Here is a 144,179-nt window from a genome sequence, read left to right as displayed (position 1 = left end):
CCAGGAGGTTCAAGGGTATGAGGTAGCTCCAGTGATGCACAGGGTCCCTGAGGTGGATTGGGGAACTGGCATGGGGAGTCATATTCCTACTGGTGGGAGAGACACTCTACTGACTCTAGATGAGAGTGACAGGGAGAGGGGTTCACCCAAGGTAGACGTCCTGGTTATGGAGTGTGAAGACATCCCAGAAGAGTGTGGGTTGAGTGTCAGGGACAGTCAGGAACTGTCTCACAAGTCTCAGGAGGGAGATGTGGGGTGCTTTTTCAAAGCAGAGTCACTGGATGGTTGGGTGAAGGGTACTTTGGTTAATTCATGTTAGGGGTGAGTGATGTAATTGCTGGAGAGCATATGTCTAGTCCTTATTTTCCAGAGCTACGCCAACACCAGGTGGAGTGTGAGTTCTCTGACCCGAGGGAGCTTACAATGGAGGAAGACTTCTGATTGAGTGCCAGAGAGTATGAGAGGCATTTGGGGGTGCTCCTGAGAGGAGTGGTCTAGGTAGTTCCCAAACAGGTGAGGTAGGGAAGGAGTGTAGTGTCCCAGGTAGGTCCCAGTGTAGTGGGACGGGTGAGGGACCCCATGTTCAGTCTCAGAGGAGAGGGAATGGGGATGGGTTGAGGCCCAAGGTTCCCGAGATCCAGTCCCGGGTCCTGGAGGTTTCCATGAGGGAACACCATGATGGGAGCCTAGCCTGTACCATAGGGCCTTCTGTTGAGGGAGACCCCACAGTGTCAGGAGAACTTGGGGGGTAGCCAGCGTCCCACTAGTTCTGGTGTCTGGCAGTACCACTCCTAGTGAGGGGGTGTAGAAGTCCAGACAGAGGGTTGAGAGGGGGTTGCAGACCCAGGAGAACCTGGAGGGTCGGGGTCAGCTCTGAGAGCAGAGCCCCCCAGGAATGACCTTGGTGAGACCATATCTGGGTTGGGGGGAATCCAGACTCTGTCAGGTGGGCAGAGGTCAGGAGACCTGCACCAGCCAGACTCTTGTGTGGCCTTTGGGGATGGTGTGTCCCTTGAGGGGGGTAAGTGTGCCCCCATAGAAGTCCTGGTGTGCCAGGCAATGGTTCAACCGCAGGGTGGTGACTCTGGGTTGGATGACCAGGTTCCAAGAGTAAACTCTGACCTGGTATGCCCCCCAGGAAGTCCTGGGTTGCCAGGAGGTGGTCCAGTTTATGGGTACAGACCCTGGACTGGAGGATCAGGTGCAGGAGGTAAACCCTGACCTGAAGGGGTGGGCGGTTTGCCCAATCCACCCCCTGGTGTGATTTCAGGGGGTACTCTCCCTGAGGGGGGGTGCAGAACCCTGAGAGTAGGGGCAGGGGAGAGAGAAACTCACCCCTGGCCCCAGTGAAATCTAAGGGTAGAGACCCTGGATTGGAAGGCCAGGTTCAGGGTGTCCCCCTGACCTGGAGGAAGGGGCTACTGCAAACAGTGCCCCTACCATGTTGTCTTCTTGGGGGGCCACTACTTGTTGGGGAGTGCAGGACCTCAGAAGGGAGGGCAAGGGGAGGAAAGCCTCACACCTGGCTTTAATCCAACCTGAAGGTACAGACCCCAGGTTGGATGACCAGTTGCAGGTTAACATCCCTGCACCAGTGGGAGAATTGTGCAGGACTGCTTCTACAAGCCCCCTGACAATTTTGGACTCTGGGGGTGCCCCTCCTGCAGGTAGGGTACACAGACCCTGATGGGAGGACCAGGGTCAGGTTGTTATCCCTGACCTGGTGGAAGGGAGAGTGGTCAAAGTGTGGCAAGCACCTGGGGCTACCCCCCCACCCACTCTCCAAAGTCACAGTGGCTGGAGAGACCTGAGGTCGGGCTCTCATCCCTGACAGTTGTCAGGGGTCACTGTGGCTTGCTGTCCTGGTGGACAGAGTTGCCCCTGGTGGGGAGACGGGAGTCACACCCAGGGGGTGGAGTGGCCAACACCGCTGTGTTGGCCCTGGTGGGGCAATCTGCCCATTGGGATACATCTGTGAGCAAAGAAAAGTTAGGTGTTGCACAGATGGTACCCCCCATGGGTTAGCTTAATGGGCCCTGAGAGTATAGACAGAGGGATCCAACTGGAGTCAGGAAGGCCTAGACCTGGAACATGTCCCAGCTGTTGTGGGCCTGGGTCCTTGTTTTATCGCCCCAATCAGGGAAGTACAACAAGGTATTGATTGTTCTCCCCTGGCTTTAGGCTGGTAGGGGGTTGTGTTGGACTTTGTTGCTTATGCAGGGTGATCCCCAATCTTTTTGCCTCCTGCCTCCTATTTTATCTGACCTGTTGCTGTTGGCTTTTGAACTCTAAGCACTTTACCACTGCTAACCAGTGGTAAAGTGCATATGCTCTCTGTGTAAATTGTATGTAATTGGTTTGCCCATGATATGCATATTTGATTTACTAGTAAGCTCCTAGTAAAGTGCACTAGAGGTACCATGGCCTGTAAATCAAATGCTACTAGTGGGCCTGCAGCACTGGTTTTGCCACCTACATAAGTAGCTCTGTAATCATGTCTCAGACCTGTCACAGCAGTGTCGGTGTGTGCAGTTTTATCTGTAAATTCGACTTGGCAAGTGTAACCACTTGCCAGGCCCAAACCTTCTCTTTTCCTACATATAAGGCACCCCTAAGGTAGGCCCTAGGTAGCCCCAAAGGGAGGATGCAGGGTATGGTTAAGGTAGGACATATAGTAATGTGTTTTATATGTCCTGACAGTGAAATATTGCTAAATGCGTTTTTCACTGTTGCAAGGCCTGTCCCTCTCATAGGTTAACATGGGGGCTTCCTTTAAATCTGATTAAAGTGTAGTTTCCATTTGGGAGCGGATGGACGTGTGGAATTTGGGGTCTCTGAGCTCACAATTTAAAAATACACCTTTTAGTAAAGTTGATTTTAAGATTGTGCATTTGAAAATGCCACTTTTAGAAAGTGAGCATTTTCTTGCTTATACCATTTCTGTGACTGCCTGTTTGTGGATTTCCTGTTTGGGTCAGTTTGACAGTTGGGCTGGTTGCACCTCACACTAGACAGTGACACAAAAGGAGCTGGGGTGTAGTCTGCATCTTATGATGGGCCATCTATGCTAGGTGGGAGAAGAGGAGTGGTCACTGACACCTGAAAGGGCTGTGCCTGTCCTCACACAATGCAGTCTCCGACCCCCTGGTGAGTGTCTGGGGCCTGGGCAGGGCAGGATTTCACATTCAAAAGAGACTTTACTTTGAAGTAGGCCTACTTCAAAGGAGAAATTGGGTATAAGAAAGGCACCCAAAACCACAGACTTTAGATCACTTCTGGACATCAAGAGGAAGGGGCTGAGAAGAGCTGAAGAGTCGAGGAGAAGTGCTACCCTATCTGTGACTGTGCTTTGTGGAGCTATCCTGCAGTTGCTACTTCTGCCAGAGTAAGAGGGCAAAGACTGGACTTTGTGTGCCTTCCATCTTGTGAAGAAATCTCCAAGGGCTTGATTTAGAGCTTGCCTCCTGTTGTTTGAAGTCTCAGGGACAGCAAAGACTACTCTCTGCCAGCACCTGGAGTCTCTGGAGAGACTCCTGCTCTGACAAGTGGTGCCCTATCCAGTCCCTGGGCCCTTGAAGGGAAGGCTGGTGGAAATCCAAGGAAATAGACTTCGGACGACTTCGGACCGCCGCCGCTGCTGAATCAGGTGATGCCGCCTACAACCGACTCCGTGATCTTAGCTGGAATACGATGACCTTCGCAGACCTGATGCAGCTGCAGCCCCACTGAAGTACGCAACTCTGTGGAAGTCTCTGCACCACGTCGTGATCGATGCCACTCGAAGTGCGTGGATTCAATGTTTCACACAGACGGCGTGATCCCGACGTCGCGCATCGACTTGTTTTCACTCGTCACAAAAGGTACTGTACTTGGGGGTCTACAGGACTCCGTGTACGGCGCCGCTGGTGTCGGCTTGTTGGAAGTGACTCCGTCACGACGCCATTTTAAAACCTCATTGAAGCATTTTGTGTTTCTAATTGCTATTTTTTAGTTTAATCTTTAGAAATTCACAACTTGGCTTGTGTATGTCTGATTTTTGTTGTTTTGGTCTTGTTTTGTTTAGATAAATATTTCCTATGGTTCCGAACTGGTGTTGTGTCATTTTGTAGTGTTTTCATTAAGTTACTGTGTGTGTTGGTACAAATACTTTACACCTAGCACTCTGAAGTTAAGCCTACTGCTCTGCCAAGCTATCAAGGGGGTAAGCAGGGGTTAGCTGAGGGTGATTCTCTTTTACCCTGACTAGAGTGTGGGTCCTTGCTTGAACAGGGGGTAACCTGACTGTCAACCAAAGACCCCATTTCTAACAGCGGCCGGACCGCAAAAGGCCTGTAACTGGGAGGAAACAAAATGGAGCCGCTCACATTCAGACTCCTTATTCGTAATACAGTTAAACCAACATGGCCGTTGATCAGAGTACATGAGTGTGTGTTACCTGCCCCTTTGTTGTTAGAATCCGTCACCTCAACAGGGCTAATGTTTAAAATGGGACCATCTTCATCACTTGGGCCATTACTCAAGGAAAGGTGGTATTCAGAAAAAGCAATCTCAGTAGAAATCCCTACTGGTCTTTCGAGTCTACTGTTAATTGTAGTTTTAGGGCGGACCACATTATCAGTAACAGAAAATGCAGTAGTGCCTACATTTTTCCTTTTGCACATAATTACAGCAAACAGTTAAACAAATGAACAAAACCAGCCACTTACCTTCCTCCAAAGACCCCACACATCAGCCAGCAAGATTAATGATCGAAGAGGATAGTTCTGCCCTGGCCTCATCCGGTTGCAGACGGGCGCAAATGGGCCCGTCTTGCCCCAGTCCTTGCCTGGGCGCACACCTGCATGCGACTCACACTACAGCAACAATTTTACATTGTTATAGTGCCAGTCACAGGGCCCCTCCCCAGCAGGTCGAGAGAGGGCAAAGCAGGTACACAAAAGCACTCAAACCAGGTGTGTCCTGTACCATAGCAAAAATGTTACGATGTCGCAGCACCAGTCACAAGGCCCCTCCTCAACTGCACAGCACAGCCTGCTGGGGGACATAGTCCCACCCCAGCAGGTTGAGAGAGGGCAAGGCAGGTTCACAAAAGCACTCAAAACTGGTGCAGAATATAGTGCTTCATTTGTTAGACCAAATTTCACTACAAAAACAAAGACTCAACTGGTGCAAACAGGGCAGGCAGTAAGCAGCAGATGTCCAAAGCATAAATGCCAGATATCTAACAAGCTCAGCATGCCAGAGCAGTTAATAATAGTAGCCTCCGTAGCATTTGAGGACTTGTAAACATGCATCTGCACAAATATGGCATAACAAACACAAATTATTCTTAAATGCACCTAAGGAGGCACCCGCTACCCTCCTCTCAACTCCTTGAGAGTGGCGAAGCAGTACTCACTGTGAAGCTGGAGCCTGTCTCTTGATAACGTACAAGTGAAGACCAAATGGGTCCAGTAGGTGAAACCTTCACTGAATACACTTGCCAAGCACGATCTCACTGCAAAACTTGAAGTCAGTCAAATTGCTGAGTTGCCATTGCAGCTCCTGCTCCAGTTCTTGTGCTGATGGCCAGTTGGTCAAAACAGGCTGCATGCCACAGACAGCCTGGACAAAGTTGCTGCCTCACCAGACAACAGTCGCCAGTCTTTTCTGAGTACTGTTTTTTATACTTGTGGATGCCTTCTCCAGCTCCACACAAATGGTGTATTAGTCCACCATTGTGGTGCTCTCTCCTGAATAAACTGACCTTTTGTGTCACTTAGAAAAGCATTATTAGGAAATACTTGGACTATTTATACCAGGCTAAGCTTTTTCTTTACAGATATTTACGTATGGTGAAGTAATGCATATATATGTTGGGGCAATACTGATGAATGATGATGGTATCTTTTCTCTCTAGATTTCCTTCCCATCGTTTTCCCTTCCCTTGCGTGATCACCTCAAAATTCCCATCCCTTTCCCTTCCCTCACTTGATCACGTCAAAATTCTGTACTTTTGTAGCATTTGGATTAAGGCTTTTGGGAGGTGGAGCTTAATGACCAATAAACTGATCCAGAGTAATTTGCTGGCTGCCAGAAGCACGTTTGCAGCAATCTTGCCTCTGTTGTAGTGAGCAGAAAACCCTATGACTTATTTAATATATAGATTACCTAAATACTTCTCCGGCTTTTTCATAAACTGGAACCTTGTGGTGACAGATAGTGCATCTTTCCATACTTTATCAACAAGTTGATTTCTCACACTTTATTTCTTGCTACTGCATAGAAGGTGACCCTCAGTCTCATCCTCTATTGCTGTATAACACAGATTGCCATCTAAGGAACACATGATATTAGATTGTGGAAGATCTAATACTTTCTCCAATACTGGAGTTATGGGTGGTGCTCATACATTATATTTGCATTGATTCCAAATCTTGGCTCCATAACATATCATACTATTCACTTTAACATAGCATGAAATAGACTTAAATTTGACATTGATTGATTTCTCTGGTTTGTAATGTGAAGTAAAGAATACCTTGGCCATATTGAGGACTGAATGCTAGGAAGGTATTTTAGGAATGTTTCTTGAGTGCCAAGGAAAGGGAGACACCTACCCATCGCCATGGTGCCAGCCTGCACTTAGATCTACACGTTTTATGTATATATCTTTAAATGGGTCCCTTTTAGGAAGACTAACCCAAAAGGTAAAAAAGAACCTCCTTGGCACACTTATAGTTCTTGATTGAAGTTTAAGAATAAGGCAGAAGGAGGTAAGGAGATAAGCTAGCACCAATCAGTCCCTGACATCAGGAAAGAGAAAAGAGCAAAGCAAAAGTCCAGAAGAAAATACTAAGGGAAAGTAATCTGCAATGGGGCAAAAAGAAGAATGACAAACAGTAGCAAGTGGAGAATTAATGCAACAAAAATTAAACAAATGGGCTCTAATGTTTTCAATACTTGTTAAGTATGATTGAAACAGCAGCTAAGATCACAAGAAAAGATTCAAGTTAATTTTGAATTGGGGATCTAAGACAGAATTTTCTAATCATGCTACATCTTGGAAAGGGAAATTGATAAGTGTTGACCTTGTCTCTTTGTACTAACTCATGACATACACTTAGTATGAAAAAAATAATCGGTTACTCTCCAAGGATGAGTGGCTGTGTTAGGTGTCTTTTTTGTGTGGACCTCATACTGTAATTATTGGTTTGAATGTCTTGTTTTTCAGGTAGTTCTTTTCATTATATAGTTCCACAGCTTTCTGTTGAGCTTGAAAGGTGTTTTGGACTTGGGCTAATAGGTAGGCATGTCTGTCCTACAGTTAGCTGAAAATGGTTGCTTCGTTTGTCACTTATTCAGACTCTGGCCCGGTCTTCTGAATTGGAGTAAAGTTGCAACAAAGTGTTTTAATATTTACTGATACGCAGGTCCTTCCTCCTTTATCAAAAGATTATTTCAGTCTATCTCACAGTACTCCTGAATAAAATACTAATCTCTGGATGCTTTCCATCAGCTTGGAAGGAAGCACATACACTACCACTCTTAAAGAAACCCTCGCTAGATCCCCACGAGGTAAAAGACTACAGGTCAATCTCCCACCTTCCCCTTCTGGCTAAGATTCTACATTGAATCAAGAAATTGTGACCTTTCTGGAAACCACTAACCTGCCTGATCCATTGCAGCATGGGTTTAGACAGAACCGCTCCACAGAATCAGTCCTTATGGAAGCCATGGATGAAATTACAACCAATTTAGTCAATGGTGGCAAGGCGGCATTGATCCTACTTGATCTTTTGAGGATGTTTGAAACAATCACTTTCTTCTGATCAACCGGCTTGCATCAGCATCAAGGGTCTGGCACTAGAATTGCTCAGCTCCTTTTTGTCCAACAGAGAGCAAGTTACCGCTCTGGGAGATTTTACCCCAGAACCCTTCATACACCCTTGCAGAGTCTCCCAAGGATCCTCGCTAAGTACCACCCTTTTCAATGTGTACATCACCCCTCTAATTTGATGTATTAGATTGTGTAGCTTCTCAGTCTTTTCTTACCCGACAACATCCAGATAGTGGTGTCAGTCTTGTCAAACCCTGAAAAAGTAGCCAAACATTTTAATATCTGCATGGGTAACATCATTGACTGGATGGAGAAAAAGTGTTTGGAATTACATTCTGAGACGACCGAGGTGTCGGTTCTTGGCAATGACACCTCTTTTTAGAAAACTGCCTGATGGCCCCCCCAATCTAGGGAAGCTTCTGCATCCAGTCCAAAAGCAAAGCACTTAGAGGTCATTTTTGACGTCAAACTAGCATTCTCTGATCACATCAATCAACTAACATTGTCCTGCTTTCACATACAAAATTCTAAAAAAGATCTTTACTTTTCTTCACAGAGAGCTGCAGAAAACAGTTATATTAGCTCTGGTAATCTCAAAAATAGATTACTGCAATTCTTTGTATGTAGGTACCCCGCAGCACCTACAACACAAACTACAGAATTCCCAAAATGTGGCAGCTCACGTGATGATGAACCTTCTCAAATTTAGCTCAATCTCACAAACCATTTTTGATCTGCATTGGCTACCAATTAGACACTGGATATAGCATGAAGCCTTGTGCTGGGCTCAAAACGCACTTCATAAGGTCGGCCCTTGCTTTTTCCAAAAGATTTTCGAATGGTATGTACCTACTGGCAATCTGCGGTGTACTGTGGCGAGAATAGTAGCTATCCCGAGATTACCAAAGGCTCGGGGGAAGAAGCCTCTCTAATATCACTTGCAAATGGTGGAATGCGCTGCCTGACCATCACAGGACCCAGCCAAATCTCTTAAAATCCAGAAAACAGCTAAAAACATGGATATTTTCCCCCGCTGCTTCTTAGGCTTTTAGTAGCCCTTTTCTCCCTTGGGCCTTGTTTGGACACCAGTGCCAAGACACCAATTGGCATTTGAGCGGGGTACAAATAATAAACATAACATTAACATACATTTGAAGAGTGTTCAATTTTTTTTATAGGAGGTTCCCATCCAACAAATAGAGGGGCTGGGAGAAATCTGAGCATACTGCAGAAAGAGTATCTTTCTCTTACAGGAATATTTGTTGACCAGGGACATATATTGAAAATGTGGTCAATGGTTTATGGATTTTTCTTGACACCATCCTGGATGGACGAGAGCATGTAATTTTATAGAACCCATTTTCAATATGGTTGAGGATAATCTTGGGAAAGAGTTTGCTTTCAATGTCAATAAGATTAAGAAGCTTGAACTTCTGTCAGACTGAAAGTTGCCATTTTCATATGGAGGCACAATTAAACTTATTTTCAAATATGCATGAAGTCTGTGAACACTGAGAACATCACTGCAAATTGAACCACAAGCTACTGAATTGTTTGAAGCTCTTCTGTGTAATTGTGTTTAGGCCGGTCACCTTACATTCCTTTAGTTTACTGTCTCCATTTAAAACTATACTTTGAGTTTTTGCTTCCCTATGTGCAATGTTATTTTGTGGTTGATCGAGGGCTCTTGTTCAGGTACTTTGATGAATGGTGATTTGTTTGACATTTGATTTGTTGTTTGATGTGGTTTCTATTGCCTGTTCTGCAGTGATATTGGTATCGATATTCTGTTGATGAGTTTATGTAAATTTTGCAAGCATGGGCCACAAGGTTTTTGCATCTGGTTTTTTTGGCTTCTTCAAAGGAGTCTCACTGATGACAATGTAATGTATTCCCTTTTTCTTAATAGATTAGTTTGTCTACATTGTTTTATGCAATCTTTTTTGACTTCTGCATGATGTTCTTTACAGCTTTTCAATCTCATTTGGATCATGCATAGGTTCAGATCAGCAGAGCATTTGATTTCCTTCCTGATCATTTTGTTGCTGAACTCAACACTCCTCTACCTTTTGTTAGTTTGAATGATTGAAAAGGGGCAGTCTTTGGTGTCCTGCCTGACAAAAAGGACTTAATCTACTTGAAGGCCAAATCTGACATGCTGCCTCCAACCTCCGCCTTGAGTGTGGTGTCTTTTCTTTTTACTAATAAATTGTTTTGCTTAAATGTCAACTAGAAAATGTGAACATGCAAATGTATTTACCGTGTGTTTTTCTCATCACATTTAACTTAACTATAGCTAATGTAGGCCTCATTTTGACATGGCTAATATCTGGTTGCCATTTCTTCCATGTTGTGTCTCTGTCTTTATTTCAGGAGAAGCGGAACCAGCAAATTCAGTGATGTATCTATTGTTCTCTGTTCTTATGTGAATGTTTACTTTTATACAGCCCTTGTAGTATGCCGGAATGACCACATGTTCAGCTTGGACTGAATGTTTTACATTATGTTGCAGATAACTGGAAATCTGAACTACTTTTAGAGAGACTTCATTGTGCAGTGGCTTGAGAAAATAATGGATTTGCTTTATCAGTTTGTACCCCTAACCTGATTGGATCTCCCATTGAGAATCACATGTAGGTGTAACAGAATGTTAAAATGGGTGATTTAGTACCCTTCATGATGGAAGAAATAGGGAAGACTTTGACTGACATAAAAGCTGGAAAGATAGCTAGCCCTGACTGTTTCCTGATTGAGTACTATTGCAAATTCCTGTGGATACTCACCCCGTTTACTCGACCTATACATGAAGGCTGAGGCAAAGTCGTTCTCTGCAGACTTTGACCTCATCACCATGTGGTCATTCAAAAACCGGGACGCCTGCATGATCACTGTTGCTATTATAGGCCTATATCAATTATTAATGTGGAAATTATAATCTTTGCCAACACACACACCTGTAGTGCTCTTTAAGGTGCTTCCAACTCTGATCCATCCTGATCAATGTGGTTTGCTGGGCCAGCAGCATGAAGCACTGAATAAGATGCCTACAATTGCCATTTGGTTACCTCCAGGATGACAAGGACCCTTGTGCTCTTGCTAGCTCAGGTGTTTTACTGAGAATTATTAATGAGTGTATATGTATTTTGGGTAATGATTTTATGTAGAAAACGAAATAACGTAGAAAAATAATTCACACGTTTGAAAATGTGACCTCAAAGAATTGCCACCAACGTTAACGAAGTTTACTAATTAATAAACAATACCTATGAGATGTTGAATATGTGTTAGACTAATGCAGTAATATGTCACATTAAGGATTATAAAGTAGGCTTTAGCTTTATTAATTGTAGGCCTTAACTTAGCGAGTGTCTTGGTCTATTTTGCCAGGCCTCATGTAAAAGCTGTATTTCTTTGCATTTAATAAAAATGCTGACTAAGTGAATTAAACTGTGAAATGTCTATTGTACTGTTTAAAAGTGCTTAACGGAAGCTTTTCGTGGGAACCGACTGCTAGGAGATGATGTTCTTTCTAATGCAACATTTTATATGTAATGTGTGTGAGACTGGCTTTCACAGGACAAGAACAATGAAGATACTGACTAGAGTGGAATCTGCAACAATATTGTTACCTGACAAGCCGGATGATGAGAGTATCGCAAGATGAACCAATCAACAAAATGAGAACGGAGAAATATTAGAATTCATAGATTTGGTAGAGTAGTGTCATTGGACAGAGTGTAAACATATGATTAACTGACCAATAGGGAATCAGGGGATAGTTTAGGTGACTTTGATATAACAACGCAGCAGAGAGAACATTTTCAGACTAGAGACTTCAGTTTTTAGGGGAGAGACGATCATTCCGACCTTCTGAGAGAGCCATTGCCCTTATACTTCCTGACCGAAAAGTTATTATTTTCTTGTGTATCTTTACTAGAGTTGTGCTTATCTTTAATACTAAATGACTTTGCCCATACTTTTCCCATACTGAAGCTTGTTGTCTCGCTGATCGACTGATGTCCTGACGACAAAGACTGATTCTGCTTGCTGACCACACAGAGGATAGGTATAAATTGTGATGTGATTATTATGCATATTTGCTTTTGCTTTCTAGGTACAAACTGAGCTGTTTTGTCTATGACTCTATCATAGTTAGATGTTTTCAAAATTTGTGTTACTTAATTGTTTTGCATGAAGCCCAACATGCTGATGCTAATCTGGTGTTAGTTAAGGATCCTGACTTATGACAAATGAGACTAATGCTTGATGGATTTCTCTGCTTAACCACATATATTACATGTCGTTGATGCAGCTGACTCTGCTATTGATTTGCACTGTAACTTTAGAATGTGTTGTAGTTCAAGCTTTGATTATATTGCGTTTCTTCCGCTGCTTTGAACAACCAGTGTTGTTTTTGTATGGGTTTCATGTGATATTGAGATTAATCTACTTTACTTTATCATTGTTAATATAGGGAAATAAACATTCTAAACTTTTACTAAAGGTGTGGTTATTCATGACTGAAAGGTCATGGTGCATGATAATTACTGATTACATTGATTATTGATTTTATTGATTACTAATGATTATTGATTATTGATTTATGATTATGTAATGGAGCTATGGTAAGAACTTCCAAATTGCGAGTCAAAAGGTTAATTGACCTCTTCGTGTCCCCTTGTATGTATACTTATTAAGGTCTGACCGCTAACACTGTCCTCATTGTCTACTTTGAGAAGGCATTTAATTCCATTGATTGGTCCTTTCTAGACAGGGTATTGGGGTCTATGGGCTTTGGGCCATGATTCCGTTGCTATTTCGGGCTCTTCCCCATCTGCACACATGCATATCAACCAAATACTCTCTGACCCTTTCCAATCCACAGAGGTACTCAACTGGGATTCCCCTGTCACCTCTTCTTCTTACTCTAGCCATAGAGCCCCTAGTGTGATTGATTTGATGCAAGGCATGGGGCTGGTGTTGGGCAAATGGCAAGCAGGATAGGATTGAGCTCTTTACTGATGATGTTCTCCTACATTTGACTAACCCCCATGAGTAAGGACTACAAGTACTAAGGATCCTTGGGCCAGATGTACGAAACAAAAAATGCGACTCGCAAATTGGTATGCCAGGAAAGAAACCGGTCCGATTTAGCGACTCGCATCCGGACTCGCAACGCTGTGTGCGAGTCCGCAGATTGCGAGGTCGCTGTTTGCGAGTGTGCAAAAAACGAACTCGCAATTAGCGAGTTGGTGTCGCAAATTGCGAGTTCCCTCAAAATTGCTTGCAGGTGCAGCAGAACACTCCAGAAAGCACACCAAAACACTCTGGAAACACTTCCTGGCACATGATGATGACATCACAGCCAGGAAGTTAACAAATACACCTGGGAGGAGGCTGGACCACACCCTTTTACAACTGCCAGTCTGCACACTGAGCTAGCTGCAGCAGCCATGGAGGGAACCCCCCGAAAAAGGAAAATTAAATTCTCAGAGAGGGAGCTTGAGGTGCTGACCGAAGAATGTTGTCAGCACCATGATGAGCTCTTTGGGAGAGCTGCCCTCACTGTTCCAGAGGCCACCAAAAGAAAAATCTGGCAGGAAATGCAGGAGAAAATCAATGCCCTGGGGGTGAGCCACAGGTCAATTGAGGACATAAGGAAGAGGTGGTATGACCTCCGCTCCCGGACCAAGGAGAGGGTGGCAGAAAGGCTCCGGGAGATGAGAGGCACTGGAGGGGGACCATCATCTGTGCCACCACCCACACCCCTTGAAGACAGGATTGAGCAAACCTTTGAGCAGGAGGCAGTGTGTGGATTTGGGGACCTGGACACTTCAGAGCCCAGCACATCAACCGGTGAGTACCATGTGATAAGCCTGTACCCCTATCAATGTCATACCCCACCCACCATGTACACATGTGCATGCACAACCAAATTAGCTCCATTTCAGGGTAGAAAAAGCCAGAATGATGCATTATGGGAAATGTAGTCCAATAGGCAGTGCATAGGCAAATGTTTATTAGGAATTGTGCAACAGATACTAGACACTGACAGTGTGTTCCCCATGTCCCACAGGTCTCCAGCAAGACACCCCCTACACCCCAAGCACCCAGGCCCAGGAGGACACCCCATGACCCTCCAGCACCCCCACATGCACAGTCAGCAGCATTCCTGCAGTTGTAACGCCTGCTGCAACAGCAACGCCAGGAGCTGCCCCAGCAACAGCCAGGGAGGATACAGGTGCGAGGACAGGGCAGCCACCACTGCGCAGGCGTCGCAGGGCAAGAGCGTCTGATATCCAGAATCATCCTCCAACCAGCAGTGAGGCACATCTGCTGCGGGGTCAGCGCCTGCAAAACACAACATTGGGCAGGATCAGTGGGGTGCTGCACCGCATTGAAAGACAAAACCAGGCAAGCATGCGGCACCTCAACAGGCGGATGGACCTGATGTGCCAGAACACTGGGGACATTGCCTCTGCCATCAGGGAACTGGCGGCCGGACTGCTGGGTCAGGCAGAGGCTGGGCGGAGCAGGGATAGGCAGATTATGTTAAGACTGGACAGGATGGCCACATCAATCGGCAGGCTAGCCATCAACACAACAGGCCTGTCGAGGAGGACAGTTGGCCTGCAAATTGAGATGGGCCATTTTGATGGGGATGTTGCCAGGGGCCTGGGATGTCTCACACATATCATTGAACTAATGGAGACACGTGAGATGTCGAGGGCCACCGGGGAAACACCCCAAGATAGTGAAGAGGGCTCCACAGTGAGCAGTGTATCTGCCACTGACAGTAGGGTGCTAAGGAGTGGGAGGCAGAGCACCATAGATGCGGCTGGGACCAGCCAGGCTGGCAGGAGGGGCAGGAGAAGTTAGCCAACAGCCCGGACAAACAAATGTGGCACATGGCTTTAATGTGCCACATGAGTGGTTGGCATTTCCCTGCCCATGGACAATTGAATCATGTATATAGTTCATCCATTACATTATTAAAACTGTTATTTCTCTTCCACTTAACAAAAGGAGTGTCTGGTTAATGGGTGAGTATGGTGGGAGTTTACACGTACCGTCCAAAATATTGCGTTGCGATGTGTTCCCGTCTCAGTCTGCCTTGATTAGCTAGACTCCTATCCCCATGATGGCGGGGTGGTTGTTCTTGCTCGTCCTCATCAGGATCTGGGTCAGCAGGGGTGAGAGGTAGCCCACGTCTGGTGGCTATGTTGTGGAGGATGGCGCATGCGACCACAATTTTGAAGGCGGTAATGGGGGTGTATTGGAGGGCGCCTCCGCTGCGGTGGAGGCATCGGAATCTTGCCTTCAGGAGTCCGAAGGTGCGCTCGATCAGGTTCCTGGTCCTCTTATGCGCACTGTTGTATTGCCTCTCTGATTCATTGCTGGGTGTTAAAAATGGAGTCATGATCCATGGCCTTAGAGCATATGCACTGTCACCTGTTGGGCACAAAAGTACACTGTTAGTAAGTCCAGATAGTCGTGCACAGTGACCTGTGTGTGTGTCTGCAAGGTGTATGCAGCTCTACCTAGGAGGTATCCGTCTCCAAACTCCCCACGTTCCAGGCGTTGATGGATCCCACTATGTCTAAAAATGTAGGAGTCATGGGTACTGCCTGGAAACTTAGCTACGATGTCCGTGATGACGTAATGGGCATCACAAACAACCTGTATGTTGAGTGAGTGGGTACACTTTCTGTTGCGAAAAATATGTTCCACATTAGCGGGGGGCATATTTGAATGTGTGTCCCATCTACACATCCAATGACCTGGGGGAAGTGGGCAATGCGGTAAAAGTCCAGCTTCGTGCTGTTAATTTCTGCCTCATTCCTTGGTAAGTATATGAACTGAGACCTGTGCGCTACTAAGGCATCTAGGAATGCCCTGAGGAACCTTGACACTGCACTTTGGGATACCCCACCTGCCACGGCAATGACCCCCTGATAGCTCCCTGATGCCAAGAGGTGCAGTGCGCATAGTACTTGCACATGCGTAGGGATGGCGCAGCCACGCAGGGTCTTGTGTTCTAGCTGTGGTTTTAGTAAATCTATTAATTCTAGAATGGCAGCGCTGCTAAGGCGGTATTTAGCATAGATCTCCTCTTCAGTTTGCTGGAAAAGGGTCTGCCTTGTTCTATATATCTTCTCCTGTCTGTGGCCCCTCCTCCTCCTCTGCTGGGCTGCGTAGACTCTCCTCCTCACTGCTATCAGGTATATGTCCGCCATCTTGAGTGACCCAGATGCCTTCTGGGTCTCCTTTTATACTTTGGTAATGGTTACCACCTGCTCTGAGTTAGTGGTAAATGCGACTTGCAAACTGGGTTTTTTGCGACTAGTCGCAATTTGCGACACGCACATTGCGGGTCGCAAAAGGGGGTCGCAACGGGTGCGACTCGCAAATGGGGCACATCGCTTTTTGCGAGTCGGAAATGGGCTTTTTGCATCCCATTTCCGATTTTGCACTGTCGCAAATTGCGATTCTGCCCGTTTGCGAGTCGCAAACCTTTGCTACATCTGGCCCCTTGTTCTTTATTAGGAAATACCAGGTCTACATACAAATTTGACTAAATCATTATTGAACCTTCTAAGGGGAGAAACAACTACCAGGCAGACAGCGATCTCATGCAAAGGCTCAGTTTGCAGCATCTACGCATAAACATCATATTGGAACCGGGTCTAATTTGGAGTCTCAGTCTTTCTCCCCTTAAATCCCACACGAAGCGAGAATTTGAAAGCTGGGCCCATCTTTCAATTCAGATTCATGGTACAGTAGCAATCTTAAAAATGATGGTCCTCACTAGATTTGTTTATGTTTTGCAAAAATTGCCACTGATGAACCAGACATCCTTGTTTTGAAACTCATGGGAGTGCTAGAGCTATCCTCTAGAATTGCACTTTTGGGAAACCTGGAGAATCTAGGAGGACTCAGTGGAGAGCACACACCGATGGGTCATGGTATTCTTCTTACCAAGAGAGACATTGTTTTCAAGTGGAACGCTGAGTGGACGCCAAATGTCTTGGCATTTTAAGCTGCAATTGAGTGATACAGTAAGTTAAAAGAACCTATTTAACAAGCTTGAGTCTGCTCACTTGCACATTCCAAACTATGGGGGCTCTGGTGGAACTACTAAGGGCTGGTCAATAGACATTGTATTGTTTGATGTATTTAGTGGAATTTATATCTACCTTATGACTATGCCGATGAGCAATCGGGACGACATTGTCATTTTGAGACATTATTTCAAAATAAAAATTTGTTATATTAAACAATAGAATGTGATTTATGCTAATGCAGAAGACATAAGAATTAGAACTTCATTTTCCATAGCTTGTGAGACAGTGCTTGCTATTGCCTTTCAGAGGGTTTCTGGCTGAATCTCTAATTTCTCCCTAAATTTCCCTGACTTTTTTTTAGCTTAGCAGTTTAGTGTGCTCTGTTTATGGGGGATTTGTTCTATTCTATTAAGTACAATATTATAACACTTTGGTGGTCATTATGAACATGGCGGGATAGACAGCACCGCCGGCGGTGGCGGTAACTACTGCCAACAGGCTGGCGGTCCAGACCGACAAATAATGAAGCACATGAAGAACAGCCAGCATGAAAACCACTCACCACCAGCAGAGGAGTGCCAACATCGACGGAAGAGTCCACCCATAGGCCAACGGAAAGGCCCCACCCACCCAACAAATAATGAACCATAAGACCGCCATCAGTTCCGGGGTGGGAACTACCGCCACGCAAAGCCTGGTGGAAACAAACCAAATAAAAGGAAACACTCACCGTAGGCACACACAACACGCCGAAGCAGACATGGACAGAGAGTTGGAAATCAGGCCAGTGCTGCTCATTGCCATATACCTCCACGACTGTGACCACCAACGAAGATGATGACGGTAAGTACCGCAACCTAACAAAAAAGGAAAGAAAGGGCACAGTTACACACCCACCCCACCCACCCTGCAATGCACCCCCAACCCCTCACACCATCACAAGCCACACACACCAGAACAAGAGTTACTTACCCAAGGCCAATACAACCTGCCCAAAGTACATAGATGTGCACACCACAATGAAACGATCAACCACGTCTCCAGAGTGTGCCAACAGCAAAACTGTGCCCTCAAACTTTAATAATAATTGAAAATTCAATGTCCAAATAAGGCCATTGGCCAGTCCAACTGTAAACGGCTGAAGGGCCCAAATGGCCTGAACTTGACTCCCACATGTCCTCATGGTACTCCACCATAAAGCAACATCAATGGGGCAGCCAGGCACCTGAGGGAACAGGGGTAGGGGTTGGCGGGGTGGGGATTTACATCTGGGAAGGGGGGCTTGGGCTTACATTTGGGAGGTGGTGGGGGTTTAGGTTTGCCCTTGGATGGTGGGGGATGTGGGCTTGGACTGGGAGGTGGCAGATGGACCTGGGCCAGCACGTGGCTTCTTGCTCACTGGGGAAGGGGCACAGGAATGGGAAGGGCAGAATGGGGCAGACTTCGACGTGGAATGAGTGGACAGGGCAAGGAGGTGGGCACGTTTAGGGATGAGACAGGGTGGGCCAGTGGGTTCAAAAAGGTCAACTCGGGACAAGAAACATTTTTTAGGGGCAGTTGGGGTGGACATGGAGGAAGGTGTGGGGGTGGAGGTAGAGGGAGTGCTTGTAACTGGTGTAGGTGTGCTAGACGTGGATGCAGGTGCCTGTACAGTATGCTGAGGTGTGGTGGATGTGTTTTAGGTGGGTGTCTGGGAACGTTTGAGTATTTTTGGAGGAGGGGGGTGGACTCAGTGGGACAAGACAGGCTGCCAGTGTACATGGATGTTGTCTGGGGTATGCAGGCCTGGTGAGTGTGCTGCCTGTGTCAGTCAATGTCGTTGTGGTGAGTTCAGGTGTGGTGTCTAAGGTACATGACTGGATGTCTAATGTTGTGGTGACTGCAAGAATGGGGCCAGCAACAGTGAATGAGGGTGCAGTCCTTGTGGGTGTGCATGTTGAGGTGACAGACAGGGAGGTGGGAGAGGTGGACACACTGGGGGAAGTGGATGTTGTCATGTGTGCTTTTGTATTTTGGCTGTGTGTATGCCTGTGGTGGGAAGTGTGGTGCTTGTGTTTCCGTGCATGCTTCTTGTGTGTTGAGGTGTGTGCATGGCTGTCTGAACATGTACTTGGGATGGGTGAAGAGAGTGGGGTGCTGGAAGGGGCAGAGGGGATAGAAAGACCAGGGACACTGCCTGCCGTCAAAGAGGAGGCCAGAGCCTGAAAAGACCTCTGTAGGGCAGACATGGCACCATGAATGCTCTCCAGGTATGCATTACATTGCTGCATCTGGGATGCTAGCCGCTGGATGACATTCACAATGGTTGTCTGCCCTACAGAGATGGTCCTCCGGAGGTCAATAGCCTCCTCCGTGAGGGCACCAGGGTTGACTGGGGCAGGAGATGAGGTGCTTGGGGCGAAGGAGACGCCCACCCTCCTGGGTGAGCGGGCGGTGATGGTATGGGGGATGGCAGAAGATGACACTGAATGGGTGGGGCACTAGGGTCCGCCACCACCAGGGAGCTCCCATCGGAGGAGGTATCAGAGTCACTACATCCAGTGGTAGTAGCCTCCCCTGTGGTACTCCCCTCGCCCTCTAACCCACTGGTCTCCTTGGTGTTGGTAGACTCTGTCTCCTTGGAACCATGGGTCGCTGCATCCCCACTCGCCGGTGCCACTGCTTCCTTGCCAGATGATGCTGATGTACACAGACAACACAAGGGTACAGGGGTGGGAAGACAAAATATGAGAGATATCTGTAAATACCTGAATGGATGTACAAATTTGGTGCACTCACACTCCCACCCAGCTTACACACCAACATGCAGCACCTACAATTATAGTCATGCCTATTCCCCTGACCTGTGGCCACAACCCTAGCATACAACTCTTCTCCCACATGACACAAGGACCTGATGAACTGCAGACCTGCCCCTAATTATCTCAGTGCCCATGGGGGCCGATTTGCTGTTAGATACCTGTCAGAGTACCTGGCACTAGACAGCATACATACTACAGCACTCTCATACATCCATCAAAGAGGCATGATATGGTGTTGGCTCTCACCCTCTTGTGGCTGCTGTGCAGCCTTCAAGCACCCATCCAAATCTGTATATGCCACTGCCAGAATGCGGTGCCTTAGGGGGGTCAGGGCCCGACAGGTACCCCTTCCTCGTTGGGAGGACTTCCCTAGCTGGGCCTTGCTGGTCTTCCTGGCCCAGCGCCGCCGTTCCTCCCAGGGTCCACATCTCCCTGGTGATGGCCTGCCAGAGTGCCCTTTTCTGATGGGCACTGACCTGTATGGGACACACAGAAAACAAAAATAGAGTTCAGACAATGGCCATGTGATACCGCTGACTATACGTCCCCTGTGGGACGAACACTTCACAAGATCATTTCACCACCTCACTCTCGGTACTTTCCACACAATCTATGCCTGTGCAGGTACATACCAATCACATAAGCATACAGGGATTCACCACCATCCCACACATCCATGTATGTCATCCGCCTACTCACGTGCTCCTCTGGTCGCCCATATACCATGGCATACAGGGGTATGACCGCGTACACCAGTTTCTCCAGCTCCTCTGTCATGAAGGCCGGGGCCCTTTCCCCTGTGACATGTACCATTTGAGTGACCAGAGTCAGGACACAGCAGCACACTCAGTGGAGTATTTCCATGCACGGGATTCAGGAGTCAAGTGAACCTGGGGTGACAACATGGCATATGCTCCGCTGCAGTGTGCACCTTCACTGCCGGTGGCGATCATGATAGGCCCAGGTTCCCCACTGACAACCATGTTAACCTATGAATGTTTGCACGGCGGTGAACACCGCCTTACGCCATAACAACAACCACCAGCGGAATGAGGTCACTTCCACTGCTACTTATCTGGATGGCGGAGGCTGCCATTTTGCTAGCACAACGCAGATATTTCCTGGTCATGTGCCCCATGCAGGCCCTATGGACCCCAGCCCTTAGTCACATACCCACATGAGTGTTTGTTCCCCACAACAGTCCAGACGTATCACTTCATACATATCCCTACAGTTGTACATCATACATCGCTTGTGTGTAACCAACATATTGTACAGCAGATATTCATACACAACATGTTATGCATATGTATGTGTGTCCCTCACCTATGTTCTCTCCCCCCCTAGGTACAGACCCATGTGGCGAGGGAGGGCCCCATCTGTGTACAGACCTCTTGTTGATTTGGAGACCATGGTGGAAGCTCACATCATTGTCAACTACAGACTCAATCATGCTACAATCCATGAGCTATGTGCATTACTGGATCCAGTACTGAGACCGGCTAATTGGAAACAGCATGCCATCCCTACCGAAGTGTAAGTGCTCTCTGTACTCCATTTCATGGCCACAGGCTCATTTCATGTGACAGTGTGCATCGGTGCAGGGTTCTCCCAGCCAATGTTTAGCCTCATCCTGTACAAATTCCTGGATGCACTGGTAGTACACCTGCAGACATATGTAAAGTTTTCCCAAAGGGCTGCACTTCCTGCCATCAAGTCTGACTTTTATGCCTTTGCTAACATTCCCCATGTGATCGGCTCCATCAATAGCACCCACATAGCTCTCATCCCCCCAAGACTAAATGAACAGGTATGCAGAAATAGGAAGAACTTCCACTCAATTAACATACAATTGCTGTGTACTGCAGACCAGTACATATCACATGTGAATGCCATGTTTCCAGGATCAGTCCATGATTCATTTGTCCTGAGAAACAGCAGTGTACCACACATGATGGATCAACAACAAGGGGACAAAGGATAGCTCATAAGTGAGTGTGTATGACACTGGTTCTGTACATAGCTGACAGCCAGGCTGTCTGCAAGTAATAGCAGTTTGTTACAGTCCTGTTTCAAACACTTTTGCAGGTGATTCTGGCTATCCCAACATGTAATATCTCCTGACACCTGAGAGAAATCCTAGTACAGATGCAGAGAGGAATTATAATGAGGCCCATGGACGTGCTGGAGTGGTGATATAGCGCACTATAGGTCTCCTGAAGGCTAGATTCTGTTGCCTCAATCCCTCTGGGGATTCTCTGTGCTATGGCTCTGAGAAGGTGTGTAGAAGAGTGGTGGCCTGCTGCATGCTGCACAACGTGGCTGTGAGGAAATCTATTCCCCTCTTGGAGGAGGAGGGTGCCGTATCTCCAGACCAGCTTCCTCTGAGAGGGGATGAGAGTGATGGTGAGGATGAAGAGGGGGAAGATGTCCACTCCAGGAACCAGCTGATCCTACTATACTTCCAGTGACTATGAGGCACTGTTCACTGATGATGTTGTCTGAAATTCATAATGTCTGTCGGACCTATTCAATATGGGGATGTAGGGTCTGTAGTCATTGACACTGTTACCTGAATATTAAGGTGGCATGTGCCATGGAGACAAACATGGTGTACATTTCTGTTTACTCCACACAATGTTGTGCGTGGGGTGCCATTCCTGCAATAAAGGTCTGATTATGGAATTGACTGGCAAATGCATTTACATTTACAATTGATTCATCATTATGACAGGGGACATACGAATTGGTGTACATGTGTTTTATTTGGTGTCCTTAATGCATTGGTATGCTTTATAGAGATAGGGAGTGGGCTAATGGCGGATGTCTATAACAGGTGCATGGGCTGAGTGAATGGTGGCAGTGGGTATAGGTCCATCTGTCCTTTGCAAGTTGTTATGTTGCTATTGGCGGGTGGGGATGGTGGCACAATGGCAAACTTGGGAGACAGTCCATGTCAGAGTCACTTCTTAGTGGGGGCCTTGGTCTTGGCAGGTGTTACTGTGCCATATCTGGGTCTGAGGGACCGTTGGAGTGCCTGGTGCTGGAATGCACGGGTAGGGGTGCTGGTCTCCTTCCTGTGTGTGCTTTGCCAGTGCCATCAGTCCATTTGCTGCTGCTGATGTTGATGGCTGGTCTGTGTCCTGGGCAGTTGTAGGGGCTTCTTGGTTTGTGGGGGGTCTCAGGCTGGGTTAGGTGGTGGTGCTGCAGCACCCCTGCTATAGTGGCCAAGGTGGCATTCAGTTGTTTCCACTGCTCCATGGTCTGTTGATGTTGGGCTATCTGCAATGTTTGACTCTGTTCCAGGGTGGCCAGGATCTGGCCCATCCTGTCCTAGGTATGGTGGTATGCTCCCAGGACCTCAGAGATCACCTCCTGGGCTGCAGCATCCATCCTTTGGCCTCCCCCCTGGGACACTGATACCTTCTCAGTGGGCCTAGCCCCCTGTGCCTGTGTCCCCTGCACTGTCCACTTGTACTGGAGCCATCGTCACCCTGCCTGTTAGTAGCTGGGGACTCTGCCCTCCGTACTTGTGTTCCACCAGTCTGTGGCTTGGAGACACTGATGTGGGGTCATTTGGCCAGAGCTAATTTTGGTGGCTGGGTGGCAGGGGTGCCAGTGGTATCCTGGGTGGGGCTGCTGGATGGTGAGAGTCCAGGACTATGTGACGGGCCAGGGTATTACTCACTGTCCATACATCCCTCTCCAGTCTCCTGAGTGGGGCCCTCTGTTTCCATGTGGGACGCTGGCACTCCTTGGCCTTTCCGTCAGGGTGGCATGAGTGGTGGTGCTTGTGGGGGGGAATGGACAGGTATGTTACAAGCACTAAATCGAATCAGGATGCACAGCTCTGCCCTATTTTGTGCAGTTTATTTCCCTGTTGCGCAATGCAGGGATATATTTTGGGGTTGCCATTGCGTTTTGCTTGGGATGTGGAGGTACATTGTGTGTGGTGCAGTGCCATTGTGATTCCTTGCAGGGGTAGGTGGCTGTGCACAGGGGGAGGGATGTTAGTGGGTTTGTGGGCATGCAGGGTGACTGGATGTAGTGTTTGTGGCTTGGGTGTGGTAGTGGTCATGGTGGTAGTTGGAGGGGTGGGGTGGTGCATGCATTACAGGTGTGGTGGATATGGGGTAATTGTAGATGACTTACCTGAGTCCATTCCTACAGTGAGTCCAGTGAGGCCCTCAGAGTGCAGGATGGTCAGTACCTTTTCCTCCCAGTCAGTTTGGCCAGGGGGCATAGGTGGGGGTCCTCCCACAGTCTTCCGGACCGCAATGTTGTGCCTTGATGCCATCAACCTCACATTCCCATGCAGGTCGTTCCTCCTCTTGCGGATGTCGTCCCTCGTGCGTGGATGGTTTCCCACTGCGTTTACCTTGTTGACAATCGTCTGTCATAACTCCATCTTCCTGGCGATGGGTGTGTGCTGAACCTGTGCCCCGAAGATTTGTGGCTCGACCTTGAGTATTTCGTCCACCATTGTTCTTAGCTCCCTATCTATGAAGCGTGGATGCTTAGGGGATGCCATGGTGTTTGTTGTGGGTGGTGTTTTGTGTAGATATTGGTGACGGTGCTGTTGTGTGGCTGGGTGTGTTACTTTTGTGATGTTGGGTTCTCTGTGTTCATGTTGTGTTGTCAGTCTCAGTTGTCCTATTGGTGATGGAAATGATTGTGGGGTGTATGTGAGTGTTTTATAGTGTTGTGGATGTGTGTCAGGTGTGTGGGTTTCAAACTTGCCAATGTGTGCATTTATTGCTGATGGTGGCGGTCCGTACCGCCAATGGTCGTTCGGAATCCAATGCCCACCGCAGTGATTTGTGCATCTTTATTTGGAGGGTGGGGAATTTGTGTGCTTGGCGGTGACGTGGTGGGGTGTGCAGCCTTTCTGCTATCTATGGGCGGTGGTAGCAGAATTTTTGGCTTTTTCTGTTTTTGGCATCATTATATGGCTGGTTTCTGTTCGCCATTGGCGGTCTTCTGTTCACCTTCGCCACAGCGGGCGACAGTGTTTACTGACATTTTCATAATGATCCCCTTTGTCTTTGCTTTTATGATTTTGGATTGCTTTGAATAGGATGACTAATGCATTTATGTTTTGGCTATTGAAATACAGTTAATGCTGATGATTTTAGTTTGTAACTTGGGAAATTAATAAATCTTTATGGTTTTGAAACATAACCACTCTGTCTTTTCTATGAGCCAAATGAGCTCCACATTACTGAAATGTATTGAAATTTGATGTCAGACTTAGGGCTTCATTACGAGACTGCTGGTCTGACTTCCACATTATAACCCTGGCGGTCGGACTGCCTGGGAGAATTTTCCTCATGCTGTTGTCTTTTGGGGTGCTTTTTAAAACGAGCTGCGCCCACATATTTAGGTATGAACCTGTTCATTCCGATGGATGTCTGCTTCTATGCTAGAAGGACTAAGTGGTTCTCTAAATACTTGTTATCTTTTTAGGCTGTGTTTATTTATGTTCACACTTGTGCTTTGGATAATCTTTGGGTATTTTACAAGGTGTTGGTGTTATCCTGGAGGTCTGCTTTTCACTTTAACACTGAGGTATTCTCTACTTTTTATAGTTCACCTACTGTTCTGCCCTTGCTCTTTGCTTTTGACTGCCTCTGCACATTCTTTATGCCGTAGTCTGTGAACTGATCATGCTACTTTTGATTTTGCCTTCTTGGTTGAATGTTGTTTGATCCTGCTTATTGGTTCACTTCAGGTTGCACGCAATCTTGGATATTGTTTGCAGACCATCTTATTTGCTCCAACAGCTAATCTTTGGGAACACTGCTCTATGAGATGCTATTTGAAGCTTTGCAGCGAGTTGTGGTGTCCACTTGTAACTCTCAATTGATCCACAAAGGGGCACTGCTGTAACCCCATACCTGAGACCAGAGGCAATAGTCATTCATTTGTGGCCAAATCATGTCTGCCTTGGAAAGTGTTGAAGTACTCGATGCTTCCAAACTATGCAGCTTCAACTCTATTCGACAGTAATCTAGCAGTAGAGGGTGGCTTAAGGTTGGAGGATGGAGGCCGAAATTAGAGGAAACGTGGGTGGTTGTGAGATCCATTTTGAACCTAGAGGACCATTCGCTGCGTCTGGGACATTAATATTAGCGTGCCATGAAGCATCAGATACTATGGTATTAAGCGCTAGTTGGAAATATGTTTTATTGTTATAGTTCTTGTTTAGAGAACGGAAGAGAAACAAAAGCAAAAACATGTTATTTAAATATTTGAATTTTTCTTCCAACTCTTTATTTTAAAGTTATTATCAAAGTACAATGCTGCCACTGGGAAATCGGACCACATTACAATGGCAGGCCTTGAGAACCTACTGGTGATTAGCCGCACTTTAGAAATCACTGATGGATTGTCCGGGTAGAAGGAATTGACCTGAATCCTCCTCCCTTTCCGATCTACAGAATTTGAAAATAGGCTAATTTTGTAGAATATTTATCTCAAAATTGTGCCTCTTCAGTATACCCCAGGGACACAGATGTGCTGCTCTAGTTCACGAATTTCAGTTACTTCTTCGACTCGTTTGTTGCTTTGCCTCACTTTCTCGGTTCAAACTGACTTTTCGAATCTGATACTGACAGATACATTTGGTTTCAGGCACTTATATCGAACCTTGAATAGTTTATTTAAGCGTCTAAAGTTTAAGAATAAATAAAAGATCCATTTGCTTGCTTTCCAAGCAGAGCACTGACTAATTTGGTAAGAAGTATTTTGGCGATCTTGATGTTAATTTGTGGGCAGAATGTTAAGGTGTGCGACCCCGCCCTTAATGCACCTCTTAAAAGTGTAAAATTGCCTGAGTAGGGCTGAGAAATGATTTCTTACCTTTTCAGTGCCTGTGCCATTCCTGTTTTTAGTACTGTAAAGATGAAAAGTGCACATCAGTTCAGATGGTTTATTTACTGAACCTTTATTCGGATGAATGGAAGTATTTGGCAGAGGCAATGCCTGCAGTGTGGAGAAAAGTACATTTTGTGAGTACAAAAACCTCACTCCCACTGCAAAAAAGTGATTTACAAGTCACAAATATAACTCCTAAGGAAAAAGCTCTGTGAAAGGAGTGCACACCTTAGTGACGAACAAGGATTTTTATCAATGATTTGTGACCCTAATGAGGCCACAAATCGACAAATGAAATACTAACACCTGGAAGGTGGTGGTAAAACATTTACTAAATGAAAGGGAAACCTAAGGGAAAGCTCGCATTTTGTGAATTTCATTAGCATTTATCGGCGTGCCCTATCGATACCCATGTATACTCGATACGCATTTATACCAGGGCTCCCCGTCATGCCTTTGCAAACATTCAAATGGATTTACAGCGAACATCCTACCTCCTTAATAATATGGGGCAGGGATTCTGGGAATCACAGAGAAAGTCATTTGTGAAGGGTGGGTGATTAGTGCATCCATTGCAGCGCAAAACTGTTCCAAGGTTGCAACAATAATGGGTACAAGGTGCTACACCAAGTTCAGAAACAGGTAATGACTTTAAAAAGATCACACATTGTGTCCGCAGAGGCAAGGGGGTGAAAACTATACAGATAATAAGTCGAAACTCTTGTGTTAAACATAGAAAATAACCCTTCACACGTGTTCTAGGCACCTGTGACTGTAAATCAGTGCAGTTTGTAAAATAAAGGAAATATTAATAACCGGTGTCAGTTTGTGCTTCTGCATCCAAAGTGCGCTCGTGAGCACTGACCTCCGTATTTATGTGTAGTGCGGAGTCTTGTATGCAAACCTCGGCTCCTCTTCCTGTTTATAATTAGTTAAAGGCCGAGGCAGAAGGACAGGGCTGAACAGGGACTCTAACCGAACAGACATGATCGCTCTGTGTGTATTGTGCCTTCTGCTGGCTGTGCCCACATGTAAGTGTCTAACAAGTCATGCAGTAGGAATGGCATTTATTTATGTGTAATTCTAAAGGCTTTAACAGAATGTATTTCCTTTCCTGTAGGTGTCTTCTCCCAGTTTACACTGGTGCAGTCTGGGGAAGGACTTCTGAAGCCCTCGCAGTCCCTGGCGCTGACCTGCGCGGTCTCTGGAGCCTCCATCACCGACAGCAGCAAAGTGTGGTCCATTCAGTGGGTCCGACAGCCTCCGGGGAAAGGGCTTCAGTGGGTGGGGGGAGTTTGGCATGATGGTACTATACGGTACCCCCAATCCTTACAGAGTCGATGCACTGTCACGAGAGACACTTCCAAAAACCAGGTGTATTTGCAGCTGAGGCAGATGACAGCCGATGACCAAGGAACATATTACTGTGCAAGAGAAGCACAGTGAGGCAGAGCAGCGCAGGATCTGAACAGAAAGGGAAGTTCTGCGTAAATGTAGTTGACAGGATATGCAGCTGGCTGGCTCAGCAGCTCAACAACAGAAATTGGAATGTATGAGGCGTAACCAGAAGAGATGATAAGCGGCCGCCGGATGAGCTTGTAGCTTTGTGGGGTAGCAGAAATGGTTCAAATGTCTCTTAATACAATTGCTTGTCCTCACCTGTTTAAGTCTCGGCTGTAAAAATGTTTAGGCTGTTCCTTCCACTGTCTCGGTGTCCTGGCTTCAAAGAACACATACCATCAGATTCACAGTAATGCCGATGATCCATTTTCAGATTGTGCCACTTCACCAAAATGCCTTGGGTCGAGTAAGTGACATCACATGCCTTAATTACATCACAGCAGGAAGTGACATTATACGACCTCTGAAAATGACTTTCTTTCCAGTATGGCATGTCACATGGCCCTAACATCACCAAAATTGAGAATTTGTGTTGAATATTATCACAAAGTAATGCATAGTTGACCTAAGCAAGGCTTTGCATCATATTGAATCAAGGGGGCATTACATAGATGGTGCATGGCTGTTCCCATGCAAACAACTATGAGTTTAGACACAATCCCCTATCTACAAACATTGGTAGACAGAAATTTGCACCAAAATCGTATTTCTTTTTGAGGCAGGTGTAACAGGGAGAATGTTTAAGTTTTCTTCTTGTTTTTCCAACTTTGCACATGTGTTGCATTGTACAGCACACACACAAAGAGGGAACTCCTTAAAGCATAGCTTTTATAGTAGAAGGAATCCCTTCCAGTATAAAACGTATGCTTCAGAAAATGCACAAAGTTTGCTCTCTGGCACAAGGGTATGTGCATTTGCCCATGTCTGTCAAAAGTGTGCCAGCACACAGGGAGAGAAAAAATGCTCATATTTTAGATGTTTTACATTTTTTCTCTCCTCCATTTACGCAAAACAGAGCAGCAACTTTGGTGCAGCATTACCATGCAACAAAAAATTATTAATCTGGGATTCAATCTCATGTAGTCATACTCACTGTCAGGTAACTCTCACTCACTTTCACTTACACACAAATGCCTACATAAACATAAATATTTTCTCACACAAAGCACATTTCTTTTCACTCAAACACACTCTCATCCACATACATTCAAACCCATTTTGACTTGCCCCAGCAGCCCCCATAATTCCTAAGTGGGCTCCATTTATATTACACTAATAGTGAAAAACAATATAGTATTAACTTTGAGTGCAATGAAAACAATAAGGAATGCGGAGCTGCTGTGTTTTTGTCACTCATTTTGTCACCTCCAAGGCCAGAGGTCGCAGAGGCAGTGCCGGGGGTCACAAGAGCCAGGCCAGGGGTTGCAGCTGCAACCCCTTGTGACTCCTAAATAATGTCCATGATTGAGACCCATATTGTTGTTATGATTGACATGCAGATTGTAGATAAACCTATGAAGGGGTTCAATGTCTCAGGCCCTCATTACGACCGCCTGCCCGACAAGATTGGACCGCCGAGCACCGCCTATGTGGCCGCAATCCTGCCGGCTTCATTACGACATCCCCGCTGGACTGGCGGTTGGAAACAGAGTTTCCGCCCGCCGTCCTAGCGGGGATGTCGGCCGTAACATTGGAGCCGGCTCCTAATGTAGCCGGAGGTGTTGTTGCCATGCCACGTGCAGGGGCCCCCAGGGGCCCCGCGACTCCCATTCCCGCCAGCCTTTACATGGCGGTCTCTAACACCATGGACAGGCTGGTGGGAAGGGGAGTCGTAATCCCCTGGGCAGCGCTGCACGCAGCGCTGCCCTGGTGGATTAAAACCACTGGGATAACCATGGCGGGAAACCGCCGGTCCCGGCAGTGCATCCGCGGCGCCACCGCGGCGGTCATAATACGGCAGATTGTACCGCCAGCCTGTTGGCGGTACAATCGCCAAAACAACCCTGGCGGTCAAAGACCGCCAGGGTTGTAATGAGCCCATCAGTGTAAAAGCTGCAGTAAGGACTGAGTTGTATGGTCAAGTAACCATGAGTGTCTTATTTACTGCTACGTTAATCAACATGTTAGAAATAAAAGTTATTTCTAATGCGCAAACATAATATGATATAAAGCAAGATTCGTTATTCAGATTTATATTCCTGCTTCCAAATCTAAATGAATTTTCAAGATGTCCCTAACATCCAAGCACTACTTTAGAAGCTGTTACAAACAGCAAAAGAGAACTGAGGATTAACACAGTGAACGCTGCCAGGACTGAGCAGGTGGCGCTGTCAGGAATTAACAATAACACATGTCTAAGACTGGAGCGGTATGTGACCATCTTCTGATCATTATCTTAATGGTGGCACACGTGAGGGCAGTGAGAGAACAAGGGGGCGTTGCTTGCTTCAAAACATGGTAGATAAAAGAGGAAGTGGTAAACTGCATACCCCATAATGCAGAACGCAAGTGTGACTTCACATGGTAATGGAAGGGCAGACGGGACTATAAATAGCAGTTCCGCTAATGCCTTGCAGTTTATTCCTGCAATTCAGCACGAAGAGTACCGTACTCTGAGTGCCTTCGGCCAGTGAGGTAGGGGTGCTCTTGCACCGGCAAACTTTTGACTCTGATTGAACTCTGAGTAATAGATGGCTTGCACTATTTCCCCCATGTCCACTAGTCCTCGTCCCCTTCATTACATATGGAGAGAGCTCTCTTTCCATGACAATAAAAAGAACACCAGGATAGCACTACCCCACCCCACCCCCACCAGGAGTACAAAATATGCACCTTCCCAGCATTCCTCTTGTTCTTTTTTCTATCCATGGCAGTGTAGGGCGCAAGGACTGGTGGGCTGCTCCTGACTTGCTTGAGCGGCCTTTGTCTATTTCTTTCATCCTCTGGCTGGGTGGTGAGGATGGTCTGTTCGAGATGACATTACAGCTCATCTGCATGGCTGAAGGCTAGGTGTGGATGTTTCCTGGGAGCCAGTTGGCTGGTGGGTGGCCCATTCCTTCCAGCACCATTCTCATCCAAGATTGTCAGGGGCAGCGCAGCTTCCACTGCTGTGTGCGACCGCATGTGCCAGCTAGTCACCTCAGCTTTATGCTGCTTCATATAGGTGCATGTGGCGTACGGTCATGGTCACAGACCCTCCTGATGAGAGGTAAGGGCTCTGTTCCAGGTGTGTATGTAGACATTCACCTCCTTTACTGTAGCGGAGGCAGGTGTTGCTGCTACAGTCTATGGTATTGTGGTCACGGTCACAGATCCTCATACTGTGAGGTGAGGGTTCTGCTCCAGGATTACCTGTTGATGGGCTCCACCGTCGTAACAGGCTTCAGTAGCCTGCTAGTTGCACAGGCTCAAGAAGTCAAATTTTCCTCCAGGTCTCCTGCCAGGACCGTGGTCGAGGCCCCTGGGGGTGGGTCCACCAGACGTTTCTCCCGTGTCAACAGGCACAACTGGGATTAAACAGTTTGGCTTATTTAACGGAGGCAGCCCCGAGGGTAAGTACCACATAGCGGCTGTTGGGATTTCGTGTTACTGCTTTATGTTCTGGAGCAATTGTTCTTGGTGTGTTGTGGTGGCAGATAGGTAAACACACGCATAAGAGGAGGCATATGGAGGAGTCCTCCTCTACTTCTGCTTCTCCTTCAGCTTCTTCCTCTCCTTGGCGATCTAAGCAGTGCAGTAGACATGATGATGAGCATATTTGGAAGATGATTAGAGAGACTTTGCTGGAAATGAGGGATGTTCCTAAGTCTACGGCCCCTATTCCTGAGGACTGTTCTGATTCTTCTGGTTCAGAGGTTGAGGGTTCTAGCCCAGAGGAACAGAAGGGCAAGTATATTTCTCTTGATTTGCTGCTGTCTGAGCTGGTGAAACAAGTCAAGGTCAATATGGAGTTTGCTGATGGTAAGAGTCCTCACACATCTTCAGGTTCCTTGCTTTGTCAGTTTCAAAGTACTGTACTTGTTCATGTTCCCATTCATCCTTGCATTCAGGAGGTGGTTAAGCAGGAATGGCATGATCCTGACAAGATTATTCTCCCATGTGTCATGTCAAGTTATAGTCTTTGCAAGATATGTCCCATGTTCTGCCATATTCCATCCCTATTAACTCTTTTGTGGCCAGCTTAGTGGGGTGGAGGTCACTGGCTAAAAATACAGCGGTTAGGGATTCGGTGGAGAAGAAGGTGGATGGTCCCCCTAAAAAAGCCCATTCTGGGAATCATTTGGCATTAAGGGCTGGTATCCATGAAACATATGTGACTCAATCTCTGCTTTCTGATCTCAAGTCTTCGGGTCGTGCATTGGGATCAGTCTTCAGACTGCACAGGCTTGCTGGTACTTCTTGAGAGACAAGTGGAGTTCCTGTTTGATATCTCTTTTGATGTTGTGCAGCTTGGCACTAGCAGGGAGTGCTGGTGTGTCTGCTCACAGGAATCTGGTTCTCAGAGACTGAAAGACTCATGTAGTTCAAAAATAATCAGCCTTGCGTTTGCCATTCCAAGGCAATGTGTTGTTTGGGGCTGAGCTGGAAGAGAAATTCCATAGACCTTTTAAGGAAAAGAAACATTCTTCTTCTCTTACGTCTTGGGGGACAAGTGTCTTTTCCAGAAAAGGGCTCCCTTCTGTCCTCCTTTCCCCTGGCAGTTTGTCCATTCTCAGAGTTGTTTCCTATTGGTAGGGGCAGAGATAAAAAGCCCAAGTCTCCCCCTCCCCCTTCTAATCCTGTTCCTGACTATATGGCAGTTCAGAATCTGGAGGTGGGGGGTCCGTTGCAGCATTTTCTTGAGGCATGGCTGGATTCCACTTCAGACACCTGGGGTCTGGACATCATCAGGCACGGCTACCCGATAATGTTTGGAGTTATCTCGCCTTGTTCAGAAGTGTATTCCACTCCGTGGTCTTCCAACAGCAGCAAATGGGAGGCCTTGGCGTTGGGCATTTGCTCTCTAATGCTGAAGAAGGCGGTTGTGTAGGTTCCACTACTGGAAAGGTGCAAGAGCTTCTACTCCATAATCTTTTTGGTACCAAAACATATTGGAGGGTTCCGGCTTGTTTTGGATTTGAAGGCCCTGAACAGATATGTTCTTCACATCAAAATAGAGACATTACAATGGATCATTCTGTTGGTGATTCAGGGTCATTTTCTATGCACCTTAGATCTACAGGATTCGTACTACCATGTTCCTGTTCATTCTCTGTGACAGCTGTTTCTCAGGTTTTGTGTACAGGGAACTTATTATCAGCTCAGCGTTCTTCTGTTCAGCCTTCATTCAGCCTGAGGGTATTTACCAAAGTGGTGGCTCCTCCGGTTGCCTTTATTCACCTGAAGGGAATTTATCTTTACCCTTATCTGGAAAACTGGTTAGTTCATGCTCCCTAAGAGGTCAGGCTTGTTCAGGATTTTCAGTTGGTCTGTTCTACCCTCGAGCAGCATGGGTTTCTTCTGAACTGGGAAAAGTGCCAGCTGGTTTCATATCGGGATTTGACATTTACTGGGGAGAGGTTTCACATGGATCTCAATATGGTCTTTCTCCCAGAGGGCAGGATTCGGGTGTTGCACTCTCTGGCCCTGGAGATGAGTTCCCTGTTGTCAGCTCTGTTTCGCAGGTGGCTTTGGTTGATGGGATTCATGGCTGCTGCAGCCTTTACTGTTCCTTGGGCACGGTTTCATCTCAGAACTTTGTGGGTTCACCTGCTATCTTGTTGGGATCCGCATTTGGGGAATTATGACCAGTTGGTGCCGCTCTCCTTGCGGGTTCATCAGGTATTGACTATGGATGCCAGTGCCTTGGGTTGGGGGCGACCTTGGGCAACAGCTTCCTCCAGGCTGATGGTCTCTTCAAGAGGGGAGGCGGTCTTCCAATTGGAGGAAACTCATGGCAGTGGTCGGGGCAGTCATGGGGTTTCGTCATGTACTAGTGGGGCACAACTTAGTAGTTCGCTCAGACAACCTAGTCACTGTGGCCTACCTGAACAACCACGGTGTGATTCGGACCAAGTCTCTCAACGCAGTGGCTCAGTTGTTATTCCAATTGGGCAAACAACACTTTCAGTCTCTGGTGGCTATTCATGTGAGGGGAGTGGACAATGGGGTGGTGGATGCTCTTAGCAGGTGTTTCCCTCCATTACATGAGCTTTCTCTCACTCTGGAGGTCTTTCTCAGAGTGTGCAAGAGGTTTGGTGTACCACACCTCAACCTTTTTGCTTTGTGGCTCAATGCTCAGGTTCAGCGTTTTTGTGCTCGCAATCCACAGTCCGGTGATGAGGGAGTGGATGCTCTGTCAGGTTCATGGCTGGAATGTCTGTTGTATGCTTTTCCTTCGATTCCCCTCATTCCCAAGTTCCTGGCACGGTTTCTGAAGGAAGACAGATGGGTGATTCTGGTGGCCCCTTTTTGGCCATGAGATCCTGATTTCCAGTTGTCAAGTCTCTGTCTGTTCAAGGTTCCTGGTTTCTTTGTTTCTTCCGCTCCCCTCGTCAATCAGTCCCTCCACTGTTACGCCAGAAACTTTGGCTGTAGGTATGGAAGTTGCGAGGCAGGGTTTGCAAATCAGGGGTATTCCCAGGCATTTATCTGTAGCAATTTAGCAGTTTTGTAAGCCTTCTACTTTGTTGTCTTACGCCAGACATTGGGGTAATTTTCAGCATTGGTGTGCTCCTCTCCAGTTGTCTCCTTTGGATTGTTCTTTGCCTACGGTGCTTCCGTTTTTGTGGGAATGCTTTGAGAAGCGTTTGTCTGTTTCCACCTTGAGGGTACAATGGGCGGCTATCAGAACTTTTCGTGTCTCGTGGGGATATCTATCTGATGTGGATGATTTGGTGTCTCGTCTGTTGCGCTGTCTTTCTTCAACTCATCTGCTGGCGAAACCTCTGTTTCCTTTTAGGGATTCACCTCTGGTGTTGAAATATTTTGTTTCTGCTGTGTTTGAGCCTTTAAAGGGTGCTGATCTTAAGTTTTTAACTTTCTAAGGTGTTTTTGTTTGGTTGCCATCACCTCCGCCAGGTGCATTGGTGAGTTGGAAGCTTTGATGGTCAGAGAACGCTTTCTGTCTTTTTCTGCTGATGGTGTGGTGTTGTGTTTGGATTTTTCTTTTGTTCCCAAGGTGGCTTCCCAGTTTCATTGTTCTCAACTGGTTGTGCTACCTTCCTTAAGAGTGGCCTCTACAGGGGAAGGTGATTTGGACTGGTCCTTACTAGATGTCAAAAGAGCTTTGTTGCTGTATTTAGATCGGTCCAGGCTGTTTAAGAAGACCAACTCCTTCTTTTTTTCGTTTGGTGCTTCTTCCAAGGGAAAGAAGGCGGGTGTTCCTCCTCTGGCTGGGGTGCAGGAGCATTCTACCCAGGGCATTGCAGCCTCTTGGGCAGAATTGAAGGGGGTGTCCATGGCTGTAAGGTGGCCATATGGGCAGTTTCCAATGCCTTTGTCCATCATTAACACCTTCAGAATGTGTTGGGGGAAGAGTTGAATTTTGTGATAGAGATATTGTGTGCAGTTTGCTCCTAGTTTTTGACTATGTTCTTCAATAAATCACTATTGGGCGTTGCATGTGTTCTAGTGTGCCTATGTGTGTTTTTTTTCTCAGGCAGGTCTGGTTTTGGCTTGGGTATTCTCCATATATAATGGAGGGATGAGGACTGGTGAACCTGGGGGGTAATGTCTTATTACTTTCAAAATGATATTCATTACTCCTGGTCCTGCAGTCCTCATCCTATTTATTACCCCCCACCCTCCCTCCCTGGCGACCGGCCTCCAGTTGATTTGCTTGGTAGATCAGAAGGAATGCTGGGAAGGTACGTGTTATGTTCTCCTGGTGGGTATGGTGGTGGGGAAGTGCATTCCTTGTGTTCCTTTTTCTGCGAGTTCTCTCCATGTGTAATGAATGGGTCGAGGACTACAGGACCAGCAGTAATGAAGATTACCAGTAAGTAATAAGACATTTCCTTGTGCCACCCTTTGCCTAGCTCTTTATGAGTGTGCCTTTCCCTCCATTTATGGCCCGTGAATCACTTACAGGCACTTATCCTGTTTAGTAAAGATTCATGTCAACTGTGATGAACTGCTGTGCAGTCAGCAAGATCGCTGATTGAGGGAGTTTCAGTATACTGTGTGGAACGAAAAAGAGTCATTTGTTTGGTATTTGACATTGAATTCACTGGTATTTTTTAAGTACCTTCAGCGAGTATGGGTGGACAATAGCATTGGCAGTGTTAACATTAAACATACGATCAAACTCTACGTGTTTCAGAATGCTATGATGACAGATTGGCGCTGTGGATCTTTGGAACGTGTAATTACTGATGACGCACGCTATATGGAAAATAAGCACTTAATTATGGAGTATATATTTTACGTTTGCCAGTTAACAGGGGTTCTTCATAGTGTTCTGGGTTGCTGGCTTACCCACTGTTACCAAACCATTTGCTCTTCAATGGTGGGTACGAAACCAATCCTCAACATAAACTTTGGTAGAGAAATAATGTTAAGATGTATCAACAGGGTTAACTACAAATGGTCTCACACCTTTTGTGTCACGTCAAGTACAGATAACTTTATTCAGATACAGCAAGCATCCATAAAAGTGAAAAAAGGAAAATAAACATATGCAGTGTACATAGTGTATTTCTCCAGCACAAGATTTAAGTTTCTGCACTGTTTGATGGTACCCAATTTACTTCTGAACCCATTCTGAGATGGGTAGAGAACCGCCTCAGTGTTAATCCGTTTCCCTGATTCTATTCTAAATGACCTTCCCCAGAATTTTTACTGTGATGTCAATCAGGGAAATTGGTCTATATGAGCCCATTAACGAGCGGTCTCCTTTTTTAAAAATGGGTATTATAACTGATGTAGACCATGAGGGAGAAAGAGAAGAGTGAGCCAGGTTATTCAAAATGTTGGTTAGCAGGGGAGCCCAAATAATCCACCCAGTACATAGTAAGGTCAATCAGGACACCATTCGGGCCAGTGGCTTTACCACTTACACTTTGATTAATAGCACCAACCACTTCATCCAGATTGACCTTAAATTCACCCACAAGGGCAAGATCCACATAAAACTCAGTGTTAGTCGCTGTATCTGCCAAGATATTAGTAAAATAAGCTTCCCAGGTAGTACTGGAGATGTGTCAGGAAATTGAAGTGATATCACTATGTTTGTGTCGAAGTTCAGTAACTGTGGACCAAAAAAACGTGCTATTTTTCAATTTAGCCACCTTCTTATAATTCCATCTGGCTGACGTCACAATAACAGGGTCTTTAGGTTTTGCTGCAAGAACCTGATGTAACTGGCTGTTGGCTAAGGAGAACTCATGATTGAACTATCTAGGTGAGTTTACAGGAGGCGGAAATGGTTTTAGCAGTGCTTTCCTTATGTTTGTACAGAGCCCAGCAAAAGCTAGGAATCAAAGAAGCTGTATCCTCCCCGAGACATACATTCACCATTTCATGATTCGCACTGACAATTGAAATAAAAAACTGAAAAGGCTCATGCAACCGCCAAACAAGCCTTAGATTGTCAGTTGAGGGCTGAGAATAACTAGCACCAATATGTATCCTGGGTTTCTCTCTCAGAGTCACAGAGAAAACAGCTTTCAGGGCATTGTGGTCACCAAAATCAGTCTCAATGATCATCCCACAAACCAAGATGTCTTCAAGGCTGTGTGTAATAGCCCCTAAAAGTAAATTCTGCAGCAGCTGATGCTACTATGACTTCTAGTACATTGCGCAAGTCTCATGATGCTAAATGGGCTGCTGGATCCTGTGTCCTGGTGTCCATACTACAAGGAGGGAAAACACCTGTATTTGGAGCCTTATACTGCTGTGGTAATTCAACATTAAAATTGCCAGCCAGGCATAAATAGTTAAGCCAGCCAGAAGAAGCTTACCCCCTCAAACAATTTGTTGATACAATCAAATAGTACAGACAATTTGGCATTAGGAAAATTAACAAAATCGTTATTGTAAAAATTCACAAAGTACATATTAATGTGGGATTTTACTTGTGTGATTTGAAAGTCACTATTGGGTAAATCAAAAGAGCAAACATGTCACCCACTGATTACATTAACCCACACAGCTAGGCCTCCAGAGGCACAACCATGGTGAGAAGGAGTGGCTGGGGTGCAGAAACACTGAAAACCATCAACAAAATAACGGAATATGTCCCAATTCTCCTGGAGAATTATAATAACATAATCCGTAATAAGTGATAACCACTCAGGGAGATTAAGCTTCGAACATAGCCCAGCTATATTCCAGCTTAACATTCTAATTGAGGAACCCAGACAAACATTCACAATACTGGAATGAGAAAGGGTCAGGTGTGAGAGAGCACATTTCATTGTGATTGGCGAATTCTATTATTATTATAAATTCACCTGATAGTCATTCTACACCCTCTAATATATTCAAGTCCTCAAACCTATTTGCACAGATTAATGGAGACAACGAGGCATCAGACGAGTGAATGCAAGGGTGTGAGGGAAGCAAGGATTCTGGCTTGTAAAAATAGCGAAGTAAAAGAACTTAGGCCCTCATTATGACATTAGCAGTAAATCTCGTTTACCGCCATGCCGACTGCCGCCAACATAACGCTGTGGCGGCAGATAACCGCCAAGCATATTATGACACACACATACCAATCCATCAGTATGCAGCCACACACAGAAGTCCGCCATCCCAAAGGTCAGTGATAAACTGGTGGTATCAAAACCCACACCGTTACGCCAACAGAACTACGCCCACAGCATTGTGACCCAAGAATCACAGCAGCAGTCATTCAATGGCGGTAAACCATTGGCGGGACATTCAGCCGTGCTCAAAATACACACACTTCATAATAATACTAAAACTGTACTCCTTATTAAATTATACTAATCCATCACTAATTCTTTTGGGTACCGGAGTAGCGTGCTACTCATCGAAAAGCGCTTCGACGCCTCGTCAGGGGTAGTAAGCGCTATATAAATACGATTACAATACAATACAATACAATACACTCAAAGAAAACACCACCACATTGGGCATTTCAAACTATACACACCTGACACACATACACAGACCACACCCATGCACCCACACCACTATAAAACACACACCCAAATTACCCACAACCCTTTACAACTAGAAAGAATTGACACCAGAGAGAGACAGCAAGAGCACCCATACAACCAGAGCAACATAACATCATCACCTATACACCACCCATGCACTTTACATCACACACCCCAACACATCACCCCACATACCCTCACCCACACCACTCACACTACACCCATGACACCACAACGACACCCCAGATTCTCTGAGGAGGAGCTGAGGGTCATGGTGGAGGAAATCATCCGGGTAGAGCCACAGCTATTTGGGTCACAGGTGCAGCAGATATCCATTGCTAGGAAGATGGAGCTATGGCAGAGAATCGTGGACAGTGTCCACGCAGTGGGACAGCACCCAAGAACAAGGGACGACATCAGGAAGAGGTGGGACGACCTGCAGGGGAAGGTACGTTCCACAGCAGCAAGACACCAACTAGCTGTACAGAGGACTGGCGGTGACCCCCACCTCTTCCTCAACAACTAACAACATGGGAGGAGCAAGTCTTGGCAATCATGCACCCTGAGGGCCTGGCAGGAGTAGGAGGAGGACTGCACTCTGGTAAGTTAAATCTCAATTACTATCACCCCCCCACCTGCATGCCATCACAAACCCCCATAGCCTCACTCTCATCACTTCACCACCTCCCATATACCCCATCACAACGCACTCATCCCAATACCAAGCCCTACATGTAACACCGATACATGGACACCCCTCACAGACCTGCATGGACACCTATCACCACTGCATGCACACTGGAGAGAATCACCTAGCCCAACAAATAGCTACTCACTCAAAGGCAAATCTACCAGGGCAACAACACCCATAGAGGGCAACACAACCATGCACATGATGTCAGAAGCAGAAACAATAACACTGCATTTACATCCCCACGGGTCCCCCAGCCAATGTCACCAGATAAGAGGTGCCAGCAACATCCAGTCCCCTCCCAGAAGAGGCCCAGAGTGATGAAAGCAGCTCTGCTCGCCTAGATCGGATGACCAACCTTGTCCATCAGGGATCTCTGGACAGTCAGTAAACCAGACACACTCTCCCACCACCACAGCACCCACCCAGCGGGCCCATACCTTTGTCCCAGGACACGTCAATCAGCAGTGTGTCCACCACTACAGGGACCCCAGGCCACCCCACAAACGCAGGACAATCAGGGACCTGGGGTCAGTGGCAGTGGGCACACGGTTCACAGGACAGAGACACAGGACAACAAGGAAGCTGGGAGGACTGCTGTGCGACAGGAGGAGGACAGGCCCAGGGAACCAACTCTTCAGGAGGCACTCACCGCGATCCTGGGAGCATGCCACCATTCCCAGGAGAAGATGGACCAGATACTGGACAAGTTGCAGGAGAACATGCGGCTGCAGGAGGGACAGTACCTGGGGATCAGGGAGGACTTGAAGGACATCAACACCACCCTGGTCTCCATTGCAGGGGTGCTGGCAGACATGGCCAACAAGATGACGGAGGCAGTGGAACCCCCCTGGGCCTCTACCACTAGTCAAACCGATGAACAGCCCTCCACCTCCGCTGCCGCTAGTGGACAGGAAGCCCCGCCACAGGACCAACAGGCCACCAGCACCCCTCCCACTGCAAAAGGAGAACAACCCTGCAAACGTTCCCTGCGATCCAGGCACAAGCCAGAGACTATTGCCAAGACCCCCGCCAGGAAATATGACTCTCCCACTCGGTCACCCTGTCCACCTTGAACTGCCATTGCTCCCCTTCCTATGCCCCCTTTTGACCTGTATTTGGCTGCAGTCAACACACCAGGAGCGATAGTGGGGCACAAATATCTGCAAATAGAGATGCCAAAGGGTACAGTGAGTGGCCATAGAAGTGGGAAAATCAGCCTGCCAGTGACAATGTCAAACACAAAACTGTCAATTAAATGTGAAGTTACGCTGTCTTACCTGTGTGTCATTGGACGTATTGATGAATTATTGCACTTCTGTTTTCCTCAGCCTCATCTTCTGCCTCCTCATCTTTACTGTCCACAGGGTCCACTGCTGCCACACGGCTATCTCCAGCCTCCTCCTCCTGCAGAAAAGGCACCTGGTGACGTAAGCCAAAGGTTGTGCAACATACAGCATGCCACGATGCCACGATGATCTGGCAGACCTTCTTGGGTGAGTAGTACAGGGATACACCTGTTAGATGGAGGCAACAAAAGCTGGCCTTTAGGAGGCCAAAGGTCCTCTCAATAATTCTTGTTCACCCATGTGCCTCATTGGAACATTCCTCTGCCCTTGTCCTGGGATTCCTCATAGCGGTCAGTAGCCATGAGAGGTTGGGGTAACCAGAGTCACCCGCAAATATCGAGGGACAACTGATAGCTACACACACTGATAGCCCACACCATACCCATACACCAACATCCACTGGGTGGGAACCAGGACTCACCTATTAGCCACACCGGTGCCTCTGGAGTTGAACCATCACATATGGGTTGCTGCTATTCCTCAGGATAAAGGCATCATGCACAGACCCAGGATATTTTGCATTGATGTGGGAGATGTACTGGTCTGCCAGGCACACCATCTGCACATTTATCGAGTGAAAGCTGTTTTGATTTCTGAACACCTGTTCATTTTGCCGGGGGGGGGGGAACAAATGCTATATGTGTACCATCATTTGCCCCAATAATGTTGGGGATATGTCTCATTGCATAGAAATCAGCTTTCACTGTGGCCAAATCCTCCACCTGGGGAAAATCGATGTAGCTGAGCATGTGTTTTATCAGGGCAGACAAAACTCTTGTCAGTACTATTGAGAACATTGGCTGAAAAATTCCTGCTGCCAAGCCCACTGTCACTTGTAAGGAGCCCGTTGCCAGGAAATGGAGCACTGATAGTACTAGAACAAGAGGGGGGATCCCGGTGGGGTGACAAATAGCAGAGATTAGGTCAGGCTCCAATTGGGCACACAGCTCTGTGATTGTGGCCCTGTCCAGTCTATAGGTGAGGATAATGTGCCTGTCCTCCATTGTTGCCAAGTCCACCAGGGGTCTGTACACAGGAGGATGTCTCCATCTCCTATTCATCCGCAGCGGTTTCAATCTATGGGGCAAAATGGTGAGCAGCTGGTCAGTATCTCTTATTTCCAAACACTACACTTCAATGCATGTTGTGATTGTAATAATATTTTGTTGTAGAGGTCCAAATGGTGCATATGTGTACTGTGACACAGTTAGGAGACATGGCCTGCACCGCCCCCCTGAAATGGCATCCACCTGTCCTGTTTGGAAGGACAGGTTGAAATGAAATAATTCTGGTGATGTTGTGCGCCATTGCGGGAGGCGGTCGAAAACCGCTGTGCAACTTCTCATTGGCTAACATAGGGCCCTATGGGGTACAGTGGCCAATGCCGATGTACGCCGGCAGTGACGGTATGCACCGCCACGGACATCACCGCCATTTTCTATCTGTTCACTCCCTTGCTACCTGACCTTCAACAGGATAGGAACTACACTGCAAGTGCTGCTTTGACCTTTGTCCGGAACTGACCATGGCTCATGTCACTGGGGAAAGGGCCCCTGCCTTAACCTCGGCAGAGTTGAAGCGACTGGTGGATGGGGTCCTACCCCAGTACCGAATGATGTATGGGCCTCCAGACCAACAGTTAAGTACAACATGAGTAAGATGCATGGGGCATAAATACATGGAGTGCTGTGTGTGAAGGCCTCATGTAGCGGGGGTTGGTGGATGGGCCCTGGGCAGTGTGCTGCATTTATGCCAGGCCATTTCTGTGCTAATGTTGATGGAAAGGGGCAAGGTGGGCCATGAGTGTAACAGGCAGGAGGGTTGGACTAATATCTTTCCCTGTGTCCATTTCTCTGCAGGTCAGCACCAATCAGAAAAAGGGAATATGGTGTGCCATCGCCATGGGCGTGCGGACCCTGGGGGTCTACGACAGGCGAAGTACTCACTGTCGCAAACGGTGGGAGGACCTGAGATGCTGGGCACAGAAGACAGTGGAGGCCCAGCTGGGGATGGCCTCCCAACAAGGAACGGGCGCCCGTTGAACCCTGACCCCCCTGATGGCCCGCATACTGGTGATGGCCTTTCCGGAGCTGGCTGGGCGCTTGGGGGCATCACAGCAGCCACAAGGGGGTGAGAACAGTGACCCAATATACAACTTGCGCATGGTGGGGTGATATCCGGGTGGGGATGTGCGCCTGTTGGTGCCCCTAGGCCAGGCCTGACATTGCAGAGTAGGTAACATGTTGGGCAGGGTTCTGATGTAAAATATCTCCAGCCAACCTAGTAGGCATCCACTACTGGGCAGGGGTCTGTGGGTCTCAGGTAAGCTTCAAGAGCATTAGGTATTACTATCCATGGGCTGGTGACTAGCATTGTGATTGGTAGTGCATTGCATAGTGCGTAGGGCTGTTCCCTGTGTGTGTCGTGTACGCCAACGGTGGTGGTGTTGCTGCCATTGACCAAGTCTATCCTTTGTCTCCCCCCCTTTTTGTTTTGTCACCCTGTCCTTATGTGCATTAGCATCATCGGGTGGAGGAGCTGAGGCACTGGCGACAGAGGCCGCTGCATCCCACAGGGCCCAGGAGGCTGAATCCACCGACGGTAAGGGCACCAGTGGGACGGAGAGCGAGGGGAGCACCACGGTGGAGACAGGAGGGGACAGTTCTAACACAGATTCCTCCTCCGATGGAAGCTCCCTGGTGGAGGCAGACACCTATTTGCCCACCCCAGCTACAGGTACAGCCACCACCCCTGTATCAGCACTTCCCTTCCAGCAGCCCCTCAGTGTGTTTCCCGTGCCCGCTCACCCAGGAGGGTGGGCATCTCCTTCGCCCCAGGCACCTCAGGCCCTGCCCCAGTGAGCCCTGCTGTCCTGAGTGAGGAGGCTCTTGATCTCCTGAGATCCATCTTTGTTGGTCTGTCAACCATTGTGAATGCCATCCAGGGGCTGGCAGCCTAAATGCAAAAGACAAATGCATTCCTGGAGGGCATTCACACTGGCATGGCGGCCCAACATAGATCAATCCAGGCTCTGGCCTCCTCTCTGATGGCAGCCATTGTCCCTGTTTCTAGCACCCCCTCCATCTTCCTCTACCCAGTCCCATTTCCCACAACCCCAACCTATCCCAAGCACACAGTCAGACGAGCAGGTACCCAGGACAACACACAAGAGTGGACATGGCAAACACAAGTACCACACTTCGTCCCACAGGCACTCAGACAAACAGCATCCAGATGCAGACATACCAACATCCACTGCATCCACTGTGGCCCCATCCTCCTCGTTGTGTCTACACTCACACCTGTATGCACTACATCCTCATCCACTACCTCAATCACCAGCTAACCTATCAGCACATGCCCCTCACTGGCAGTCATCACCCCCACTTCCATGCACATGTCCCCTGTGTCCTCTCCCACATTGTCTGTCCCCCCTCCTCCCAAAAAAGTACACAAACGCAAGCACTCAGACACCCAACAGCCATCCACCTCATGACAGCATCCAGCCCATGCACCTGCACCCAAACACAACAGACAGACACCTCCTACAAATATTTCCTCTACCTTGACTCCCAAACCATCTACCTCTTCCCGCCCCAATGTCCCTAAGAAGCTTTTCCTCTCCACCTTTGACCCCTTCCCTAGCCCTCCCCCCCTTCCCTCATGTCAAGCCAGGGTGGTCAGAACCCAGCCAAGCACCTCAGCCACCCAGTCCAGGGGCACAGTAGTGTCCACAGCTACACCAGGTGGAGGAGGATCCCAGACATCAGGCAGCCACCCTGATAGGGTGACTGCACCAAGTGCTGCAAGAAAGGGCAAGAAGGCACCCCCAGCTGCTACATGAAGGGCAAGGAGGCACCCCCAGCTGCTGCAAAGAAGGGCAAGGAGGCACCCCCAGCTGGTAAAAAGAAGGGCAGGGAGCAGTCCCCAGATGCTGCCAAGAGGGAGCAATGAGCCATCCCAAGCTGCTGGCAGGAAGGGCAAGGGACCTGCACCAGCAGGCAAAAAGGACAAGAGGCCTGGTGCTGGGACTCAGTCGGAGCCCCCACCACCAACCATGGTGGTTCAGCTGTCCGAGGCTGCAGGGGATGAGCTGGAGCCTCCCCCCCACCACTGCCAGCACCGTCACCGGCACCACTGCCAGCATCGCCACCAGCACAGCCACCAGCACCGACGCCAGCAGCAGCAGCCCCAGTGGGCAGCCATTAAAGGTTGCAGGGGATGTGCTGGAGCCTCCCCCCACCACCGCCAGCACCACCACCACTACCGCCATCATCACCCTCACTGCCACCACTGAGCAGTCGTCACTGACGGCAGACAGTGTGTAGTCCTGCATCCATGGGCTTTTGTGCGGCCTGGCCCCTGCAAATCCTGTGGGTCTGACACCCAGGTGAGAGACTGTGACCTTGCACTCCCCAAGATCTGCATCACTGGGCTCAATGCCCCCTCCAGAACACATGGAGAAGCCACCCACTCGCCCCATCCTTCCCAGGATGAAGCACACTGGGCACAATGCCCCCTCCAGAACCAGTGGAGAAGCCATCCACTCACTCTATCCTTCCCAGGATGAAGCACACTGTGCACAATGCCCCCTCCAGAACTAGTGGAAGAAGCCATCCTCTCACCCCATCCTTCCCAGGATGAAGCACACTGGGCACAATGCCCCCTCCAGAACCAGTGGAGAAGCCATCCACTCACCCCATCCTTCCCAGGATGAAGCACACTCGGCACAATGCCCCCTCCAGAACCAATGCAGAAGCCATCCACTATAGAGACTGTGGCCTTGCACTCCACAGGACCAAGCAGTAGGCAAATCACCAACTTGAGAGACTATGGCCTTGCACTCCACAGGACCAAGCACTGGGCAACTCACCCACTTGAGAGACTGTGGCCTTGTACTCCACAGGACCAAGCACTGGGCAACTCACCCACTTGAGAGACTGTGGCCTTGCACTCCCCATGACCAAGCAGTGGGCAAATCACCCACTTGAGAGACTGTGGCCTTCCTGCCCCAGGACCAAGCACAGGGTATGTTGGCCCCTCCAGGACCAGTGGTGTTGTACCATCTTTCGGCTGAGGTGTTCCCATTCCCCGTCCCCTGAGGTGCCTGTCTGTTTTTGACCTGATGCCCCTGCAGTGTTCTCTTCGTGTTGTTGCAGGAGTGAGGTTGGGCCTTGGACTTTGTGATGTGGCCCTCTGGCCCACGGACATTGAGGATTGGACAGTGTCCCTTGCATTGTAAATATGTATATACTTTTTGATTTGGATGCACAAATTTCACCTATATTTATCTTATTACAGCCTTTTTACAATATAGGTGGTCAGTACAACATTGGCGGTAAAAGGCGCTTACCGCCGTGCAGAAGACCGCCAACACACTGCGGCGGCGGCGGGAGCCCGCCACAGCTATTATGACACACATCACGGAATCCGCCGAAATTCAGACACCCACACAACACCGCCACACCAAAGGTCAGCGATAAACATGCGGAAACAAATCCTCCACCTCCACGCCAACAGAAACACGCCCATGCCATTACGACCCACGAATCCACGCAGTGGTCTTTCAACCGCGGTATTCCATTGGCGGTACACACCGCCGCGCTAAAAATACACACACAGCTCCAAAACACCGCCACATTGGACAATTCAAAATACACACACCTGATACACATACAAACAACACTCCCACACATCCAACACAATATAAAACACACACCCACATCACCCACAAACCCCTACGACCCACAATTAGAGAGAACGCCATAGAGAGACAGCACAGAATAGAGAACCCCATCACACAGAGGCACACTACACCATCACCCACACAACATCCACGCACAAAACAACACATACCACTACACTCACCACACTCATCAACACATACACCACCCCACACCTCACCCACACCACCCCATGTCACGCCAAAGACACCCCCGCTTCTCTGAGGAGGAGCTCAGGGTCATGGTGGAGGAAATCCTACGGGTAGAGCCACAGCTATTTGGCTCACAGTTACAGCACACATCCATAGCCAGGAAGATGGAGCTATGGCAAAGAATAGTGGACAGGGTCAACGCCGTGGGACAGCACCCAAGAAATAGGGAGGACATCAGGAAGAGGTGGAATGACCTACGGGGGAAGGTGCGTTCCACGGTCTCCAGGTACCACATCGCGGTACAGCGGACTGGCGGCGTACCCCCACCTCCTCCCCCACAACTAACAACATGGGAGGAGCAAGTCTTGTCCATCTTGCACCCTGAGGGCCTCGGAGGAGTTGTTGGAGGAACGGACACTGGTAAGTCAAATCTTAACTATCATATCCCCCACCTTACCTGCATGCAATCACACACCCCCAACCTCACACCCTCCCCTATCACCCTAACTCCTCACTAATGTACCCATAACACCAACCACCCATCCCAACCCCAAGACCTGCATGACACAACTAAGCATGGATACCCATCACTAAAGCATGCCCACTGCACATACCCAGAACACCCCCCAACCATCAGCACACAAGCCCCCACACAGGAATGCCTGCACTGGGGTACACGCACACCCAACCATTGCACACCATGAAACACACACATGCAATAATCATGTACTTATCCCCCCGCAGGGACCCAAAGGAACGTCACCATACCAGAGGGTCCAGACAACACCACTGCACCCACAGAAGAGGCCCACAGTGACGACAGCAGCTCTGCCCTACTGGATCTTGATGACCAGCCCGGACCATCGTGGGCCTCAGGACAGTCGGTTCCCCTTGCCCAGCCACAGCCCAACACCAAACTTCCACCCTCTGGTAACACCAGCACAGCAGCCACCCAGCGGGCCCATACCTCCCTACCCAGGACAGGTCAATCAGCGGTGTGTCCACCACTACAGTGCACCCAGGCTAACCAACCACCCCAACAACAACAGGGACCTGGGGGCAGTGGTAGTGGGCACACGGTCCAGGGGACGGAGGCACTGGAACACAGGGGAACTGGGAGGGCTGCTGTGCGACAGAGGGAGGACAGGCCAAGGGAACCTACTCTCAACGAGGCCCTCTTCTCCATCATGGGAGCATACCACCACTCCCAGGAGACAATGGCAACGGTCCTGGACAAGTTGCAGGAGACCCTGCGTCTGCAGGACGAACTGTATTTGGGGTTCAGGGAGGAGCTCAGGACCATCGCCTCTGCCCTGGGCACCATTGTAGGGGTGCTGACGGACATTCAAAAGACTTTGAGGGACACCGTGGCACTCCAAGGGGCCCCTGACACTAGCCACATCGATGAAATGCCCACCACCACCTCCGCCGGCGCTAGTGGACAGGACGCCCAGCCACAGGACCACCACACCAGCACCCCACCCCCTGCAGACGGACAACCACCACGAAAGCGGTCCCTGAGATCCAGGAACAGGGCAGAGCAAGATGGCAAGACCCCCGCCAGGAAATAAGACTACCCTGATTGTCCCCCCACTGTCCCACTTTGTTACCCTGTCCAGATTGGAACTGCCCCAGCTCCACTTCCAATGGCCAGATGTGCATTGTACCTGTGAGACTAATAGACTGGACTCTGCCATGGACATTCTTCCACCATAACCCATCCCGATTTCACAACCCCCCTTCATTTTTCTGCACTTAAATAAACACCCTTGAAACACTAATAAAACTGGAGTCAGTCTATGATTTTGAACTTTGTATTGTCAATTACAGTGTCAAAAAGGGTTACCCATTGGAAGGCCAACATACCAATGTCACACAACACAAGCCATTCAAGGGTGCAAGCTGTTGACACGTAGGTTACCACATTTGTGAAACTGAAATGGAAGGGGACAACTCAATTAACAAATAGTGAGTGAAATGTAGGTACAGGATAGAAGTAGACGTGTGAAAGTTAATGTAATGTTAAACCTGAAAATGTACTCACCTGTATCTCACTGGAAATATTGTTGTATGACTGACTCCCTGTTGTCGTTTTCGTCTTCCTCAGCTTCATCCTCATCACTGTCCACAGGCTCCACAGCTGCTACAACACCGTCATCTGGATCATCCTCCTGCAGAAAAGGCACCTGGCATCGCAATGCCAAATTATGGAGCATGGAGCAGGCGATGATGATGTCACACACCTTCTTCGGTGAGTAGAATAGGGATCCACCTGCCATATGGAGGCACCTGAACCTGGCCTTCAGGAGGCCGAAGGTGCGTTCGATCACCCTCCTAGTCCGCCCATGGGCCTCATTGTACCGTTCCTCTGCCTTGGTCCTGGGATTCCTCACTGGGGTCAATAGCCACGAAAGGTTGGGGTAACCAGAGTCCCCCAATAGCCATACACGGTGCCTCTGGAGTTGACCCATCATATCAGGGATGCTGCTATTCCGCAGGATGTAGGCGTCATGCACAGAGCCAGGGAACATAGCATTTACCTGCGAGATGTACTGGTCTGCCAAACAGACCATCTGGACATTCATCGAATGATAACTCTTCCTGTTCCTGTACACCTGTTCACTCCTCTGGGGGGGGACCAGAGCTACATGGGTCCCATCAATAGCACCTATGACGTTGGGGATATGTCCAAGGGCATAGAAGTCACCTTTAACTGTAGGCAAATCCTCCACCTCAGGGAAAATGATGTATCTCCTTACGTGTTTCAGCAGGGCAGCCAACACTCTGGACAAGATGTTGGAAAACATAGGCTGGGACATCCCTGATGCCATGGCCACAGTAGTCTGAAATGACCCACTTGCAAGGAAATGGAGCACTGACAGCACCTGCACGTCAGGGGGGATTCCAGTCGGATGGCGGATTGGTGACGTCAGGTCTGGCTCCAACTGGGTACATAGTTCCTGGATTGTTGCACGGTCAAACTGGTAGGTCACGATCAAATATCTTTCTTCCATTGTCAACAGGTCCACCAGCGGTCGGTACACCGGAGGATTCCGCCATCTTCTCATATGTTCCAGCTGACGGTGCTTAAGAAGGACAACAGCGAAGAACCAGTCACTATTCCTCCAGGTATGTACCCACAGTTACACACAAGACTACACCACTCACAAAACCCCTCCCTGTATGTTTGTTGATTATAGGCCTAGCTATGTGTGACGCAGTAGTAAATGAAGCCATGTGGGCCCCTGAAATGGTGGCTGCCTGACCTCTAAAATGGGACAATGGAATTGTGGGGTAACTGCGCTGGCGTTGGACACCGTCGCGGTAGGCGGTCGTAGAGCGCGGCACAATGCTGCATTGGTTAACATTGGACCCCATGGGTCCCAGGAGCCAATGAACAGGTGCGCCGGCGGGGATCATGCGCCCCACCGCGGACGTCACCGCCGCGGACGTCACCGCCATTTTCTACCTCTTCAATCACTAGATACCTGACCTTCGACAGAAGAGGACCTACACTGCTAGTGCTGCTGTGACCTCGGTCTGGAAGCGACGATGGCTGCTGCGTCTGGGGAAAGGGCCCCTGCCTTCACTGCACAGGTGTTGGAGAAACTTGTGGATGGGGTCCTCCCCCAGTACATGCTACTCTACGGTCCTCCAGACCAACAGGTCAGTACACAGGGAGCACGTTGGATGGGCTATGCCTGGGTGGAGAGGGCTGGTTGGAAGAGAGAAGGGTGAAGAGTTCATAGAACATAAATGCATGGGAATGAATGGGCCACATGGCCAGAGTAGGGAGGGGGCCACTCACATTGATGGTGCAGTAGGTAATGGCTGTTCCTCTTTCCTTGTGCATGTCATGTAGGTCAGCGCCCACCAGAAGAGGGACATTTGGCGTGCCATCGCCAAGGAAGTCCGGAGCTTGGGGGCCCACCAGAGATGGGGCACCCACTGCCGTAAGAGATGGGAGGACATTCACCGCTGCAGCAAGAAGACGGCGGAGGCTCAGCTGGGGATGGCCTTCCAACGTGGGAGGGGTGCCCGTTGCACCATGACCCCCCTGATGTTCCGGATCCTGGCGGTGGCCTACCGGGAGTTGGATGGGCGATTAAGGACATCACAGCAGACACAAGGGGGTGAGTACAACCTCATTCTGTGGACTTTGCGTGCAGTGGAGGTGTCTGGGTGGGGGAGGTGGGCTGTGGGTGTTCCTAGGCCAGGGCGAGTTAGGTAGGCAAGGCCCCTCCGTAATGTAGGCCATGTGGCACTCTAACCCAGCTCAGAACAGTGGCAAGTTGATGTATAGTTGCCCCTTTGCCATCCATGTGTGCAGATTTCTACCATTGCCATGTAGGCCATATCCCAGAAATTGCACGTGCAGAGGGCAGGAGCACAGCGTAATGCATGGGGCTGCTGCGTCTGTCTTGTCCGCCAACGGTAGCGGTATGCCATGCACTGAAACTCTCTTTCTTCTATCTCTCCCACTTTTCCTGCTTTCCCTGTCCTTTTGTACATCAGCATCATCAGGTGGAGGTACAGTGGCACCGGAGCACGAAGGAGCTGCATCCCACATGGCCATGGAGGGCCACACCACAGACTTCGAATGCACCAGTGGGACGGAGGGCGAGGGGAGCTTCACGTCATCCACAGGATCACCAACCAGCGACACTGACTCGTCCGCCGATCTGAGCTCCCCTGTGGTGGCGGCACCATCTGTGCGCCCCACTTCTACAGGTACAGCCGCCACCTCCCCTACCAGCACCGCCCTCCCAGCAGCCCCTCAGCGTTCGCCCCGTGCCCGCTCACCCAGGAGGGTGGGCATCACCTTCGCCCCAGGCACCTCAGGCCCTGCACCTGTCTCCCCTGCTGCCCTCAGTGAGGAGGCCATTGACCTCCTCAGGTCACTCACTGTTGGGCAGTCTACCATTGTGGATGCCATCCAGGGTGTAGAACGAGAGTTGCAACACGGTAATGCATTCCTGGAGGGCATTCATTCTGGTCAGGCTGTCCTTCAGCGAACCCTGCAATCTTTGGCCTCAGCACTGATGGCAGCCATTGTCACTGTGTTCAGCCTCCCCCCTCCAACTTCCTCCACCCAGACCCAATCCCCTGTACCCCAGCCCATCCCAAGCACACCTACAGACCAGCATGCACACAAGTCAACACCCAAAAGTAGCTCAAGCAAACATAGGCACCACACACACCACAGGCACTCACACAAGCATCACACCCATACAGACACAGCAACATCCACTGTCTCCACTGTGTCCCCCTCCTCCTCTTCTCCCTCCTCCCTCCCAGTCTCGTCTACACACACACCTGCATGCACCACATCTACAGGCACTAGGACTCGCACCAGGACACCCAGCACCACAAGCCGCTCACCTGCACTCACCACCCCCACTGCCATTTACACGTCCCCTGTGTCCTCTCCCAGCGTGTCTGTGACGCCCCCTCCCAAAGTACACAAACGCCGGCAATCACTCACCCAACATCCATCCCCATCACGACAGCCTCCAGTACCTGCACCTGCACCCAAAACACCTAAAGTGACACCTCCTACAACCACCTCCTCTTCCTCCACTCCCAGACCCCCTCCAACTACCCATCCCAGTGTCCATCAGAAACTGTCCCTATGTCAAATTGACCTTTTTGCCCCCACCCCCCCTCCAATTCATCAGTCCTGTCGTAGCGCCTCAGCCAAAAAGCCTCCAGTACCAGTGGTGCGTGTTCCAGGTTTTTGGAGTGCACCGTCCACCAGGGCAGGCAGTAGGACCCGGAGCTAAGGCACTGTCAGCCCACCCCCTGTAAAGTCTCCGAAATTGGAGAGTGGACGACGGGACCGTGTCAAGACTCCTGGTGGGACTACAACTGAAATGGGATCGAAGGCGATTGGTGAGTCAGCTGTAAGCCCAAAAAAGGTGGGGAAGGTCCCGAGGAAGTCTCCCCAGCCTGTTGTGAGTGTCACGGCGGAGAAGTGCGCCATCATTTCCGGCGGTCCAGACACAACCGCAAGCACCGTCGTTACTGGCCAGGAGACCACCGCCAGAGTCACAGCCCAGGAGGGCCCAAGTATCGTCACTGGTCAGGAGACCACCGCCGGAGTCACAGCCCAGCAGGGCCCAAGTATCATCACTGGTCAGGAGACCACCGCCGGAGTCACAGCCTAGGAGGGCCCAAGTATCGTCACTGGTCAGGAGACCACCGCCGGAGTCACAGCCCAGAAGGGCCCAAGTATCATCACTGGTCAGGAGACCACCGCCGGAGTCACAGCCCAGGAGGGCCCAAGTATCGTCACTGGTCCAGAGACCACTGCCGGAGTCACAGTCCAGGAGGGGCCAGGATGCCACAGCCCCGCTGGGCAATGATGGAACGTCATGCCACACACCAATGTCCAGTGTGGAGATCGTCATGCCACACACCAATGTCCAGTGTGGAGATCGTCATGCCACACACCAATGTCAGTATCAGAACCGCCATGTCAAAGCACTGATGAACAGTCCTGAACCGCCATGTCAAAGCACCGCTGAACAGGGCAAAGACCGCCATGGCAAAGCACCACTGAACAGGGCAATGTCCAGAGGTGAATAGTTTCCCTTCTGTGCAGTGTTTCCGCCAGGCTTTTGATGTCATTAGTACTGCTCCGGAAAAGGTGGCGGATAGGTGGATCATATTACCGTGGGCGGTACACTGTCTTCCACCTGGCTGTTGGTGGTTACCACTGTGGTGCCTATTGGTTTCGCCCTGGCTGTCAGTGTGCTAAAGTGGCTGTCTGTCTGAGAGGTTTCCACTGTGGTCATAATTTCATATTTATTACCGCTGGCCTGTTGGCGGTATTACCGGCCGCTTTATCACTGACCCCCAGGGTTATAACGAGGGCCTCATAGATTCTAGAATAATAAAAACAGCAAGGCTCCTTCATACCCAATATTTTATGTACAAGATGCGGATTGCGAAAATCTAGCACAATGCAAACTCAATCCATATACTTCACTGAATGCCCTACCCAAGTAATCCATCCTGCCATAATGATAATTATGACTTCTCAAGTTGCAGTAGTTATTCCTATTTAACCAAAACATAACTTTATTATGGAGTTGTTCCCAAGTTTCTCTGTGATCAGCCTGAGCAGGGAAACTCCAGTCAGGACTAAAACATAGGGGCATGTTGCTGGTGGCAAGTTCAAAATATCCTGATTCTGAATGCCATTGTACTCAGACGGAGGAGTTTTCAAGGCAGATTGCCTTGTTGGCTGTTCAGCACCAGCTGTCAGTGGAGCAGTTGGATTAGCAGGTTTGTCCTGCACTTGAGTTACCAAACCAGTACCATTAAGAGATAGAGAAACGCATCAGCTGGGCCGCAATTTCATTACCCTGAACCAAATTTTTGCTGTGGTCAGGCTGCCCAGGGGCATTCAAGAAAGCTGCCTGAGAACTTTGGGGGTTAACACTAGCATGCAAGTTATTAGATAAACCAGCTAACTGGGTTTCAATGTGATTGAGTCTTTAAAAAAGCAGCTGTAGTTTCACATACAAAACAAAACTAAAGCGTGACAACAGATCGTACGTGCCAGGGAAACACAGGGATGAAAATTCCTGAGTTTGAAGTGATTGAGACTGTATTATAATCTGAAGTACCAGCCATGCCCACGACCAGAGTTAATTTGAATTCATGTGCAAAATAGACTGTTGATTAGGGGATCCAGAAGGTTTGTTGGCATTATTAGAGAGTTGTTTTTTCCAACAGTTTTATTCCTTTTGGCAGCCAGACTAACAACGGCTGATAACTGGGAGGAAACAAAATGGGGTGGCTCACATTCAGAATCCTTATTCATAATACAGACCAAACCAACAAGGCCATTGATCAGAGTACATGAGTGTGTCTTACCTGCCCTTTGTTGTTAGTATTCGTCACTTCAACAGAGCTAATAGTTAAATTGGGACCATCTTCAGCATTGGGGCCATTACTCAAGGAAAGGTGGTATCCAGCAAGGGTAATCTAGGTAGAAATAATCCCTACTGCTCCTTCGAGCCTAATGTTGATTGTAGTTTTAGGGCAGACCACATTATCAGTAAATGAAGGTGCAGTAGCACCTACAGATGAACAAAACCAGCCGCTCACCTGCCTCCACAGTCCTGCACATCAGCCAGCAAGATTAAGGATCAAAGAGGATAGTTCCGGCCTGGCCTCATTCGGTCACAGACAGGCGCAGTTGGACCCGTCTTGGCCCGGGTGCACACCTGCATGCGACTCACACTGCAGCAACAATTGTCATAGTGCCAGTCACAGGGCCACTCCTCCAAGGCAGAGGACAGCCTGCTGGGGGATGCAGTCCCACCTCAGAAGGTCAAGAGAGGGCAAGGCAGGTCCACAAAAGCACTCAAAACAGGTGTGTGCCATGCCACAGCAACAAGGTCACACTGTCATTGCACCGGTCACAGGGCCCGTCCTCCAAGGCACAGACTGCTAGGGGACATAGCCCCATCCCAGCAGGTTGAGCACTCAAAAAAGGTGCAGAATATAGTACTTCATTTGTTACACCAAATTTCACCACACTAACAAGGAGTCAACTGGTGCAAATAGGGCAGGCAGTGAGCAGCAAACGTCCATAGCATAAAAGTCAGATATTTAACAACCTGAGCAGGCCTGAGCAGTTAATAATAGTATCCTCCGCAGTGTTTGAGGACTTGTAAACACACAGCTGCACAGAGATGGCATTACAAACACAAATACTCCTTCAATGCACCTGCTACCCTCCTCCCAACTCCTTGAGAGTGGCGAAGCAGCATTCACTGTGAGCCTGTCTCTTGATAATGTCCAAGTGAAGACCAAACGGGTCCAGTAGCTGACGCCTTCCCTAATAACACTTGCCAAGCATGATCTCACTGCAAAACTTGAATTCAGCCGGACTGCTGAGTTGCCATTGCCATTCCTGCTCCAGTTGGTCAAAACAGTCACCAGGCTTTTCTGAATACCGTTTTTTTGTGCCTCTGCACTCCTTCTCCAGCTCCACACAAATGACGTGTTAGTCCGCCATTGTGGTGGTCTCTCCTGAATAGACTGACCTTTTGTGTCACTTTAGAAAAGCATCATTAGGACATACTTAGACCAAACTATTGTATTTCTTATTCCATTTTTACCACTAAACTTTTTCTTTAGATGGGGTTGCTTATGGTGAAGTAATGCATACATATGTTGGGGCAATACTGATGAACACTGATGGTATCTTTTTCTCTTTAGGTCTCCTTCCCATCCTTTTCCTTTCCCTTGCTTGATCACCTCACAATTCCCATCCCTTCCCCTTACCTCACTTGACCACTTCAAAATTTGGTACTTTTGCAGCATTCAGAATTACTGCTTTTGAGAGGTGGAGCTTATTGAGCAATGAACTGATCCGGGGGAATTTGCCAGCTGCCAGAACCCCTTTTGCAGCAGCCTTGCCTCTGTTACCTAAATCCTTCTCCAGCTTTTTAAAAAAACTGGAAGCTTGTGGTGACAGATTGTGCCTTTTTTAATACTTTATCGACAAGCTGATTTCTCACACTGTATTTCTTGGTACTGCATAGAAGGTGACCCTCAATCTCATCCTCTATTGCTGCACAATACAGATTGCCGTCTAAGGCACACATGATATTACATTGTGGAAGACCTAAAACTTTATTCCAATGCTGGAGTTATGGGTGGTGCTCATACATTAGATATGCAGTGATTCCAAATCTTGGTTCTCTAACATATCATACTATTTACTTTACCATGACATGAAATTGACTTAAATTTGACATTGATTGATTTTTCTGGTTTGTAATGTGAAGTAAAGAATACCCTTGGCCATATAAAGAACTGGATGCTAGGAAGGTATTTTAGGGACGCTTCTTGAGTTCCAAGGAAAGGGAGACACCTACCCATAGCCATGGTACTAGCCTGTACTTAGATAAACACGCTTAATGTGTATATCTTTAAATGGGTCCCAGTTAGGGAGAAAAACCCACAAGTAAAAATAAAACCTCTTTAGCAATCTTATAGTTCTTGATTGAAGTTGAAGAATAAGGCAGAAGGAGGTAAGCTAGCACCAATCAGTCCCTGACATCAGGGAAGAGAAAATAGCAAAGCAAAAATCCAGAAGAAAGTCCTAAGGTAAAGTCATTTGAAAAGTGCCAAAAAGCTGAATTTCAAACAGTAGCAAATGGAGAATTAATGCAACAAAAAGGAAACAAATGAGTTGTAATGCTTCCAGTGCTTGTTAAAGCCCTATGTATGATTCAAACAGCAGCTGAAATTACAAGAAATTATTTAACTTACTTTTGGATTGGGGATCTAAGACAGAATCCTCTAATCATACTACATCTTGGAAAGGAAAATTGGTAAGTGTTGACCATGTCTCTTTGCACTAACTCATGCCATTCACTTAGTATGCAAAGAAGCAGCCTGAGTTTGATCTTTTCTAAATTAGCACTCTACTGTTCAACCTTTGCTCTTTCCATCAGGCATGGCCAGTTAAAGGCTAAGCACGTCTCTGGCAATAGCATGCACTAAAGTGTTATTGTATTCCAGGCTGCATCAATAAACCATCATGGACTAAGCACAGCTTCCTGCTACATACTGCCTGGTTGCACCTTAAACTCAATGCCTTCCTCTCACCCATCACAACCTCTGGAAAACTCTCGATGATAGGCTATAACCTTTGCTTAGCTGGACACCTACTCCACATGAAATTTTCAGCTGAGGGTGTTGGAGATAGTTACACCCAAACATTTGATAATCAGTTACTCTTCAAGGAGGAGTGGCTGTTAGGTGTCTCTTTTGTGTGGACCTCATACTGTAATTCGTGATTTGTATGGCTTTATTTTCAGGTAGTTATTTTCATTATATAGTTCCACAGCTTTCTGTTGAGCTTGAAAGCTGTTTTGGACTTGGGCTGATAGGTAGGCATGTCTGTCCTACAGTTAGCTGAAAATGGTTGCTTCCTTTGCCACTTATTCAGACTCTGGCCTGGTCATCTGAATTGGAGTAGAGGGTCATCCAAGGGTTTTAATACTTACTGATATGCAGGTCCTCAATCCTTTATCAGAGATGATTTCATTCTATCTCACAGTACTCCTGAACAAAATACTAATCTCCGAACACTTCCCATCAGCTTGGGAAGAAAGCACACATACTGCCACTCTTAAAGAAACCCCTGCTAGATCCCCACAACGTAAAAAACTACAGGCCGATTTCCCACCTTGCCCTTCTGGCTAAGATTCTACATTGAATCATGAAATGATGGTCTTTCTTGAAACCACTAACGTCCTTGATCCCTTGCAGCACAGGTTTAGACTCTGCCACTCCACAGAATCAGACCTTGCAGAAGGTACAGACGAAGTTACAGCCATTGTAGACAATGGTGGTAAATTGGCATTGACCCTACTTGATCTTTCGGCCATGTTTGATTCAGTCAATCACTCTCTTGTGATCAACTGTCTTGAATGCATCAGCATTAAGGGTCTGGCACTAGAATTGCTCAGCTCCTATATGTCCAACAGAGAGCAAGTTGTCGCTCTGGAGGATTTTATCTCAGGCCCATTCACACCCCCATTGTGGGGTCCCCCAGAGATCCTCGCTAAGTCCCACCCTTTTCAATGTGTACATCACCGCACTAATTTGACGTGTTCGATCATGTGGCTTCTTAGTCTTTTCTTACCACAACAACATCTAGATAGTGGTGTCATTCTTGTCAAACCTAGAAAAAGTAGCCAAACAATTCAATATCTGCATGGATAACATCATTGATTGGATGCATAAAACTTGTTTGGAATTAAATTCCAAGAAGACCGAGGTGTTGATTTTTGGCACTGACAAATTTTTGGGAATACTGCCTTGTGACTCCCCAATCTAGGGAAGTTTCCGCATCCAGTCCAAACAGCAAAGCATTTAGCGGTCATTTTGAACATCAAACTAGCATTCGCTGATCACATCAATGAAGTAACATCGTCCTGCTTCCCTTTCTTCACACAGCTGCAGAAAGCAGTTATATTACCTCTGGTAATCTCAAAAATAGACTCTTGGAGCTAGCAAGGCTTGTTTGTGATCTTTCTGCGTGGAAAAAACTCTGCATCCTCCAGTACACCGTGGGACATCTTCTGTGCAAAGGGGAAGTTCCTGGCGTCTTCTGTTGTTGCAGAATCTTCAGCTTCTTCTTCCCGGAGGCAGACATTTTGCACCTTCATCCGGGGTTTACTGGGCTCCTGCCCCCCAGACACTTTCGTGACTCTTGGACTTGGTCCACTTCCTTTGCAGGTCCTCAGGTCTAGGAATCCGTCTTCAGTGCTTTGCAGTCTGTTGTGGTCTTTGCAGAATCTCATATCACGACTTTAGTGTGTTTCTGGGGTATTAGGGTAACTTTACTCCTACTTTCCAGGGTCTTGGGGTGGGGTATGTTGGACACCCTTAGTGTTTTCTTACACTTGCAGCGACCCTCTACATACTACACTAGGCCTGGGGTTCATTCGTGGTTCGCATTCGGCTTTTAGAGTGTATGGTTTGTGTTGCCCCTAGGCCTGTTGCATCCTATTGTATTCTACAGTGTTTGGACTATTTACCTGATTTTGGTTTGTGTGTATATTTTGTGTAATTTGCTTACCTCCTAAGGGAGTATATCCTCTGAGATATTGTTGGCACATTGGCACTAAAATAAAGCACCTTTATTTTTATTAACGCTGAGTATTGTGATTCTTATGATATAGTTGTATATGATATAAGTGGTATAGTAGGAGCTTTGCATGTGTCCTAGTTCAGCCTAAGCTGCTCTGCTATAGCTACCTCTATCAGTCTAAGCTGCTAGAACACAGAATGTTAAAATGTGTGATTTGATACCCTTTATGATGGAAGAAATAGAGAAGACTTTGACTGACATAAAAGCTGGTAAGATACCTGCCCTGACTGTTCCCCCATTGAATACTATTGCAAATTCCAGGGGATACTCACCCTGTTTACTCGATCTATACATGGAGGCTGAGGCAAAGTCGTTCTCTGCAGACATTGACCATCACCATGTGGTCATTCATAAACCGGGACACCAGCCTGATCACTGCTACTATTATAGGCCTATATAAATGATTAATCTGGAAATTAAAATCTTTGCCAAAGCACACACCTGCATTGCTCCTTAGGGTGCTTCCAGCCCTGGCCGATCCTGATCAGGGCATCCTGATGGTTTTCTGGCCCCCTGCATGAAGCACTAAATTAGATACCTACAATTGACATTTGTTTGCCTCCAGGATATCCAGGACCCTTGTGCTCTCCTCATTGTCTACTTTGATAAGGCATTTGATTCTATTGATTGGTCATTTCTAGACAGGGTTTTGGGGTGTTGGGGCTTTGGGCAATGATTCCATTGATATTTTGGGCTCTGCCCCATCTGCACAAGTGCATATCAACCATCATACTTTCTGACTCTTTCCAATCCACAGAGGTACTCAGCTGGGCGTCCCCTGTCACCTCTCCTCTTTACTCTTGCCATAGAGCCCCTAGCCTGATTGATTAGATGCAAGGCATGGGGCTGGTGTTGGGGGGATGGCAAGTAGGATAGGACTGAGCTGTATAATTATGCTGTTCCCTTATATCCCCAATGAGTCAGAACCACAAATACTGAGGATCTTTGCTCTTTATTAGGAAGCATCAGGTCTACATACATGTTAGAAATGGGGTTTCTGGTTGGCTATGGTGTGCACCTAAGCCAGGCAGAACCCAACCACTGTAGCCGGGGCAAGAAAGTTACACAGCCAAGATAACCCCTGCTCACCTCCTTGGTAGCTTGGCATGAGCAGTCAGGCCTAACCCAGAGGCAATGTGTAAAGCGTTTGCACAACACACACAACACACATGACGCAATATATACTCCACAAAGTAAACACAACGCTGAGTTATGTCAAAATAAACTGTATTGCACAAAACATAATTAGACCAAACACTACATGTCAATGATACCCTGCTACTTTAGCAGTTGTCAGAACGATCCACAGGTTATTAATACTGTGCAAGGATAAGCAGTTGTCTCATTAGAACACATAAGTACTCAGGATTCTGCAACATAAACAGTAGTCAGGAATCACAGTAGAGAAATAAATGCACTTGTCATAACTACATCATAAATATCCATAAAAGGAACCTTAGAGAGCATATGGCAAGTCACACAACACATATCAGCATATCACGCCCATAAAAGGAACATCAGCACACATATGTGACATCATAAAAGTAGGCAGGCAACATAAATCAATAATGTCCACCCTAGGACCATTAGAAATATGTACGTCCTTTATAGAGTACCTGTTTTATGATGAAAGGGCACTACCAGTGCCATGAAGATCAGTATGGGGCCGCGTGAGAAACGGGGGCCTCGCTACGCTGGGGGGGGGTGAGAGGCGGCACGCACCCTCTCCGATTTTTATAATGGGCCCATCCTGGGGCCTGCGATCTCTGGAGGCCCTCCTGGGCCTAAACTGGCCCTCCAACAGGGGGGGGGGGCAAAACTCAGAACTACCAGTGGGGCCACCAATGGGGGCCTCTCCGGACTCTCGCGGGGGGCCTGGGGAGGCAAAACAAAGGTAAGAACTGGAGTGCCTCGCTCCTCGGGCAGTGACTGGAGAAGGAGGGAGTGTTACCCTTGTCTTCCCCGAGTCCTGCTTTCAGGACGGACTCCCTCCTTGGGCTGCTAACGTTCCCTCGCCTGCACCCGATCTGGTGCACAAGGGTTTTCTCTTCGTCCGGGCCACAGCGGTAATAACAGCACCAAAGCAGGTGCCGGTGTGTGCACTGCGGGCGCTCCTCAAAGCTCACTCCGCTCCGGGGGCACAGTAGTAGCGCTCTCGCTACTTTTTCTTAATCCAGTGTGCCCTGGGGACACCTGCTGTGCTTGGATTTTGAGCAGAGAGAGCCCGAGTCACAGCGGTGAAAGCGGGCACACAGTCCAGAAAGTGCTTCGGAGCGCTGGTGCCACTCCAATGAGCCCGGGTTGCGGCGGTGATTCTCCTTTCCAGCAAATGCGCCTAGAAGCGCAGTGGGGGGGCACAAAGAAGGGCTTTCCAAGTGCCATAACTGTCAAGAGACAGCACTTCTGGTATTTTCGGTAGGTCGCATGGGTCAGGGGCCACAGGCCCCTGCAGACAAGAGAGGAGGAAGCACAGGGCTAGCAGGCCCAACAACAGGCCAGTACAAAGGATGCAGATGGTAGCGGTTCCTCCTGATGATCAGGCAGGTCACAGGTCAGCACAGCAGCAGTCCAAGGTGGGTCCTAGTGAGTCCTATTCAGCAGCGTCCTGAGTCCAGTTGCAAGTAAGTCTCTTCAAGTCTAAATTGTGGGGAAAATTCCCCTGTACTTATACTCAGTTTACAGTGTGTTTTACAAAGAGGGGGAGAGGAGGTTCCAAACAGTTACAACTGATTCTGGGAGTGCCTCCTTCTCTCCTCCAGCACACGCTCCAAACATCAGTGAACGACCCTATTGTGTGAGGCCAGGGTACAGCCTTTGCAGATGCAGGTGTGCCCCAACTCTCCCTTCTCTCAGCCCAGGAAGACTATTCAGTATGTAGATGCACCTCTGTGACACCTCCACCCGCCCTGTGTACAGGCTGTCTGAAAAGTATGCACAACGCCCAACTGTCACTCTGCCCAGACGTGGATTGGAGTCAAGCTGCAAAACACCAGAGTCATAAGCACATAGAAATGGTCACTTTCTAGAAGTGGCATTTCTGTAATGATAATAAAAAATCCAACTATACCAGTAAGCAGCATATCTCACTACCATTACAACCATACTAAACATGCCTACGCTACTCCTCATAAATCAGGGAATACCCCTTGCACTTAAGGCAGGGATTTCCAATGCAATCTTATGAGAAGCCAGCACTGACAGCAGTGAGAAACCAAATAGGCTGTTTGTCACTACAAGGTCAGCCACATTACTAGGCACATGTCCTGCCCTCCACATACATGGCACCCTCCCCATAGGGCTAGCTAGGGGGTACCTTAGTGGTGACTTACATGTAGTAAGAGGGGAGTTCTGGGCCTGGCAAGTAAACTTAGATGCCAGGTCCCTGTGGCAAAAAACTGCGCACACAGGCCCTGTGCTAGCAGGCCTGGGATAGGTTTGAAAGGCTACTTCAGTGGGTGGTGCAAGCAGGGCTGCAGGCCCACAAGTAAAATTTAATTTACAGGCCCTGGGTATAGGGATACCACTTTACAAGGGACTTCTGGGTAAATTAAATATGCCAATTAGGTATAAGCCAATCATCAAGTTTACAAGGGAGAGCCCATGCACTTTAGCACTGATTATCAGTGAAAAAGTGCTCAGAGTCATAACGTCAGCCAACAAGGGTCAGAAAAATAATTAGGAAAAAGGCAAAAGGTTTGGGGAATGACCATGTAAAAGGGCCAGGTCCAACATGATCCCCTACCAGCCTAAAGCCAGGGAGGACCAATCAATATCTTGATGGACTTCCCTGCTTGAGGCGATAGAACCAGGACCCTAGCCCGCAACTACAGGGGCATGATCCAGTTCTATGCCAATCTAAACCAAGTTGGATCCCTCTGTCTATGCTCCCCAGACAATCTAAGCTAACCCATGGAGGCACCCTAGTGTCTGTGTCCAGAGCCAGGTCCCAGGGCATCCCGGGGCCTCTGGTCTCTGAACCTCTCTGGGTGGGGGGCAGGAGGCCCAGGTGCATAACATCCTCTCTCCACTCTCCTTCTCACCAGTTCAGGAGTTACCCCCTGCCACTGGTCTTCTAGCCTAGGGACTGGTCCCATAGCCTGAATAGAGGTCAGGGGAGAGTCTTTCCTCCCTCTGCCCCTCCTTCTAGGGTTCTGCACCCTTCGTGGAGGAGTGGTACCCCCAGAATCCTGAACTGCCAGGGTGCTGGTGTTGGTCATCCTGGTCAGCTCACCCACCAATTTAGAGGAGCCCCTCTGTAACTGGTCTCCCAGACCAGGGTCCTTCCCTTCTGGCTGAGCGAGGGTCAGGAAAGAGCCTTTCCTCCTCCTGCCCCTCCTTCTAGAGTTGTGCACCCTCCCACCAGGAGTGATACCCCTAGAAGTATTGGTGGAGAGACTGGGGACAGCTGTCTCTACCTCCAGGTCAGCGTGGTTGCCCATGACCTGTTCTCCAATCTAGGGTCTGTACCCTTGGGCTGGACATGAGTAGGGGACAGTCCTCCCTCTCCCTCAAACCCTTCCCCTCCGAAGTGGAATTCCTAGGGAACAAAACAGCAGGGATGCTGGGTACAGCAGTCTCTACTTCCAGATCTAGGGGGTAGCCCATGACCTGGTTCACAAACCTAGGGACGGTACCCTTGGGCTGGACATGAGATAGGGGACAGTCCTCCCTCTCCCTCAAACCTTCAAAAGAAGCGTCCTCACCGCCTTTTGCGGGTGGTGCTGCTGGTCTCCAGAGCTGGTGGGACACTGGTTCCAGTTGTGCCTCCCACTCCTTCAGAGACCAGGGGATCCCTTTCAGAGGATCAGCCTTTGGTAATGACTAATTTCCCACCTTGGGGCTCCTTTTGGGTGCCTTCCAAGACATGCATAAGAGGACAGGTCGCTCTGGATCCTGCACCCTTCTCACTCAGAACTTGGCCTGGTTTACCTAGAACCTTTCCAAAATTCTCCATGAAATCCTCCCAAGATTGGTGAGACCGCTTCTTGCTGCCTCTGAACCTCAACCTGTAGTCTACAGGGGTAAGACCATACTTTTCTATCAGGGCCTTTCTGATGTGGGGATACCCCTGCCTGTCACTCCCTTCTGGGTCCAGTAGGGCATCCCTTTCCACCTCAGGAATATAGTGCTCTAGGACAGTTCCCCAATCCCCCTTAGGGATCCCACGTGCAACTAGAGTTTCATCATACTCCCTCAGCCGCCGACGTATGTCACCCTCTCCTTGAACCCAGGCACCAAGTCTCTGGGTAGGTAGGGATTGTGCCTAACACTACAATTAATGCTGCCACCACTGGACTACACCTGCAGTGCTTTTGAGTCCAGATCCGTCAGACTGCTCTCTAGAGCGAGTCTTTCACTGGCAAAGGCCCTTTCAGCCTCTGCTATCCTCTCCTGAACTAAGGTCTTTTCTACCTCAGCCCGTCTCTCTTCTACAGCTAGCCTGGCTAGCTGAAGCCTCAGGTCCCTCTCTTCCTGCCTATCTCTGAGCTCCTCAGGTGACAGGGAATGGGAGGCGGTGCTGCTGCTAGGTAAGGACCCACTAAGGGACTTCCTATCTATGGGTCCTCTCTCTCTACTGGCGTCCCTGGCCAGTCATCTTCTCCCTCAGTGTCTAACTCTCTGGGGTCACTGTCCCCCTGGGGTGTGGACTGAGGACCCTCCTTCTCAGAGTCCTCACTACTCTCATGGGTCTCTTCAGGGTCTCCCTCAGAACAATCTGGGCTGGGCATCCTTTTCTGTTGCTTTCTCGTGTGCCTGCTCAAAATAATACAGGGCTATCCTGAGGGCCATTATATTGGATTCTCCACACATAACAGATATCCCTCTCTCCCTGTAGAATCCCTTCAACTCTTCTAGAGTGTAAAACCACAAATCTACTACGGCAAAGGTAGACTGATTTTGATGAGAGCACAACACATGTGTAAAACAACCAGAGTCAAAAGTGCAAGTATACAACACAAGAGTAAAATAAAAATGACTAGTATGAGAGAATAGGAGAATAATTTAAAGAAAGAGAATTAGAACATGTAGTGGTGTAAGTGCAATTCACGGTGCAAAAATTAGCCACAATGGTATTGTGCAAGCACCACTCCTATCCTCACTGCTGGCAACCAATGTTAGAAATTGGGTTTCTGGTTGGCTAGGGTATGCACCTAAGCCAGGCAGAACCCACCCACTCTAGTCAGGGCAAGATAACCCCTGCTCACCTCCTTGGTAGCTTGGCACGAGCAGTCAGGCCTAACCCGGAGGCAATGTGTAAAGTGTTAGCACAACACACACAACAAAGGTGATGCAATATATACTACACAAAGTAAACACCACACTTAGCTATGTAAAAATAAACTGTATTGCACAAAACATAATTAGACCAACCATTACATGTCAGTAATGCCCTGCTACCTTAGCAGTTGTCAGAACGTTACACAGGTTACTAATACTCTGCAAGAATAAGCAGTTGTCACATTAGAACACGTAAGTACTCAGGATTCTGCAAGATAAGCAGTAGTCAGGAATCACAGTAGAGAAATAAATGCGCTTGCCATTACCACACCATAAATATCCATAAAAGGAACGTTAGAGAGCATATGGCAAGTCATAAAACACATATCAGCATGTCACACCAATAAAAGGAACATCAGCACACGTGTGACATCATAAAAGTATGCAGGTAACATATAAATCAATAATGTCTACCATAGGACCATTAGAAATATGTACGTCCTTTATAGAGTACCTGTTTTATGATGAAAGGGCACTACCAGTGCCACGAAGATCAATATGGGGGCCCCTGGTGCTCCCATGTGCGGATAACAGGGGCATCACTATGCTGTAGGCGGAGAGGGGCGGCACGCACCCTCTCTGATTTTTATAACGGGCCGTGATCTCTACGGGGCCCCCCAGGACTTTACTGGCCCTCCAATGAGGGGGGGCCAAAACCCAGAACAACCAGTGGGGCCACCGATGGGGGCCTCTCATGACTCTCGCGGGGAGTCCGGGGAGACGAAAGAAAGGTAAGAATCTGAGCTTTCCGCTCCTCTGGCAGCGACCGGGGAAGGGTGGAGGTGCTTACCCTCGTCCCCCGAGTCCTGCTTTCAGGGCGGACTCCCTCCTGGGGTGCTAAATTTCCCTGGCCTGCACCCGATCTGGCGCACAAGAGTTTTCTCTTCGTCCGGGTCGCAGTGGTGATAACAGCACCAAAGAAGGTGCTGGTGTGTGCCCCGGGGGCGCTCCTCAGAGCACGCTTCGCCCCGGGGGCACAGTCGGAGCGCGCTCACTTCTTTTTCTTAATCCAGGGCTGATGCGCTTTGATTTCGAGCAGAGAGAACCCGGGATGCAGTGGTGAAAGCGGGCACACAGTCCAGAAAGTGCTTACGAGCGCTGGCACTACTCCAATGAGCCCGGGTTGTGTGGTTATTCTCCTTTCCAACAAATGCAGTTAGAACTGCAGGGGGCACAAAAAAGCACTTCCCAAGCACTATAACTTGCAAGAAACAGCACTTCAGGTATTTTTGGTTGGTTGCAGGAGTCAGGGGCCACAGCACCCTGAGCCTGGAGACAAGAGAAGGGGATGCACAGGGGTAGCAGGCCCAACAACAGGCCAGCACAAAGGATCCAGATGGTGGCAGTTTCTCCTGGTGACCAGGCAGGTCACAGGTCAGCACAGCAGCAGCAGTCCAAGGTGGGTCCTGGTGAGTCCTATTCAGCAGCGTCCTATGTCCAGTTCCAAGTAAGTCTCTTCAAGTCTAAATTATGGGGAAAATTCCCCTGTACTTATACTCAGTTTACAGTGTGTTTTACAAAGAGGGGGAGAGGAGGTTCTAACCGGTTCTGGGAGTGCCCCCTTCTCTCCTCCAGCACAGGCTCCGAGCATCAATGGGGGCAGGACAACCCTATTGTGTGAGGTCAGGGAACAGCCTTTACAGATGCAGGTGTGCCCCGACTCTCCCTTCTCTCAGCCCAGGAAGATTATTCAGTATGTAGATGCACCCCTGTAACTCCTCCACCCTCCCTGTGTACAGGCTGCCTGAAAAGTATGCACAATGCCCAACTGTCACTCTGCCCAGACTTGGATTGGAGTCAAGCTGCAAAACACCAGAGCCATAAGCACAGAGAAATGCTCACTTTCTAGAAGTGGCATTTCTGTAATGATAATAAAAACATCCACCTACACCAGTAATCAGCATTTCTCACTACCATTACAACCATACCAAACATGCCTACGCTACCCCTCATAAACCAGAGAATAGCCCTTACACTTCAGGAAGGGCATTTCCAATGCAATCCTATGAGAAGGCATCACTGAGAAACCAAATAGGCTGGTTGTCACTAACAGGAGAGGCCACATTACTAGTCACATGTCCTGCCCTCTACATACATGGCACCCTGCCCATAGTGTAGCTAGGGAGTACCTTAGGCATGACTTACATGTAGTAAAAGGGGAGTCCTCTGCCTGGCAAATAAATTTAGATGCCAGGTTCCTGTGGCAGAAAACTGCACACACAGGCCCTGCGCTAGCAGGCCTGAGACACGTTTGAAAGGCTACTTCAGTGGGTGGCGCAAGCTGTGCTGCAGGTCCACTAGTAGAATTTAATTTACAGGCCATGGGTATAGGAATATCACTTTATAAGGGACTATAGGTAAATTAAATATGCCAATTAGGTATAAGCCAATCAAACCAAGGTTACAAGGGAGAGCACATGCACTTTAGCACTGATTAGCGGTGAAAAAGTGCTCAGTCATTACATCAGCCAAAAAGGGTCAGAAAAATAAGGAGGAAAAAGGCAAAAAGTTTGGTGAATGACCCTGTAAAAGGGCCACGTCCAACAATGCAAATTTGACTAACTAATTATTGAGCCTTTTAAAGGGCGAAACGAGTACCAGGCAGACAGCGATCTCATGCAGAGGCTCAGTTTGCAGCTTCTACGCATAAACATCATGTTGGACCGAGCCTAAATTGGAGTCTCAGTCTTTCTCCCCTTAAATCCGATGAAGCAAGAATTTCAAAGCTAGTCCCATCTCTCACGCCAGATTCATGGTATAGTAGCAGTCTCTAAAATGATAGTCCTCACCAGATTTCTTTATGTTTTCCAAACTTTGCCACTGATGATTCCGAAATCACTGTTTTGAGACATGTCAACTTCCTTTCAGCCAGACGCTTTCTCCACATCGCCCTAGACAATTGCTGCAAATCTATGTATATTGGGGGAATGAACATAGACATGGCCGATGTCAGGTTAAATTAATGGGTGTCACAGCACCTGCTGATCAATGACTGGCTGAGTGGGAGATGGGGAGACCAGTCATACAGACTGGAGCTATTCCTCTTGGGCCTTTATAGTATTTTATGTATACTCAATGGTGGGTCTTTCCTCTGTAGCCTCCTCGAGCTCACCAGGGTGGTATTCTTAACATGGCGTGCTGTGATGCACATGACTGGCTGGAACAGGAGACCAACAAAACATACCCCACTGTCATTATTCACAATTGGAAGTATTCAGCGAATGGGATAGAATAGGTATTACATACATAAGAAGTGTCTCACAGGGATCCTCCATTAAATCAATCAGATATTTGAAGTCTCAATTTGTCCTTTCAAAAACTCAATTCCACAAACACTAGTAGTTAAGACACACACTCACATGTAACCAAGGGACGATATTGGAACTCCAGAATACAGTCCCCTCGAAGCAAAGCTCCTGATGGAATATCTGGGAAAAGGTTGGATCTCCCAGTTCTGCAAGCCATTACTGATCAACTCACCAGATAAATTTGAATCCCTCAAGCAGAAACAGGAAGTCTGGGTGGGTTCTTTGAATGAAGCCAACTGAACAGATGTGGAAATGTCCCCTCTGAACCTTGGCCTTTTCTTCCCGGCTGAAAGTTATTCAACAAAACTATCTAAACACTATACCTCACACCTTGACGTCCGTGGGTGGCCCACAAATGGGATTGCCTGACTGTTTTCAGAGCCCTGAGCCGGATGCAGACATTTACTATGTACTCTGGACATGCCCTGTCATCACCAAATACTGTTAAGCAATTAAACCTGTGACTTGAGTGCTAGAGCTGACATCTAGAATTGCACTTTTGGTAAACCTTGAGAATCCGGGAGGACCCAGCGGATACCACACACCGATGGGTCTAGGTATTCTTCTTACCAAGAGAGACATTGCTCACAAGTGGAATGCTGTGCAGCCACCTAATGTCTCGGCATAGTAAGCTGCAATTGAGTGATACAGTAAGTTACAAGAACCTGTTAAACAAGCCTGAGTCTGCTCACTTGCACATTCCAAAATATGAGGGCGCAGTAGGAATTGCACTGTTTGATGTATTCACTGGTATTAATATCTTTCTTATGCCTGGGCTGTTGTATGCTGCTCAGCAGTTGGGACGATATTGTCATTTTGAGACATAACTTCAAAATAAAAATTTGTTAGATTAAAAAAAGAATGTGATTTAGGCTAATGCAGCAGACATGAGAATTAGAACTTTCTTTTCCTTGTGAGACAATGATTGCTTTTGCCTTTCAGAGGGCTTCTAGCTGAATCCCTTTATCCTGACTTCTCCCTAAATGTTCCTGACTTTTCTTCAGCTTAGCAGTCTTGTGTGCTCAGTTTTTATTGGAGATTTGGTCTATTCTATTAAGGACAACATTATTACAGGTTGTCTTTGCTCTTATGATTTTGGATTGCTTTGAATATGGTGACTAATGCATTTATGTATTGGCTATTGAAATGCAGTTAATGCTGATGATTTTAATTTGTAACTTGGGAAATATTTTAAGAAATCTTTATGGTTTTGAAACTTAACCTCTCTCTGTCTTCTCTGTGAACCAAATGAGTTCCATATTATTGAAATGTATTGAAATTCAATGTCAGACTTAGGGCCTCATTACGAGTCTGGTGGTCTTAAGACCAGCAGACTTGTGGTGGAGGTCGGACCACCACACTTCTGGCGGTCCGACTGCCAGATTACGACCCTTGCAGTCAGACCGCCAGAGGACCCCCGCCACCACCAGGAACATGATTCCTGAGGGGGTGGTGGCAGTCCGAGTCGTGGTCAACCACAGCAGCACTGAGTTCAGAGCCGCTGTGCTGATCACGAGCCCCCTTTCTGCCAGCCTTTCCATGGCAGGGTCCCTGCCATGAAAAGGCTAGAGGAAAGGAAAAGCTGGGGGCCAAAGGAGGGCCCCTGCACTGCCCATTACTATGTTGTGGGTAGTGCAGGGGCCCCCTTTTCCAGCACCATCAGAATGCGCACTGTTCACTACGGCAAACAGTGCACATTCCGAGGGTTCTGAGGGCCCTTTGTGCGACGGCATTGGCTCCATGTGGAGCCGAGGCCAATGCCACAGCACTGTTTCCACTGGGTTCACTGGTGGAAGCCTGCAAATATGGAGGTTTCCACCAGTCAGCCCAGTGGAAACATTGTAATGCTGGTGGAGAGACTGCCAGCTACATAGGGGTCTCTTCCCCACAGGGCTGGCGGGCCGGCGGGCGACCTCCCAGCCTCGTAATGAGGCCCTTAATCAGATATAAGATTCATCAGGGGGTGCTGTATGAACCTGAATTTCTATGCAAATTCACCTGAGCAAAGCACCCTAACAACAACAAAAGAATACAATCCACTGAGTCAAATGTTGAGGACAATTCTAGAAAATTCAAAAGTGGCATAACGGCATCAGTAGTCTTGATGCCTCATTTCTGACTAAAGAATTACTAACCAGCCCCGGGAATCCACAAATAATTACAGATTTTAAATAAGTACCTTTTCAGTGACCTTGATAATGAAGAAAGAATGGCTGTGTGAGGGTAATTCTGTTGGATGTGTAGCCAGAAAATGTGTTTTCCTGTTCTGATGTTAGGACTGACTTCCTTAGACTGTTTGGAATTATGTTGAAAAGCAAGGATTTATTACTGGGTAGGACATTGACTTATGATGCAAGCCATATATTTAATTATCACTACATGAAGCATGAGTGTCATATTCTTGACTGTTCTGCCTTATTTTGTTTGGGGGAGTACTTGGTAAGCTGTTCCACCTCCTTAAAGAAATCGTGACAATAAAGTCAGTAGCCAAGGTGTGTGTTCTATTAAAATGTAATTGAACCAATCTGTCCTTACAATTGATTTTTGGTTTCCTTCATTTTGTTCCAAGCCTTCTTCATCTTTGTTTCATGAAAAACCACGTGTGTATAAAATAATGTGGTGACAGTTTTATTGTCTTTCTTTTGAGTGGCACCAGTTTGTTACAGGTATTGGAAATAGGAATGTCAAAATTAGCAAATATAGATAAGAAGTCCCTGCAACATATTTTTTTGCAGCAAGTTCAGACTCCACAGTTTGCACAATTACAGCTTTTCTTTGACAGCTTTCAGCCCCTTTTCTTTCATTTTGGATAATTATAATATAATCATTATGCAATGTAACAGATGTAGCTAACATTACCATAAACCTATCTGACTACCTTACTGGTGATAGTAGGTGATTGTCAACCTTGTCTCCCTAATCTTTCATTGACGTTCCTGAAATCAAGAACTTTGCAGCCAAAACATCTCAAAGGCTATTGTTAAAATTCTGGAAATGTAGGACAGGTCTATGATTTGTAGAGTTTTCACAGAGGTTTGCTTATCAAAAATCGAAAAAGGTTCTGGTCTTCAGAATCGCCTAATGAATACTTTTTCGTAAATTAACAGTCATTTGGAGAAAGAAGCCATTTATGCAAAGTTTTTAATTATTGACCAGCTATAATTCTACTTCAGAAAGCAGGAATCTTCCTGTATGTTGTGTTTTATCATACATTATCAACTATAGTTGTTTCTTTAAAGTGGCATATTGAACTCCATATAATGAATTTTTGCAGCACATGCATTACCAACTATAGTTGTGTTTTTTTGAAAGTGGCATTTTACACTGCATATAATGAGATTTTGGAGCCCATGCTCGCTGTATATTGGTGTTTTAATTACTCACTGCAATATTTACATTCATATGAATAAGCAAGAGGCTAGGAATTTAGGCTTTTTGGGGAAAAATAATGTTGTGTGTGTCTTTGTACTGTAAGTAATTGAGTACCCTCTGTCATATGTTAGAAAAATATTACAAGTCACCTCTGAGATCCATAACCATTCAAACTTTGACCTCCATTCTATGTATATTTATGGCCTCCATGGTTACTTGCAATATCTTTATAACGAAGGTAGAGTTTACTTTAGTCCTTGTATTCTTCATGGAGTATTAGACACAGTATCTTTAACAATGGAAGGGGAGGAAGGCTTTAGAATTTTGAGGGTCTTTGCTGCCTGTTTTCTTGGAGGTACATGCTACCCTCTTTATTGCACAACCTCTGTAGGATATTGGTTTTGTAGGGTATAGCTATTAACATCCTTAGGTCTAACTGCACAATTCCTGAACTCATGTATTTGAAGGTGCTCGTATTTGTAATAAGGAACAAACAAAGAGGGTCAGTGAAATAAAGTATTTGCCTAGGATCTCACAATTTGGTCTATCATGGAACTGGAATATATCCCAGATTTTCCAATGGAAATCAAAGGTTAATGCTTCGTCCGTAATTCTAGGAGGATGACATTAGAGCGTGGGTTACAGGCATATTTACATAGCATGAACCTTAAAAAAGGCCCTAAAAGTGCTTCACAACAGAAAGAATAATGTACATGTTGTTTTTTTCTGCACAGGTAGATCTGCTGGAATTTACAGACTGTTGAGTCCAGACCAAATCGAAAACTGTTTCGAGCGTTAGTACGGTTCTCCACTTGTATCTCTGACCTCGCCATCAAGGGGGAGATGGCTGGCACCTCAAAATTATCTTTGCAAGCCTTAAATTCCAATTCATAATAAATGAGACCAGCCAAAGGTTTGCAAATCTGAAGACCGTGAAAGAATTCTGGGACAGTTTTCCTCATGCTTATTCTTTTGGGGTGCTTTTTAAATGAGATGCACCCACCTATTTAATTGTGAACCTATTCATTCCGATGGATGTCTGCTCCTATGCTGGAAGGACTAAGTGGTTCTGTCGATACTTGCTATCTTTTTAGGCTGTGTTTATTTATGTTCACACTTGTGCTTTGGCTTATCTTTGAGTATTTTACATGATGTTGGTGTTTTCCTGGAGGTCTGCTTTACACTTTAACACCTGGGTGTTCTGTACCTTTTATAGTTCACCTACTGTTCTACCCTTTCTCCTTGATTTTGCTCTCCGCATATTCTTTATGCCATAGTCTGTGAGCTGATCATGCTACTTTTGACTTTGCCTTCTTGGTTGAATGTTGTTTTATCCTGCTGATTGGTTCCCTTCAGGTTGCACCAATCTTGGACATTTTTTGCAGACTACCTTATTTGCTCCAACAGCTAATCTTTTGGAACACTGCTCTGTGTGATGCTATTTGAAGCTTTGCAGTAAGTCATTATGTCCAATTGTAATTCTCAGTTTATCCACAAAGGGGCACTGCTGTAACTCCATATATGAGACCAGAGGCAATAGTTATTCTTTTCAGACCAAATCATGTCTGAGGACCTAATTCACAAAGGTAAACTTGGTCCAAGAGTCTGAGTTTGGACCAAAAGTTTAAGTTTAGACTGAAAGTATAACTTTTCTTGTAGTAAAGTTAAACTTTTTGTCCAAGCACACACTTTTGTTCTAAACATAGACCAAAAATCTAAACTTAGACAAAAAGTCTAACTTTACTTGTAGTAAAGTTAGACTTTTGGTCTAAGTTTAACTTTGTGAATCGGGCTCTGACTGGTAAGTGATGAAGTACTTAATGTTTCCAAACTATGCACCTTTAACTCTATTCGACACTGATCTGTCAGTGGAGGGTAGTTTAAGGCTGGAGGATGGAGGCCGAAATTAGAGGAAACGTGGATGGGGGTGAGGTCCATTTTGAGCGAAGTGGACTATTCACTGGGTCTGAGGCATTAATATTATAGAGTTCCATGATGCACCAGGAACTAAGGTTGCAAGCGCTAGTTGAAAATATTTTTTATTTCTAAAAAAGATGAACATTCTTGTTTAGAGAATGGAGGATAACAAAAAGCACAAACACTGCATTTACCTATTAGTATTTTTCTTTGAAATCTTTATTTAAGAGTTTTTTTTATCGAAGTACAATCCTCCGCTGGGTAAATCTGACCACATTACAATGGCTTGTCCGCGTGGAATGTGTTGACCTTAGTTTCTGATCCACAGAATTTGAAAATAGGCTAATTTTGGAGACTGTTCAACTCAAAATTGTGGCTCTTCAGCATACCCTTGGGGCACAGATGGTCTGCTCTAGTTCACAAATTTCAGTTACCTCTTCCACTCGATTGCTGCTTTGCCTCAATTTCTCGGTTCAAAATGACTTTTCCAATCAGATACTGACAAATACATTTGATTTCAGGTAAGCATATCGAACCTCCAATAATTTCCTTAGGGTTCTAGAGTTTGGAAGTAAATGAAAGATCCATTTACTTGCTTTCCAATCAGAGCACTGGCTAATTTGGTAAACAGTATTTTGGCGGTCTTGATTTTTAATTTGTGGACAGAATGTTAAGGCGAACAACTTTGTCCTTAATGCAACCGTAAAAATTGTAAACTTCCCTGAGTTGGGCTGAAAGCTGCTTTCCTATATTAGTTATTATATTTTTAGTGTCTGTTGCCATTCCTGTTTTTAGTAAAGTAAAGCTAAAAAGTGCAAATCAGTTCTGATGGTTTAATTACAGAACCTTTATTCGCATGAATGAAAGTATTTAGCATACGCAAAGCCTGCAGTGTGGAGACAATCAAACTTAGTGAGTACAAAATCCACACTCCCACTGCAAAAAAGTGAGGTTACAAATCGCAAATGTAACTCCTAAGGAAATAGCATTGTGAAAGTGGTGCACCCCTTCATTGTAATGCACAAGGATTGTTATCAATGATTTGTAATCCTGAAATACTGACATCTGGAAGGTGGTGGTAAAACAATTACAAAATGGAAGGTGTACCTAAGGGAACGCTCCAATCTTGTGAATTTCAGTAGCATTTATCGTCATGCCCCATCAATACCCATTTACAAACATGTCCCTTCAAGGGCCCTTGTTATGTCTTTGCAAGCATTCAAATTGATTTACAGCACACATCCTAACTCCTTAATAATATGGGCCTGGGGTTCTGGGAATCACAGAGAATGTCATTTCGGAAGTGTGAGTGATTAGTGCGTCCATTGCAGCGCAATACTGTCCCCAGGTTGCAACACTTGGGGGTACAATGTGTTCTTTGTTTAGTACACCAAGCTCAGAAACAGGTAATGTCTTAAAAAAGGTCACACATGGTGCCCACATAGGCAAAGGACCAGGGGCGGATCGTCCTCTGAGGTGGGGAAGCATCACCCCACTGGATTTTTCCTAAAAGGAAAAATAAAATGATAATAACGTACACTACGTTATTATCATTTTATTTTTCCTTGTAGTAAGGGGTGGGGCTGGGCTGGAGGGAGGGGGCCAGAGGAGGGCTATGCACCACAATTAGTGTGCATGTCTGCTTGGGCGGCCGTGTTGGGCCAGCCAAACAGACATGCGCACTTTGCATGATCTATACCCGGCTGTATTGCATAGCCGAGTGGAGAACATGCCCAGGGTCCCATTCCCAGTCTGAGCGGTGAAGCAGGCCACTCAGACCAATCACGAAGCTCCTGTCATGCTGGTGACAGAGGTGTCATTTTTGGCTGGGAGCCTGGTGACAGCAGTGTCGTGATTGAATAGGAGCATGTGCAGCCTGGAAGAGGAAGAGGACGGAGGGGAGATGACCGCGTCTCCCTTCAAAGGTAAGTGTTTTTTTTTTATTATAGATTTTTTTTAATCCAATCATGCCCTGTCCCCCCCGTTACCCTCCTTCAGTGGCAGCCACCACTACAAGGCACTGAAAACTATATAGACAGTAAGTCGAAACCTTTGTGTTAAACATAGAGAAGAACCCAACAAATATTTTCTATGCACCTGTGACTGTAAATCAGTGCTGTTTGTAAAATATAGGCGATATTAATGACCAGTATCAGTTTGTGCTTCTGTGTAGTGCTGAGCCTTGTATGCAAACCTCTGCTCCTCTTCCTGTTTTTTAGTTAAAGGCCGAGACAGAAGGATAGGGCTGAACAGAGACTTTGACCGAACAGACATGATTTCTCTGTGTGTAGTGTGCCCTCTGCTGGCTGTGCCCGCATGTAAGTATCTGACAAGTAATGCAGTAGGAATGGCATTTATTTATGTGTAACACAAAATCCCTATCTACAAGCATTGATCAACAGGAATTTGTGCCAAAATCTTATGCCTTCTCAAGGACGGTGTTTTTGAAATTCTTGCTTTTCCAACTTTGCATGTGTGCTGCATTGTAAAGTGGGAGACTTTTTAAAACCCAATATATATAGTGGAAGGGACCTCTTCCAGAACAAAACCTTCATAACATGCACACACTTTGCACTCTGGCACAAGGGTATGGGCATTAGCGCATGGCTGTTAAAAAAAGTGTCAGGGAGAGAAAATATGCACCCTAGCCTCTTAAACGTGGCACATTTTTTATCTCTCCCTTTGACACAAGTAGAGCAGTCACTTTGGTGCAGCATTGCCTTGCGTCTCAAGAATAGTAAATATGGGCCTCAGTTTCACAGAATTTCACTCAATACCTGTCACTTAACTCACACTCACTTTTGCTCACAGACACATGTTTACACATACAGAAATATTTTCTCACAGATACATACGCTATCTCTCACTTAACCATACTTTCATCCACAATCACTCAGACAACATGAATTTAAATCAATTTATTAATTGCCAGAGCAGCCGCCATAGTTCCTAAGTGGACTTTTTTTTCATTACACTAATAGTTAATAACAAAATATTATTCACTATTAGCATAATGAAAACCAGGCAGACAATAAGGAATGTGGAGCTGTTATGTTTTTGCCACTGATTTTGCTATCTCACAGGCCAAAGGTCGCACGGGGCAAGCAACTGCAACCCCTGGTGACCCCTAAATGATGCCCATAATTGTGACCCATATTGTTCTGATTGACGTGTAGGTCATAGATAACCCTATAAAGGTGGGGGTCAAAGTCTCAGTGCCCAAGCTGCAGCAAGGACCAAGTCGTGTGGTCAAGTAACATGGGTCCAGATGTAGCATAATTTGTTTTGTGACTCACAATTTGCAATTTTTTTGTGAGTCAGAAAACAAAATGAACAGTGTCAAGCACACTGTTTGCGATTCCCAAATGGGACCCGTTTGTGACCCATTTGGGAATGGCCGCACGCACCGGGATGGTAGCCTCATAAGGGTCAGCAGACCACCTTGTCTGTGACTTCTTTTTAAATAAAGCTGTTTTTTAAATACAACACATTTTCCTTTCAGGAAAATAGGATTCATTTAAAAAATAAAAATAAAATGTTTCAGCTTCATTTTTTCAGAGTAGGCAGTTGTCCGTGGGACCACTGCCTGCTCTGAAAAAATGTTGGCGCCCCATTCACAAAAGGTAAGGGGTCCCTTCGGATCCCCTTCAAGTCTGCGAATGGGTTACCACCAATTTGAAATTGGTGGTAACTGCGATTTTATTTTGCGACTGCATTTACGGTCTCAAAACAATCATACATGGGTTTGCAAGTTGTCATTAGGAAAGGACGCCCTTTGAATACCCCTTCCTAATTGCGAGTTGCAATCCCTATTTTACGAGTCGGTAACTGAATACCGACTCACACAGTAGAGTTACTATGACCGCAAAATTGCTGTGTACATCTGGCACCTAGTTCCATGAGAGCCCTATTTCTATGTTAAGCAACATACCATAAATAACAGCTATTTATAATAGGCAAATATAACATTATATTGAGCTGAATTCTATCCTCTGGTTTTTTTTTCTGCTTATAAATCTAGATGAGTTTTCAAGAGGTTCCTTTCATCCAAGTACTGCTTTAGAAGCACTCTCGCATCAGCCTTGCCTCTGTTGTGGTGAACAGAACGGCCTAGGACTTTTTTACTACATAGATGAACTAAATACTTCTCCAGCTTTTTCATAAACTGGAAGCTTGTGATGACAGATTGTGCCTCTTTTCATACTCCAACAAGCTGATTTCTAACACTGTATTTCTCGCTGCTGCATAGAAGTCGACCTTCAGTCTTGTCCCTCTTTGCTCAATAACACAGAGTGCCCTGCAAGGCACATGTGAATTTAGATTGTGAAAGACCTAATACTTTATTCCAATATTGGAGTTATGGATGATGCTCATACATTGTTCATGCATTACTCTTAATCTTGGCTTCATAACATATCATACTATCCACTTTGACATAACATGAAAGTGACTTAATTTGATGTTGTTGGTTTCCATGGTTTGAAATGTGAAGTGGTGAAGAATACCCTCAGCCATGTCAAGGACTGGATGCTATTTTAAGAATGCTTCTTGATTACGAAGGAAAGGTAGAATCTTCACACGTAGCCATGGTGCCACCATGCACTTAGATATACACAAGTTCAAGGTGTATCTCTTTAAGAAGATCCCAGTTTTGGGGAAAAAAAACTCAAAAATGTAAAAAATAAACCTCCTTGATATCTTACAGCTCATGATTGAAGTTGAAGAACAAGTCAGCAGGAGTTAAACTAGCACCAAGCAACCCTAGCATCTGGGAAAAGAAAAGAGCAAAGCAACAATCCAAAAGAAAATCCTAAGGGAAAGTCAGCTGCAAAGGAGCAAAAAGTAGAAATGCAAACAGAAAGAAGTGGAGAAATAATGCAACAAAAAAGGAAACAAATGGGTTATGCTTGAAAGCTTGTGAAAGCCTTGTGTATCATTCAAACAGCAGCTGAGATCACAAGGAAAGACATTTTGGATTGGGGATCTCAGACAGAATTGTCTGATCATATCACATCTTGGAAAGGGAAATTGATGAGGGTTGATAATGCCATTTCAACTACCTTGTGGCATTCACTTGGTAAGTAGAGAGGCAGCCCAAGTTTAAATCTTTTGTAAATTCAGCACTCCACTAGTCAACCTTTGCCTTCCCATCGTACACAGCCTGTTAAGTGCTAAGCACTTCTCTGGCAACAGCATGCACTGAAGTGAAATTGCAGCACAGGTCGCATGGATAAACCAGCAAACTTCTTTTCATCCATCACAATCTCTGTAAAAACTGTCAGTATGGATGTGACAGACCATAACCTCTGCTAATCTGGACACCTATAACCACATGAACGTTTCAGCTGAGGGTGTTGGAAATAGTTACATCCAAACATTTGAAGGTGTTTAGTTAATTGGTTACTCTCCAAGGAGGAGTATCTGTGTTGTGTGTCTCTTTAGCATGTACCTCATACTGTAATTTGTCATCTGTAAGGCTCGTTTTTCAGGTAGTTATTTTCATAACATGGTCCCACAGCTTTCAGTTGAGCTTGAATGGTGGTTTGGATTTGGGCTAATAGGTAGGCATGTCTATTCCACCCTATAGTTGGGTGAACTATGATTGCTTCCCTTGTCACTTATTCAGGCTTTGACCTTGTCTTCTGGATTGGAATAGAGGCTCATCAAAGTCTTTTAGTAGTTACTGGTACATCTGATGACTATTCAGTTTTTCCTACATGAGGTTTATATCTAAAAAATCAAGGTGCTGGGAGAAATCTAAGCTGACTGAGGAAAGGGTATCTTTCTCTCACAGGAATATTTGTTGACCAGGGTATTAGATTGAAAATGTGGACAATGGTTGGTGGATTTTACTTGAAACCTCCCTGGATGGATGAGTGGATGTAATTGTTTTATGACCCATTTACGATATTGATACTACTTGAGTACTTTATTCAGCATATAAATCATTAAAGTACAACACACAAATAAATGCCATAATTAAAACAAGATAAAACACATCTTCTAAAATGCCATCCATAAAACGTCACAACTAGAATACAATCCATAATATTTATTCAGATACAAGGTAAAATCGTATCATAGCAGCAGAAGAAAAATTAATATTAACCAACACATCAAATGTGGTATTCATACTTATAGCAGAACATAGTACTTCCTTTTTATTCCTATCACTGTAACCCCAAACCCATCACTATTGTGTATATTTAATTTACCCTAGAGATTGGAAGACCCGGAGAACACTAAAATCACACCAAAATGTTGGAGTGGGAGTTGTTACTTGAACCTCATTGCCCTCTCTAGAACTTTCATTCCAACATAAAACAGCAGAATCTCAGGGAAAACTACCACTATTATAAATGCCAGTGGTCTAAATTAGGCCACCAGGTGTTTGTTAGGAGTGGCCAGTAAGTTGTCTTATTGCGTTGGCTCTGATACTACAACTCAGTGGAGATACTTGGCAACTACACAGACTGTAGATTCCTTTGTCTCAGCACAAAATAGCCTCAGGGCCACCACACACTGCCTAACCTCCAGATGTTTACAACTAGGCAAAGCCCACATCAACCTAAGTTGAACATACCCTGGGCAAAATAAGAATAAGTGCTGCAAGTTCTCATCAGCATACTGACTTACAGGACAGGCCATGTTCTGATCTAATATGGACTTCCAATTTTCACAAAAAGATTGAAATGGTAGTGTGCCATGCCTATATTCACCATGCAATAACCAAGCTACTGGAGCCATGATGTAATCTAAAAAAGACCCACACATACTATGTATTTTTAGATCCCAAAAAGCTGCAGTGAGAGCACCTTGGTTCCTGCTTCTCACTTGTAGTGCTCATTTATGCGCTGAAGAAGCTTCCTTTAGTGTGTCCTTAGAAAGGTTAAGGGGGCAATCCTTGTCATTCCGGTGGTCCTCCAAACCAATTTGGTGCAAGGTGTCTCTAACAGAATGTGTCCAAAAGATCTTAGAGTTCTTGTGTAGTTTTATCACTCATTAAGAGCATTATAATAAACTGCTAGGACTGGTGTGGTTTTCAGCCTCCTCCAAAAGATTATTGGTCTTAGCTTAGCGTTGTGAGTGATTGGTTTAACACTCAAATCCCATTGTATGGGTAACAGTGGAGTGCTAAGGGGAGGCTTATCAAAAATCTTAAAGTTGTTTTCACCTTTCCTTAGACAAGACACCTCTGCAAACCCCTGCAGTTCCACTCCATACGGGGCACTACCTTCTGCCTTCACACTATACACTCAAAGTGCAGGGGATATTTGCTTGGTTTTCGAGGAGCGATACATCCTCTGTACCGAAGATGAGTGGTGGTTTAGGTTCATATTGCTCTTCTTTACCTACATACCACATTTTATTCTATTGCCAAGATAATCAAATTCTGTCACTCGTTCAAGGTCCCCTCCCTCAAGTTTAAAGGTTCCTCTAAAAGACTTGTGCAGGTTGAGAGCCATAAATTAAGGTTTTGCATCGTTTATTATCAGCCCTCTCTCTATCCAGATAAAGTTATTGCTGAGGATTATCTTGGTAAAAAGCTTTAACTAATGAAATGCTGAAAATTGCCATCTTCATATAGATGTACAATTAAGCTTGTTGTCAAAATGCATGAATCCTGAGAATGCCGAGAACATCACTGCAAATTGATGCACTAAAGCTACTGAATTGATTGAAGCTTTTATATGTAATCATTTAAACCATATGTTCCTTCAGAAAGAGAATGGCTTAATTTATTGTTTGCTTTAAAAACCATACCTTGAGTATTTTCTTTACTACCTGCATGTTAAACACAATTTTGTGGTTGATCAAGGGTTCTTGTTCCTGTGCGGTACTTTGATGATTGATGATTTGTTTGATCTGTTGTTTGATGTGGTTTGTATGGTTGGTTAAATACATTTTATGGTCTGCATTGATATTGGTATTGATATTCTGTTGATGATTTTCTATAAACTTTGCAACCATGGGACAAGATCTTTTTTCCCTAAATTCTTCAAAGGTATCTTACTAATTATGGTGGATTGTATTATTTTTTCCTAATAATAGATTTTTATGTGTGTCTACATTGTTTTATGCAACCTTTTGGACTCCCCTTAAAGGCCTCCTGCAGGAGGTTCAATACATCTTTTTAATTTTAATTGAATCATGCATAGGTCCATTCTACTGCAGATCAGCAAACCTTTGCTTTTCTGCCTGATCAATTTGTTGTGGAGCTCCACACTCCCCCTCCCGCCCTCTGTTATTTTAAAAGATTGAGAGAGGGCAGTTTTTCTATCCAGTCTGTCAAAAAGGATCTACAGCACTTGAAGGCCATGACATGCTGCCTCCAACCTCATCCTCAGACTTGAGATTGATGTTTTCATAATTAAATGTTCTGCTTTAGTATCCACTATAATATGTGAACATGAAAATGTATTTATTCTGTGTTGTTCACAGTTTAGTTAACTATAGCTAGTGTAAGGCCTCATTTTAGGATAGCTAAGGGATGGTTACAATTTATTTCATGTTGTGTATTTCTCTTTATTTCAGGAGATGCTGAACCAGCAATTTCAATTATGTATATATTGATTTCTGTTCTTATGTGAATGTTTACTTTCGCACATTCCTTGTATCTTGCAGTAAAAAACACCTGTGGAAAACAGCTTGGACCAAATGTGTCACACTATGGTGCAGATAAATGTAAGCCTGAAGTACATCACCCTAGAAAAAATGGGATGATCAATGACTGGCTATGTGGGAGATAGGAAGACCCAGCATACAGACTGGATCTGTCCCTCTTGGGCCTTGATAATATTCTGCACATACTCTCAGGTGAGTCTATTCCCTATAACCTCCCATAGCCAACATGGCGCGATGTGCATAACTGGCTAGGACAAGAGACCAAAGCAGCATATCCCAATGTGGAAGAGGCAGCAGCTTTGTCATGTATCACAACTGAAAGGATTTGCCGAATGGGAAAGAACAGGTATTACTTACCTTGGAGATGCCTGGGAGGTATCCTCCATGAAATCATTCAGAGAGTTACCATCCCAATTCACCCTTTCTACCACTCAATTCCATAAATACTTGCAGTCACATACAACCACGGGAAGATACTGGGAACTCCAAGAATATAGCCCCCTTGAAGTTAGGATCCCAATGGGATATTTGGGAAAAGGGAAATGGGGGATCTCCCAGATCTACAAATCATCAGTGAAGAAATCACCAGAAACATTTGAAGCCTTCAAGCAGAAATGGGAACTTCAGCTGGGGTCTTTTGTTGATGCCAGTTGAACAGATACATGAATGGTCCCTGGGCCTTGGCCAATTCGTCCCTGTTGAAACTCAACCAACTAGACTACTTATATACCACATACCTCACACCTTGATGTCTGTGGCAGGTTCAAAAATGGGCTTTACCTTATTGTTTCTGATTCTCAGAGTCGAAGGTAAACATTTACTATGTAGTCTGGACATGCCCAGTCATCACCATACTGGAAAGCTATTGAAGCTGAGTTGACTTGAGTGCTGGAGAGGCCTGTGGATTTGTCCTCTTGAATTGGACTTTTGGGCAACCTAGAGAATCTGGGTGGGCCTCTTAGAAAGCACACAGTGCTGGGTCTAGCTAGTCTTCTAGCCAAGAGGGACATTGCTTGCAAGTGGAACACTAAACAGCCATCCACTGTCTTGGCATGGCAATCTGCAATGGACTGATGTGCTAAATTAAAAGAACCTATTTAACAAGCCTGAAGCTACCTACTTACACATTCCAAAATATATTGGGTGCAGGTGGCACTACTTTGGGCTGGTTAATTGGTATTGCAGTGTTTGATGTATTTATTGGTATTGTATCTTCCTTATGACCGGGCTAATATATGCCGATGTGCAATTGGGGTGATGTCATTTTGATACGTCACTTGAAAAAAATATTGTTAGATATATTTGAAAAAGAATCTGTGATTTAAGCTAATACAGGGGACATGATAATCTGAATGCTTGCTATTCAGAGACGATGCTTGCTATTTACCTTCCAAGGATTTCTGACAGAATCCCCTTATCTTGACTTCTCCCTACATTTCTCCAACCTTTCTCTACGTTAGCAGTGCAGTGTGCTCTCTTTCAGGGAGATTTGCTCTATTCAATTCAGAACAACTTTATACCAGTTTTTCTTTGCTCTTATGATGTTTGATTGCTTTGAGTAAGATGTTGAATGCTTTTTTGTGTTGGCTATTGAATTGCAATTACTTCTGATGATTTTAATATTTCAATTTGTAACTTTTAATAAAGATTCATGGTTTTGAAACCTAACCACTTTCTGTCTTCCCTGTGAGCCAAATCTGCTCAACATTATTGAAATGTATTGAAATTTGATGTCAGCTTAAGTCTGAAGTAAAGATCCTTCAGAGGATGCTGTCTGAACCCGAATTTGCACCATAGACCAAAGCATCCACGTTGTCAAATGTTGAGGACAACTCTAGAAAGACCATGAGAGACATCCTGGCATCAGTACAATGTTGATGCCTAAATTGTGACTAACTAGTTACTAACCAGCCTTTGAAATCTGAAAATAATTAAAGATTTAAAATACCTAACCTTTCAGTGACTTTTGACAGTGAAGAAAGAATGGCTATGGGACGGTTATTCTGTTGGGTGTGTAGTAACCAAATTATTTTTCATGTTCTGAGGTTAGAACTGATTTCCTTAGACTATTTGGAATCTTGCATGTTAAAAGGAAGTGATTTATTAGTGGGTAGCGCAATGACTTATGATGAAAGCCATATATTAACGATCACTCCTTGAAATATCAGTATCATATTCTTGACAGGTTGGCTTTGTTTTTTTGTGAGGAGTGATTGGTATCCTCTTCCATCTCCTTAAATAAATCCTGAAACTAGAGTAAGTAGTCAAATTGTGTCTCCTATTAAAATGTAATTGAACAAATCTGTCCCCATATGGGCCACTGTAGATGTTTGTATAGTTCTCGCTTGAACTGATATTTTGATGTTTAAAGTGTAGAATTAAAGGACTCTGCTTTCTCAGAGGCTACAGAATGGAGAAGCAGCAATAGTGACGGATTGCATAACGTGAGAATTATTGCTAGGTTTGTCAACTCAATATTTCAGGTAAGCTGATGTTCCTTATCTTCATATAGTTTTATATGACTGTAGCTATGTCTTCAGTGTCAAATAATAAGTTATTTATGTTTGGTTTCCTTAAATTTTTTTTCAAGTTGTCTGCAAGCTATGTTTCATGTAAGACCAAGTGTGAATAAAAAATGATGGTGACATTTTTTGTATTACCCTTATTTTGACAGTCAGCAGTTTGTTACAGGTATTGGAAATAGAAATGTTAAAGTTAGTAAATATAACTGGAAAGTTGTAGGAGGCTGACCTGGCTTATAGTGGGTACTTGATGGTACTTACACCTTGTGCCAGGTCCAGTTATCGCTTATTAGTAGATCAGTAGTATTCTAGAGGCTTTGACTGATAGAGGTAGCTATAGCAGAGCAGCTTAGGCTGAACTAGGAGACATGCAAAGCTCCTACTATACCACTTATATCCTATAGCACTATATCATAAGAATCACAATACTCAAAGGGCCAGATGTAGGTAGGAAAAATTTAGCGAGTCAGAAATTGCGCAACACGCTAAATGGTATCCAAGAAGAAAAAGCTACTTCAATTTGCGACTCGCAAATGAAGTTGCACCGCAGATTGCGAGTCCGTTTTTTGCGAGGTCGCATTTTGCGACTGCGCTAAAAACGAACATGCAATTTGCGAGTGGGTGTCGCAAATTGCGACTGTGCTGGAAATTGAATGCAGGTGCAGCAGAACACTCAGGAAAACACTTCCTGGCTCCTGATGATGACATCACAGCCAGGAAGTTTACAAATACACCTGGGAGGAGGGAGTACCACACCCATTTTAAACTGCTGAACTGCAAACAGAGAGAACAGCAGCTACCATGGCTGAGACACCAAGGAAGTGCAAATTGAAATTTGCAGAGAAAGAGCTGGAGGTGCTGACAGACGAGTGCTGCCAGCACCATGAACAACTTTTTGGGAGGGCAGCCCTCAGTGTGCCAGAGGTGGAGAAGAGAATAATCTGGACTGAAATACAAGACAAGGTGAACTCCCTGGGTGTCAGCCACCAGAGCATAGAAGAGTTAAAGAAACGGTGGTATGACCTGCGCTCCCGGACCAAGGAGAGGGTGGCAGAGCGGCTCTGGGAGATGAGGGGCACTGGAGGGGGGACCATCCACAATACCACCACCCACACCCCTGGAGGAAAGAGTTGAGGAGACCTTGGAGCCAGAGGCAGTGTGCAGGATGGGAGAGCTGGATACTTCAGAGCCAGGACCATCAACCGGTGAGTACCGTGAGACATGCATGTACACCCAAATATGCCATACCCCCACCCACCTTGTACACAGTAGCATGCACAACCAAAATAGCTCCATTTCAGAGTAGCAACCACCTGCATGGTGCATTATGGGCAATGTAGTCAAGTAGGCAGTTGATAGGCAACAGTTTATTAGGAAGTTGATGCAGATGGTAGATACTGACAGTGTGTTCCCTATGTCCCACAGGTCTCCCACAAGACACCACCGCCAACCAAAGCATCCAGGGGCCACAGGTCAGCCACCAGCCTGCAGAGGAGTCAGGACCAGCCACTACAGAGACCTGCACAACCCACACACAGTCCCCTCATGATGCACCAGTTGCCATACTGGTGAGTGAGCCAGCACCTGGTCCCAGCCACAGTGCCACTGTAGATGACACGGAGCCTCCACTGCGTCGCAAGCGACGTGTAAATGTACCACCAGAGCCAGGGGATGCCTCCATGTCGCCCGCTGAGGATGCACACCTACGGGGTCAGCGCCTGCAGACATGGGAGCTACGGAGAATATCAGGGGCAATGCGGCGCATGGAGCAAAACCAAAGCAGTGGTATGCAGCTGGTAGGCACAGAGCTGCAACAACTCAACACACATGTCGGCGACCTTGCATTCTCCAACAACTGGTGGCAGAACTCATAACTGAGAGAGAGGGTGCAAGGCGTCGTGACAAGCAGCTACTGCACTGGCTGGACAGCATGTCTGCCTCCATCGTCAGGCTGGCTGTGAACACTACTGGCATTTCAAGGCGCATGGTCAGCCTCCAAGTAGACATGGGCCACTTTGCCAGTGATGTGGCACGTGGACTGGGACGTCTCAGCCACGCCGTAGATATCATGGAGGCACGGCAGGTGGCTAGAGGCTCTGCTGACACGCCGCAGGACAGCGAGGAGAGCTCCACCATCAGCAGTGTCTCAGCCAGTGACACCAGGGTGTTGCGCAGTGGAAGCACAAGGCAGGGCACTGCTGACACACCAGGTACCAGCCATGCTGGCCGAGTCCGGCGTAGAATATGAGCTCCACACTGTCCTGGGGTAGAGGCACATGAGGTCAATGTGTCCTCATGCCAGGTGGACTTTTACAGCCCCTGAACTGTTGTTTATGTATATAGTTTTTTTTAGTGCACATAATTAAATCACTTGTTAGTTCCACTTCACACCTGGACTCTTTGTGTGTGACATTAGTGAGTGTGGTGACAGTTAGCACGTACCTTCCAAAGTATTGGTTGGCAATGTGGTCCAGTCTCAGTCTGCTTTGATTTGCAATGCTTCTATCCCCATGACGGGGATATGGTAGCTCTTGCTCTTCATCTTCCGAATCTGGGTCTTCTGGGTGAGAGGTAGCCCATGTCTGGTAGCAATGTTGTGCAGTATAGCGCATGCGCCAACGATCTTGAAAGCTGTTATTGGGGTATACTGGAGGGCACCTCCACTTCTGTGGAGGCATCGGAATCTTGCCTTCAGCAATCCATAGGTCCTCTCTATGATATTTCTGGTCCTCCCATGTGCACTGTTGTAACGCCTCTCTGTCTCATTGCTAGGTGTTAAGTACGGGGTAAGTATACATGGTCGTAGTGCATATGCACTGTCACCTGTGTGGCACAAAAAGTACAATGTTAGCTGGGCATAGATGGTTTCCACAGTGACCTGTGTGTATGTCTGCAAGGTGTATTCAGCTATACCTAGGAGGTATCCGTCTCCAAACTCCCCACGTTCTAGGCGTTGGTGTATCCCACTGTGCCTGAAAATGTAGGAGTCATGTGTGCTCCCTGGAAATTTGGCAACCATGTCACTGATAACATAATGGGCATCACATACCACCTGGATGTTCAGTGAGTGGGTACACTCCCTGTTGCGGAACAGATATTCCAGGTTTGCAGGAGGGCATATTTGTACATGTATCCTGTCAACACACCCTATTACATGTGGGAAGTTGGCAATCCTGTAGAATTCCAACTTGGTGCTGTTGATTTCTGCCTCATTCCTGGGTAGGTATATGTATCTGGACATGTGTGTGAGTAAGGCATCTAGGAATGCCCTAAAGAACCATGAGAGTGAACTTTGTGATATCCCACCTGCCACGGCAATGACCCCCTGATAGCTACCCGAGGCCAAGAGGTGCAGTGAGCATAGCACTTGAACATGCGTAGGGATGGCGCAGCCGCGCACAGTCTGGCGTTGTAGCTGCGGATTGAGAAAATCGATTAAATCTAGTATTGCTGCACTGCTGAGTCTATATTTATCATAAACCTCCTCCTCAGTTTGTTGGAAAAGTGTCTGCCTGGTTCTGTATATCTTCTCCTGTCTCTGGCTCCTCCTCCTCCTCTGCTGTGCAGCGTGGGCTCTCCTCCTCATTCCTATCACATATATCTCCGCCATCTTGAGTAACCCAGGTGCCTTCTGGGTCTCCTTTTATACTTTGGTTCTGGTTACCACCTGCTCTGAGTTAGTGGTAATTTGGAAGTGAAAAATAGGCTTTTTGCGACTAGTCGCAATTTGCGAGTGGCTATTGCATTTGGTTTGCGACTCGCAAATTGCGACTTCCTATTTGCGGGTCGCAAAATGGGGTCGCAATTTTTGGGAGTCGGTAATGGCTTGCTTCACATTTTGCAAGTCGGAAATGGGATTTTTGCATCTCATTTCCGATTTTGCAGGGTCGCAAATTTCGATTCAGGCCATTTGCGACTCGCAAAAGGTTGCCACATCTGGCCCATAGTTACTAAAAATAAAGGTACTTTATTTTAGTGACAATATGCCAAAAATATCTCAGAGGATATACTCCCTTAAGGTAAGGAGGTAAGTAAAATACACAAAATGTACACACAAACCAAAATCAGGTAAGTAAACAGTTTGAAAAGTAGTGCAAACACTGTAGAATACAATAGGATGCAATAGGCCTAGGGGCAACACAAACCATATACTAAGAAAGTGGAATGCAAACAACTTAGGGACCCCAAGCCTAGTGTAGTGTTTAGAGGGTCGCTGGGAGTGTAAGAAAACACTAAGGGTGTCCAAGATACCCCACCCCAAGACCCTGAAAAGCAGGATTAAAGTTGTCCTACTTCCCCAGAAACACATAAAATCGTGATAGGAGATTCTGCAAAGACCACAACTGAGTGCAAAGCACTGAAGATGGATTCCTGGACCTGAGGACCTGTAAAGGAAGGGGACCAAGTCCAAGAGTCACAAAAGTATCCGGGGGGGCAGAAGCCCACTAAACCCTGGATGAAGGTGCAAAATGACTGCCTCTGGGTGGAAGAAGCGGAATATTCTGCAATAACGGAAGATGCCAGGAACTTCTCCTTTGCACAGAAGATGTCCCACGGCATGCTGGAAGATGCAGAGCTGTTTCCATGCAGAAAGACTGCAAACAAGCCTTGCTAGCTGCAAAGGTCACGTTTAAAGAAAAGGGTTGCTGCCTGGGCCCAGGAAGGACCAGAAGGTCGCCCCTTGGAGGAGGAGACAGAGGAGGCACTCAGAAATACAGAGAGCCCATGCAGAAGCAGGCAGCACCTGCAGAATTACTTGAACATGGGTTCAACAAAACTGATCATGGCGGTCTTCTCAACACTACAAAGAAGGGTCCCAAGAAGCTGGTGGTCAACTCAGCGAGTTGAGCAATGCAGGACGGAGTGCTGGGGACTTGGGCTGTGCTGTGCATGAAGAATTTCTTACAAAAGTGCACAGAAGCCCTAGTAGCTGCAGTTCATGCAGTACACAAGATTACTGTCTGGCGTAGGGAGGCAAGGACTTACCTCCACCAAATTTGGACAGATGGACCACTGGACTGTCGGGGTCACTTGGATCCAACTCCTGTGTCCCAGCGACCACGCTCGTCATGATGAGAGGGGACCCAGAGGACCGGTGAAGCAGACGTTTGGTGCCTGCGTTAGCAGAGGGAAGATTCTGTCAACCCACAGGAGATTTCTTCCTGGCTTCCAGTGCAGGAAGAAGGCAGGCAGCCCCCAGAGCATGCACCACCAAGAAAGAGTTAAGAAAGCCGGCAGGATGAGGCGCTACAATGTCGCTTGTAGGCTTCTTGCTACTTTGTTGCAGTTTTGCAGGTGTCCTGGAGAAGTCAGCGGTCGATCCTTGGCAGAAGTTGAAGAGGGAGACGCAGAGGAACTCTGGTGAGCTCTTGCATTCATTTACTGAAGAGAAACCCACAGGAGAGACCCTGAATACCCCTCAGAGGAGGATTGGCCACCTAACCAGGTAAGCACCTATCAGGAGGGGTCTCTGATGTCACCTGCTGGCACTGGCCACTCCGAGGCCTCCATTGTGCCCTCACACCTCTACATTCAAGATGGCAGGGTCTGGGACACACTGGTGGAGCTCTGGGCACCATCCCTGGGGTGGTGATGGACAAGGGAGTGGTCACTACCTTTTCCTTTGTCCAGTTTCGTGCCAGAGCAGGGGCTGGGGGATCCCTGAACTAGTGTAGACTGGTTTATGCAAGGAGGGCACCATTTGTGCCCTTCAAGGCATTCCCAGAGGCCAGGAGAGGCTACTCCTCTCAGGCCTTTAACACCTATTTCCAAAGGGAGAGGGTGTAACACCCTCTCTCAGAGGAAATCCTTTGGTCTGCCTTCCTGGGACTGGGCTTCCCAGACCCCAGGAGGGCAGAAACCTGTCTGTGGGTTGACAGCAGCAGTAGCTGCAGTGAAAACCCCGGAGAGCTAGTTTGGCAGTACCCGGGGTCCATTCTTGAGCCCTGGGGAGTCATGGAATTGGCACCCCAATACCAGATTTGGCATGGGGGGACAATTCCATGATCTTAGACATGTTACTTGGCCATATTCAGAGTTACCATTGTGAAGCTACATATAGGTATTTACCTATATGTAGTGCACGCGTGTAATGGTATCCCCACACTCACAAAGTCTGGGGAAATTGTCCTGAACAATGTGGGAGCACCTTGGCTAGTGCCAGGGTGCAGTCACACTTAGTAACTTTGCACCTAACTTCACCAAGTGAGGTTTAGACATATAGATGACTTATAAGTTACTTAAGTGCAGTGTAAAATGGCTTTGAAATAACGTGTACGTTATTTCACTCAGGCTGCAGTGACAGTCCTGTGTATGAATTGTCTGAGCTCCCTATGGGTGACAAAAGAAATGCTGTAGTCCATAGGGATCTCCTGGAACCCCAATACCCTGGGTACCCAGGTACCATATACTAGGTAATTATAAGGGTGTTTCAGTGTGCCAATCAGGATTAGTAAAAATGGTCACTAGCCTGCAGTGACAATTTTAAAGACAGAGAGAGCATAAGCACTGAGTTTCTGGTTAGCAGAGCCTCAGTGACACAGTTAGGCACCACATAGGGAACACATTCAGGCCGCAAACTATGAGCACTGGGGTCCTGGTTAGCAGGATCCCAGTGAGACAGTAAAAACAACCTGACATATTCTCACAAACAGGCCAAAAGTGGAGGTAACAAGGCTAGAAAGAGGCCACTTTCCTACAGAAGTCTGTTTAACATAATTGTTTAAGATTTCTACACTGGCTGTTGCAAGTCCAGCTTCCACAGTTTGGAAAATGAGAACTTTTCTTAGGCAGTATTCAGACCTTATTCTTTGATCTTCATAATTTTAAAACAATGTAACAGCTGTTTCCAAAACTATCATAATGTTAAGGTGGTCAACCTTACCTGGTGGTAGTTGTTGATTTCCACTCTTGTCGCCCTAATCATGATCTATCCTTGCATTGACATTTCCTGAAGTTGTGTTTCTGTACTGCCAGAAGATATGCAGCCGAACATCTCAAACACTATTGTTAAACTTCTCGAAATATCTGACTGGACTGTGAACTGCGAAGGTTTCACTGAGGCTTTGTCATGAATGGTCAAAAACAGGTTCTGGTTTTCAGCAAGGTCCAATTTTTAATCTAGCACACATTCATTCCTGTGTTTGATTGGAATATAAAAAAACCTCATATGACTTTTTTATCAGTCCACCATATGTCTGAGTTCTCAATCTGCTGCCCACCATCAAACTTATTGCTGAAGCAGACTTCTTCTGCAACCAAGGTTTGTTTTAAATAGGTGATCCCTATCACCTTTTTTGCAAAATAGTAAACAAATATCCTCTGAACACATTTTCAGAAGAACATGATTTAACTGCTTTACACTAGAAGATTCTATACATGATGCAATACATAAGATCCTGTAATCTCCATCCAAAGACCTGGCTATATTTCTTTTTTGTAGAATAGTTGCGACTACTCACCTATAATAAGAATGTGATGTTGCTGCTTGACTATAGGTAGTTACTACAGCTGAGATGTAAAGTCACAATGCCTGCTGTGAGAGCCAGCAAACCATATGAATAATAGGCAAAGGGGCAGATTTACAGCTGATACTGATATGGTTAATGTAAGAAACAACGTTTCAGCTCTAATGAACACTTTTTTGGTGAATTAACAGTCATTAGGGGAAAGGAGCCACTTATGACAACATTTTTAATAATTGCTCAGCTATAGCTTATAACAGAGAAGTAGGAATCTTTCTGCATGCTGTGTGATATCGTGCAATATCTGCTATAGTTGGTTTTGAAAGTGACTTATTAAACTGCCTATAAAGAGTTTTTGCAGCACACACTAACTGTATATTGGTGTTTTAATTACACAAAACATTTATTTCACATATTTGCAACTATATTCATTCACATGACTGAGCACGAGGCTAAGGATTTAGTTTTTTTTAGGGAGAAGATAACATTGTGTCCATGTACTGTAAGTAATTAAGGGCCTGATTTAGAACTCAGTGGAAATCCTGTCTGGTGAAATGGAAATCCCATAGGACATATGGAATTTAGATTTCAGCAGACGAGATATCCATCACTGGTGTGATGGAGTAACTCGTCCACCAAGTTCTAAATCAGGCCTAAGTACCCTCTGTCGTATATGTTGGAAAGAGATTCTGCGTCACCTCTGAGATATAGAACCATTCAAAGTTTGGCCTCTCTTCTTTATATGTTCATGGCCTCCATGGTGACTTACAATATCCTTATAACATACAATGGAGTGTACTTTAGTCCCTGTATTCTGTTTGATGTTAGACCTGACAGCCTTAGCGTGGTCTTGCCTTAATCTTTTTGCATGTGTGCCTCACATTTTGCTGTATATTTTTGCTGGCCTTAGGACTCGGAGCAGTTTACTACTGCTGACCAGTGCTAAAGTGCATTTGCTTCTCCCCTAAACATGGTAAAATTGGTACAAACACAATTGACATATTTAATTTACCACATATCTAGGGCCTGTAATTTAGATGCTACTAGTGGGCTTGCAGTAATATTTGTGCCACCCACTTTAGTAGCCCTTAAACATATCCCAGGCTTGCCATTATAAAGCCTGTGTGTGCAGTTTTACTGCTGCTTCGACTTGGTACATAAAACCTCCTACTAAGCTTTAAACTCCCATTTTATTACATATGTCACCCCTAAGAGAGGCCCTACGTAGCCCATAAGGCAGGGTGCTATGCTGCCCTGTGCCCTGAAATGAAGAACCTGCTGTGCCTTAAGGGTCCCTCTCCCTTTGTGACCTCGACACTACAAGGGAACCACAAGGAACCACCTCTAAACATACCTGCACAGACCTTTTCCAAGGGGTCCCCCACAGTGGCCCTGCAGCAGCTCCAGAGACGTTTTCCCACTGCTCCTGTCAGGACCGGGAGCCACCTGAACTTCTCCAGCTGATACAGTAGGTCCACCGATGACCTCGACCAACCTGCAAAAGAAGAACTTGGTAAAACAACTGTGATTTGGATGTGTATTTTTAAAGGTGACATTCCATTTATTCCTATGGTCCGTAATTACGCACAAAAAGACTATTTTTTATTAAACTTCAAAAATCCATATTCCAAAAGTACGTAACCAATTTTGATAATCTTAGTCTTAAAAATTATATACAAATCTTAAGCATTTCTATAAATTTGTCTCGATTTATTCCTTCAAATGTGTGAGTTACACTGTGAGTACAACAAATGCTTTGCACTTGTCCAAGATTGGCCTAACTGCTCGACCAAGCTACATAAAAATTAGATCATTAGGTGATATAGTTTTTACCTCTGTAAACCAACGTGAGGGTGCCTGGACCCGCTGCATAGTGTGCCTAGCTTTGCAGTCCAGTGGGAAGACAGGGCATGGGCTGATAGCCCCCCTTAATCCCTTGCCTGTTGTTGACACATCCTTTGAGCAGGTGGGCATCAACATCGTGGGACCTATGGTTACCCAGACTACCTCCGGTAACAGGTTCATTCTGGTCTTGTTAGATCTTGCCTCTAGGTACCCAGAGGCAATCCCTCTGAGGACTGCAACTGCACCTGCAGTGGCAAAGGCATTGATGGGGATTTTTACCTGAGTGGGTTTCCACAAGGAAGTAGTGTCTGAAAGGGCATAAACTTCAAGTCTGCTTACATGCATTCACTGGAGAAGGCACTCCTTATCATCCACAAACAAATGGGCTTGTTGAGAGATTTAACAAGGGCTCTCAAAGGCATGACCAGAGGCCTTCTTGAGGCCTTTGGGAACAAATGTGATATCATCTTGCCATGCCTGTTGTTTTCCTATAGGAAGGTACCATAGAAGGGAGTGGACTATTACCCCTTTAAGTTTCTGTATGGGCACACTGTCCGAGGACCTCTGAATTTGGTCAAGGAAGGCTGTGAGCAAGCTCCAGGAAGATTCCCCAGGATGTAGTAGGCTTCATGCTGACCTTCAGGAGCCAAATGGCTAAGTTGTGGAAGCAATATTATGACAGTTCAGAAGTCAGACAGGCTGTAATGAAAGAGCGGTGTGACCGAACGTCTACCACTGTGGAGTTCAAGTCTCGGCAGAAAGTGTGAGATATGAATACTGTGGAACCTGAGGCCTTCCAGGACCACTTGACTGGGCCTTATGAGGTGATTGGTGTCCCCTCCCATTGGCACAGCTGACTTATAAGAAGCAGCCCAGAAATGTGATTTGTTCAGAGGCATGCCAAAAAGCATTTGACTGGATGACGCAAGCTATGTACACAGCCCCTGTGCTCAAGGCCCCTGACCTCTAGAAGTTTCTCATTCAGACAGATGCCTCAGAGCACGGTATCGGATAGTTTTATCACAGCTCAGTGAAGAAGAACAAGACCAAGCTGTAGTTTTTATCTCTAGGAGGTTACTTCCCTGGGACCAGAAGTGGAATGCTATGGATAGGGAATCTTTTGCTGTGGTGGTGCCCTGAAGAAGTTGAGGCCATACCTCTTTGGAACTCACTTCCTGATTCAGACTGACCATAGGCCTCTCAGGTGGCTCATGCAAATGAGGCTTGACAATCCAAAATTGTTGAGGTGGTCCATTTCCCTTCAGGGTATACATTTTATGGTGGTACTCCGATCAGGGATAAACCATGCCAATGCTGATGGTCTATCCAGGTCCTTCTGCCTTGAAGTTAGTAGCTCTCCCCACTTTCAGTGGGAGGAGACATATAAGAGACCTGACAGCCTTAGGGTGCTCTTCTCCCAATCTTTTTGCCTATTTGCCTCACATTACTGCTGTATCGTTTTGTTGACCTTAGGACTCTGAGCACTTTACCACTGCTAACCAGTGCTAAAGTGCATGTGTTTCTCCCCTAAACATAGTAACATCTGTATACACAACTGGCATATGTTAGTTACTTATAAATCCCTTGTAACATAGTATACCATATACCCAGGGTCTGTAAATTAAATGCTTCTGCAGCACTATTCAGTAGCCCTTAAACATGTCTCAGGCCTGTCATTGCAGAGCCTGTGTGTGCAGTTTTACTGCCACTTTGACTTGTTATTTAAAACCTCTTGCCAAGCCTTAAACTCCCCCATTATTACATATGTCACCCCTAGGGTAGGCCCAAGGTACCCATAAGGTAGGGTGCTATGTAAGTAAAAGGCAGGACATGCACCCTGTACATTGTATATGTCCCGGTAGTTAAAACTTCCCAAAGTTGTTTTTCACTACTGTGAGGCCTACTCCTTGCATAGGTCAGTATTAGGAATTCCTTAATATACTTTTAAGCTGTAATTCCTAATCAGAAAAGAGTAGCTTTGTCATTTTTCATATTTTTTGAATGGTAATGCTACATCCTTTTTACTGGTAAAGTCAGATTTAACATTACTATTTTAGAAATGGCACTTTTACAAATTAGGCTTTTCTCTGCTCTTACTGCTCTGTGTGCCTTGCATCCTGCCTCCAATACATGTCTAGGGTAGCTGTCAACTACACTTTGTGCATTCCCTCTAGACAGACACAAACACAGGAAAGTTAGGTGTGTCTGAACATTCATTTGCATTCATCTGAATTCTGGTGGGCCATCCTGAGCAGGAAGGGTGGAGGGAAGCTGATATTTAAACAAGAATAGGGAATTGCCTGTCCCACACAGACGGCTGATTATCCCCCTACTGATAGTTTGGAGCCAGGGTTGTGATGAAAGGAGGACCTGTGCATTTTTAAGGAGCTACTTTGAAGTCACCGCTACTTCAAAGGCACAAGTGTGTATAAGTACTTGGGCTCTGACCCCACCAAATCAGTACATTATTGGACCTGTCCAGTCCTGGGCGTCAGAAGTGTTTTCACAGCTATTTTCTGCATCAACTGACACATCATCATCACTGTGGCAGTCGAAACCAGTCAGAACCAATTCATAGCCCTCTGCTGCCAACGCAGCAGCTGTTATCCTGCGGATCCGCAGCTGGTGCGGCCCAATAATGAAGCTCTGAATGGCTTGATGATGATACATTGCCTGTATTCCATTGGAGCCCTACAATGACACCGTAACTCGACTGCATGCAAAAGATTAACGGATCCTTCCCTCAACATTGGCGCTTTGCTCTATCAAAGATACTTTTTTGGCAGACCCTGTGTGGGTTCTGTAGCAGGCCTACCACCCATCGCAGTCAGCCTGAACTTTGGATTTGCACCTGCCCCCTCGCAACCTCAAGTAACCTTTTGACCACTAGTGACTTCTAAGCACTATTTTTAATTTATCCATTAAAAATACATATCTCAACTTCTACTGATTGGGTTTTTGATGTTTTGATCTTGTTTCACAAAGATAAATATTCTAGATTTTTCTGTGGTGAGTATTTGCTGTGGTGTTTTCATTGCAATACTATGGCCCTCAATATGACATTGGCGGTCAGGTGACCCCCACGCCGGGGATGGCAGTAGTACCATCGCCAGGTTGGCGGTAAAGACCGCCAAATTATGAACATGGCGGTGCTCCCTCCCATTGTCAGCCAATGTACCATCCCAACTGCCAGTGCGGTATGACAACTGACTAGGGCGGTAACCACCTACAGGCAGGCGGCAGACAAGATCCTCCCACCTAATTATGACATAGCAGACCGCCAGGATTTCCAGGGCGTTTGCACCACCACCCAAAGCCTGGTGGAAACAAATCATATAAAAGGAGGTACTCACCTCCAGGGACACAGAGGAGTCAGCGGCTGCCATGGAACCAGAACTGGAAGTCTTCCTGATGCTGTACCATGCAATTACCCTCCAGGAGCACCAACACCGATGACGACGGTACAGCCACCTAGAACACTAGGAAGGGAGGGGAGAGTGACACACACAAACACAACACACACCATACACACACACCACACACCCAGAACTATCTGCAGAGTAAATTGACATCAGCAGAACCCAGAAGCAAAGAAAGCTAGGACACATACCTCTGGTACAGCCACTGTAATCATGTTGGATAATGAGCATAACTTCAAAAAAATAATAAATAACATATTTAAAGGCAGGGCCATTGGCCAGTCCAAAGGTCACAAATGGCCTCAGGGCAACGTCCAAGGCCCAACTTGACTCCTGACAGCCCAGTCACTCCACTGGGCAGGGGCATCATTGAGATGGTAGGTAGGCACCTCAGGGGATATGGGGGGTTTCTTCTTGGGTGGGGGGTCCTTGGGCTTTGGGAGTGGACGGATCCTTGCCCTTCTGGGTAGGAGGCGGAGGACTTGGGACGGGGGGCTGGAGTGCCACTTTTGTTCCCCTTAGTGGTGGAGGAACTCCTAGGGGAATGAATGGGAGTTGAATGAGAGGTGGGGTGACTGCGCTGGGGGAGGGGCCTCTCCTCTTACGGGCAGGATGGCGTGGGGGTGGGTAGGGAAGAGGTCAAGGAGGGAAAGGAAATGCTTCTTATGGCCAGTGGGGCAGGGTGTGGGAGGAGGAATGGGAGTGGAGGTAGAGGAAGTGGCTGTAGAAGGAGGTGTGCTGGGCTTGGGTGCAAGTGCTTGGACAGGGTGCATGTATGAGGTGGAAGGCTGTTGGGTGTCTGAGTGGGCGCATTTATGTGTCTTTGGCAGGGGCAGACAGGGTGGGTGAGGACAAACAGGACATGTGGATGTATGTGAGATGGGTGGGCTGCATGAGGTGGTGATGGTGGTGGTGGTGATTGTGCATGTGGTGTGTGGGGTGCATGTTTGCAGGCCTGCTGTTGTGGTGACTGTGGGCAAGGCTGTACAGGTGGATCTGTGTGACTGTTGGTGCAGTGCATGCAGATGTGAGTGCTGATGTGACTGTGAGGGAGGAGGAGGATGGGGAGACAGTGGAGGCAGTGGCTGTTGTTGTGTGTGCAGGTGTGTGTTGGCTGTGTGTGTGCTTGTGGAGTGAAGTGTGGTGTGAGTGAGCAGATTTCCTGCAAGAAAATATTTTGGTTCATCTCTTGGAAAAGGAAAAGCCCAGCAGCTTTACTAGTAAGATTCTTATCCTGCCCCTTGTGCCCCTGGGTGCTTCAAGGTCAGTGTTATCACATTTCTTTTACAGAGAAAAAGAGAGAAATTAATGCGACTTTCTCAGGGAAAGACTGTTTATAAAGGTCAACATTTATTTCAAAGAAACTGCTGTCTTTTATTTTTTGAACTTTGGAACATTATGGTAAAAGTTATTCAGGACATGTCTTTGAATTGACTATGCAATGAATGCGACTTTCTCAGAGAAAGACTGTTTATAAAGGTGAACATTTATTTCAAAGAAACTGCTGTTTTTATTTTTTGAACTTAGGAACATTCTGGTAAAAGTTAATCCGGGCACGTTTCTGAAGTGACTATGCAATAATAGTCTTTTTCTTTTTTTACTTGCTCTGTTTGTTGGTAACTGATAAAGGACCCTGGAATTCTGTTGAAAGAGTAGAGAGAAATTGAAAGACAATATTGCTTACGTCAATGAAAAGAAGTGAACATTAATGCAACTTTAATTTGACCTGTCAGCACTCATTGCCAGAATTGATTACAGCATTGCCTACAGTGTGTGAATGATTTTGATTTGTTACATTGTTTTCCACACACTAAAGGGCTATACTTATTTCTGTTCATTGTCTCTCACATAGGCATTGTGATATACTATAACAGAGGCACGTTCCTTTGGATTGGATGTCACAGGAGCTTCTGATACCAGTTTATCTCTTCCCTCTCCCATCTTCCCTATGCCTCCCCCCCGGAGTTATTCCCTCAGTAGCTGTTATTCTTGGCTTTGAGAGAATAATTCATAGGGGGTGTGGGTTACCTCTTCGCTCCCAGGGATACCTGGATTTCAGGTGAGTGGTCCTGGCATTGTCAAAGTCCAGATGATGTGCCTTGCTGACCAGTACATCTCCCACGTCACTGCCAAGTATCCTGGATCTGTGCATGATGTCTATATCTTCAGGAATAGCCGCGTCCCACTGGTGATGGCATGACTACAGCGGCACAGAGTGTGGATTATAGGTGAGCTTGAGTCCCCACCCAGTGTATGTCAGTGTATGCCTACTGGAGTCATACCAAATGCCATTTCGCATGGCTAATGTGTGTCCCTCACTTCTACTAGGTGACTCCAGCTACCCAAACCTGTCCTGGCTGTTGACCCCTGTTAGGAATCCGAGAACAGGGGCTGAAAATCGGTACAATGATGCTCACGGGTTTACCAAGAGGATTGTGGAACACACTTTCGATCTCCTGTAAGCCAGGTTCAGGTGCCTCAATTTGACAGGTGGATACCTATGCTACTCCCCTGAGAAGGTCTGCCAGATTGTGGTGGTCTGCTGCATGCTGCACAATCTGGCCCTCAGATGCCATGTGCCCTATCTGCAGGGGAAGGGGGTGACAATGCACCTGTGGCAGCAGTGGAAACTGAGGACAGTGAGGAGGAGGAAGAGGAGGATGATGTGGACGACAGGATACATATCACTCAGCAGTACTTCCAATGACACTCAGGTAAGACTGTTGATCTATACATGTCTGTAGGAGGCTGGCCTGGTTTGTAGTGGGTACCAAAGGTACTTATACCTTATACCAGGTCAGGTTATCCCTTATTAATGAAATGTAGTCAATGTCTAGAAGCCAGGCTCTCTGGGTGTAGTGTGAATGAGCAGCCAAGGCCTAACTAGGAGGCATGCAAAGCTAATGCAATACCACTGTAGTCACACACTACTGACACACATGCAATAAAATACTCAGTGTTACAAAAATAAAGGTACTTTATTTTGGTGACACAAATGCCAAAAATACCATAAAGACTATACTCTCTTAGGAGGTAAGTAATACACAAATTATATACACTAGTATGCAGAAATAGCTGTACAAACTGTTAGAAAACAGTGCAAATAGTGAAAATCACAATAGTTAGAAATGGGCCTAGAGGGAACACAAACCATATACTAAGAAAGTTAAATGTTAAAGTGGGTTTCCCACCTAGGCAAGTGTAGTATGTAGAGTGGTGCTAGGAATATTGTAAACCCATGGTAGCAAAACCCAGGGACGCTCAGGAGGATCTCTGAGCACCACCCCTGGGGTGGTGATGGACAGGGAAGTGGCCACTCCCGTTTCCTTTGTCCAGTTTTATGCCAGAGCAGGGACTGGGGGTCCCTGAACTGGCTTACACAGGATTATGCAAGGACGGCACCTCTTGTGCCCTTCAAAGCATTTTGAGGGGCTACCCCTCCCATGCCCGTAACACCTATTTCCAAAGGGAGAGGGTGTAACACCCCTCTCCCGAAGGAAATGCTTTATTCTGCCTTCCTGGGCTCGAGCTGCTTGAGCAACAGGAGGGCAGAAACTTGTCTGTGAGGTGGCAGCAGCTGGGGTTGCCTGGAAAACCTCAGAAGACTGTAATGGAGCCCCCAGAGTGCATGTATTCATACAACCAATGCTTCCAAAAGCCTTGGGATATGATTCCAACATGTTTGATACCAAACATGGTCATATTCGGAGTTACCAGTGTGAAGCTGTACATAGTTAGTAACATATGTCCAGTGCAAGCGTAAAATGGTGTCTCCGCACTCATGAAGCCTGGGAAAATGGTACTGGATGATGTGGGGGCACCTCTGCTACTGCAGGGGTGCCCTCACACACAGGTACTCTGCACCTAGCCTTTAGGGTTGGAAGACCTGACATATGTGTGACTTATAAGTTACCTGGTGTAGTGTAAATGGCAGTGAAAGAGTGCATACACCATTTCGCACAGGCTGCAATGGCAGTCCTGTAGAAGCCTGTGCATGGGATCCCTATGGATGGCAAAAGAAATGCTGTAGCCCATAGGGATCTCCAGGAACCCCAATGCCCTGGGTATCTAGGTACCATATACTAGGGACTTATAAGGGGGCACCAGTATGCCAATTATGAGTGGAGTACTGGGTTAACAGTGTCCAACAACCACATTTAGAGTGAAAGAGCATAACTACTGGGGTCCTGGTTAGCAGGATCCCAGGAGATACAGTCAAACACACTGGCAAACAGGCCAACAATGGAGGTAACCATGCTGGAAAGAGGCTACTTTCCTACAATGTCTCCATTTTAGTAAAGTGCTGTGTGGCTGTAGTGCTGTGACAGACACTACCTTTGCATCACAATTGACTGTCACCTGTGCCTTTCTCTTACTGAAGATGTTGGTGTGGTTACAACAATGTACTGATGGAATGACTACAGACTGCTGAGACACATTTGCTGGATGGATTAACACATTACAGGACATTTGCACAGGTAAATGCAGTTCAATACTGTTCAATACATTGCCCATTTCAGGGATCCTGGGAGCATACCACCATTTCCAGGAGACCTATGTGTGTATGACTCGTGTAGGGGGGCTGAGGGGTCCTGGCTAGAGTGCTGCATGTCTGGTGGTCCATGTCTGTGCATAAGGGAATGGGAGGGATATTGTGGGACTTGAGTGTAACAGTCCGGATGGTATTACTAATCCCTTTATTCTATGTCTCTTTCTCTGCATGTCAGTGCCCATCAGAAAAAGGGTATTTGGCATGCTATCGCCAAGGAGGTGTGGACCCTGGTGGTCTTTGACAGGCAGCGCACCCACTGTCGCAAACGGTGGAAGGACCTGCACCGCTGGACAAGGAAGACGGTGGAGGCCCAGCTGAGGCACCCGTCGTACCCTGAACCACTGATGTTCTGCATCCTGGCGGTGGCCTATCCGGAATTGAATGGGCGCTTAAGTGCATCACAGCAGCCACAAGGGGGTGAGTACAGATTAAGGTTCAAGACTTTGCACGAGTTAAGGTTTTACCTGGGTGGAGGATGTGGGCTGTGGGTGCCCCTAGGCCAGGTCGTACATGGCAGGGTAGGTCCCATGTTGGGCAGGCTCTGATGCACCCCAACCCCAATAGTGTTAGTGGCCATCTACTACTGGGCAGGGTCCTGTGGGTTTCAGGTGTGCAGCTAATGGCGTTAGGCATTGTACCCTATTGGCTGGTGACTAGCATTGTAACTGGTAGTGCATGGCCTAGTTCATAAGGCTGATCCCTGTAAGTTGTGTATGCCAAAGGTAGTGATGTTGCTGGCATTGACCAAGTGTATCCTCTGTCTCTCCACTCCCTTCTTGTTTTGTCACCCTGTCCTTATGTGCATTAGCATCATCTGGCGGAGGAGCAGAGGCACTGGCGATGGAGGGAGCTGCATCCCACATGGGTCTGGAGGCCAAATCCATCAAGGGTGAGGGCATCAGTGGGACAGAGGCTGAGGGGAGCACCACGACGGAGACAGGAGAGGACAGTACAGACAGCGACTCCTCCTCTGATGGAAGCTCCCTGGCGGACACCTCTGTGCCCACCCCAACAATAGGTAGAGCCGCCACACCGTACCAGCGCCGCCTTCCCAGCAGCCCCTCAGTATGTTTCCCGTGCCCGCTCACTCAGGAGGTGGGCATCTCTTTCGCCCAAGGCACCTCAGGCCCTGCCCCAGTCAGCCCTGCTACCCTCAGTAAGGGACTATTGACCTCCTGAGATCCCTCACTGTTGGGCAGTAAACCATTCTGAATGCCATCCAGGGTATCGAGAGGCATTTGAAACAAACAAATGCATACCTGGAGGGCATTCACTCTTGCCTGGTGGCCCAACAGAGAGCATTTCAGGCTACGGCCTCCACACTAATGGCAGGCATTGTCTCTGTATCCAGCCTCCCCCTCCAACTTCCTCTACCCAGTCCCAATCCCCTCAACCCCATCTTATTCCCAAGCACACCTTCAGACCAGCATTCACCCAAATCAACACACAGAAGTAGTTTAAGCAAACACAAGCACCACACTGCATCTCACAGGCACTCACACAAGCACAATCTCCATGCAGACACACCAACATCCATTGCCTCCACTGTGTCCCCCTCCTCCTCATCGTCCACCTCCCTCCCACTGGGCACAAAGCCCCCTCCAGAACCAGTGGAGAAAGGCATCTACTCAACCTATCCTTGGCAGGATTAAGCACACTGGGCACAAAGCCCCCTCCAGAACCAGTGGAGAAAGGTATCCACTCACCCTATCCTTGGCAGGATGAAGCACACTGGGCACTAAGCCCCCTCCAGAGCCAGTGGAAGATGTCACCCACTTGAGAGACTGTGGCTTTGCACTCCCGAGAACCAAGCAGTAGGCAAAGCACCCACTTGAGAGACTTGAGGGACTGTGGCTTTCCACTTCCCAGGAGCAAGCAGTGTGCAAACCATCCACTTGAGAGACTTGAGAGACTGTGGCTTTGCACTCCCTCCCCAAGGCCAAGCAGTGGGCAAACCACCCACTTGAGAGACTGTGGCTTTGCATTCCCCAGGACCAAGCAGTGGGCAAATCACCCACTTGAGAGACTGTGGCTTTGCTCTCCCCAGGACCAGGCAGAGGGCATGGAGCCACCTCCAGGAGCAGTGGAGTAGTACCATCTTCCAGCTGAGGTGCCCCCCTTTCCCCGTCCCCCTGACGTGCCTGTGTGTTTTCAACCTGATGCCCCTGCAGTGTTCTCTCCGTTTTGAGGCAGGAGTCAAGTGTGGGCTTGGCCTATGTGTTATAGCCCAGTGGGCCACGACTATTTGTATCTGGACATTGTCCCTAATTTTGTATATATTGTATATATTGTGCATACTGTTTATTTATTTATGATATTAAACTAATTTGACTCCATTCCTTTTGTCCTTATGTTATTCCAAAGGGTTATGGGGAGTATATGTAATGTTGTTGCATGTGTTTGTGTCTATGGTGTTGTGGGTGAGGGTGGGGTGTTGCTTGTTGCTTGTGTGTGTCACTTGTTTTTCCTACCCCCTCCCCTGTGTACTAGGTGCAGTATTCACTGTGGTCGTCATCACTGGCATTGGTACTCCTGATTATGAGAAGATACACTAGCATGGGAAGGACGTGCATCTCGGGCTCCATGGCGTCCTGGTTCTTCCTTGAGTGTCAAGAGGTGAGTGGTTTCCCTTCCAAGTACTGTTTCCGCCGTGCTTTTGATGGCGTTGGTACCGCCCTGGAAAAGCTGGCAGATGGGCGTGTTGTAATAGGGTGGGCAGTACATTGTCTTTTGCCTGTCAGTTGGCGGTTACCGCCGCGGTGTTTGTGGCTACTGCAGTGGCAGTTGGAGTGTTAAAGTGGCTGTATGTGTTGGCGGTTTCTGCCGTGGTCATGATTCCATTTTTTTTACCGCCGGCCTGTTGACGGTATTACGGCCGCTTTAACACCAACCGCCAGGGTTGTAATGAGGGCCATAGTATCTTTAACATTGAAATGGGAGGAAGGCTTTAGAATTTTTAGGGCCTCTACTGACTCTCTCCTTTGAGGTGCTCTAGTTATTGTACAGCCTATAGGGAATTGGTATTGTAGGGTGCAGCTATTAACAGTGTGATGACTAACTGCACAATTCCTAAACTGACGTATTTGATGGTGCTCTTATTTCTGATAACGAACCAAAAAAAGGCGTGGTGAAGTAAAGTATCTGCCTAGGATCTCACAATTTGGTATATCAGGGAATCTGGAATACATTCCAGATTTCCCAGTGGACATGGTTTGTCCTTAATTCTTGGAGGATGAGATCAGAGCATGGGTTGCAGGCAGATTTACATAGCATGAGCCTTGAGAAAGGTCATAAGTGCACTTTAAAACAAAAAGACTGAGTTACACTTTTTTGCTGCACTGGCAGATTTGCTGGGATTCACAGGATGAGGATATTGAGTCTAGGTCTGGTTCAAATGTTTCCAGCGTCTGGCGGCTCACACACTTCTAATTATATTTCATCATGGGTCTCATGTGTATCTCTGACCTCTCTATCAAAGTGGAGATGGTTGGCAGCTCACAATTATCCTTGTAAGCTTTAAATTCAGGGCACAAGTCGGGTAGACATGGGTGGATGGTGTTCACCTTCTATTTTCACAGGGTGGACGTCGTCGACCCTGCCAAGAAGTTAGGCCATACATTAAAATATGCTGAACTCATCCTGGTGAAATTTTCAAACATCAGGACACATTGAGCATTGCCTGCACATTGTCTGCTTTCAATTCGAGCAACAATGTGTAGGCAGCAGTGATCTTTCCTATTTCAGAATCCAGCTTAGCCCATATCACAGGCTGAATTTAAGGGGCCATTTGGCCTCCTTTTGTTTGAGAAGCCTGGTTGAGAGCTGTCTGTAGCCTAACACCTGGATGTAAATGCAGTAAAAGGGAAGCAAAAGCACACATCCTGTTAGCACTTCACAGGTACTTACGAGAGGCATGATTTTGACTTTGTTCAGACCTTGTATAGGAGATTTGCATGCACTGGAAGAATGTCAGATGTGGTGCTCTGTCGCAGTATTTACACAAAATAACAATTTAAAAACCACAATTTTTTTAATTTCTTTTACAGCGCTAAATCTCTCAATGCAGGGTGTCAGAATGATTTACATATTAATACATACATATTCTGTTGAAAATGAATCACACAAGCTTGTAAATCAATGTTACGTAAGACAGTGAGAGTTACAACATGTAAGAGTCACATATCATCCTTTATAGCTCACTGTGCTATATTAGAAGGATTACAATGCAACTGCAAGTAACAAAAGGATTTCTGTGTTAAAAGCATTAACCCACTCATCTATCTACAAAAAATAAACATCTGTTATCTGTATGTTACATGATGTTACATTAACCCTGTATGCTACCTTGTGCCCAAAGTGGGACTAGACAAAAAATGAAGACCTTTCCAGCAAATGCGTTAACCACCAGAATCATCATACCATTATTACTACTTCCTCACATTTACTGGGAACACAAAGATCTCTGCAGCATGAGCCTTAACTCCATCAGATATTTTAAAATCTAGACTTTGCAACCAATTAAACAGAATAGATTTACTGTCATGTTTCTCCCTGTTGCCATTTTTTTCACAACAGAGTTTTAAAAATATAAATCTATAAATTGGGGCCTTGATTTCATGTTTGGGTTCAGTCACTTTTCTGGCACAAGCAGGATGCAAAATCTGTTTTGGGATCCACAGTGCTACAGAAATCATTTTTGTGTGACTTTGTAAGGTAGGCATTACATGGGTGGTGCTTGGGCGTTCCTGTGCATCCACTCATGTATTTTAACACAAAGCCATATTTACAAAGATGCATAGGTTTTCACCAAACTGTTGAATTTACCGGATGCTGGTGTAACAAAGAGAAATCTCTTTATTACTCTTCATTATTTCCTTTAAGCAAGTATGCTGCATTGTGCAGCACACATACAAAGAGGAAATAGCCTTATAGGGGAGTTTTTGCTTGTGTTAGAAATGGGGTCTTTGGTTGGCAGTCAGGTCACCCCCTATCCAAGCAAGCACCCTCACTCTAGTCAGAGTAAAGGAGAATCACCCTCAGTTAATCCCTGCTCTCCCCCTTGGTAGCTTGGCACAAGCAGGCAGTCCTAACTTCAGAGTCTGGGTATAAAGTATTTGTACCAACAAACACAGTAACTCAGTGAAAACACTACAAAATGACACACTACAGGTTTAGAAAAATAGGAAATATTTATCTAAACCAGACAAGGACAAAATTACAGAAATCCAACATACACGAGTCAAGTTATTAATTTGAAAAGTAAAAGAGTCTTAAATCCTTTAGTAACCAGTAAAAACACTGTTAGCTTTGAAAGTACCTGGGTAGCGTCAAAATAACATGAACAGGCGAGTGTGCATCAAAAAAGGTAAGCTATGCGTCGATTTCTGACCCGCAAGTGAGACCGTGCATTGTTTCTCCTTCTCCGGTTAGGTCAGCGTGCATCATTTTTCCTCTCCGCAGGAGAGCGATGCGTCGATCCAGGCAAACACTCGCGTCCGGGCAGGCGTTGCATCATTTTTCCACACCCCCAAGGTTTGCGTCGAAAATCCTGCTGCACGGTATCAGCAAGACCGTGCAATGTGGATTGCCACGTTATCAGCCTACGTCAGTGGGTGTTGCGCATCGTTTCTCCAGCTACATGCGTTGATCTTCCAGGCGCAATGCTGGTTGAGCATCGATTTCTGCTATGAAGCCAGCGGTGCATCGTTTTTCAGCCACATCTCGGAAGGTACGTCGATATTTTCCCCGCATGGCAGTCTGTGCATGGATTTTAATTCTTGGTCTGCCAGCTTCACCTTCCAAGGCCCCAGGAACTGGATAGGGCTGGCAGGAGAAGTCTTTGATGGCCGTGAGACTTCAACAACAGGAGGAAAGCTCAGGACAAGCCCTTGGAGATTTCTTCACAAGGAGGAATGTGCAACAAAGTCCAGTCTTTGTCCCCTTGGACAGGCAGAAGCAGCAAATTCAGGATAGCTCCATAAAGCACAGTCACAGGCAGGGCAGCACTTCTCCTCAGCTTTTCAGCTCTTCTCCAGGCAGAGATTCCCCTTGATGTCCAGAAGTGATCTAAAGTCTGTGGTTTTGGGTGCTCTTCTTATACCCATTTTGCTCTTGGAAGTAGTCCTACTTCAAAGTAAAGTCTCTCTTGTTTGTGAAATCCTGCGTTGGCCAGGCCCCAGACACACACCAGGGGGTTGGAGACTGCATTGTGTGAGAGCAGGCACAGCCCTTTCAGGTGTAAGTGACCCTCTCCTCCTAGCACAGATGGTTCATCAGGATATGCAGGCTACACCCCAGCTCCCTTTGTGTCACTGCCTACAGAGAGGTGCAAACAGCCCAACTGTCAAAGTGACCCAGACAGGGAATCCACAACCAGGCAGAGTCACAGGATGGTTTAAGCAAGAAAATGCCCACTTTCTAAAAGTGACATTTTCAAACACACAATCTCAAAACCAACTTTACTAAAAGATGTACTTTTAAATTGTAAGTTCAGAGACCCTAAACTCCACATGTGTATCTGTTTCCAAAGGGAATCTTCGCTTTAATCATTTTTAAAGGCAGCCCTGATGTTAACCTATGAGAGAGATAGGCCTTGCAACAATGAAAACTGAATTTGGCAGTATTTCAATGTCAGGACATATAAAACACATTAGTATATGCCTACCTTAAACATACACTGCACCCTGCCTATGGGGCTACCTAGGGCCTACCTTAGGGATGTCTTACTTGTAAGAAAAGGGAAGGTCTAGGCCTGACAAGTGGGTACACTTGCCAAGTTGAATTGGCAGTTAAAATCTGTACACACAGACACTGCAGTGGCAGGTCTAAGCCATATTTACAGGACTATTAATGTGGGTGGCACAACCAGTGCTGCAGGCCCACTAGTAGCATTTGATTTACAGGCCCTGGGCACCTCTAGTGCACTGTACTAGGGACGTACCAGTTAATCAAATATGCCAATTATGGAAATCCAATTACACATACATTTTACAAAGGAGCACTTGCACTTTAGCAATGAATAGCAGTGGTAAAGTGTCCAGAGTAACCAAAGCAGCAATAAACAGAGTCCAACACACATCAACAACCTGGGAAACAGAGGCAGAAAGTTAGGGGAGACCATGCCAAGGATGAAAAGTCTAACAGCTTGGCTTTGTTAAAACTGCCTTGCATTACCGTCTGTTGAGTAGGCATCACAGGGGTGGTGCATGGGCGTTCCCATACATCCACCCATGTATTTTGTGTACATATAATATACACTGTCTGCTTAAGGCAGGCACACTTGCTTTCCCTGTGTCAGCTCTCGAGTCCCACGTCCCTTTCATACGATTATGGTTTTTCCCCATTTATGTGAGGTGATATTGAGCTAGGCCCCGCTAGTGAGTTCAAGTCTTAGAAAGATGAAATCTTGGTAAGTCAAAGTGCCTTCGCGCCAGTGTGTCAGTCAGAGCAAGTTACCCCAGAGACCAGATGGCCCAATATTCAGTCTTACCTACTCTTGCTGGAGTGTAAGTTCAGAATGCACTGGCATACATCTGCACCCCGGTGGTGAGCAAAAGTCTGGATGCTACGGTAGAGGTGTTCTTTCCACTGTGCAGTAAGCCTACCTGAATTCAGCCTATGTGGTAGGCCTACCTGAATCTGCCCACAGGCCTTGGGTCCTCCTGGATTGTTTGGCAGTTGAATCATTACTCTTCCTCGGTGGGTACTGGCTTGCTTCTTCACAGGTGTACGCTGCTCCAGAGCGATAGCACTTCACGATGGTCCCCTCCTGCCATATAGGATTTGTAACAGCACACACTGGGAAATAGCCCCTACAGTGCACAGCATTGCACGGGGTAACAGCCCTTTTCCCGATAGAGCAATGCACCAGGGCGACAGCCCTCAGTTATCAGTGCAACCGCCATCTGGCATATGGAGGTCATAGGCAGCACACATGTTCTTTTCTATTAAAGGTTAATGTTTTTGTCTTAAAATTCTTGGTGCATGAGGTTAGAGTGTGGCTGGTTGGCAAATGCCACATGAAGTCAATTGTCAAGTGTATCCTATATGTAGCCTAGATTCTCATTATACATGGGGCAACATTACAGCCTATTAAATCAAACACAACAAAGAGATTTACATAGGATCACACGATTTGGTCAAGCTGGAAAGCTGAGTTCGATCATAGGTGTCCTGCTTTCACATTGTTTATTTCAGCCATTAAATGGGCATCTCTATATTTCTCCTGTGTTACTTCAAAGGTTAATGCTTTGTCATTAATTCTTAGCACATGAGTTTGGAGAGTAAGTGGCAGGCTGATGCCAAAACTGCATTTTCCACTTCAAATAAACACTGCCTTGGGTTATTCTGCTTGCTCCTCCAGAAGTATGTAAATCTGTCACAACACAATAAAAATGATTTCCAAACATTTGAAATTATGTACTTTATTTACCAGTTCCAATCACTAAGGCCCTCATTATGAGTTTGGTGATCTTTACTGGAGACCGCTGTGGTGGCCGCTGCTCTAAAGACCGTAATAAAGGCAGTAATCCGACTGTCGTATTACAAGTCACACACTGAACACCACCAAAATACAGCCACAAATACCCCACAACTGACACACATACACATCTCAGACACTCCTACACATACCACTATAAAACACACCCCCACACAACCCACAATCCTTTCCAACCCAAAAGACATTCACTGACAGCGAGGATCTCACAAACTTAAGACACTGCACTTGTACAGCATACGCAATATCACACATATCACTCAGCACACACCACACAACTGCACCTTTGACACAATACATACATTGTTATAGCACACAAAAACCACAAACTAACCAGCCCACATAACCAAGCACCCACCACCCACCAAACACCCTACACCGCACCTTTGCACACTACACCCCACCACTCACAACACAACAACCATATCCTGAGAAAAAATGCCCATGCTTCACAGATGAGGAGTTGAGGGTCATGGTCAATGAAATCGGCAGGGTAGAGCCACAACTGCTTGGTGCACAGGTCCAGTAAGCATCCATAGTCAGGAAAATGTAGTTATGGCATAGATTTGTTGACATGGTCAACTCAGTGGGCAACCATCCACGCACAATGGAGGACATCCAGAAGAAGAGGTGGAACGGCCTATGGGGGAAGGTGTATCCCATGGCATCCAGACACTAAATTGCCGTCATGAAGACTGGCGGTGGGCCCCACCTCCTCACCCAGAGTTCGCATCATGGGAGGAGAAGGTCTTGGACATCCTGCATCCTGAGGGCCTAACTGGAATGCCCGGAGGACTGGACTCTGGTAAGTAAATAACACTCCTTCAACACTAATTTGTCTTGTCCAGCATGCTACTCATCCACCCCATAACTCCCCAAGTCACCCTATCTTATACTACACCTCCCACACAATCACCTACAGACCCTCCCTTGCATGCCACACCACCTCCCAGACACAATGCCCAGACAGTCCCTGCCCAGTGCATGGATAGCACTGCCAATGTCCATCCCTAAAACTCCAACAATGCACCTGCGCACCTACATGTAAAGCTGACATGTCCACATCACAGTGCAACACCTGCATGTACAGCTATCACACCTGCACCACCAACAGGATGCTACGACTGAGGACCCATACATGGCAATGACAGCAATGCAATCCTTATTCATCAACCCTCAATGGAACATGGTACCCATTTCACTATCCATTACCCACAAACAAGTCTGCAGTGCTGCATCTGTCATTGCCATAACTGGGAATCACTGTATGCGTCAGACAAACAGACCAAAATCTACACCTCCACCATGTGACACTCTCCCACTTCATTCACAGATATCCCTGAAGCTGCCACCATGGAGAGGATGCCAGAGACAGCCAGGCCTAGAGGCTGTACCAGTTTCTGATTGTACTTTGGATTCACGATTAACAATCCGAATAAAGGACCTACTGGAACACAAAGAAGGACTTTGGATTATTCTCTTACTGCTTTACTACATTTGAACATTTGCTCATACTGTATTTGAGCTATACGCTTTATTTGTTCATCCTGCTGGAGCAGATACCAAGACTAAACCCACTGCCAGGAAATGACCCTCTCCTGAACATTCTCCCTTGTGTACCACTGAGACACAATGTTGGCTGTTCAATGTCATGTCTCTATCTTCACATGGTCATTGGATACTGGAGCTGTACTACCTACAGCTAGGGCACCTACTCTAATGATAACTTTAACCACAACCCCACTCATCAACTGTTAGACACATTGTGCGCAATAAACACCACAGAAAATAGGAACTGCCTTTGTGTCTTTATTGTTACATGCACAAATGTATGTTTTACCAAAATGTAATGTGTATTTATTCCCTTTCACCAAAAGTCTGTTACATTGAAAGGACAGGGAGGCTTTCCCTGTAGGTGGCATGGTACATCAGAAATGTTCCAAAATCCAGTTGCAAGGGAGTCAATAGTCCAGCCACACACTAGAGTAGATCCACAATTCCAACCTGAAAATAGACCAAGACAAGGACTCACATCTGGATAGTAGACATGGTGGCAGTCACAGCACATATGTAGTACATTGTTGTCGTGCCCAGTGTGGATTGGCAACAAGACAGGGGAAAACAGAAGACAATGCCACATCCACAATCTCAGTGATCACATGACTATTACACAGTAGCTCAGAGCTGACATGGGGTACAAACTACACTTACTACTGTTTGGAAAGGCCATTGTCCATGAATGCCACAGCCAACAGTTAGGATAGGGAGTGAGACACACTACACAATCTATAATTGGAAAACATCTGCACAGGAGATTGCAGGACAAATTACATACTGCATGCCTAAACATAGGAAAACCTAGCAACCTGCATTGTCAACACTTGTCAGAGAAATAACATCTGTAATACAGCTCCTGATAGGCAATCTGTCTCCCACCACAAGTCAGACTGAGGGATAGGTACACTGAACATCTCCACTGATGTACCTGAACAGGAGGAGCACTGTCAGAAAGCAATTTGGAAATAAAAGGCCTTACACTACACACACACAAAAGACCTGTATGTTACTGGGAGTAATGATTGATCAGCTTAGTCTCCTCATCATTTTGCATGTCACCATCATCAGCCAGTGGTCCAGATGTCTCCTCATCAGCCAGTAATGGAATCTGACGTCTCAGTGCTAGATTGTGTAGCATGCAGCAGGCAATTATCATCTGGCATATCTTTTGTGGAGTGTAGGGGAAGGCACCTACAGAGACGTGGAGGCACCAGAATCTGGCCTGCAGTAGGCCAAAAGTTCTTTCAATAACATGCCTTGTCCTGCCGTGGGCCTCATTGAAATGGTGTTCCCAATCTGTGGCAGGATACTTCACTGGTGCCAACGGCCAGGGAAGGTTAGGATAGCCAGAGTCACCTGTGTGCACAAACATAGGACCTGTTACAATACCGGTAGAGGCACAGGGCAGAATGGAATGACAGTTGACATTACAGTGACACACATCTTAATGCATACATACCAATGAGCCAAGCTCTCTCTCACTTTAGTTGTGCCATCATGAGTGGGACATTGCTGTTCCTCAGAATGAAGGAGTCATGACAAGTCAAGGAAACTTGGCCGTCACTTGGGAGATGTACTGGTTCACGAGACACACCACCCGTACATTGATAGAGTAGTAGTTTTTCCTGTTCCTATTGATTTGTTCATTGGCCCTGGGATGGACCAAAGCAATGTGGGTTCCATCTATGGCCCCATCACATGAGGGATGCGTTCAGTATGATAGAAATCAGCCTTAGCAGTAGGCAATATCCACATGTTGGGGGGACCTGATGTAGCTGTCCAGGTGTATCAGTAAAGCAAACAGTACATCTTTCAACACAGCACTGAACATGGGCTGTGACATCCCTGCTGCCAAGCCCACTGTAATCTGGAATGAGCCTGAGGCAAGGAAGTTTAGCACAGGGAGCACAGGGAGGGATGGTATAGGGATTATATATGGCAGGCAATAGATCTGGCTCCAACTGGGTAAATAGATCCATTATGGTCTGAGGATTCAGATTATAGGTCTGGATGATATGTCTCTCTTACAGGGTAGCAAGGTCTACTAGGAGGCGGGACACTGGTGTATGTCTCATTCTCCCCATTACAGGGTATCTAGGATAGAGAGGTAGGGAATGTACAATTTTATGAGCACTCTACACATGCTAGCTGACACTATCCTTGTTGCACACAACAAACACTATAGACATGCCCCAACAGTTGCCACCTACCATATTTGCCATGTTAACCATTCTTGCTGCCCATTGCAGGCACTGACCAACAGCATGTCACACTCTTAACATGTGTAATGTTCCATGTTAAAGGTGCATATTTCCTCAGCATGGGTCATGTATGCACTAATGGCAGTGCCCTATATGGTTACACTGCCTATGAGGCACCGAGTCGCTGGACATGCACTGGAATTGACATCCCCCCATCAAACACCATTGCCGCATGAATGGCACATGTATGGGCCCAGCCATGATGGCAGAACATAGGCCTACACAGCATTCTGAACACATGTCTAGCATGACTCACTTATTTTTACTTTACAAACCATTAAATGTGCCTAAAATGGTAGCCGCCTGTCCTGCGTGCACTGGACAGATGGAAGTGACGTAATTCTGCCGACATATGTCATCATGGCGGTAGGCGGTCGCAACCGCCGTCCAACTCCTCATTGGATTACATTGCTGCCTATGAGAGATGGGGGCCAATGATGATCACCATTGATGGTGACGGTCATGTACGTGGCGGCCGTGACCACTATTTTCTGCCACCTAGCTCACTTGACTCCTGACTCTCCTGCAAGCAAGACCTCTATGACGTGAGCTGCTGTGTACTGAGCCTGGGAGCCACCATGACACATCCTGCAGGTGATAGGGCCCCAGCCTTCACTCAGGAGTGCATCAGCATCATCAAGTGGAGGAGAAGGGGCACAGGCGAGTGGGGAAGCAGCAGCCCATGGGACCCAGGAGGCTGATACCAGCCAGGCAGAGGAACCCAGTGGGACAGAGGGTGTGGAAGTGCCACGGGGGACGCCAGATCGATCACATCATTTTCAGATTCCTCCTCCAATGGACAATTCCTGGCAGAGGGAGACCAATATGGGACAACCCCAGGAACATCATTGTCCACCATCCGCCTTACTAGCACCGCCCTACCTAGAGCTCCCTACCAAGTTGCCCCTGCCTGCTACCTAGGAGGGTGGGTGTCTCCTTCGCTGGAGGCACCTCTGGCAATGTGTTCCTGGAAGACATTCACAGTGCCCTGGCTGGCCTGCAGAGATCCTTTCAGGCTCTGGCCTCCTCCCTAACAACAGCCAGTGTCCCTTGGTCTCCCTTCCCCCCTCCACCTACCTCTTCACAAACCCAAACCCCTCTCACTACACCCATCCAGGTCACACATTCACACAGGTATTCATCCACCTCAACAGACACTGTTCGCAGTGACAAACCCAGTCACCACAAGACCCACCACCGGCATGCACACAGACAACACCCACCTGCAGACACAACAATATCCACTCCCTGCACTGGCTCCACCACCTCCTCCATTACCAACACTATACCTCTCACACCTGCTGGCACAAAACCAATACTCCCTGATCCAGCCACATGTCCCATCATACCCACAGTCAGCACAATAACAGTCCTGCATACATCCACCTGACCCACCATATGCGCACTCACCACAACCATTGACACCCCCACATGCAGCACATGTACCATACCTGCAGACACCACCCCAACAGAGAGCCACCCATCCAGCATGGCATCTCCCAGCACCTCCATCCCCCTCCTCCCAAGACACCAAAATGCCTGCAATTACCCAACAGACACCCATCACACACATTTAATCCATGCAAACACCTACACCCAAGACACTGACAAAAACACATCTTTAAAATCACTCCCTCTCCCTCCACTCCCAAATGTTTTTCCCATGTCTGCCCTTGTTTCCTAAAGAAACGTTTCCTTTATTAGTTTTCCCTACTCCGTAACCCTCCCCCACCCCATGGTTCCCTCAAGCACCCTGTGTCCCTCCTCAAGTCCGGCCCTTCCACCTCCCTTCCTCTCTTGTCACCCCAGGTGTTGCCCATGCCCCTACCCCTGCCAAGAAGTCGACCCTCCCACACCCAAGATCCCTCCTCCCAAGGCAAATGCTAAGGATCCTCCTTCTAAACCCAAACCCAAGGCCCCCTGCCCAAACCCAAACCCAAGGACCCCCCACCCAAGCCCAGACTCCCCCCACCACCAACCCCCCAAACACCACCAAAATGCCTTCCTGCCCCCTTGATGCCCCTACACAGTGGAGGTCACTTTGCAGTCAGGAGTCACGTTGGGGCACTGTGTTGTGCCATATGTGCTATGGCCACAATTGACTATGGACTGGCCAGTGGCCTCATTTTTTATATAGTTTATTTGACATACTGCACTTATTGTATTACATCTGGACCAACCTGCTTTTGGTATTGATGGAAACATACTTGTCCTGCCTTTCCTTCGACATGGATGTGTTGTGTTTGTGAGATTTGGTTTGTGTGTGTGTGAGTTGCATATATTGGTTGTGCTAGCTGTTGTACCTGGGCTGCATGTGTGTGTGGTCCTAGCATTGGTCCTGCTGCTATTGGTGTGCTTTGTGTCTGTGATATGATTGTATAGCTCCATGCATGTGTGTTGCAGAGTTGTACATTGTAAGTAGTGTGATGTATTGTGGTGGTGTTGTGTGCCATTGTGTGGTTGTTGTGTGTGCCTCCGTGTGTGTGGTGATGGCTATATCATATGCGTTGTATGTTGTGTGGGCATGGTGTGACATTTGGTACGTTGTATGGGTGTGTGTTGTTGTTGATTGATTGTGAGTAGTCTTTGCATGTTGAAGTCAGTATGTGTTGTCATGTGTCAGTGTGCAGTTCTATGAGTTGGCAAAGCATTTGTGTAGTTCTGATTGTGATATTGTGTGAGTTGGTGGTGTTGTGCATGTGTGTTAGCCTGTGGTGGTGATGTGTGTGCAGGGGTGGGGTGCGTATGGCATGTGTGTGTTGGCCGTGGTGTGTATTGTTCATGTGCGTTTTTTGTGTGTACGGTTGTGTGTGTGTGTGGGTATTTGTTTCTTGGTGTGGGTGTGTGGTTGAGTGTGTGTGTGGCAATCACTAGCCATCCCTAATGTGTGTGTTGTGAGTGCGGGTGTTCTAATACTTTTTCCTCCAGTGTGTGCTAGGTGGGTGTACTTACAGTTGTGGTTGTCTTTGTCAACGCTGGTTCTGGAGACACAGGGTGATCAGGAGCAATCGGAAGACTTCAAGTTATGATTCTATGGTGGCTCCGAACATGTCTGTGTTCCTGAAGCTGAGTGTCTCCTTTCATTGCGTTCGGTTCCGCTAGGATTTTTGGTGGCAGTGCGACTGAGCCGGAAATCCTGGTGGTGTGCAACGTCGTAATATGCTCGTCAGAAACATGGTCCCCGCCGTCCTGGAGATGCCTACTGCCATCCGGGGTGGCTGCTCTGCACTGGCAGTACTGGCGGTGAACTGGCTGTGTTCCGTTGGGGAGACCACCATTGTCATAATATGGAGATCTGCACCACCAGCCTGGAGGCGGAGCAACCGCCGCTATGGCGATACGCAGACCACCAAATCCGTAATGAGACCTAAATATTGAAGAGCTGTTTTCCTTGAAAGGAAGACGAGCTGCTTTTTTTGTAGCACTGGAAATTCAAAAGCACTAGATATAGCATTGTTAAATTTTGCCAAGTTGTTACCCTTCCGGGTATGGGTGGTATTGTTTTTTGCCTTTTTCACATACCTACTGCAGCATTGCTGCCAAATTTGCAATGTACTGTATAACAACACAATGGGGGTGATTCTCACCCTGGAGGGCGGCGGAGGCCGCCCGCCAGAGTTCCCCCCTCCAAAATACCGCTCCGCGGTCGAAAGACCGCTGAGGGTATTTTGGGTTTTGCACTGGGCTGGCGGGCGACCGCCAAAAGGCCGCCCGCCAGCCCAGTGCAAAACAGCCTTCCCACGAGGACGCCGGCTCAGAATTGAGCCGGCGGAGTGGGAAGGTGCGACGGGTGCAATGGCACCCGTCGCGTATTTCAGTGTCTGCAAAGCAGACACTGAAATACAAAGTAGGGCCCTCTTACGGGGGCCCCTGCAGTGCCCATGCCATTGGCATGGGCACTGCAGGGGCCCCCAGGGGCCCCACGACACCCCCATACCGCCATCCTGTTCCTGGCGGCAGAGCCGCCAGGAACAGGATGGCGGTATGGGGTGTCAGAATCACCATGGCGGCGCAGCGAGCTGCGCCGCCATTGAGGATTCTTTAGGGCAGCGGAAAACCGGCGGGAGACCGCCGGTTTTCCACTTCTGACCGCGGCAAAACCGCCGCGGTCAGAATGCCCTGCGGGGCACCGCCAGCTTGTTGGCGGTGCTCCCGCCAACCCTGGCCCCGGCGGTCCATGACCGCCGGGGTCAGAATGACCCCCAATGTATTTCAGAGTTATGCTATGTATGAAATGAAGGACCATGTGTGCTTAAATAGGGCTGGCTCTTTCAGGGTGAGTTTAGAGTAAACAGGCAACCCCACAGGTCAGTGTTACTGTAAACAAGAAGGACAAATAGGCCTTGTGAGAAAACAGGCTTGATTGCAGAGGGCCCCAAACTTTTTGCCCCTATTTTTCACTTTTTTGCTGGTGTTTTCCTGACTCTGATGGTGCCCTGGGTACTGCTAAACAGTCTCAGGGCCTGTGCTCTGTGTGAAATCAGTATGCAAATTAGGCTAATTAGAATTGGCTATGTGAAGCTACCTATAAGTCCCTAGTATATGGCAGGGAATATAGGTTTAGGGACCCCAGCATAGGTAGTGCCTGTAGGAGGCTGGACTGGCTTGAAGTGAGTACCAAGGGGTACTTACACCTTGCACCAGGCCCAGGTATCCCTTATTAGTGTATAGGGTGTCTAGCAGCATAGGCTGATAGATAATGGTAGCTTAGCAGAGCAGCTTAGGCTGAACTAGGAGACGAGTGAAGCTCCTACAGTACCACTAGTGTCACTTGCACAATATCATAAGAAAACACAATACACAGATATACTAAAAATAAAGGTACTTTATTTTATGACAATATGCCAAAGTATCTCAGAGTGTACCCTCAGTATGAGGATAGCAAATATACACAAGATATATGTACACAATACCAAAAATATGCAGTATAGTCTTAGAAAACAATGCAAACAATGAATAGTTACAATAGGATGCAATGAGAACACATAGGGATAGGGGCAACACAAACCATATACTCCAAAAGTGGAATGCGAACCACGAAGGGACCCCAAACCTATGTGACCTTGTAGAGGGTCGCTGGGACTAATAGAAAATAGTGAGGGTTAGAAAAATAGCCCACCCCAAGACCCTGAAAAGTGAGTGCAAAGTGCACTAAAGTTCCCCAAAGGACATAGAAGTCGTGATAGGGGAATTCTGCAGGAAAGACACAAACCAGCAATGCAACAACGATGGATTTCCAGTCGAGGGTACCTGTGGAACAAGGGGACCAAGTCCAAAAGTCACAAGCAAGTCGGAGATGGGCAGATGCCCAGTAAATGCCAGCTGAGGGTACAAAGAAGCTGCTACTGGACAGTAGAAGCTGAGGATTCTGCAGGAACGACAAAGGCTAGAGACTTTCTCTTTGGAGTATGGATCCCCCATGCCATGGAGAGTCGTGCAGAAGTGTTTTCCCACCGAAAGACCACCAACAAGCCTTGCTAGCTGCAAATTGTGCAGTTAGGGTTTTTGGATGCTGCTGTGGCCCAGGAGGGACCAGGATGTCGCCAATTGTGTCTGGGGACAGAGGGGGCGTCGAGCAAGACAAGGAGCCCTCTCAGAAGCAGTCAGCACCCGCAGAAGTGCTGGAACAGGCACTACAAAGAAGAGTTAAACGGTGCTCACCTGAAGTTGCACAAAGGAGTCCCACGTCGCCGGAGACCAACTTATAAAGTCATGCAATGCAGGTTAGAGTGTCGTGGACCCAGGCTTGGCTGTGCACAAAGGATTTCCGCTGGAAGTGCACAGAGGCCGGAGTAGCTGCAAAAGTCGCTGTTCCCAGCAATGCAGTCTGGCGTGAGGAGGCAAGGACTTACCTCCACCAAACTTGGACTGAAGAGTCACTGGACTGTGGGAGTCACTTGGACACAGTTGCTGGATTCAAGGGACCTCGCTGGTCGTGCTGAGAGGAGACCCAGGGGACCGGTGATGCAGTTCTTTGGTGCCTGCGGTAGCAGGGGGAAGATTCCGTCGACCCACTGGAGATTTCTTTGGAGCTTCTAGTGCAGAGAGGAGGCAGACTACCCCCACAGCATGCACCACCAGGAAAACAGTCGAGAAGGCGGCAGGATCAGCGTTACAGAGTTGCAGTAGTTGTCTTTGCTACTTTGTTGCAGTTTTGCAGGGTTCCAGCGCGGTCAGCAGTCAATTCCTTGGCAGAAGATGAAGAGAGAGATGCAGAGGAACTCTGATGAGCTCTTGCATTCGTTATCTAAGGAATTCCCCAAAGCAAAGACCCTAAATAGCCAGAAAAGAGGGTTTGGCTACTTAGGAGAGAGGATAGGCTAGCAACACCTGAAGGAGCCTATCAGAAGGAGTCTCTGACGTCACCTGCTGGCCCTGGCCACTCAGAGCAGTCCAGTGTGCCAGCAGCACCTGTTTCCAAGATGGCAGAGGTCTGGAGCACACTGGAGGAGCTCTGGGCACCTCCCAGGGGAGGTGCAGGTCAGGGGAGTGGTCACTCCCCTTTCCTTTGTCCAGTTTCGCGCCAGAGCAGGGCTAAGGGGTCCCTGAACCGGTGTAGACTGGCTTGTGCAGAAATGGGCACCAAATGTGCCCATGAAAGCATTTCCAGAGGCTGGGGGAGGCTACTCCTCCCCTGCCTTCACACCATTTTCCAAAGGGAGAGGATGTAACACCCTCTCTCAGAGGAAGTCTTTTGTTCTGCCATCCTGGGACAAGCCTGGCTGGACCCCAGGAGGGCAGAAACCTGTCTGAGGGGTTGGCAGCAGCAGCAGCTGCAGTGAAACCCCTGAAAAGGCAGTTTGGCAGTACCAGGGTCTGTGCTACAGACCACTGGGATGATGGGATTGTGCCAACTATGCCAGGATGGCATAGAGGGGGCAATTCCATGATCATAGACATGTTACATGGCCGTATTCGGAGTTACCATTGTGAAGCTACACATAGGTAGCGACCTATGTGTAGTGCACGCGTGTAATGGTGTCCCCGCACTCACAAAGTCCGGGGAATTTGCCCTGAACAATGTGGGGGCACCTTGGCTAGTGCCAGGGTGCCCTCACACTAAGTAACTTTGCACCTAACCTTTACCAGGTAAAGGTTAGACATATAGGTGACTTATAAGTTACTTAAGTGCAGTGGTAAATGGCTGTGAAATAACGTGGACGTTATTTCACTCAGGCTGCAGTGGCAGGCCTGTGTAAGAATTGTCAGAGCTCCATATGGGTGGCAAAAGAAATGCTGCAGCCCATAGGGATCTCCTGGAACCCCAATACCCTGGGTACCTCAGTACCATATACTAGGGAATTATAAGGGTGTTCCAGTAAGCCAATGTAAATTGGTAAAATTGGTCACTAGCCTGTTAGTGACAATTTGAAAGAAATGAGAGAGCATAACCACTGAGGTTCTGGATAGCAGAGCCTCAGTGAGACAGTTAGTCACTACACAGGTAACACATTCAGGCACACTTATGAGCACTGGGGCCCTGGCTGGCAGGGTCCCAGTGACACATACAACTAAAACAACATATATACAGTGAAAAATGGGGGTAACATGCTAGGCAAGATGGTACTTTCCTACAGTGCCCCCATAGGTGCACTGCTGAGGTGCCCAGTGAAATTTTAAAGGCAGGTCTGCCTTGCTGGCTACTTTTAAAATAATGTTATATGCAATTTCAACTTTGGAATTAAAAGTTCTTCCAAAGTCTCAGACTACCTTATTTTTACATACAAGTCACCCCAAAGGTGTGCCTTATGTGCCCCTAGTCATAGGTGCCATGTAACTATAAACAGGGACCTTATAGAATTTGTTTTATTACCCTGATGAGGTAAAACCGCCACATTTGTTCCCCCCACTGTAGTGAATGGCCTCATATGCTAAAATGGGGACACTTAATTTTAATTAACAAAGTCCCCATTTAGGTATCAGAACATGCTATTGTTGGTTTTAATATAACTAGTTCAGGTAAAGAGTTTTAAAACTCTACATGAAAGTTGCCAACTTCAATTCTGTGGTGCCCTTCTCTGATTGGCCAGCCTCTGGCAGCTGGGCCAGGCTGCCTTGATGAGGTGTGAAGTGGCCTGGGTTGAACACAAAGGTTCTGCCTGGTGGAGGAGATCTGCCTCAGTAGATGGGGAAGCAGGATAAGGGGAGAGCGGCCAAACTGGTCTTTAAAGGCAGGAAGAACATTTGGAGTTGCTCAGGACCTCCCCCATTTCCTGCAACCCCAGACAATTAGATGCCCTCTTGATTATGCTGGAACCTTGAATCAAGTTGTGGACACTTCAAGTACCCAAAAAGGACTCCTGGAAGAAGACTCACAAGTTTAGAGACGTTTGGAGCAACTCCATAAGTTGAAGAGGTGCACTGTGGGAGTTGTAGTCCCAGATGCCAAGAGGCAAACCAGAGCCTCTGAACCCTTGGCTGGTGCCGTGGGCCACTTTCCTGAATCAAGAAACACTTCTGAAAGTAAGTGTAACAGTGCTACCTCATGGGTGGCCGGACCTCTGGACTTTGGGCCACATGTACAAAGATCTGGTTTTGCGACTCAGAAACTGCGAGTCTTAGCGAGTCAGAAAAACGGATGTACAACAGTATACTTTACACTGTTTGCAATTCCCGATGGGATTGCAATTGACCTACCTCATGAATAGTCATGTGGTAGGTTGCAATTTGCGACCCCATTTGGAATGGTGGCACCCACAGGGATGGTGGCCTGCTAGGGTCAGCAGACCACCATGTCTGTGACTGCTTTTAAATAAAGCAGTTTTTTTTAAGGAAATGCAGCCCGTTCTCCTTTAAGGAAAATGTGATGCATTTCAAAAACAAAAATGAAATATTTTCTTTCATTTTTTCAGGGCAGGCAGTGGCCCGGGGGACCACTGCCTGCTTTGAAAAATATTTTTGCTTCCATTCACAAAGGTGAAGAGATCCCATGGGGACCCCTTCCCGTTTGCGAATGGGTTAGCACCAGTTTGAAACTGGTGCTAACTGCAATTGTTTTGTGACCCCATTTATGGTCACAAAACAATCCTACATCGCATTGTGACTCGCAATTAGGGAGAGTTCGCCCCTTCCTAATTGTGACTCGCAAACCTATTTTGTGATTTTGGTAAATAGACTACCGAATTGCAAAATAAGCTCTGTAGTTACCAAAATGTTTTTTTCCTGTCGCAACCAGTCCGATTCTGTGAATCGGGCCATTTAAGGCCCTCATTACAACCCTGGTGGTAAATCCCACTTACCGCTGTGCTGACAGCCGTCAAGATACCGTGGCAGAAATCCGCTACAGGGATTATGACCCAATCTCGTAATCCGCCACAATACAGACACCCACACAAGTCCGCCACACCAAAGGTCAGTGATAAACTGGCGGTAGCAAAACCTACACCGTCACTCCAACAGAACTACGCCCACACTATTTCGCCCCACAAAGCAACTCGGAGGTCTTTCAACCGCGGTAATCCATTGGCGGTACACATCGCCGCACTCAAAATACACACACATTTACAAAACACAACCACATTGGACAATTCAAAATACACACACCTGATACACATACACACACCACACCCACACACTCACACCACTATAAAACACACACCCACATTACCCACAACCCCCAGGATAACAGGGAAACTGGGAACACTGCTGTGCGACAGGGGGAGGACAGGACCAGGGAACCCACTCTCCACGAGGCACTCTCCAACATCATGGGAGCATACCATCATTCCCAGGAGACAATGGGCACGGGACTGGCTAAGTTTCAGGAGACCCAGTGGCTGCAGGAGGAACAGTACCTGGGGATCAGGGAGGACTTGAAGTTCATTAACACCGCTCTGGTCACCATTGCAGGAGTGCTGGCAGACATGGCCAACACCATAAGGGACACAGTGGCACACCAACTAGCCTGTCAGACAGGAGGCCCCACCACAGGACCAACAGGCCACTAGCACCCCACCCCCTGCAGAAGGCGAACCAGCCCGCAAATGGTCCCTGAGATCCAGAAACAAGACAGAGAACATTGCCAAGACCCCCGCCAGGAAATAAGACTCTCCTGATTGTCACCTTTTTGTTCCACTATGTCACCCTGACAATCTTGAACTGCCATTACTCCACTTCCTATGCCCCCTTGGACAATGCACCTGTGATACCAATAGACTGGACTCTACCATGGACATTCCTCCACCTTCACCCCAGCCCATTGCACATCCCCCTCCACTTATTAGCACCAAAATAAACACCCTTGAATCTCAAATCAATCTGGAGTCAGTCTGTACTTTCACAAGTGTGTAATTGCAACCTCTCAGAAAAATAGCAATGCCAATGTTCATTTTCACATACCAATGTTCGACAGTTGTTGGGCATCAGTAAACATAGCAGAAGGCAGACAGTAGTACCCAGATCTGTGAAATGGAAAGCCAAAGTGAAATGTCAGGGTCCATACACAGAGGTAAAAAGGCAGGTTCATGCAATGTCCTACAGTAGTATGATATGAGAGGAGCAGTGCCAGTTTCTTACCTGTGTCTCACTGGAAGTATTGCATGATCATGTTGTTTCAGTTGTCTATATCTTATTCTGCCTCCTCTTCTTCCCTGTCCACAGGCTCTACAGCTGCCACAAGACCAACATCAGGCCCATCCTCCTGCAGAAAAGGCACCTGGCATCGCAAAGCCAGGTGTGCAACATACAGCATGCAACGATGATCTGGCACACCTTCTTCGGTGAGTAGTATAGGGAGCCACCTGTCAGATGGAGGCACCGGAACCTGGCCTTCAGAAGGCCGAAAGTCCGCTCAACTATCCTCCTAGTTTGCCCATGTGCCTCATTGTAGCGTTCCTCTGCCCTTGTCCTGGGATTCCTCACTGGGGTCAGTAGCCAGGACAGGTTGTGGTAACCAGAGTCACCTGCAAATATTGAGGGACAAACTGTTAGACCATTAGGGACTCTCCCATACCCAGACACCTATGTCAACTGTGTTGGGACCTTTGGCTCACCTATTAGCCACACACAGTGCCTCTGGAGTTGCCACATCACATAAGGGATGCTGCTGTTCCTCAAAATGTAAGCATCATGCACTGAGCCAGGATACTTGGCATTCAAATGAGAGATGCACTGGTCTGCCAAACACACCATCTGCACGTTCATGGAATGGTAGCTTTTGCGGTTTCTGTACACCTGTTCATTCCTGCAGGGGGGGGACAAATGCCACATGTGTACCATCAATGGCACCAATAATGTTGGGGATATGTCCCAGGGCATAGAAGTCACCTTTCACTGTGGGCAAATCCTCCACCTGAGGGAAAACGATGTAGCTGCACATGTGTTTCAGCAGGGCAGACAACACTCTGGACAACACATTAGAGAACATTGGCTGTGACATCCCTGATGCCATGGCCACTGTTGTCTGAAAAGATCCACTGGCCAGGAAATGGAGTACTGACAGGACCTGCACTAGAGGGGGGATTCCTGTTGGATGGCGGATAGCTGACATCAGGTCTGGCTCCAACTGGGCACACAGTTCATAGATTGTGGCACGATCAAGTCTGTAGGTGATAATGATGTGTCTGTCTTCCATTGTCGACAGGTCCACCAGGGGTCTGTATACCGGAGGATGACGCCATCTCATTATCTGCCCCAGCGGACGTGCCCTTTGGAGGAGAAGGGTGAGCAGAGGGTCATACACCACATAGCTTGCACTAGGGTGTTTAGAACAATCGTGATGTAATCGGTGTGTTGGGCTGTCTGTCCATATTCCTGCCCAAAAGTGCTGTGATGCAGTTAGTTACCCAGCCATGTGCTTCCCTGAAATGGCGGCTGCCTGACCTGTAAAGAGGAACAAGGGGAAATGAGGTAACTGTGCTGGCGTTGTGCGGTGTCGCGGTAGGCGGATGAAGACCTCAGTGCAAATCAGCATTGGTCATCATTGTGCCCTATGGGTTCCAGGAGCCAATGACGATGTACGCCGGCGGTGGCGGTATACACTGCCGCGGATGTGACCGCCATTTTCTATCTGTTCACTCACTTGATACCTGACCTTCAACAGGAAAGGACCTACACTGCAAGTACTGATGTGACCTGAGTCTGTTAGTTAAAATGGCTGCAGTGTCTGGGGAAAGGACCCCTGTCTTCACTGCAGGGGCGTTGGACAACCTGGTGGCTGGGGTCCTCCCCCAGTACACGCTACTCTACGGTCCTCCAGACAAACAGGTGAATACACTGTGAGCATGATGGATGGGACATGAATGTATGGAGTGGCATGGATGGAAGATACGGGGGCAGAGGCCAGCATGTGAGGATGGTCCTGTATGTGTTCGTGGGTCAGGGTGGGAGGTTGTGGCCAATGAGTAAGAAGAACCGGACGGGGGAGTATAATCCATTCTTACTGCACTTTTCCTCTAGGTCAACGCCCACCAGAAGAAGGGTATTTGGTGTGCCATCGCTAAGGAAGTGAGGACCATGGGGGTCTATCATAGACAGAGCACCCACTGCTGCAAAAGATGGGAGGACCTGCGCAACTGGAGCAAGAAGACGGCGGAGGACCAGCTGGGGATTGCCTCCCAACGTGGCCCCACTAATGTACCGGATCCTGGCGGTGGCATATCCTGAGTTGGATGGGCGCTTGAGGGCATCACAGCAGCCACAAGGGGGTGAGTACAGTCCCATTCAGCTGACTCTGTGCACTTTATGAGGTTTCTGGGTGGGGGAAGTGGGTTGTGGGTTCCCCTAGGCCAGGGCAAACGTGCCAGTGTAGATCCATTGTTAGGCAGGCTCAGTGCCACTCCAAACCCAAAAGTGGTAGTGTCCCTCTACACCTAGTCAGGCTCCTGTGGGTCCCAGGTGTGGATCAAATTGGTCTAGGCACAGTCCCCTATGGGCATGTGATTTTCCCCTGAACTGTTAGTGCATGGGCTAGTGTATAGGGCTGCTCCCTGTGTGTTGTGTCCACCAACAGTGGTGTTGTTGCAGGCATTGACCATGTGTCTCTTCTGTCTTTCCTCTTCTTTTTGTTTTGTCACCCTGTCCCTGTGTGTACTAGCATTATCTGGCGGAGGAGCAATGGCACCAAAGTAGGAGGGAGCTGCAACCCACATGGCCCAGGAGGGTGAATGTACGGAGTCTGAAGGCACCAGTGGGACGGAGGACGAGGGGAACTCCACAACAGGGATAGGGGGAGACACCAGCGACACCGACTCCTCCTCTGATGGGATCTCCCTTGCAATGGTGGACACCTTTGTGCCCACCGCATCAACAGGTACATCCGCCACCCCCCGCCAGCACCGCCCTCCCAGCAGCCCCTCAGCGTATTTCTCGTGCCCGCTCACCCAGGAGGGTGGGCATCACCTTCGCCCCAGGCATCTCAGCGCCTGCCCCTGTCAGCCCTGCTGCCCTCAGTGAGGAGGCTATTGACCTCCTGAGATCCGTCACTGTTGGGCAGTCTACCATTTTGAATGCCATCCAGGGTGTCGAGAGGCATTTGCAACAAACAAATGCATACCTGGAGGGCATTAATTCTGGTGTGGCAGCCGAACAGAGAGCATTCCAGGCTCCGGCCTCAGCACTGATGGCAAACATTGTTCCTGTGTCCAGCCTCCCCCTCCAACTTCCAATACCCATACCCATTCCCCTGTACCTCAGCCTATCCCAAGCACATATTCAGACCAGTATGCACACTCATCAACACACAAGAGTGGACATGGCAAACATAAGCACCACACATCCCACAGGCACTCACACAAGCACCATCCCCATGCAGACACACCAACATCCACTGCCTCCACTGTGTCCCACTCCTCCCTCCCAGTCTCGTCTCCACTCACACCTGCATGCTCTACATCCTCAGCCACAACCTCCATCACCAGCACGCCCATCACCACACACCGCTCACATGCAATCTCCACCCCCACTACCATGCACACGTCCCCTGTGTCCTCTCCCAGTGTGTCTGTGAGCCCTCCTCCCAAAGTACACAAATGCAGGCACACACTCACTCAACATCAATCCACCTCACAACAGCCTCCAGCCCATGCACCCTCACCCAAACTCAGCAGACGTACACCTCCTACAACCACTACCTCTTCCTCCACTCCCAAACCCCCTCCATCTTCCCGTGACAGTGTGTCTAAAAATCCTTTCCTGGCTAACATTGACCTCTTCCCTACACCTCCCCCGTCCTTCCCCTAGGGCCAGGATGTCCAGATCCCAGCCCAGCACCTCAGCCACCAAATCCTCAAGCACTGTGGTCCCTGCAAGTCCAGTAACATCGCGGGCGGCACCCATCAGGGCCAGTGTGCCACCTTGTGAGGCCACGGATTACCCTATTCCGCCACCTGCCAAGGTGAAGAAGGGGCCCACATGCTGTGGGGAAAAGCCGCACCAACCACCCAGCAAGGCCTCATCCAAGACAAAAGAGGACAGTGCCAAGGTCCCAGCAACAACTTCCAAGGTGGGGAAGGGACACAAGGCTAAAGGGAATTCAGCTCAGGGCACGGAGCCTCCGGGTGAGGGACTGGTTTCACCCCTTCTGCAAAACAGAACAGCAACCTGTACGGCGGTGGCCAATGCCGCCACTACGACCACATGCACCACCACCTACACTGCCACCTGCACATCTGCTGCCTCTGCAACAATTCCCAGCATCATCCCCAGTGGGCAGCCGTCCGAGGCTGCAGGAGACGTCCTGCTGTCTCCCTCCACAGGTGCTGAAACATGTACCACCGGCAGCATCTATGCTACAGACACTGTCGCAAACACCACCACCTGCCCCGTGACGTACTCAGACAGTGCCACCACAGCCGACATGAACATCATTCCCAGTGGGCAGCCGTCCGAGGCTGCAGGAGACGTCCTGGACCCTGCACAGACTACATGAGGCACCACAACCAGCACTGGCAGTACCAGCAGTTGGCAGGCAAAGTCACCACAGGGTGGAGTGTGTCTCTGCCTCCATGGAGTATCATGCTACCTGTTCCCAGAAAATTTCGTGGCTCACACACCCAGGTGAGGGAATGGGAACTGCCACACACCATGTGCAGCACTCTGGGCACCATGCCCCCTCCAGAACCAGTGGAGAAAAGCATCCACTACCCCAGTCCTTGGCAGGATGAAGCACTCTGGGCACAAAGCCCCCTCCAGAACCAGTGGAGAACAGCATCCACTAGAGAGACTGTGGCTTTGCACTCCCCAGGACCAATAAGTGGGCAAAACACCCACTTGAGAGACTTGTGAGACTGTGGCTTTGCACTCCCCAGGACCAATCAGTGGGCAAACCACCCACTTGAGATACTTGTGAGACTGTGGCTTTGCACTCCCCAGGACCAATCAGTGGACCCTCATGGAACAGTGGCGTCGTCCCATCATCCGGCTGAGGTGCCCACCACCACTTCCCCCTGAGGTGCCTGTTTATTTTCGACCTGATGCCCCTGCAGTGTTCTCTCCGTTTTGAGGCAGGTGTTGTTTGGGCTTCGCCCACGCATTTTGGGGCCACTGGTCCACGCGCAATCAATGGAACACTATCCGGACTTGTGTAGTTGCTGTACATATTTGTATATATTGATCTTTTACAGACCTGTTTCCCAATCTGGATTTTCGATGATTACACTTGTTACAATCATTTCATTTGGTCCTTGCGTTCTTCCAGGGGGCGACGGGGTGTAAATGTAATGTTGATGTATGTATTTGTGTATATGGTGTTGGGGGTGAGGGTGGGGGAAGGGGTGTTGTGTGTTGCGTGTGTGTGTCACTCTCTTTTTTCTCCCTCCCTCCCCTGTGTGCTAGGAGTAGTACTCACCATGGTCGTCGCCACTGTCTTTGATGTTCCTGGTAAGAGAAGAGGTAAACCAACATTGTTAACACCTGTAACTCGGGCTCCATGGCATCCTGGTTCCTCGTTGGGTGTTGAGAGGTGAGTGGTTTCCGTTCCACATATTGTTTCCTCTGTGCTTTTGATGGCGTTGGTACTGCCCCGGAAAAGCTGGCGGATTGGTGCCTTGCAATACAGTGGGCGGTACTTTGTCTTCCGGCTTTCTGTTGGCAGTTACCGCTGCGGTGTTTGTTTCTACCACCGTGGCAGTCGGAGTGTTAAAGTGGCTGTCTGTGTTGGCGGTTTCCGCCGGGGTCGTGATCCCGTTTTTTTTACAGACGGCCTGTTGGCAGTATTACTGCCGCTTTAACACCGACCGCCAGGATTGTAATGGGGACCTAATTCATATCTCTTGTTCCCCTTATCCGATTTTAATCAGTTTGGTATTATTTTAAAGATAAAAATATAATCTATCTTTATAAATTGGTGTTGCATTTTTATTGTGTTTTGTGTTTTTCCTATTTATTGTTTTGTGATTTTAAATGCTTTACACACGGGTCTCCTAAGTTAAGTCTTGTTCTTTGCCAAGCTCCCAAGGGTTGAGCTGGGTTACATTTATTGAGACCTAACTGGAACTAAGTGGAGGTTAGTAGCATATTGCGAAGTGTAGGTACTTACCTACCCTTACCAATAATCAACTTTCCAACGGGCCTTCTCCAGTCCAGTACGCCATGTTGGCAGTGTAACATGTCAAGGGTATGCCAAGGTGTTATTAGCGAGAGTAGTCCAGTCTAGCAATATTCCCTTCTGAAGGGCAATATTTTCTTAAAAGTGCTAGTTGGATCTGGAATTTCATGAGCCTTTTTCTTGTGAGTTACCTTTGTCACTAGTTCCTTCCCATCTTTGGTAATTGGGTGATTTACAGTTATTTTAATGTGGAGCTGATACCTCTCACCTTGACATTTATGGTCCATTCTTTGTGTGGACATTCTGGCTGTATGAATTTCAGGGTCAACTGTGAGGTTACACTGATGAATGTGAAGCTGGTTTAAACATAGTTATACTATCTATAAGAACATGAGAGATGTCTACTGTTAAATGTGTAGGAGAACGTTTGGGGGGGGAGCGTGTATTTTGAAAAAACATAAATGTAGAGCCACAAACATGTTCTTAGGATCCTATTGCTGAATGCCAAGGGTGCCATAATTCTTTTCATTCATTACTCTGTATGTGCCTATTCATGCTGGTAATTTTTGAATCCTCTTTGCTGTGTTCAGCATTGTTTTCCTATCTCTTTCTCCTTTCTTCTGTTTCTGTCCTTCTATCTTGTATGTTGGTGGAAAATGAGTGCAGGGCCAACCACACATACATTATGTGGAGAGTAGGGGTGAGTAAGCTTTCTTTGCAAAAGAGAGTGAACACACCTCTGGAGAGCACAGGTAGCAAAGACAATCAAATCTTCATGGGAAAGTGCTGCATATGCATTATTATGGCTAGTGGGGTAGGCTAGCAACAGAGTTAGTTTGTTCAGTCCTTGGGTAATGGAAGCTTTATACTGACAAGAGGCAACATCGGTTTATGTGTATCTACAAAAGCGTGAGTTTTCTGCCTAAAACAGGCATGTTTGCGTGTATACCTGTGATGCTCTCTTATGACAGACCTGTTAAACATATATGTGAGGTCTTAAGATGTCACTTTCTGTAAAGTCGTAAAGTCATGGCTTGTGATGCCACTTCCTCTGATGGCCCTTTCTGTGATGTCATGTGCTATAATGGCATGCACCAGAATGTCAACTGCATACTGCCTAACTTGGTTCTTGGCCCCACTTCTATTTAAGACTTGTGTCCTGCTTAAATTATAATATATAATGAATGAGACCAGGCAAAGGTTTGCACATTTGAAGACTATGAAAGGTACTAAAAGGTTCCTGGGAAACTTTTCCTCGAGCTGTTGTCATAATTGTTTTGGTGCTTTTTAGATGAGCTGTGCCTGCATATTTAATGTGAACCTATTCACTTGCAGTGGTTGTCAGCTCCTATACTGAAAGACTAAGTGGTTCTGTTGATACTTGCTAACTTTTTAGGCTGTGTTTATTTTTGTTCACACTTGTGCTTTGGCTCTTATCTCTGAATATTTTACAAGGTGTTTGTGTTTTACTTGGAGGTCTGCTTTATACATTATTACAGAGGGCTCTCTTTTATCGTTCACCTACTGTCCTGCCCTTCCTCTTTGCTTCTGACTGCCTTTCTTGCCACATTTTTTATTCTATAGTCTGTGAGCTGATCATCCTACCCTTGACATTGCCTTCTTGTTTGAATGTCATTTGATCCTGCTTATTGGCTCATTTCAGGTTGCACGCAATCCCGGATATTTTTAGCAGACCATCTTATTACATCAAACTGCTAATCTTTGGTAACACTGCTCAAAGCGATGCTATTTGAAACTCTGCAGTGAGTTGTTACGTTCACTTTCTCTGTGTATCCACAAAAAGGCTCCGCTGTAACTCCTTTACATGAGACCAGAAGCAATAGTTATTCATTTGTGGCCAACCCATGTCTGACTTGGTAAGTGGTAAAGAAGTCAATGCGTTAAACTATGCACCTTTAATTATACTCGACACTGGTAGTGAAGGTAGCTTAACCCGTTTGGTTTGTGTGTTGCCCAACACATGCACACCCTCTCTGGTGATTCAGTCGGCCACTTGTCCAATTATTGACTTCTGGGAGGGCTTTAAAGAATTCTTTTTACCCTTGGGGAGATGCAGAATCTCTTCCACATCTCTCAATATGTGTTGTCAGCGTGCCGCAAGGCCTGCTGACATCATAATTTTCTCCACTGGAGCAGAGACACGAGCAGGTAAGCCCGCTCTCTACAATGGTGGGGAAAAGGCCAAAATGGCCTCCCCATCTTTCAGGGAGGCCTCATTTGAAAGGGGAGAGTCTCCCCTTTCTAATAAGGCCTTCCTGAAAGGGTTTCCTGACACGGATCGTGGCTACACTGAGACATCCAGAAATAGACACCAAGGAATAATTGAGGGGTCAGCCCTCCTGCAAGTGGGCTGTCCCTTTCCTCAATCGCACCCCAGGGGTTTAATTTTTAAATGTATGTAAAATAAAATCACAATGAAATTGCGAGCAGGAAGGCCGACCCCCTGTGGGGCCATATTTGTTATTTTTATACATGTGTGTTTTTTCTGGGAGCTACAGTCAGCCCCCAGGGAAATCACACATGTATAAAAAAAAAGTGATCTATCTATCTATCTATCTATCTATCTATCTATCTATCTATCTATCTATCTATCTATCTATCTATCTATCTATTTTTATGTATATATATATAGAGAGAGAGACAGACAGAGGGATAAACCTTTCTCTCTCTCTCTCTCTCTCTCTCTCTCTCTCTATATATATATATATATATGCAAACAAACTGGTCCTGATTCTGGCGCGCTCTTTCATGCTGGTGCAGGTGTGAGGAATGGACCATTTCCTCTCATAAATCCAAGAACAAACAGTTGCAAGCAACTTCACCACTGCACTCCAGGAGGAAGTTATTTCTTTTTATTGCAGTCAAAATTAAATCACCATACTTCACCACTGATGCGTTTCGACCTACTGGTCTTGATCACAGTAAATTAGTCCTATCTCCATGTCCCCGATTTATAGTGTCTCTTCTATAACACCTATCAGTGCATTGTGGGACATGTAGTCTATTTAAAATAAATTAAGTGTTGTGCATTAAAAACCAAGCTCCCCAGCACCACAAAATCTGCCCAACGCTACACAGATTATATGACTTAATATGTGCAAAGAATATTGCTATTAACAACAATAATTGTGTCCATTTCTCAACCTATTCTATTGGGACTGTTAACCCTATTTGATACAATTACCTCTGTAATTCCTGTATATACCTGATGATAGATTGGTACATTTATCTATTATTGTATTCATGCATTCCCATATACATCCTAAACGAACCTCATCATTTCCTTGATATTTATCAATAAATGTCCTCTATTTATACATCCACAGGTAATCTTATCTAATAACTGTTAACAAGAGCGTTATATATCCTCAACCTACAGATGATAATGCAGTTCTTGATCCCCATTCAGACCCCTCAGGCTTTTGGTTTTGAGCTGTATTATGAACCGTGACTCCAAACGTCTCAGTTGTAACTCTCTATCTCCTCCCCTTTCATTTCTATCTACACTCGCAATACCAAAAAATCTCATGTCTGTCCAGTTAGCTCCATCATGAGTCATAAGGTGTTTTGCAATAGCATAGGTTGTGTCCTTATTTTGCACAGCTCTGATGTGTTCCAAAATGCATTTTTTTAAAGGACAAATTGTGCTGCCCACATAACGCAGACCACATGTGCATTGAATTACATATACCACATAGTTGGAATTACATGTGATCTTTTTGTTGATAATCATCTTGTTACCACCAGAGTCATCAAATTCCTTCGCGTTCATCCCAATGCGGCATGATTTGCACTTCTTACAACAAACAAAACCCATTGTTTGTCTCAAGAGCCAGTCAGACTGTTCTTTTATCTGGAAGTGGCTATTAACCAGAAGGTCCTGTAGAGATGGTACTTTTTTATAGGTAACCATAGGTTTTCCCCCACCAATATTCCCACCTCTGTGTCCTTTCTTATGATGTCCCAATATTTTCTTAGGATTTTCGAGATCAAATTGCTCTCCTTGGTGTATGTCATTACAAATCTGATGGTTGTATCTTCCTGAGTTGTTTTCAACATTTATTTGTTCAATATATTCTTTCTGGTTCGAGCTCTTGCTTTTAGTTCCCCAGCTCTGATCTCTTTGTATTTGTATTTTCTTTGGAGGAATCTCTGTCTCGACTCAGTGAATTTTTGTTCCATTTCACTCTCGGTGGAGCAGTTGCGTTTTATCCTGACAAATTCACTATAAGGTATACTTCTTTTCAATGACATTGGATGGAAGCTCTCTCCATGCAAAATGCTGTTGGTCGAAGTTTCCTTCTAAAATAAAGTTGTCTGGATCCGATTATTCTCTACTTATACCATCACATCCAAAAACTGGACCCATTCTTTACTTATATTATATGTAAATTGGAGGCCCATATCATTTTGATTAAGTTTTTCAAAGTATTGCAGAAATTCATTTTCTGTCCCATTCCAAATGATAAAAAGGTCATCTATAAATCTTAGCCAGATCACAGCTTTCTCCGCTAGCTTTTCATTCTCACCTCCCCAGGCTACATGTTTCTCCCACCATCCCATGGTCAAGTTGGCATAGCTCGGTGAGAAGGTAACGCCCATTGCTGTCCCGCGGATTCGGGCAAAGATTTGATGATTGAATAGGAATATATTATTGTTCAGACATAGTTCTATCATCTTCAACAGCATTTGGGAGTGTTTCAACTGACTAATGTCACGTTGTTGTAAAAAGTATTGCACTGCTTACAATCCAATCTCGTGATCAATAGATGTATAGAGGGATACCACGTCAATGGTGACCAATTTATAGCCTTCTTCCCATCCAATGTCAGCAAGAATCCTCAGGAAATCACCAGTATCCTTGATATAACTGCTCAAGTTTTGTACTAATGGTGCCAGAAAGTAATCCACATAAGTAGAAATATTCTCATACAGTGCTACACAGCTCGAGACAATTGGACGCCCTGGGGGATTTTTTAAGCTCTTGTGTATCAGTTTCAATATCTGATTTTTGTTGAATGGTCAGATTGTGGCTGGTCACACCTCCATCATTATTGACCACTTTTTTAGGTGCACTCTTTGCAAAGAATTTTGCCAATTTTAGTTTGCGTGCATATTTATATAAATCCACTCTAGTTTCTACATAGTCATAATGTTTTACAGGACAGAACATTAGTCCCCTATTTAATAGGGTTCTCTCATCTTTTGTCAATTCATGGTTGGAGAGATTAACTATTAAGATTACATCCTGTTCCAATTCCATTGGACTGCTCAGTTCTTTTGTTTGCTTCTCAGTGGGTAACCTCTTGTTTTTCCTAGGCCCCCTCCTTGTTTTCTGATATTTCCTTGTTTTGTTCCAAATTTCTTCCCTCTTCCTCGTGTTTGGCCTCTGCCTCTGCCTTTCGGTGTTCTCTGATCCATGTAGATCAGTTTAATTTAGTCTAAAAAAGTTACTTTCTTCACATTCGTAGATGTGCCTTCTCCTTCACTCAATTCCACATCCGATTCACTTAGCGATGTCTCCGGGGAAACAGTTGTTTTCTCAGTTTCCATATTCGTTTGTTGTTTCAATACCTCAAATCTCTTAGCAAATGTTAGAATTCTGCCAGTTTCATAATCAATTTCATCCCTCCTAAACTTTCTCTGTTTTCATTCCTCTATTATCCTTTCTTATTTCTCCAGATTATTTTCCATCATAGTTCTCAATTTTTTGCTTTCCTCTTCCTTGTTCAACGTTGTTATTTTTTCTTCTATTTCCTGTATGTTTTTTACAATCTCCTCAATGTCCTTCTTCGCATATTTGATAATAATACTGATCATATTCTTCGAACATTCCATGGTATTGGCACCCCATTCCTCCAGCATCTCTGATTTAGTATCTGGTTGGTTCGGCAGCGTGAAAATCCTCAGGCCCCTAGACACTCTTCCCACCTCTATATACTTTTCCAATGTGAGACATTCCCAACTCTAAGAAATCTATTTTTTCAATAATCGTTCAAATTTGACATATAGCCACTTCAGATTATCCTCCATATGTGTATATCCTATTGGGTTTTCAGTGGTTGCAGTGCAGGCTTTATCTTTATGAAATACTCATTCCGCTCTTAATGCCCTTTTGGCTACTCTTGCTTCCATATTGCTGTGTAATAAAGTCAATTCCCAAACCAAGATTAGTGATTTGTAATGTGTGGGTCTTGTCTAGACTACTCCAAGGTGAACGAATTGGCTACCATTAATTCCTCAAATGACTTGCTTCTTATTGAAAGATTTTCCTCCCAATCCATCAAAGGGGAAACAACACTCCATGTATATAGGATACCCCTTCTTGGATCACAGCGACATATATTGTGTATATTTACATGGGCATAAAATAGACAATCCTTCCGGTTGTATTCTTATTACAAATTGCCTATCATTCCCCCAGAACGAATCCACTGTGCCAGGAAAATTCAACAATGATATTAATTTCAAACATTAATCCTCAATTTATCAGTCTTTGTGTGTATTATTGACGTTGCTATATGTATAAAGAGAAAACAATGAGTCCGTCTTTAAAATGGCCAAGAAATATTCTTGAGTTACTTAAAGCCACCTTTTAATTCATGCATGTATCAAAATATGAAACTCCACATTCTTGTAGGTTCCTCGAAATGGCCGGTCGTTTTTTTCAAGCTTTTATTTGTGAGAAACAAATGTTACCACGTTCTACTGAAGTGCATGTTAAAACAACATTCATAAATTGTAACTAAAGCTTCAAGCTTTGCCGGTCTTCTGTTTATTTTTATTGCTAGTATTCCAAGGTCACAGTTCATATGGGCTATAACCTAAGCCGGCATGCCTTTTTAACATTTCATTCAGAGTCACAGGACTCACGTTTATACTTTCCGGGTCATCTTTTCTCTTACTAGTTAATATTCTACAAATCCCTTTGTTTTCTGTTAGCTATAGCAGCACCAGCATGCACTCGTGTTTATGTTGACTATCACAAGTCGCGTGCCGTTCTTGGAGGATTAAGGTGGTCATTACAACATTGGCGGTAAAAGCTGCTTACCGCCGTGCAGAAGACCGCCAACAGACCGCCGCGGCCGCGGAATTCCGCCACAGCTATTATGACCCACATCCCGACATCTGACAAAATTCAGACACCCACACAAGTCCGCCACACCAAATGTCAGTGATAAACTGGCGAAAACGAATCCTCCACCGTCACGCCAACAGAAATACGCCTATGCTATCACGACACATGAATCGATGCGGCGGCCTTTCAACCGCAATATTCCATTGGCGGTGCACACTGCCGCGCTCAAAATACACACACATCTCCAAAACACCACCACATTGGACAATTTAAAATACACACACCTGATACACATACACACACCACTCCCACACACCCAATACTATATAAAACACAAACCCACATCACCCACAAACCCCTACGACCAGAAAATTTGAAAGAAGGCCAGAGAGAGACACCACCATCCACAAACTAGCAGCCACAGGCAAACAACACCATCACCCACACTACTTCTACGCACAAAACACCACACACCACTGCATATCACCACACTTATCACCACATACACCACCCCACACATCACCTACACCACCCCATGGCACGGCACAGACATCCGAGGTTCTCGGAGGAGGAGCTCAGGGTCATGGTGGAGGAAATCGTCCATGTTGAGTCACAGCTATTTGGATCACAGGTGCAGCACACCTCCATAGCTAGGAAGATGGAGCTATGGTGAAGAATAGTCGACAGGGCCAACGCAGTGGGACAGCACCCAAGAAATCGGGACGACATCAGGAAGAGGTGGAACGACCTACGGGGGAAGGTGCGTTCCGTGGTCTCAGGACACAACATCGCAGTACAGCGGACTGGCGGCGGACCCCCACCTCCTCCCCCACAACTAACAACATGGGAGGAGCAGGTCTTGACTATTCTGCGTCCTGAGGGCCTCGCAGGAGTCGGTGGAGGAATAGACTCTGGTAAGTCAAATCTTAACTATCATATCCCCCACCCTACCTGCATGCTATCACAGACCCCCACCCTCGTCCCTCTCCTATCACTCCAACTCCTCACAAATGTACTAATAACACAAACCACCCATCCCAATCCCAAGCCCTGCATGACACAACAAAGCATGGACACCCATCCCTAAAGCATGCCCACTGCACATACCCATAACACCCCCCTCAACCATCATCACACAAGCCCCCACACAGGAGTGCTAGCACTGGGGTACACGGTCACCCACCCATTGCCCACCATGACAAACACAGATGCAATAATCATGCTTTTACACCCCTGCAGGACCACTACCCAACGTCACCAGACAGGAGGGTCCAGACATCTCCACCCCACCCACAGAAGAGGCCCACAGTGATGACAGCAGCTCTGTCCAACTGGATCCAGATGACCAGCCCAGACCATCGTGGGCCTCGGGACAGTCGGTTCCCATCACCCAGTCACAGGCCACCACAGACCTTCCACCCTTTGGTAACACCAGCACAGCACCCACCCAGCGGGCCCATATCTCCGTACCCAGGACACGTCAATAAGCTGTGTGTCCACCACTACAGGGAACCTCTGGATAACCCACCACCCCCAACAACAACAGGGACCTGGGGGCAGTGGTAGTGGGCACACGGTCCAGGGGACGGAGGCCCAGGAACACAGGGGAACTGGTAGGGCTGCTGTGCGACGGGGACGGACAGGCCTAGGGAACTCACTCTCCACAAGGCCCTCTCCTCCATCATGGGAGCATACCACCACTCCCAGGAGACGATGGCAACGGTCCTGGCCAAGTTTCAGGAGACCCAGCGGCTGCAGGAGGAACAGTATTTGGGGTTCAGGGAGGGACTCAGAACCATCAGCACCCCCCTACACACCATCATAGGGGTGCTGAAGGAGATACTTAACACCAGGAGGGACACTGTGGCACTCCAAGGGGCCCCTGACACTAGCATGGACGGCCGCTAGTGGACAGGAGGCACCGCCACAGGACCACCACACCAGCACCCCACCCCCTGCAGACGGAGAACCACCCCGCAAACGGTCTCTGAGATCCAGGAACAAGACAGAGCACAATGCCAAGACCCCCGCCAAGAAATGAGACCACCCTGCTTGTCATCCTACTGTCCCACTTTGTAACCCTGTCCATATTGGAACTGCCCCAGCTCAACTTCCTATGCCCATATGGGCAATGCACCTGTGAGACTAATAGACTGGACTCTGCCATGGACATTCCTCCACCATCACCCCTCACCATTTTACAACCCCCCTCCAATATTGAGCACTGCAATAAACACCCTTGAAGCACAAAACAATCTGGAGTCAGTCTGTGATTTAGAAAATGTGTATTAGCAATGACAGTGACAAAATGCGTTCTCAAATGTAATGTCAACATACCTATGTCACACATCTCAAGTCCATGAGGAATCTAAGCAGATGACACACGTTGGAAACCACACCTGTGAAACCGTAATGGAAATGTACAACTCAGTTACCATATAATGGTTGAAATCGACAGACAGGATAGAGGTAGAAGTGTGAAAGTACTTGTAGGAGGCAGGAATGTGTTCTCACCTGTGTGTCACTGGAAATATTACTGGATAACTGAGTCCCTGTTGCCAATGTCTTCTTCCTCTGCTTCCTCCTCATCACTGTCCACAGGCTCCACAGCTGCCACAACACCGTCATCTGGACCATCCTCCTGCAGAAAAGGCACCTGTCGTCGCAAAGCCAAGTTGTGAAGCATACAGCAGGCCACGATGATCTGGCACACCTTCCTTGGTGAGTAGAATAGGGAACCACCTGTAATATGGAGGCAACTGAACCTGGCCTTCAGGAGGCCGAAGGTGCGTTCGATCACCCTCCTAGTCCGCCCATGGGCCTCATTGTAGCGTTCCTCTGTCCTGGTCCTGGGATTCTTCACTGGGGTCAGTAGCCATGACAGGTTGGGGTAACCAGAGTCCCCTAATAGCCACACCTGGTGCCTCTGGAGTTGACCAATCACATAAGGGATGCTGCTATTCCGCAGGATGTAGGCGTCATGCACAGAGCCAGGGAACAAAGCATTTACCTGGGAGATGTACTGGTCTGCCAAACATACCATCTGTACATTCATCGAATGATAACTCTTCCGGTTCCTGTACACCTGTTCACTCCTGTGAGGGGGGGGGGGGGGGTTGAGCTACATGGGTCCCATCAATGGCACCTATGATGTTGGGGATATGTCCAAGGACATAGAAGTCACCTTTAACTGTAGGCAAATCCGCCACCTGAGGGAAAACGATGTAGCTCCGCATGTGTTTCAGCAGGGCAAGCAACACTCTGGACAACACTTTGGAAAACATAGGCTGGGACATCCCTGATGCCATGGCCACTGTTGTTTGAAAGGACCCACTTGCAAGGAAATGGAGCACTGATAGCACCTGCACTTGAGGGGGGATCCCTGTGGGATGGCGGATTGCTGACATCAGGTCTGGCTCCAACTGGGCACACAGTTCCTGGATTGTGGCACGGTCAAACCTGTAGGTGATGATCAAATGACGCTCCTCCATTGTTGACAGGTCCACCAGCGGTCGGTAAACTGGAGGATTCCGCCATCTCCTCACATGTCCCAGTGGACGGTGCCTAGGAAGGACAACAGTGACCACAGAGTCAAACAACTCAGAGGTATGTACCCACAGTCTACACAGAACACCATTCATACACAGAATCTGGCCTATATTTGTGTTGTGCGACAAGGCCTAGGTCTGTGTGAGCAGTTGTGAATTAGGCCATGTGGGCCCCCGAAATGGCGGCTGCCTGACCTCTAAAGTGGTACAATGGGATGTGAGGTAACTGCACTGGCATTGTACACCATAGCGGTAAGCAGTCGAAGACCGCGGCGCAAGGCTGCATTGGTTAACATTGGACCCTATGGGTCCCAGGAGCAAAATGACGATGTACGCCGGCGGTGATGGTATGCACCGCCGCGGACGTGACCGCCATTCTCTATCTGTTCAATCACTTGATACCTGATCTTCCACAGGAGAGGACCTACACTGCAAGTGCTGCTGTGACCTCTGTCTGGAAGAGACAGTGGCTTGTGCGCCTGGGGAAAGGGCCCATGCCTTCACTGCAGAGGAGTTGGAGAAGCTCGTCGACGGGGTCCTCCCCCAGTACACGCTACTCTACGGTCCTCCAGGCCAACAGGTAGGTACACAGGGAGCACGTTGTATGGACTATGCCTGTGTGGAGAGGGCTGGTTGTAATAATGAAAGGGGCACAGTTCTGCATGCATGAAGGACTGTGTATGCATGTGCCACATGCCAAGGGTAGGGATGTGGGCCACTCACTTAGATGGTGCAGTTGGTAATGACTTCTCTTCTTCCCCTGTACATGTCATGTAGGTCAGCGCCCACCAGAAGAAGGATATTTGGCGTGCCATCGCCAAGGACGTCCGGACCCTGGGGGTCCATCACAGACGGAGCACCCACTGCCGGAAAAGATGGGAGGACATTCGCCGCTGGAGCAAGAAGACGGCGGAGGCTCAGCTGGGGATGGCCTCCCAACGCGGGAGAGGTGCCCGTCGAACCATGACCCCCCTGATGTTCTGGATCCTGGTGGTGGCCTACCCTGAGTTGGATGGGCGCTTGAGGGCATCACAGCATACACAAGGGGGTTAGTACAACATCATTCAGCGGACTTAGCTCGCAGTGAAGGTGTCTGGGTGGGGGAGGAGGGCCGTGGGTTTCCCTAGGCCAGGGCGAGTTCCGTATGCTAGGCCCCTCCGTAATGCAGGCCATGTGGCACCCCACCCCACCTCTGTAGAGTGCCAAGTACAGGTATTAATGCCCCTGTGACATCTATGAGTGCAGATGTCGTCCATAGCCATGTAGGCCATATCCCAGGAATTGCACCTGTAGAGACCAACAGCGCGATGTAGTGCAGGGGGCTGCTGTGTCTGTATTGTCCGCCAACGGTAGCGGTAAGCCATGCACTCAACCTGTCTTTCTTCTGTCGTCCCCCCCCCTTTTTGTGGTCTCCCTGTTCTTGTGTGCATCAGCATCATCAGGCGGAGGTACAGTGGCACGGGAGCACGAGGGAGCTGCATCCCACATGGCCATGGAGGACCACACCATGGACTCAGAATACACCAGTGGGACGGAGGGCGAGGGGAGCACCACGGCGGTCACAGGATCTGCAAACAGCAACACGGACTCGTCCTCCGATGGGAGCTCCCTTGTGGTGGCAGCAAAATCTGGGTCCCCCACTTCTACAGGTACAGCCGCCACCCCCCCCTACCAGCACCGCCCTCCCAGCAGCCCCTCAGCCTTCGCCCCGTGCCCGCTCACCCAGGAGGGTGGGCATCACCTTTGCCCCAGGCACCTC

This window comes from Pleurodeles waltl, chromosome 6 (assembly GCF_031143425.1).
Source record: "Pleurodeles waltl isolate 20211129_DDA chromosome 6, aPleWal1.hap1.20221129, whole genome shotgun sequence".
Taxonomy (NCBI): Eukaryota; Metazoa; Chordata; class Amphibia; order Caudata; family Salamandridae; genus Pleurodeles; species Pleurodeles waltl.
Note: the sequence above shows the minus strand (reverse complement) of the source record.